Source organism: Rana temporaria, chromosome 1 (genome assembly GCF_905171775.1).
Source record: "Rana temporaria chromosome 1, aRanTem1.1, whole genome shotgun sequence".
In the NCBI taxonomy this organism is placed as follows: Eukaryota; Metazoa; Chordata; class Amphibia; order Anura; family Ranidae; genus Rana; species Rana temporaria.
In genome coordinates, this window is record NC_053489.1 from 447,733,284 (window position 1) to 447,877,462 (window position 144,179).

General features: G+C 46.3%; 1 protein-coding gene across 1 annotated transcript; it reads left to right on the forward strand.

Annotated features, from left to right (window-relative positions):
* Positions 1–27,120: 27,120 nt before the first annotated feature.
* On the forward strand, positions 27,121–114,976 carry ACER1 (alkaline ceramidase 1). The gene is made up of 7 exons (XM_040327178.1): positions 27,121–27,235; positions 34,236–34,332; positions 77,124–77,238; positions 77,452–77,590; positions 91,102–91,239; positions 104,301–104,438; positions 114,345–114,976. Exons 2-7 carry the CDS (start codon positions 34,237–34,239, stop codon positions 114,520–114,522), a joined length of 804 nt encoding a protein of 267 aa, XP_040183112.1. The 5' UTR covers positions 27,121–27,235; position 34,236; the 3' UTR covers positions 114,523–114,976.
* Positions 114,977–144,179: the final 29,203 nt, after the last annotated feature.

A 144,179-nucleotide genomic window follows, 5' to 3' on the forward strand; every position in this document is an offset into this window, starting at 1 on the left:
AGAGATAACAAAATACTGCAGATATATGTGCCTAGCTCAAATTTCATGAATTGGGTTTACATCCACTTTAAGCCCTTCAACAGCAATAGATCAAATGATTGACTTCTGTTGAGCAGAAACAGTCACACACTGATTATAGGAAAAAAAATGACAAATTTTAAGGAATTCAGTGGGTTTTTTTTAAGTCTATAAACGTAGCTCTGTGTTAGCCTATGTGGTCATACACATCAGGCGTTTAGATCCATATTTCAAGAGAAATGTTTAGGGGCAAAAAAATAAAAAATGCACCAAATCTATGTTCTGAGAGGAGCTTAGCATAATTTACGTGTGCATAAATGTAATTTAATAACCAGAATAAATGAAGATACTGACCAGTAAAATGCATTCACGGTCAATGCTATACATGCATAAACAAGTGTATATATGCGTATAAACATGTATACTAAGGCTGGCAATACATTATACAATTTTTCTTTAGATTTACCAAAACCATGTAATATGAGGTCAAACTTAAACACTTTCAATTTGTAGGCAATCAGGCAGGCCATTGCGCTACATCATTGAAGGTAAATCTAAAGGAAACTGAATAAGAAAATTGTATAATGTATGGTCAGCTTTAGAGGCATTTTTCCTGCCAAGTTCTGGCATATTGTGAGCATAAATGTATATACCTGTGTGCATGGGGCCTCAAATTTGGCTTGTCCCTGCTGAACAGGCCGAATTTTGACCAGTGTATGGCCAGCATTGAGAAATGTAGCCTTTGAGAAAGCCTTGACGGCGCAGCGTGTGAGGCTAGCAGTGAGGTCATCATGGTGAGCAGAGTCTGGATGTCTTATATTGGAATATGGATGTGCCTTGTTTTATCTGCTGAAATGTGAGGGGTTGATTTACTAAAGAGAAATCCACTCTGCATTACAAGTGCACTTGAAAGTGCAGTCGCTGTGGATCGCTGTAGATCTGAGGGGAGGCTCTGATATTAGGGGAAGCTCTGCTGATTTTATCCTCCAATCATGTGCAGGCAAAATTTAGTTTTTTATTTTCCTTGCATGTCCCCCTCAGATCTACAGCGGCTGTACTTGAAATTGCACTTGTAGTGCAAAGTGGATTTGCCTTTCGTGGTTATATTGGAATATGTTAATATTCTCAGATGAGGGTAAAGGTCACCCACCCATGGACAGCGCTTCCCTCTAGGCCGTTTCCCCTGCATCACGGCAGCCATGCGTCTCCTTCCTCCTCCTCGGCCAATAGGATCGCTTCTCCTTTCCGCCAATCAGGAAAAGGGTCTCAAGACCCACTTCCTGATCGGCCGGGGGAGAATCAGTGTGACAATAGCAAATTTTAATTCGCTATTGTCACACAACTGGGTGGGCTCTGTGCCCCGAACCCATCCTTTTTTGAAGCCTAGTAGAGCCTCTGGCTCTAATCAAGTGCTTAAAAAAAAGAAAACCCCATTGGAATCCATACATCCGACGCATGTAGATTAGGGGGCCGGACGCATAGACGCATGGACAGGGGGGCCTCTGTGCCCTGCATTATGGACCAAAAAAAAAAATTGGGGTAGGAAAATGTTTGGGACTTTGAATGAGGCTGCAGACATGGTGCCGGTAATAAAAAACGTACACATTTTTTATTACCCGCACCATGTCTGCAGCCTCATTCAAAGTCTCAAACATTTTTCTACCCCAATTTTTTTTTTTCACATACGTTACTAGGGATGGAGGTGCTATACTCATAGACCTCATTTAAAGTCCCAAAGTCCCCTTCCTATTCTCCTGCATTATGGACCACCACTGCACATGACCCAGATCTCTCCCAGCCTGTCTGCAGGGAAACAATAGCAGGAGAAGCTTCTAGTCCTCTAAAGCTGGTGACAAGTTAAAAAAAAAATGAAATACAAAGTATAAATAAATAATTTATATCAATAAACTGTCATACAAATATATATTTGAAATCAAATCATTATTATTTTGTGGAAATAACATGGTGCCAGCGGGTTTTTGACAGTCACAGACTGTCTCGCCTCTCCTGCCTTTGTCTTAGAATAAAAGGGAGGTGAAACCTCCATTAACAATTTCAGCTCCAAAAGGATTTACCCCCTTAGTGACCAGGCCATTTTTTTGCGAAACGGCACTCCGCTGCTTTAACTGACAATTGTGCGGTCGTGCAACGCTGTACCCAAACAAAATGTAGGTCCTTCTTTTCCCCACAAATAGAGCTTTCTTTTGGTGGTATTTGATCACCTCTGCGGTTTAAAATGTTTGTGCTATAAAGAAAAAAATACCAACAATTTTGAAAAAAATAACCCATTATTTTTCACTTTTTGCTATAATAAATATCCCCAAAAAATAAATAAAAAAATAAATTTCTTCATCAGTTTAGGCCAATATGTATTCTTCTATATATTTTTGGTAATTTTTTTTACAATAATCGTATATTGATTGGTTTGCACAAAAGTTATAGGCCCAGATTCACAGACAGCGGCGCACATTTAATGCCGCCGTAGTGTATCTCCTTTACGCTACGCCAACGCAGTGCAGAGAGGCAAGCACTGAATTCACAAAGCCAGTGCTCCCAAAACTGCGCTGGGTTTCCTAGGTGTAAGCTGGCGTAGGTGGAAGTGAGCGTGAGCCATGCAAATGAGTCGTGACCCCATGCAAATGATGGGCCGAGCGCCAGACAGATACGTATAACGAACGGCGCATGCGCCGTCCCGTGGACGCATCCCAGTGCGCATGCTCAGAATCACATCGGAACTACTCCCTAAGATACGTCGGATCACTGCCTACGGCGTGAATGTAACCTACGCTCAGCCATATTCACGTCCAAAGTAAACTACGTAAAATACGCCGGCTTGTGTTCCCTGGTGCAGCCCTTTGCATGGATGCTGCTGAGTTACACCTCCTTTATGGGGCATAACTTTACGACGTATGTATAACTTACGCGCACTTGCGTCTGGCGCACGTACGTTCGTGAATCGCTGTATCTCCCTCATTTGCATATTTAAATGGAAAATCAATGGGAGCGCCAAATGCGTCCAGCGTAGATATGCGCCCACTCTACGCCGGCGTAGGCAAGTTAAGTCGGTGGGATGAAGCCTGTTTTTAGGCGTATCTTAGTATGTGGGTCCGGCGCACAGATTCGACGCGCATATTTGCACTTACTCGGCTTATCTGGAGATACGTCGGCGCAAGTGCTTTGTGAATCCGGGCCATAGCGTCTACAAAATAGGGGATATATTTATGGCATTTTCAGTTCTATTAAATTTTTTTTTTTTTTACTAGTAATGGTGCTGGGCGGTGATTTTTAGCAGGACTGCGACATTGTGGCGGACAGATCGGACACTTTTGACACTTTTTTGGGACAGTGACATTATTACAGTGATCAGAGCTAAAAATAGCCACTGATCACTGTATAAATGTCACTGGCAGGGAAGGGGTTAACACTAAGGGGTGATTAAGGGGTTAAGTGTTCCCTAGGGAGGTTTCTAACTGTGGGGGGAGGGGACTGACAGTGAGTTGTTCCTGATAACTAGGAGGCACAGACAATCCTCCAGCACAATACTTTGGAGCAATTACTTCACTGTCCAAATTGAGTCTTCTGTTACACCATCAGCATGACTAGGCCTCACACTGAATAAGTATGTAGCGCCCCCTTACTTTCAGTATGGGCACTACGCTAAAGTTAGTGGGGAATGGGAGAGTTATTTTGCTCCCATTCACAATTTGTTAAATTTGGGCTGCTGTCATTCCTGAACTGTCCTGTAGGTCAGTCTGCGCTCCAGGGATGTAGTTTCCACCCCTGGGTGACAGGTGGCGCTAGAGGGGTTATGGCAGAGCCGCTTTTCCCCAGCAGCCAATTGGAGGAGTTTTCCCTCGCGGAGAATGCTGGGGAGCAGTATATCTGTGGCAGACGCCATTTTTCTGAGTCCTTCGCAGGTTCCAGGTTCCAGGTGCGGCACCCACCTTTAGGGTGTGCGCATCCAACGGACACCGGCGATGGCCTACCAGGCCGGGGTCACATTCTACGCAGAGATCCATGTTCCTGAGAGGGTGACTTACTGGGTCCCCAGTTCTATTGAAAGGATCCCATGCTGGGTACCGTTCGATTGGGGGGTCGGCTTGAGGAAACCCCGGAGGCAGGTTGTCTGACAGGGCTTGAACGAACCAATCGGGGATCTGGTGACCGGAATACTGACAGGTACACTTTGCTGTCATCCTCTGCTAAAACCTACTGGGAGGATTCGCTCAATTCGTCCATTTAGCTCATTCAAAGTAATAGGCCTGTGGCAGAGGCCCTAGAGCCAGGTCTGTGAGAGAGATCTGTTCCTCCCAGCAATCTAAAGTGACACTTCGGCTGCCAGGCTTGTGGCAGGAGTCTGTCCGGGGGCACTTCACCCACTCTGGCTAGAGTGGCGACAAACTGCAATTGATACTACTGAGAGCAGGATTGCTCGGTTCATATCCAGGCCTGATACTGCAAAGTTCTCTCTCTCTTGCTTCATCAACCTTTCTTTCCCACTTGATGTTGATGTTGGCCGTGTTGGCCTGAAAATAAAGCATTGGAAAATCTTTATTCACTGTCTGGACATTCGCTCAATACTCTGTTCTCCAACTACACCCCTGGACAACACCAAGGTAACTTAATACGCCGATCCCAACAACAAATCAGCGGCTCCTGAGGGGTAGCGCTACACGTACTAGTGTCTTTCCTTGATAGTCCTTTGCAGTACCCCTTTGTGGTAGCAACTGATTTGATTGAGAAGAATAAATGTACTTGATGGACTACTAATCCCAGCAAGTCTAATTGCAAATCCTGCCCGCCCTCCTGGCTGCAGCGACTTGACACATAACAGCCACAGTCTCTCCCTCTGGCTCTACATCCAACTCCTGGCATGTCTCTTACAGAGCTTTTCACTGTGCTTTCCACTCACGACACCTGGCCTGGATCCCTCCTGAATGACTTTCTCCAAACATGCTCCCAACTGTCTCTTCCAGCTCCTGTTCCAGGACACCTCTCTATGACCTTGTAAAGAGGGGCTCCGTCCCAGCTCCTGAGCTCCCCGCCTGAAGTACACCCCCCTCACCAGAAAGGGGGTTCCCTCAGACATGACAGTCTAACACTCCATCATCCAGTTCACCCAGCCAATAACTCCATCCCCCAGCAGGGTGACAATGGGAATATGTAAGAGGCCTGCCCCCTGCCAATCCTAGTTGGGGATTTGTCAGGGCTCCCACATGCACCCCATGTAACTCCAGCTCTCTGCCGTTCCCCCTTTTCCAGAACCTTCTCCCTGGAAAAAGAGGAGGTGCCCAAGAGTTGAGGCACATGTCAGTCACCTACACCTACACCCACCTAGCACCTGCCTACCTAAGGTAGAGGACGCTACAGATATTAAAAGATTCCTTATTTTTGGGGGTCTATCAGACCCAACTAAAGACATTAAATCTTGGGAGAGTAGTTAACCTTAATACTATAAAATTGATTGTTTATAGATCAGGCTATATGAAGATTGGGGATACATATATATACCGTATGTTTTTACAGAAGCAGTAAGTTGTTACCTCCATTAGCCTGTTAAGCTCATGGTGGACAGTGCTTTGGCCTCCAGCCTGGGTACAATCATGATTTTAATGTATTCTGTATTGGATCTGTTTTATGTGTGTCTGTTAGGCTCTGCTCTGCTTTACTTTTGCTTTCCATATTTTTTCCAGCCAGCAGGTAGAGCTCTAGGCTTCTTTTCTGCTGATGGCAGGCAAATGTTAGAAGCAGATCAGGGCTGCCGACTTTTCAAGTTGCTGTTTAAATGAATATATGTCACTGAGATTTTGATTTGCCATTAAAAAATGGGATATATATATATATGCAAATGTAGCCTGATCCACTGATCTATGGGATGCATCCAAATGGTGAATGTGCCTTATAACTGCAGACAGGGCCGCCATCAGGAATTATGGGGCCCCTTACACAGCTTCAGGCATGGGCCCCCTGGAGAAGAGAACCAGGGGGGGGGGGGGGGGGTGCCGCCTGAAATTGAGAAGCGAATTGAGAAGCGGGGGGGGGGGGGCCTTTACAAAAAAATAAGAAATAAAGAAAAATATATATAAAAAATAAAAAAGGGGGGTTTGCCACATGGGGCCCTGGGGACCTCTGAGCCCTTTAATAAAAATATATACATATATATATATATATATAAAATAAATAAATAAAATAATATAAAAAATAAATATTTTTTTTTTATAAAAAAAAGGGGGGTTGCCATTCGGGGCCCTCTGGGCCCTTTAATAATAATAATAATAATAATAATAATAATAATATATATATAAAAAATAAAATAAATAAAAAAATATATAAAAAATATATTTTTTTTTATAAAAAAGGGGGGGGTTGTCATCCAGGGCCCCTGGGGACCTCCGGACCCCTAAAAAAAAAAAAATTGGCCCTTTAATAAAAAATAAAATAAAAATATATTAAAAAATATATATATTTTTTTATAAAAAATAAATAAAAAAAAGGGGGGTTGCCATCTGGGGCCCTGTGGGCCTCTGGGCCCCTGGGAACCTCCGGACCCCATAAAAAAAAAAAAATATATATATATATATATATATATATATATATATATATATTTTTTTTTAAAGGGGGTTGCCATCCGACCCGCTGGGGACCTCCGGGCCCCTTACAGGTGTACTGCCTGTACCCCCCTGATGGCGGCCCTGACTGCAGAGAGGTTTCTAACAGGACAACAGTGGGAAATAAACAGATATTAAACTGTAACAATACACCATGACATTTCTGGATTGTGACCACATTTCTATTGTTCTTGGTGCTGATATCTAGGAGAAATTGAAATTAGTTGAGAGATTTTACCACCGATATTGGCACAATTTTGCTTTACAATTTTTGGGGTCTGGTAGAGCAAGAATGGATGTGCATGGCATTTAGAATTAGGTGTTCTCTTTGCAGCAGTTTGACAACATGTGCATGACGAAAATTGTTTTGTTTTGTTTAGATTTCGTTAAATTGATGATTCATTGAATCCGTATTCAGTATTCGTATTTGGAAGTAGTTTTATGTCTTTAATACATTTTCTTTGAATTTACCGATTTTGTTAGATTTGAAACGTTCGAATCAATACATTTTTGAATCGGCAAAAGCGGCATCTGATCAGCACTCTCAGCCAATAGCTGAGAGTGCTGACTGGTGTACTCTGGCAGGGGGCTATCCCCTCTGTCAGAACAGAATAGCACAGCAGTGGACATTGCTCTACTAACATCACATAGTTAGTACAGAGTCTTCTCTCAAGCCGTCAGTTTTTTTTTTCGTTCAGCAAAGCGCCCGCAGATAGGCTGCGGGCGCTCTGCCTCCTGCCGCCTCTCGCCCCGGGGGATTGGAGAATTCCTCTGAGAGGGAGGTGCCACCTACGTCACGCGCGAACAGCAGGATATGGTAAGAGAGGCCAAAAAGAATAATTTAAAATCACTGTGCCATCAATTGTCACCACTGTGCCATGCCAAATGCAGCCACTGTGCCATGCCATCAAACGCAGCCACCGTGCCCATCAATTGTCACCACTGTGCCATGCCATCAAAAGAAATCACTGTGCCATCAATTGTCACCACTGTGCCATGCCAAATGCAGCCACTGTGCCATGCCATCAAACGCAGCCACTGTGCCATCAATTGTCACCACTGTGCCATGCCATCAAAAGCAATCACTGTGCCATCAATTGTCACCACTGTGCCATCCATCAAACACAGCCACTGTGCCATCAATTGTCACCACTGTGCCATGCCATCAAAAGCAATCACTGTGCCATGCCAAATGCAGCCACTGTGCCATGCCATCAAATGCAGCCACTGTGCCATCAATTGTCACCACTGTGCCATGCCATCAAATGCAGCCACTGTGCCATCAATTGTAGTTTTGTAAAATAACTCTTTATGCTTTTCTACCTTAAATTAAAAAATAATTTAATGTTACAAATTTAAATTGAATTTATATTAATTCACACATACACACTGTCCATCTACTCTTGGTCCGGCCCCCGGGTCCAATATATGAACCCATTGCGGCCCTCGAGTCAAAAAGTTTGCCCACCCCTGCTTTAGCCTATAGTGTTCAGCTCTCTATTTTCTCTATGTTCTTTACCTCTTCTGTTTGAATGTTCTTTAGGCCCCTTTCACACACGAGGACTGTTCTTTTGATCAGTTTAGTAACGTTTTTCATCAGGTTGTCATCAGTTATTCATCCGTTTTTACATCAGTCTTTTACATCTGCCAGCTAGAGTCCTTAACCACTTGCCGACCAGCCGCCACAGTTTTACTGCAGCAGAATGGCACGGCTAGGGCGAAACAACGTTACCTTACTTCACTTCGCCTTTTGGCCACTAGGGGTGCGCACGCAGCATGTAACTGGAGTTGATGCGAGTGCCCGGCGGGCGCAATGACCGCCCAGCACCCGTGATCGCTCGTGACTGAGCGAGAACTGGGATCTGTGTTTAAACACACAAATCCTGATTCTCTCAGGTGAGAGTAAACTGATTGTGTGTTCATACTCCTAGTCAGTCCCATCCCCCCTACAGTTAGAACACACCTAGGGAACACAGTTAACCCCTTGATTGCCCCCCTCTTCCCTGCCAGTGACATTTATACAGCATTTAGTGCACTTTTATAGCACTGATCGCTATATAATTGTCAATGGTCCCAAAAATGTGTCAAAAGTGTCCGATCTGTCTGCCGCAATATTGCAGTCCTGATAAAAATCGCAGATCGCCGACCATTACTAGTAAAAAAAAAAATAATAATAAAAATGCCATAAATCTATCCTCTATTTTGTAGACGCTATAACTTTTGCGCAAACCAAATAAAATATGCTTATTGCAATTTTTTTACCAAAAATATGTAGAAGAATACATATCGGCCTAAACTGAGGAAAAAATTGCTTTTTGGAAAAAAAATTGGGATATTTATTATCAAAAAAAGTAAGATATTGTGTTTACTTTCATGCAAAAATAGACTGTTTGTCCGCTTACATCCGTTTTTCATTCAAATTTTTATTTAATTTTTTTAACTGAAGAAAAACAGGGTTTTAATCTGTTCCAAAATACTGATGTTGACGGAAGCAGATGTAATCATGCATTTACATTAGTTTTTCCATAGATATGTATTAATGTCCGTTTTTCATCTGTCAACGGATGGATGAAAAAGGGACAAATTGACAAACGGACAAACGGTCCACATGTGTGAAAGGGGCGACTTTTCTCTTCGCAAACAAATGTTTTAGAATGTTATATTCACCCCGTGAAAGGCAACAAATAAAAACTGACTTTTTCATATACGGTATATTACAAACATTAAGGCTGGGTTCACACTAGTCCTGTGCGTCCCCATTCACCATTTCAGGTCCGATTTCAGCCTGAATTTTTGAGCTGAATTCGGCCCTGAAACGGACCAAAAGACGCGCAGGACCCCTGTGCAAATTCGCACCGGAGGCGCAGCGGAGATATGTGAACTGGCTCAATAGAGAGCCAGTCACAATCTCCTACCATGCGAATTGGATGGGGGAAACCCACATCTGATTTGCATAATGCCTTGTTTCCACTGCACGGATCGGTTCGGGTCAGAAAGAATGGAGCGGTTAGAATGGGACCGGTCTATTCTGCAGAGCATTTCCACTGCAAATCGGACCATCCGGGACCATGCAAGGTTTAGAAAAAAAGCCTAGCACGTCCACCAATCAGTGAGATGTATTTGTAGGTCCGCCCTAATGGAACCGTTCCATTCTCTATGGCCCCACATCTGAAGCAGGACCCAGAATGGTCTGGTACGGTTCGCTTTTATGGCACGCTTTCATAATGGAAACACCCAAAAAAGCGTACCGTACCGAACCGATCCGCTCAGTGGAAACGAGGCATAAGTGTCAACCCAGCCTTAAGGCATCATTTGTGACTTTAGGAATTGTTCACACTGCTGCGACTTTGAATCCGACATCCCTGCTCGACTTCATTGTGGCTTGCATAAGGCTTCGTTAACAGAAGTCAATGCAAGTCGTGTTGAAGTCACACCAAAGTAGTGCAGGGACCTTTTTCTAAGTCGGAGAGACTTGAGTCACACCGATTAGAATGGTTCCATTGCCGTTGATGGGGCGCGACTTGTCATGCGACTTTGAACTCTCAAGTCGCATGACAAGTGGTTACAGTGTAAACCAGGGCTTGGTATGAATGCCAAATCATTTACACAGCAATATTTTTTTTTATTTATATATTTATTTTTTAAATTAAAAATAGACTTCAATTGAACTTCAATTGCATCTATTTTGATGCAATCTATTTTAAATCAACTTTGGATAGACTGATCCAATAACAATATGGGGTTACAGTATGTAAGAGTTTTTGATCTGTGACCTTCCCCTCTCCCCCCTAAGAAAAGGAAGTGTATAAAAGAACAAATGGTCTAGCTGAATCAGAAGTTGACACTTTCCTCTAAGCCAAGCCAGACTGTACAGTGCTAAGGAAGCCTTTCCACCTTTGAAGTTAGTTCTTACAAAGAAACTTCAGTTTGGTCTAATTACCCCCAAGTGAGTGGAAGGGTACTCATTTCTTTTTGATAAAATAAGATTACTGTATGCAGATAAAACAAATGACATGGATTCACTGTGCACATTGAGTTTAATGGAAACCTATTTTTAAAAAGATATGGAGGCTGCCAAAGCTGACATTTTTAAAATACTTCTTTATGGTCTAACTGCTGGTAAGAATTTTCACATATACATATTACAATGGAACAATAATGCATGAAGTGCGCACTGATATCAGATGACTTAAAAAAAAAGCAGTAAACATAAAAAGTGCTGGGGACAGGGCTGCTGATAGAGATCATGGGACCCCATACAGCCTATCTTTCATGGCCTCCTTTATGGAGAGATCTGGGGTCTATTAAACCCAGTCGAAACTCAGATAATTAGTTGGAATGGAAACTCAGATAATTTGTTCCACAGTGACGTCTATTGTATGCAGTACCGCATGTGGCCATAGGTGGGGGGCGCTGGAGACACTCGAAAACCGCTCGTAGCCGCTCAAATGCACTCTAAAACATTCAGAGGGGCTTGTATACACTTGGGAACAGAGGGCCATATCCACAAAAGAGATACTCCGGCGTAAGCCGTCGTATCTCTGGTTCTAACTTTGGAACTGATCCTCAGAAGCAGTTTTCCTAAGTTAGGCAGAAGATCCGACATCTGTAAGGGACTTACACTGCCGGATCTTAGGATGCAGTACCGCATCCGCCACTGGGGGCATTTCGAGTCGAAATGCCTCTGTTAGTATGCAAATTAGCACTTAGGGCGATCCTCAAAGGTTTTGTGCCTAGTTTTTTCGCCGTAAGTGTTAGTTTGCCTGGTGTAAAACTAGGGCTGCTTTTACAAAGTGTAAAGTTAGTCACACCTTGTAAAGGCCCATTCGAGCGACGGCATTTGGTATGCATTCCCGAGGGAGAACTCCACGGCAATTTGTAAATTCCAAACCGGCATGGGTTCCCCCCCAGGAGCATACCAGGCCCGTAGGTCTGTTATGGGTTGTAAGGAGACCCCCCCTCCGCCGAAAAATTGACGTAGGGGGTCCCCCTACAATCCATACCAGACCCGTATCCAAAGCACGCTACCCGGCCGGCCAGGAAGGGAGTGGGGACGAGCGAGCGCCCCCCCCCTCCTGAGCCGTGCCAGGCCGCGTGCCCTCAACATGGGGGGGTTGGGTGCTCTGGGGCAGGGGGGCGCACTGCGGGCCCCCCCACCCCAGAGCACCCTGTCCCCATGTTGATGAGGACAGGACCTCTTCCCGACAACCCTTGCCATTGGTTGTCGGGGTATGCGGGCGGAGGCTTATCGGAATCTGGGAGTCCCCTTTAATAAGGGGGCCCCCAGATACCGGCCCCCCACCCTAAGTGAATGGATATGGGGTACATCGTACCCCTATCCATTCACCTGGAGGCAAAAAGTCAAAGTTAATAAACACACAACACAAGGCTTTTTAAAATATTTTATTATTCTGCTCCGGAGGCCCCCCCTGTCTTCGTTATTAGCTCAATTTCCAGGGGGGGCTTCTTCTTCCGCTCTCCGGGGGGGGCTTCTTCCATCTTCTCCCCTCTTCCGCTGTTGACTCGGTGAACCCCGGTTCTTCTGCAGCTCTCCGGTGCCTTCTTCTTCAGCGCTGGCTGCCTGCTATGTTTGTGTGTTAGCTCGATTTCAAACAGGCAGCCGGCGCGGTCTTCTGTGGCGTCATCTTCTTCTCTTCTGTTCTTCCGATGTTGCCTCGTCGCCTGTTGTCGCTGTAATGATGGAAGCGCGCCTTGCATCACATTTATATAGGCATCACCGTCCCATCATGCTCCGGCAGGTACCCACGTGGTGGGTGCCTACCCACGTGCACCCACCACGTGGGTACCTACCGGAGCATGATGGGACGGTGATGCCTATATAAATGTGATGCAAGGCGCGCTTCCATCATTACAGCGACAACAGGCGACGAGGCAACATCGGAAGAACAGAAGAGAAGAAGATGACGCCACAGAAGACCGCGCCGGCTGCCTGTTTGAAATCGAGCTAACACACAAACATAGCAGGCAGCCAGCGCTGAAGAAGAAGGCACCGGAGAGCTGCAGAAGAACCGGGGTTCGCCGAGTCAACAGCGGAAGAGGGGAGAAGATGGAAGAAGCCCCCCGGAGTCCAGAGAAGCCCCCCCCGGAGAGCGGAAGAAGAAGCCCCCCCTGGAAATTGAGCTAATAACGAAGACAGGGGGGGCCTCCGGAGCAGAATAATAAAATATTTTAAAAAGCCTTGTGTTGTGTGTTTATTAACTTTGACTTTTTGCCTCCAGGTGAATGGATAGGGGTACGATGTACCCCATATCCATTCACTTAGGGTGGGGGGCCGGTATCTGGGGGCCCCCTTATTAAAGGGGACTCCCAGATTCCGATAAGCCTCCGCCCGCATACCCCGACAACCAATGGCAAGGGTTGTCGGGAAGAGGTCCTGTCCTCATCAACATGGGGACAGGGTGCTCTGGGGTGGGGGGGCCCGCAGTGCGCCCCCCTGCCCCAGAGCACCCAACCCCCCCATGTTGAGGGCATGCGGCCTGGCACGGCTCAGGAGGGGGGGGGCGCTCGCTCGTCCCCACTCCCTTCCTGGCTGGCCGGGTAGCGTGCTTTGGATACGGGTCTGGTATGGATTGTAGGGGGACCCCCTACGTCAATTTTTCGGCGGAGGGGGGTCTCCTTACAACCCATAACAGACCTACGGGCCTGGTATGCTCCTGGGGGGGGAACCCATGCCGTTTTTTACATTGAAAATTGACATGGAGTTCTCCCTCAGGAATGCATGCCGAGCGACGCTGTCATTTTTTTTTAAAATTATTTGTTTTCCCGGAGCGTCTTTTTTTCACCCGTCGCAACTTTAGGGTCCCGTCGCAATCCACAAAGCCGCCCGGCGTCAATTACGTTCGCGCGATGCACGTCGGGAAAATGACGTCACACGCATGCGCAGTACGGCCGGCGCGGGAGCGCGCCTCATTTAAATTGTAAACGCCCCCCGGAGAGGAGGAACGCCTTACGACGGCGGCACTTAACTTACACTGCTTGAAATTTTTACGTAAGTGCTTTGTGGATCAGGCACTTAGGTAAAAACTTTAAGTCAGTGTAACTTAACTGCTGAAAGTTAAGTTACGACGCCTGGCTGAGGATTTGGCCCAGAGTGTTTCCAAGTGGCTCCGAGTGCATCTGAGCGGCTCTGACTGTCACCAGCGCCCCCGCACCTCTGGCCAAATGTGGTACTGCACACCGCAGAGGCTTGAATCCTGCTCGATTTGCGAGACACCGCGCGCAAATCGAGTCAGGATTTTTTTTAAATAATAGCTCGTATTGCAAAAACGCACGTTGATGCCGTTACTCGCAATCCGTGTGTAGCGCCCTGCTCCTGTTGAGTAGGCGCTATTTTGTAAATTTAGTTATCTGAGCTGTAGTTTAGCTCAGATTGTTTGCCAAATTATGGGTCTCTGTTCCAGCTTGGCTGTGTTGCGCACAGCCGAGGTTGGAATTGCAATGGGCTGGGTGTATTGGGTGCCTCTTGCCCAGAAACGGCTCAGTGGTGTGGTCCCCGCCGCTGTGCATTCTGGGTAGGGGTACTTAAGGGGCAGACGCCGTTCTGGCGAGGTCTTCCGATCCTGACCTGGTGGCCCTCCTGGCCTCAGGGATGTATTAGCAACCTTTTTGGTCTCGGGGCCTGCTGGCCCAAGGCACCGCTATTGAAAGTAGGCCCAGAAGTTTCTGGTTGCCTACTGGTCCAAGGATGGTCCTGTGCTGTCTTCACTGCAGGAAGGAGCTGAATAATTGAGGATTCAATTTAGAGGATGCGTCCTGACCAATGTATCTCACAGTGCGGCCTGCTCGGCTTAAAGATCCTAGAACCGTGAGCTGCGTAATCTTTCTTAGAACTCTCCAAAGTGTTTGTGTAGTTACATGATCCTGTGGCAGAGCACCTTGTAATGACTCATCAGTATTCATCAAGTCTGTGGCAGAGACTGTTGAGTGAGCTTTGCACCGGCTGCTAGGCCAGTGAGAGAGGCCTATCCGTTGGTCGCCGAATCCCTCTGGATCCAAGATTATACCCACAAAGCAAGGTACCTGAATCTTCCCTAACCCTCTGTCCCTCTAAAGGAACTTGTTAATAAAACGTTTGAAGCAAAGGAAACTAAGTGTTGGTGTGGACATTTGTAACTCTTCAAGAAGAACCCATAGGACAAGCATGGTGAACAGTAAGGTAACGGCAAACCCAAATCTAAATCAGCAGCTCCTTCGGGGGTAGTGCTACACTTGGTATTACTGTATAACAGCCCTCAAAATTTCCACTCGCCTACTAGCATTTGGCGAGTGGATTTAAGCTGGGGGCGAGTGATGACAGGGCTGCATGACCAATCTCCCTCCAATCTGTGCCTACACTTAGAGTCCCGATGAGATTGGCGGCCGAAGAGGAAAGGTGCATGCTCGGGAAAAGTAGTCTGGTGAGCCACGCACAGGCAGAGCAGTACACAGGTGCTCTACTTACAATTCTCATTAAGCCATGGGACCTAACAGTATGACCTCTCTGAGCCTGCCCCCCTCCCCCGGGCCCCGACCAATGTAGATGGAGAGCAGAAAGTAATGAGTGAGGTGGAGGATTGCAAAAATTACCACTCCGGTGCAGCGCTCACTGAAAGTTGCCCTGACATGAGAGCGGCAGCCTTCCAGTTTGTACAGTTTTCTTCTCCTTGTACTCTATGTAAGTGTCCAACAGTTTAGCCTGAGCACTGTGAACAGACTGGTCTCAATGTGTGCTGTGTGCTGTCAGTGTGCGCTGTGCTATGGTGTCAATGGCTGTGCAGTTGTGTGGATCTCAGCGCTGGATTGTACTCCCTCCCGCTGTGCTGCAGCTCCTCTCCTCTCTGCCAGCCTGAATAAAAGGGGGAAGTGGCGACATGCAAGCGTGGAGCCGCACACACAGGCTCTGATGATGAGATGAATGGGAGAGAGAGAGAGGGAGGATGGATGGGAGTTGCAGAGGAGACAGCAAGAGAATGGGGAAGAGACCCAGTTCTAGTGCCCTGTCCCTCTGGTCTGCCCCCAGTGCCCTGTCCCTCTGGTCTGCCCCCAGTGCCCTATCCCTCTGGTCTACCCCCAGTGCCCTGTCCCTCTGGTCTGCCCCCAGTGCCCTCTCCCTCTGGTCTGCCCCCAGTGCCCTGTCCCTCTGGTCTGCCCCCAGTGCCCTGTCCCTCTGGTCTGCCCCCAGTGCCCTGTCCCTCTGGTCTGCCCCAAGTGCCCTGTCCCTCTGGTCTGCCCCCAGTGCCCTGTCCCATTTTGTTAAAGTTGTTGTTGGTAATATTTAATTTTGTAACTTGATTCTGCATAAAACATTGTCATTCCATGAGATAATCTATGAGGGCGTGTTTACGGGTGCAATTAGGCGCAGGGCAGTGTATGAATTAGGTGGGGCAACTAGTGGCGAGTAACTCTTGAGGCCTGGCTAGTAGCTCAGGACTTGAAATTTTGAGCCCTGCTGTATAAGATTATTTGAAAATCTCCTTTCATGTTGTGCCTGTCTGATGGCCATCACATTTTACAACTTCCTGGATTTCCTGAATCCCTTGCAGAGTCTCCTCTGCTTTTTACTTTCAATTTCTAAGGACTACATATCACATGGTACCTTGCTGCCTCTTGACACTCCTTCTCTCACAACCTCTGTAGTTCAGAGGGCAGGCTCTGTGCCCACAGGGTATAATGCATACGTGTCACAGAATTCAAGGAAGTAAATGTGTGGGGATCTTCAAAAATTTTTACAGACTTCAAGGTCATTCAGATTATTGGTGTAGACTATAAATAATTAAAACACACTGTGGAAATTAATATATGATTTTGACCGTAAAAGTTTTACTTTTTAAAGTGATTGTAAAATAGAAATGAAAGACAAAAAAAATTGTGTATAAATATATATAAAAAAAACATTATAAACACCTCGGGGGTTATTTACGATTACGAAACAAGGAAGCTCTGCTGATGTTATCATTCAATCATGTGCAAGCTAAAATGCTTATAAGTGATCACATTCCCTCTGTTCTTAGCTGCATAAGAGCTGAAGGGGGGGTCAGCAGTACACTTCCCAGTGAATTGCTGTGGGGGGGGGGGGGGTCAGGACAAGTCTGAATATTGGAGAAGAGCAGGCTGAGATCCCAGTATAGCTAGAGGATTGACCACAGTGTGATCTCATGACTAGTGTGGTCAGTTTTTTTTAATAGGAAAGTAGAGAGAATTGCGGGATTGAGGGATTTCACACAAAAGAAGCAATACAAAGAGAACCAAATAATTTTTCATACAAGTACATGGTACTACAGGCACGTATCAGAAATATGAAATGCTGAGTTTACGTATCAGCCTATCTCCTGAATTGATGCTACATGAAACCAGACGATTCAATACGACACCTGTAAGTTTTACATGTATATCTGCTGTCTTCCAATTTTATATGCTGTTTAGAAAGTGCACATTGTGTTAGGAGATTTTCTCTCCCCGTTTAGCACTGCAATGAAGCCTGGGCATACAGCCAAGACAGCTGATTGGAGGAAAGGCACACCCCCCTCTCCTCATAGGTAGAGCCTTTCAAAGATGATCATTGAATAGTTCAGGGCTCTGATAATCTATTTATAGCATCCTTCCCAACACAAAACACAGGCTGTTTTTCTCATATGTGACAGAGCACTTGTCAGGAGTTATCAGGCTGATAACAGAAGAACAGAGCAGGAGACTGCTACATGACATATTGCTTGGAAGAGAGATAACAAAACACTGCAGATATATGTACCCAGCTCAAATTTCATGAATCGGGTTTACATCCACTTTAAGTGCATCCTGCATGCGAGCCTATGGGGTTGATTTACTAAAGGCAACAAGATTGTGCACTTTCCAAAGTGCAGTTGCTCCAGATCTTAGTAAGTGAGGTAAAGCTTCACTTTGTAAAGAATACCCAATTACATACAAGGATTTTTTTTTTTTTTTAAACAGCATTTTTGCTTGCACATGATTGGATAATGGAAGTCAGCAGATCTTCTGCTCATTTACTAAGCTCTGAAGCAACTGCTCTTGCAGAGTGCAACTGCAAAATGCCCAGTCTTTTACCTTTGGTAAATCAACCCCATTGTTTCCCCCAGATCGGATTAAGTCCCCTGTTCACACCGGTGTGGCTTGTCATGCGATTTCACAGTTTAAAAGCTCATGACAAGTTGCACCCTATTTGTGCCTATGAAACCGTTCAAATTGGTGTGACTCTGAGCACTGTTTGCTCCTTTAATGCTATACAGTGGAACCATGGATTACGAGCATAATCCGTTCCAGTAGAATGCTCATAATCCAAAGCACTCACATATCAAAGCAAGTTTCCCCATAAAATTCAATGGAAACGAAAATAATTTGTTCCACATTGACTTCTATGGCACGCAATATTGCATGTGGTCAGAGGTGTGGAGGGGCGCCGGAGAGCCTTGGAAACGCTCGAGGGACAGCTCGGCTGAACTCGGAAACCCTCGGAAAGGCTCGGGAATGGAGTATTTCTAGCGATCGACAATGGCTCCCCCAAACCTCTGGCCAAATGCAGCACTGCACACTGCAGAGGCTTGAATCCTGCTAGTTTTGCGAGACAACACACGAGTCAGGATTTTAAAAAAATGCTTGTGTAGCGCCTGGCTACTTTTATAGCTGGTGCTGCTGTAAATTTAGAGGGTGGTCAGAGAGTTAGTTACCTCTGACCGTGTTTATTTGGCCAAATTTAGGGCCTCTGTTCCAGCTTTGGCTGTACTGTGTGTGTACACTGTCATTGTCTGGGTAGTTGGTTCCAACCCAGACCGACAGGTGGCAGCAGTAGAGTCAGGGTAGTGTGGATATTTCTCCTCGGCAGCCAATCAGGAGGGCTGATCGCCTCGCTGTGCATGCTGGGGAGGGGTATTTATGGGGCAGACCCCATTGGTTCGGGGTCGTCTTCGCCCCCATCCGCCTGGGCAGTCGTCCCACCACCCCCGTGTGTGGCCCTCCTGGCCGGGGTGTGTGTGTTTTAGTGTTCCTGGCTCCGGGACCACATTGGTCCGGAGCAAATAATCTACCTTGTAGGCTCAGTTGTCCTGTGCTGTCCGTCCCGAGGGAGGAAGCCGACCGATGAAGAACCTGTCTGAGGGAATACCGAGCATGAGGCTGGTATCTCAGGAGAGGCCTACTGCTTCATCAAAGGACACATCGTTTCTGAGAGGCTGGACGATGGTCGCCTATCAGTCCCGAGATTACTAAAGCTGTTTAAGGGAGATCTGGGTGTTTAATCCAGTGTTGAGAAGGATTTTAGACCGAGAAGGTCTGTGGCAGAGACTTTGCTAAAGTTCCGAGTGACACTTTGCTTGCTAGTCCGGTGAGAGCGGCCTATCCAGATGCACTATACCCACTCTGGCTAGAGTGGCGACAAAAGTTGTTGTTGGAAACAGGACTGTTTCCGGAACCCAGTTATACGCCTGAATCCATTACCTCCCACCTCTTCTATCTTCTCACCTACTACTACTTTTACCATTTTCAACCCCATTGGGTAATAAAGCACAGAAAAAGATACCTACAGTGTGGACATTGACTTTCTTACAGCTCTCATCCAGTACCCTAGACGGCGGAGAATTAGAGGTAATATGCCACCCAAATCAAACCAGCAGCTCCTTCGGGGGTAGTGCTACAATCGTATTGCATAACGCTCGTTAACTGCGTTACTCGCAATCCGAGGTTTCACTCTATACGTATTTGTGTATTTGTCTGTTTGTTCATTTTTTATGTAAACAATAAAAAAATTATACGTTTAAAAAAAGAATTGGACCAATTTGAAAAAAGTTCCTGCGCTTTTTTTGCCAATTTCATGTGCAATTTGCATTGACATCTGTGCATGAAGTCAGACAGATGTTTGAAAGCCGCACATGAAATCACACTGACCAGCGTCTTTGAAATAGCACTGAAGTAGCGAGATTTAAAAGCCACATTCAGTGTGGACAAGGTGTAATACTACATTGTAACTTCAGGACACTAATATTACATCTAATTGTTGCTTTTCTCAATGTCCAAAGGGCCATTCCAAGGGTCCATTGTGGCAATGCACGCTTTAAAGCACATTGGCACAGTGCATGGCAATACACCTGTTTTATGTGCCCAAGGCATTTTACGGTAGAGCACAATACCCCTCAGTGCACCACAATGAATATGCCATGTGTTGTGGTTTGCTGTGCTTTTTTTAAAAAAGGGTACTGTATGTTTTCTTATCCATTGTAGTGCATTGGCAGCCTAATTACAAAGAACTGGCTGCCTTTAAGCAACACATGATAATGCTTGTCATAACTCACATAACGGATTGCTTAACAGCTTCAGCCCCGGAAGATTTTACCCCCTTCCTGACCAGCGTACTTTTTACAATTTGGCACCACGTTGCTTTAACCTCCCTGGCGGTATGATTCTTTCTGAAAAAAGGTGCTAAAAGCGGTACCATTATTTTGCATGGAAATTTGGCGTTTTAGATTGCAGGCCTGCAATTCTTAGGAATAACTCACCTAAATCTGTCCAAACCAGAGTCTCTAATAGACTATGACAAAGTTTGAAACACAAAATCATAAATTATAATATAATAAATAATAACAAATAATAATTTAATAATAACAATAGTTTTTATTCAATAAATTTTAACAAATAATATATTCAGATACTCTGATTTTTTGGGGGGTCAAACAGGGGTGCAAAATGATAATTCAATAAATGTCTCGGGTGTGGAAATCCTTAAAGCACGGTATGGCGCAAAGTCCAACATCACAGTCGAGACAACAGTAGCGCGTTTCTTTGCGAATTTTCCTTCCGCTGGCGTCGCGCTTGGAGCAGCAAACCACACACATCCGTGTGGGTGCTGTTTTTTTTGGAGTGGGTGGTACATGGTCCAAAAAATGACGACCAGTTAGTCGCTCTGGATTTACAACCCCAGAAGCCCGTCGTCCAGAACGGTTTACCGCCGTTGGTGTTTGGTTTTTGAGGAAAATTTGTTCAGCCACCTTCCACATAAAGTCCGCATGGACCATAGACCTGACATTTTTTTTTTTGAGCAGGATGAAAGAGTTCCAAAGACATTGCTCCAAAAGATGTCGGAAAATCTTTTTATAATATTTTTTTTGCTGCTTTCTCATTGCAGGGTAAAAAGTCATGGCCTGGTCAGCCCTGTCCACACCTCCCATCGTGTGGTTGTAGTCCAACACCACCTGTGGCTTTAGAACATCTTTTCCACCTTTGGTATGGACCATGGCGGTCGAGGTGTTGTGGACCGTGCTCAAAAGGGAAACGTCCTTTTTGTCCCGCCACTTCAGAGCCAACATTTTCCCCTTTTGCCATGCAGCTACTTGTCCTTTCCCGAGCTTTTTGTTTGGAAATCCTGATGGCATGTCACGCCGGTTAGGCCTCACAGTCCCATAAGCGTCTGTCCTATTCAGAAGTAGGAACTCGTATAGTTCTGGGGACGTATAGAAATTGTCCGTAGTGATACAGTAGCCCTGGTTGAGCAAGGGCTCTATCAATGAAAGCACTGACGCGGTTGCCATTCCATAGTCACTGAATCTCCGTGAGAATTTGGTCCCTTTGCCAGTATAAAGTACTGAGTTCCAAATATATCCAGAGCTGGACTCACATAACATAAAGGATTTTATCCCAAAGCGAGCGCGCTTAGACGCAATGAATTGAATCCAGCTTAGGCGACCTTTGTAGGCCATGAGACTTTCGTCTATTGTAATGTCCCTCTCAGGTATGTAGGTCCGCTGGAAATATCCCAAATTTTTTTAAGCTTTGGAGCTGGATGAGACCGTTCATCGAATTCCTCATTATTTGCAAAGTGCAAATATTTCATTATAAGTGAAAACCGATATTCGGACATTACTGTTCCAAAAAAAGGTGTGGCCAATAATTTATTTGTGGTCCAGTACCACTTTTGGAGTGGTTTTCCCACCACTCCCTGCAAAATTAGGAGGCCAAGGAATTTCCATATATCCTCGCTGGTCACAGGCTCCCATTTTCTGCGTCTTGAAAATAACTGCTGGGTAGCAGATTGCTGTTCTTCATACCGATTGGTCTCCAAAACAATTTTGTCGATCACCTCATCGGTCAAAAATAGTCGGAGGTATTCTAAGGGATAGTCATCCTCTATGTCCACTTTTATTCCAGGTGATCCTGTGAACGGAAACCTAGGGGGCGCTACGTGCTCCGTAGCGCAATCAATTGCGCACCAGGTCCGCACGTCGCTGGGCACAGGTGCAGGATCGTCAACCACATCACTTTCTGCATCCGACGATGAACTTTCCCACACGTCGCTGTCGCTCAGATCCTCCGCAATGGATTCGGCATCGCTGTCGCTGTTTGGCAGCAGGTTGCATAATGAGTTTGATGCAGAGGCGCGCTTTGCCATTATTGCTGTGCAATATACAGACACTGGTACAGTAATGGTACAGTAATTCTGCAGACAGGGCACTGGAAAGCACTGGGGGGGGCAATCAAAGGTCACTGTATTTTTTTTTTAATTCTATCCAATGATATCAGTGTGTTTTTACTGTGTTATACTTTGTTTCTACTTATACGTTTTGAATTTCGCGCCGCCCCCCCTCCTTCCGCCCCCCTGCGTCGCGACGCTCGCAGGGAAGGGAATCAGGGGAACACACAGCATCGGGCGGACATCCGCCCGCCGTGCACTGCGAGGATTCAACGCTGGATCGCGGAGAAAAGGTAAGAAAACCTTTTTTCTGCATCGAGCGAGGCAAGCCCGAGTGTGACTCGGGGTTACCGTTCGCAGCCTGAAAATATCACCCCGAGTCACACTCGGGAATACCGCCAGGCAGGTTAACTGACAATTGCGCGGTCTTTCGACGCTGTACCCAAGCGACATTTGTGTCGTTTTTTCCCCCCACAAATAGAGCTTTCATTTGGTGGTAGTTGATCACCTTGCGGTTTTTATTTTTTGCTCTATAAAAAAAAAAAATTCTTCATCAATTTAGGCCAATATATATCCTTTTACATATTTTTGGTTAAAAAAAAAATCGCACTAAGCATATATTGATTGTTTTGCACAAACGTTATAGCGTCTGCAAACTATAGGAGAGATTTTTGGCATTTTTTTTACTAGTAATGGCGGTGATCTGCGATTTTTAGCGGTACTGCCACATTGTGACGGACAGATCGGAGCCTTTTGACACTTTTTTGGGACCATTGGCATTTATACAGCGAGCAGTGCTATAAAAATGCACTGATTACTGTGTAAATGTCACTGGCAGGAAAGGGGTTAACACTAAGGGGTTAAATGTGTGTTCTCTCAGCATATTCTAACTGTGTGTGGATGTAAGTGACTAGGTGAGAAGCCATATCGTTTTTCCTACTTAGTAGGAACAAAAGATATGGCTCCTCTCCTCTAAGGCCCCGTACACACGACCAGTTTCCTCGGCAGAATTCAGCTTCCGACCGAGTTTCTGGCTGAATTCTGCCGAGGAAACTGGTCGTGTGTACACTTTCGGCCGAGGAAGCCGACGAGGACCTCGGCGAGGAAATAGAGAACATGTTCTCTATTTCCTCGTTGTTCTATGGGAGCTCTCGGCTTCAGGGCTGAACTGGCCGAGGAACTCGACGTGTTTGGCACGTCGAGTTCCTCGGCCGTGTGTACGAGGCCTGACAGCACAGGGATTTATGTGTTTACACACACAAATCCCTGTGATGGCACTCTTGCACGCGATCGTGTGTGGCCGGCAGCGATCGTGCCCGCGCAGCGGGTCCCCCGCTGTGTAGCGCACACCCTCTGGTGGCCGAAAACAGGTAGGACGTACCCGTACGGGATTTCGCCCAGGAGAGCCATTGTGCCACAGTATATCTGCGTGACGCAGTCGGCAAGTAGTAGAATTTTGTTTGAAATTATTCATTTTAGGAATGTTCGTTTCCATTTTCTGATCATTAAGTGAGGTAAAATAAACATTTGTTTTCAAGCACAGTGGCAAGAAAATTTGAAGGACCAGGATGGAAACATTTTCTGGAACGCATACATTTCTAGCAGTGGTGGGAATTTACTATAAAGCGGATTGCTCAGAATCTGGTGCAGCTGTGCATGGTAGCCAATCAGCCTCTAACTTTACCTTGTTCAATTAAGCTTTGACAATAAAATTGGAAGCTGATTGGGTTCTATGCAGAGCCGCACCAGATTTTGCACTCTCCAGTTTTAGTGAAACCCTCCCAGTGTATTTGTTTTTCTGTTAACTTCCCTGGCGGTATGATTATTTCAGAAAAAAGGTGCTGAAAGCGGTACCATTATTTGCAAGGAAATTTGGCGTTTTATACTGTAGGCCTGTAATTCTTAGGAATAACTCACTTAAAAAATGTTATGACGAATTTCCCCACAAATCGCTATCGCACAATTCTGCAAGTGATTATAATTTATTATCGCTGTTTTCTAGCTGCTCTAAAACCATTTTTTACATAAAGGGACACTTTTGGACAATCTACAGTTTGCAGGCAGAAAGAACAGTTTTTATTATATAAAAGAACATGTAGGGCACTGGGCAGACCACTGGGGACAAGTACAGTATACTGTATGTAATGTGTTTGTTTACCTTTTTGAAATAGGCGCCATTCTCCGCCCTCGTGCGTCGTAACGTCGCAGGGAACGGAGATCGGCGGCACAGGAGGACACTGTGTGAATCGAGCGAGGACCCGCTCGCTCACACAGCGCGGCGGCATCGCTGGATCCAGGGACAAGGTAAGTAACTTTGTCTCTGGCTGCAGCGTGGCGAGCCCGAGTCTGACTCGGGGATACCGATTTTGGTATAAAAATCTTACCCCGAGACAGACTCGGGAATACCGCCAGGGGGGTTAATAAAGTGCATTCATTCCAAAATTGAATGTTATAAGCAAATACAAATTTCAAAGTACTTTCAAACGATATACATCAAGCTGTGAAATGTACTGAAAATTTCCGTACTAATGTTTGAATAAACATTCGTTCCCAGCTTTAAGCTGGTCATAGATGGATCGAAATTTGTCCAGTTCTGCAGAGATCGGCTTATTTTCGATCTATCTATGGGCAGACTGTTTGTATTGAAGTTGATCAACTGACCAGCCTGTCAGTTTTTTTCCAATCACTGCCAGCGGTTATGGCATCCAGCAGTGATTATTGTATTATGCTGTTGGGGAAGACTGCCTGTGCTTCCTAACAGCAGAAAACAATAGCGCTGCAAGAGGGATCAACACAGTCAGTTGGTCGAAGGAAGGAAAATTGCATACTCTATGGCTTGTGTTAATCCTAGTACATATGGGCCAAATAATTGTAGAAAGAAATGTTTGGACAGCCGCACTCTGGAAAAACCTTCTCGGTTGCCTTTTATTGATAAAAGTTTTCAAACACCACACATCGCAGCAAAGACAGGGGCATACAGCTGACGTTTCGCACTACAATCAGTGCTTACTCATAGCTCATATGCATGGGCGTCCGCTCCATAGGGCAAGGGGGGGGCAATTGACCCCCCCTGGAAAATCAAGAAGGTGTTGAAGAGTGAAGAGCGCCGCGGTGACAGACAGGTTAGAACAGTGAGAGAGAGGCGAGCTACTGGCCGTGGCATTGCAGGGGGGAGTGGTCTGGTAAGGGGTGACACCACTGCACCTGACCAACCAACCCCTTCTCTCGCGGCCGCGGGCTGTCTGAGCGGTCTGGGCTGGATGTCACACAGGCACAGCAAGTAGAGTGAAGCCGCCTCCCCCTACAGTGTTTATGTGTACACAGGGGGAGGAAACATGCTGTGCCGTGCTGATGGCTGATCTGAGGTACTGAATGGGATAGGGGAGGGAGGGTGTGTCTGCGCTAAAAGGTGGGGGGTTGTGCTCAAGGGGGATCCATCTGTGCTGAAGGGGGGTCTGTGCTTAAAGGGGGTCCATCTGTGCTGAAGGGGGAGGTCCATCTGTTCTGAAGGGAGGGGTCTGTGCAGAATGGGGGGAATCTGTGCTGAATGGGGGGTCCATCTGTGTTGAATGGGGGGGTCTGTGCTGAAGGGGGGGTCCATCTGTGCTGAAGGGAGGTCTGTACATTCTCTAGGTTATATTGATATGGGCATGGAGTGAAGCTGAATTATCTCAAGAGCTATTTTATGCTGCCAGCTGGCCGCGTTATCGATAAAGCGCTTTACCATCATTTTAGCTGCGCTATTCGTTCGCTAGTGGGGTGTTTTTAACCCCCGCTAGCGTTTGAAGAAAGGGTTAAATTCGACTGTGTATCGCCGCTGCCGAATTCGCCCCCCCTGAAAAAATTTCAGCGGACGCCCATGCTCATATGGGCCAAATGACGGGCGGCATCGGCCGGTTCAATAGAAACCAATGGAAATTTGGCCCTTGTGTATTGCAGCTGGTCTGACAGAAGCTGGCCATTCAGGACATGGCCAAAAAAGGTATTTTCCGGTTGGCTCCCGATCAGCGCTTTTAGGCAGGCCATACAAGGTTCAAATCTCAAGATTTGAACCATGTATGGGCAGGCCGAATGTACCAAGTTGACTGATCAATACCTGTAATTATCACTAGCAGCTGCTATGGCCTAGCAATTATCACTGTCTTATCCCAGCAGGAACGACTTCCCCCACCCCCCCCCCTCTCTGTCGAAAGAAGACAATGGCCCAGCAGGAGAGATTTCCACATCAATACTGTCTGTGTTGATGGGGGGGGGGGGATCTAGAGAATTTCTTTCCTGTAACCCGTAGTTGCAGGAAAATAATTTGCTCCGTGGCCAGCCTTAAGCCTTGTACAAACAGGCATGAATGTTGGGCGACATTGGCCGGTTCAATAAAAAACGTCCGACATTCGGTGCCCTGTGTGTATGGCAGCAGGTCTGACAAAAGACTTCCGTTTCTCAGATAATGGTTGTGAGCGCTTATTGTGGTGATAGCTGTACTAACGTTGGTTTGTTAGTTCAGTAGCTCCATATACGGAGCTTTCAGTTTTTTTGCTGGGTTAAAGGAAAAAAAAGTAGTAGTGTGTTCCGTGCTTTAGTGTGAATGGCCATAAGATAGATTTTACCGATGACCACACACAACTACATAGGTGTCATTTTTTAGGGAGAAATTTTGCAAATCATCTAGTTAGTTAGCTATGTTGGCGTTGGTAAAGTAAAGAAAAGACAAGATAAGGTTTCTGGCAGTAAGTTCATGCAGTCATCATATACCTTCCTAGATAAATCCCTTATTTACAGCTCTTTGTAATCTACATGCTCAGCTGTTAACTCTGTGAGCTCTTATCACACGTTCATTCATTAAGGGAAAAAAAGACTAGTATCCCAGCTTAGATCTAAGGATCACAAGCACTAGTATGTCTGGACACATAAAGCTTTGTGCAGTATAGGCATTTCTCCTTATCAGTGGGACGCAATACCTTCTATGATAATCGCATTGTGTATACAGCCTGTAGAACTAATACAACCAGTGTGACCTGTGACACAGACAATCTGGGCAGCATACATAAACCAGCCCTTTATTATCTCTGTCACACCCACTGTCCTACCTCCTACACAACCTGTTCACCATGTGTCACACTACATACTTCTCCCTCTATCTAAGTACATGATCAGTGCTGCTGCATTGTCACATTGAGCTCGGAATTACCTTTGTACCTTTTAGGCAAGTATGAATTTTTTTCGTGAGATGTTTTTATTCTTTGTTTCCAATAACTCTATTTATCCTGAGCTGCCATATACCAAATACAGCATCATGCTGGGTTCACACCATCGCCGCAAGCGGCTGCCAGCAGGGGGTCCGGTGCGTCCTGGTCCACCGTTTCAGGTTGGCAGAATTCGGACCTGGAACGAACCAAAAGACGCACAGGGCTCCTGTGCAAATTCGCACCGGAGCCGCAGCGGAGGTATGTGAACCGGCTCCATAGAGAGACAGTCAAAATCTCCTGTCTCCTGAATTGGATGCGGCGGAATCCACATCCAATTTACAATGGTGTGAAACCAGCCTAAAGCAATTTTGAATGACTGAAGAAGACTGTGATATTGGGGACGGTGACATGACATCAGGATGCAATTGTGGATGCTACATGAATATTATTACACATGGTGGCAATAACTCAATGCATTGGGTAGAGGAAAGCCAAGCAGGTGTTGGGCTGTTTCCAACCCAATTTATACAGTAGCAATAAAGACATGGAGATCCCACTCCTTTCTTCTGCTTTCCAGAAATTATTGAATCTAGGCAATGGGTAGAAGGAACCACAAGAATATCTGACGCTTTTATTGTATATTTAGAACTTAGTCATAGGGTGTTCCTGCCAAGAAAATCTTGGCTAGAAATTTAATAGGTAATATCTAGAGGTTTGATCAGCTGTGTGCTTGCATAATATTCTTATTAGTATAGGATCAGTCGTTAATGGACAGTGCTGACTGCTAGGTTTACTGTACTATATTTTATATTATACTATACTATATATTATACAAATATATATATATATTTTATTTTTTATTTTAAGCATACATAAATGCAGTAAAAAGTTTTACGAAGGACCTCATCTAGTATTATTTTCCTAAAAACTGATTGCACAAACACCTAGATAAATAGAAAAGGGATCCACCCTTTTTAATTGTTATTATATATGGGCAACCAAATGAAATGTTAAAATATCAGAAACTACCAGATTATCATTTTGTTGGCATTTTTGTTACTGAAAATGTGTAAAAATACTGGGGTAGATTCAGGTAGATTGGCTTAATTTTCTGCGGGCGTAGCGTATCTCAGATACGCTACGCCGCCGTAACTTAGTGAGGCAGGTTCTGTATTCACCAAGAACCTGCCCCCTAAGTTACGACGGCATAGCGTAAATCTGCCGGCGTAAGCGAGCCTAATTCAAATTGTGAAGAGGTGGGCGTGTTTTATGTAAATAAAACATGACCCCGCGTAAATGAAGTTTTTGACTAACGGCGCATGCGCCGTCCGTGAAAGTAACCCAGTGCGCATGCTCCAATTTAACACGCAAAAAGCCAATGCTTTCGACGTGAACGCAAATTCCGCACAGCCCCATTCACGGACAGCTTACGCAAACGATGTAAAATTTTCAAAATTCGACGCGGGAACGACGTCCATACTCAACATGGGATACGCCTCATATAGCATGGGTAACTTTACGCCGGAAAAAGCCTAACGTAAACGACGTAAAAAAATGCGCCGGGCGGACGTAGGTTTCTGAATCGGCGTATCTACCTAATTTGCATATTCCTCGCGTAAATCGACGGAAGCGCCACCTAGCGGCCAGCGTAAATATGCAACTAAGATACGACGGCGTAAGAGACTTACGCCAGTCGGATCTTTGCCAAATTCCGGCGTATCTTGTTTTCTGAATACAGAAAAAAGATACGCCGGAGCAACCTAGAAGTTACGCGGCATATCAATAGATACGCCAGCGTAACTTCTTTATGAATCTATCCCACTGTTTTTATTTTGGCATAGATGAATATTTTTATCTTACTGAAGAATGATTGCTTACAAATGTTAAAGGTAGTCATATGATAGTCATTTATTTGTCATAGGATATGTTTCTTTTAAAGGCAAAATATATAGACTTTATTATTATTAAAGCTCACCTGTCGTGCACAGCCATTTGTGGGCTGAATCAATATTTGAGTAGGCTATTCACTAAGAACAGGGATATCAATGAAGCACTTGGTGAACATCCATTTACAAGTTTCTGGTTCCCGGTAAATTGATAGGATGTAATTGCAACAGGAAAACAGATTGTCTGTTACCCTTTGCACCAGGTGACATGTGCACTTGTGACCAGGTCATTTTACAAAGAATTGGCCTTTTGAGAAATTCTAAATAAAGCACTGTCCGTTATCCTATAACACATTTTCTGACCAGGGCTTTTTTTATTATTATTAAAGCTGGTCAAAGATGGATAGAATTTCAAAAGAAAATCATTAGAAAAAGACTTAGGAAAACTTGCACAAAAATTCTCAGAAAATCAGAATATTGAAAGGTCGTTCAAAATAATTAATTTGCTTTTTTTTTTGCTTATTTTTTAATATTTTTTATTAAATTTCAGATTAGAAAGAGAAATATAATAAGAAAAAAACAAAACATTTGAGTTTGGAATAAATGGACTTTACCGAATGAAAACTACATGTGCTGTAAAACCAGCCATAGAAGGAATAACATTTGGACGATTCCGCAGATACTGGCCGAATTACAATCCTACTATGGGCAGGTTGATTTTACTGTCTGTGGTCCATTGATTCACTTCAGTACAACCAAGCTGTCAGGTTTTTTTCATATGATCTATGCTATAGCTTCTGGCAGTGATCATTGTATTTTGCTGATGGAGAAGGCTCCCTGTGCTCCCTGGCGGCAGAACACAATAGCGCCGCAGAAGGGATTCCCCCATCAACACTGACAGTAATGATGGAGAATTCAAGAAATTCTGTTCTTTCCTTTAACCCAGGGTTAAAAGAAAGAAAATTGCATAGTATATGAACTGCATTAGAAATACATACGTTCAGGCAAGATTTTCCATCCTGCTCATTCAAATTTTCTCATGCAGTCAAAAACGAATGTCGAGTTGACCCACCAATGGTTAGAAAAACAAACTTTCTTCGCAAAGAATGCCCATATGGATGGTTGGGTATAGAGGTACTGCTCTCCCTATTAATTATACTGTACAATACAACAAGATTTCTCCCAAGGGTTTTAATGCAGCAAAAAAGTCAGATCATTGCACAAATAATGTAAAATTAATATTTCTTTATAGGTACAAATATGAAAATTCTAATTACAAAAGGAATATACTGTTTAAAATATGAGCTCTGGCATCTGTGATCCAAAATACAATTACAAGGAATGATGTCCTTAAAACAAAGCAGATAACAAATGTTGTGTGCACTCTTTTGTGTGCGCTGGTAATCTTAAGGAGACCTCCTTGCCCTGAGGGTTGTTGTTTTTTTTTTGTTTTTTTTGGAAGAAGCCTGTAATATCTACAGTTTGGGATTCCTAAGGCCCCGTACACACGACCGAGTTTCTCGTCAGAATTCAGCCAGAAACTCGGTCGGAGCTGAATTCTGCTGAGAAACCCGGCGTGTGTACACTTTTGGCCGAGGAAGCCGACGAGTTCCTCGTCGAGCCAAATAGAGAACATGTTCTCTATTTCCTCGTTGTTCTATGAGGCAAGTTGGCTCGCCGAGATCCTCGGCGGCTTCACACAGAACTCGACGAGCAAAACGATGAGTTTTGCCCGTCGAGTTCCTCGGACGTGTGTACGGGGCACAAGGCTCGATTAACACTGGGTGCGATGCAGGAAACCCTGCAAATCCAGTGTGGGTTCCCGCATAGCAGACTGCCCTCTTCGGGCTGCTGCGGGTGTCAATACAAAGTTAATGACACCCCCAGATCTGTTTGCAGATCGCAGTGCAAACTGTGAATTCAGACAGGAATCGGATCGCATGTGTGCGGACAAAAAAAGGTTTCTGCACGAGTTTGGTCTGAATGCGATGCGATTTCAGCCATACAGTTTGTATGGCTGAATTTGCATCGCACAGACATCGCACGTGATTTGCACAGTGGTGCGAATCACATGCAATGTTTGGCATCGCACCACTGTGAACCGAGCCTAATACTGTTATTTTTACTGTGAGACATCTGCTGAAAACCTCATATAATATCCAGATGTCCTAATCCCTCTGATGAAGATCTTGATTAGTGTAATCGAAACGTGTTGGATTTGGAAATTCCCATATATAACATTTGTTACCTGCTACGTTTTGAGCTCATATTTTAAACAGTATGTTCTTTTTGGAATTAAAATTACAATTTTGCGGCAATAAAGAAATATTCCTTTTTACTTTCTTTGTGCAATAGTTTGAATTTTTTGCTGCATTAACTTCTTCAGACCCGGGCCATAGTAAAAAGACGGCCACAAGGTGGCTCTACAATGCCGGTAGGCCGTCTTTTTACCAAGATTTTGATGTGCGTGCCTTGCGGCCGCGATGTCCGCCAGGTACCCCGCGATCGGCAGTGACAGAGCAAGGACGTGGATCTCTGTGTGTAAACACAGAGATCCACGTCCTGTCAGGGAGAGGAGACTGATGGTGTGTCCCTTGTACATACGGACACAGATCGGTCACCTCCCCCAGTTAGTCCCCTCCCCCCCACAGTAAGAATCACTCCCAGGGTACACATTTAACCCCTTGATCGCCCCCTAGTGTTAATCCCTTCTCTGTCAGTCACATTTATACAGTAATCAGTGTATATTTATAGCACTGTTCGCTGTATAAATGTGAATGGTCCCAAAAGTGTGTCAAAAGTGTCCGATGTGTCGGTCATACTATCGCAGTCCTGACAAAAAATGCAGATCGCCACCATTACTAGTAAAAAATAAAATAATAAAAAAAAATGTCAGAATTCTATCCCCTATTTTGTAGCCGCTATAACTTTCGTGCAAACCAATCACTATACGCTTATTGCGATTTTTTTTCACCAAAAATATGTAGAAGAATACGTATCGGTCTAAACTGAGAAAAAAAATAATTTCTTTAAAAAATTGGGATATTTATTATAGCAAAAAGGAAAAATTATTGTGTTTTTTTCAAAATTGTCGCTCTTTTTTTGTTTATAGCGCAAAAAATAAAAACCACAGAGGTAATCAAATACCACCAAAAGAAAGCTCTATTTGTGGAAAAAAAAGGACGTCAATTTTGTTCGGGAGCCACGTCGCACGACCACGCAATTTTCATTTAAAGCGTGACAGTGCTGAAAGCTGAAATTTCGCCTGGGCAGGAAGGGGGTATATGTGCCCAGTAAGCAAGTGGTTAAAGCCCTTGGGAGAACCTGTGTTGTAATATAAAACAACATTTCTTAAAACATTATTTTCCTAAGAATTTTCATTCAAAAATCTACCCATCTATGGCCAACTTTAAACCCCAAATATATAGATTTTTTACCAATACTAGCAGTTCCAAAGCAACAAAAAATATATTATAAGCCAATTGCCCCAGATATCAGCTCATAAACAAAAAGGTTTTTGAAATTCCTATTTGAATTCTGCAGACTTCCTAGTTTGTTGCCTGCTAACCTGCTGGCCGGTGTAGTTTGTTTGCTCTAGAACTAAACTTAGAATTATGAATACCCAGAAGACTTGGTTCCATCAGTTGTCCTATGGAGAAGGGTACCGTCAAGTTTATAGTGCTAGCCCAGCATTTGCTCAGTCAGCATATCAAAAATTGCACAATTTCTTGGATACATTTACTCCCATTTATTATACCCAAAGACAGTTCTCAGAAGCAGCGTAGACCTGCTTTACATTACCCAGCCCTGCTGTACTGGGCAGTGTTAATTTTTGCATTTTTGATCCCCCCTTGGGGTACAACAAGCTCTGAGATTAACCACTTGCTTACTGGGCACATATACCCCCCTCCTGCCCAGGTGAAATTTCAGCTTTCGGCACTGCATCGCTTTAACTAACAATTGCGCGGTCGTGCGACGTGGCTCCCAAACAAAATTGACGTCCTTTTTTCCCCACAAGTAGAGCTTTCTTTTGGTGGTATTTGATCGCCTGTGCGGTTTTTATTTTTTGCGCTATAAACAAAAAAGTGAGACAATTTTGAAAAAAATACAATATTTTTTACTTCTTGCTATAATAAATATCCCAATTTAAAAAAAAAATAACATTTTTTTTTCTCAGTTTAGGCCGATACGTATTCTTCTACATATTTTTGGTAAAAAAAAAAAAAAAAATCGCAATAAGCGACTGGTTTGCGCAAAAGTTATAGCGCTTACAAAATGGGGGACAGAATTATTTTTTTTTAATTATTTTTTTTACTAGAAATGGCGGCGATCTGCGATTTTTAATGGACTGCGACGTTATGGCGGACACATCGGACACATTTTTGGCGCCATTCACATTTATACTGCGATCAGTGCTATAAATATGCACTAATTACAGTATAAATGTGACTGGCATTGAAGGGGTTAACACTAGGGGGTGAGGAAGGGGTTAAATGTATCCCTGCTTAGTGTTCTAACTGTAGGTGGAGGGGGGGTGACTGGGGGGGTGACCGATCTATGTCCCTATGTACAAGGGACACAGATCCGTCTCCTCTCCAGAGACAGCACCGCTGTCTCTGTGTAAAACGGCAATGAGAGATGATCTCATATGTTTACATATGAGATCCTCTCTCATTGGCCGCACAGATCGCCTCGCGAACGGCCACTCTGATTGGCCGTTCGCGGCGATCTGTAATTGGCTGTGTCCGAGGGACACGGCCAACACAGATTTTCCCCGCAGCGCGCTCTGGAGCGCGTGCGGGGACCGCCCTAAGGGGCGGCCGTCAATTGACGGCGGTTTGGAAATTGGGATCCGCACTGTAGCCGTCAATTGACGGCAGGCGGATCCCAAGTGGTTAAAGGGAGAGCCAGGTTGAGTATTAAAGAAAAGGGTTGGGGGGGGGGGGACATATACACAATTTTATTATAAACGTTCATCTTTACTGTTACAGTGGGTACAGAAAAGAATCACCCCCCTTTTAAAATACTGTAATCACATTTTATTGCTTTGCAGCCTGAAATGAAGACAGACACAGTTTTTGTTTTTCATCTTGCTTTTTCACAATCATTTTTTTTTGTTTTCTTTGCCTAGAATGCCTCCAAATATATTTGCAAGACATAGCTCAGAGGTGGACTGGTGTGAAGCCAACTATCTGCATTCCGAATATGTGGCAGAATACTACAATACGGTATGTCATTTGGTGTATGGAATATTGCAATGTAGCTTCTCACTGTTGGGGCACCAGGGGCAGGCAAGTCTGAGCTGATCTGTTATTAATGAGATTTCACTGTGAACTGATCATATCTCTGGGGTGGTAAATGCATTTTGCCTTTTAAAATTATATGAATACAGTAGACAAAATACAGTAGACAAGTAGAATACAGTAGAATACAGTAGACAAAATAAGAATGTTACTGACAGTGTTAGCCACCACCTTTATATTATAATGCATTGTCAGTTATAAATAAAAAATGTATGTACCTGATATATTATTTACATAACAGTTTTCTTATGAAAATATACTGCTCAAAAAAATGAAAGGAACACTTTGAAAACATATCAGATCTCAACGGGCAAAAATCTCATGCTGGATATCTATACTGATATGGATTGGGTAATGTGTTAGGAATGAAAGGATGACACATCATTTGATGGAAATAAAAATGATCCACCTACAGAGGGCTGAATTCAAAGACACCCCGAAAATCAAAGTGAAAAAATTATGCAGCAAGCTAGTCCATTTTGCTGAAATTTCATTGCAACAACTCCAAATGGTCCTCAGTAGTTTGTATGACCCCCAAGTGCTTGTATGCATGCCTGACAACCTCAGGGCATGCTCCTAATGAGACAACCGATGGTGTCCTTGGGTATTTCCTCCCAGATCTGGACCAGAGCATCACTGAGCTCCTGAACAGACTGAGGTGCAACCTGGCAGTAACGGATGGACTGAAACATAATGTCCCAGAGGTGTTCTTTTGGATTTAGGTCAGGTCAGCCTGGGGGCCATTCAATGGTATCAATTTATTCATCCTCCATGAACTGGCTGCATGCTCTTGCCACATGAGGCCGGGCATTGTCGTGCACCAGGAGGAACCCAGGACCCACTGCACCAGCGTAGGGTCTGACAATGGGTCCAAGGATTTCATCCCGATACCTAATGGCAGTCAGGGTGCCATTGTGTAGCCTGTAGAGGTCTGTGCATCCCTCCATGGATATGCATCCCCAGACCCACTGACCCACCACCAAACCGGTCATGCTGAACGATGTTACAGGCAGCATAAAGTTCTCCGCGGTTTCTCCAGACCCTTTCACGTCTGTCACATACGCTCAGGGTGAACCTGCTCTCATCTGTGGAAAGCATGGGGCACCAGTGGCAGACCTGCCAATTCTGGTGTTCAATGGAAAGTGCCAATCAAGCTCCACAGTGTTCGGCACTGAGCACAGAGCACACTAGAGGACGTGAGGGCCCTCAGGCCACCCCCATGACGTCTGTTTCTGATTGTTTGGTCAGAGACATTCACACCAGTGGCCTGCTGGAGGTCATTTTGTAGTGCTCTGGCAGTGGTCATCCTGTTCCTCCTTGCACAAAGAAGCAGATACCAGTCCTGCTGATGGGTTAAGGACCTTCTACGACTCTGTCAGAATACTCGAACAATGGCTGTATCTGATTGGATTCAGCAAAAATCTGTTGAAAGTTGAGCTGTGCATGAAACCTTTAGACTTGGTTCACATCTATGTGGCTTTACAAGCCACGTATGCCCAGGCAAGGCAGTTCAGTCAGGCAGGAAAAAGGATCCTGCACCATTTTTAAACCACGACAGGAAGGAAATCGCATGGTGCTTATGTATAAACCACTCCTAAAATGCCCTGCCCATTGAAATGAATAGGCAGTGCTGCCAAAGCGCCTGCAACACAGGCGCTTTTAACCCTTTCTTTGGCCACTAACGGGGGGTAAAAGAGCCCCGCTAGTTGCCAAAAAGTGCCACTACAACGGTGGTTTACCGCTAACGCCCTTGTGAAAGTAACCTTATGTTTCCCTGCAGACAGGCTGAAAAAGATCTGGGTTATGCGACAGCTGTATATCAATTAGGAAAAAGGTACTTAGATGTTTTTTTTTTTTTATTAAAAAATTCATCCCCATACATAAAGTGAAGGGACAATGGAAATTAAACAGTGTGGCCCGGATTCACAAAGCACTTGCGCCCAGGGGTCAAGTCCTGGGGAAAAAAGTGTGGGAACTCCCACCCAAGATCCACTCCCCCACCAAAAACAATTTAAAAAATTATACACTCATATGCATAATTACTAAACCGCATGTTTTTTTCTTTCTAAATCCCGCGATAACTCGCGGCAGACCTCTGCAATGTCTCCTGGGAACAATGACAAAAGCTCCCAGGAGACATTGCGGCATCGAGGAAGTGACGGAATACCTGCACACTACCTGATGAATCCATATACAGGAAGCGGCCAGTAACATAAAGGATTACTAAGGTTCGCCTGCCCCTGACAGTGACTCGAGCTGGGCATCGCGCTTAGTGAAGGATTGGCTCAGGCGGCTCGGCTTCTCTCGGCTGCTCTAGTCCTGCAAAGGGAACTGAGTTCCTGCTGTGAAAAAAGTGCAGGAACTCCGTTCCCACGCGTTCCCGCAGGACTTGAGCCCTGCTTGCGCCGACGTATCTCAAGATACGCCGCGTAAGTGCAAATATGCACCGTCGTATCTGTGCGCCCGACCCACAAACTAAGATACGCCTAAAAACAGGCTTCAACCCGCCAACGTAACTTGCCTACGCCGGCGTAGCGTGGGCGCACATTTAGGCTGGACGCTCCTATTGTTAAGCCATTCAAATATGCAAATGAGGGAAATACGGCAATTCACGAACGTATGTGCGCCCGACTCAGGCTACGCGATGTGCGCGTAAGTTGAGCAGGTGTAACCCAGCAGCAGACATGCAAAGGTCTGCACCAGGGAACTCAAGCCGGCGTATTTTACATTGTTTACGTTGGACATGTGTCTGGCTGGGCGTAGATTATGTTCATGGCGTACGCAGTGATCCGGCGTATCTTAGGCAGTTGTTCCGACGTGGTTGTGAGCATGCGCAGAGGGATGCATCCACGTCCCAGCGAATGCGCAATTCGTGATACGTATCTATCTGGCGCTCGGACCATCATTTGCATGGGGTCACGCCTCATTTGTATGGCTCATGCCCACTTCCACCTACGCCGACTTACGCCTTCGAAACCCAGCGCAGTTTTGGGAGCAGTGGCTTTGTGAATTCCATGCTTGCCTTTCTGCGCTGCGTCAGCGCAGCATATTTTAGTTGCGCTACGGCGGCGTAATGTGCACCCGCTCTCTGTGAATCTGGGCCAGTGTGTTTAGCATCACTTTAAGCATTTAGATTGCATATAATATTGTTAAAGGAAAGCCATACTTTTCCCAAAACCAATAGGCCCAAAGCTGAAATGTAAAAAATTGCTCTGGTCTATAAGGGATATATAGGTGTAGGGCTAAGTGGATAAAGAGGTTACAATACAAAGACCTGTGCAGCTATAACAAGTAAATGATTAGCGCAGATACTATAGTATAGTATAGTATTTTTGCAGTAATCGTGTTCAGTTGCTTTAACTCTATATACATTATATTGTCATTATTTGCCATATGCTATTGTAGCTTGGTTTAATCATTATACAGCCAGACAGAGTGGATATCTGCTAAGTGTTTTTAGATCTCTGTTTTTAGATCTCTGATTGAGGAAGATAATGTATAACAGGGTCCCATAGCACTTTAAAGACCTTTATTTATTATTATATCCACAAATCCACAATTTTTTTTTTTTTTGGTTTCCCCATTTACAAAGCCAATGCAGTGCAACTGCACAAGTTAGTCAGTCAGGCTTATAGAAGAAAACAATGTACACAATGCAGCAAACTTTAATCTTTTTACCGCCAGGCATTGCCTCCCGTATTGTACCTCAGAAGGCTGAACCAATATTGCTATATTGCTATCTTTGTTATGCATAAAACATACTGGAGAGCTTGAGCTATTTCTCCCCAAACCATCTATTTTATATAAGCGCAATTCCTATGGAATTAAAACATGGTTTGGTTGATTTTGGATGTTTTTTTGTTTTTTTATGGTAATTGCCCAAATGTATGTCAAAGCATTTTTTTTTTATAAACATACAATAAATTAATATATAACACACACAAACCACATGATCTTGAAAATCCCAATGCCACACTAAGAGCCATTTCCCACTGGTGCGGTGGAGGCGTCAGTGGTAAAGCGCCGCTATTTTTAGCGGGTCTTTACCGTCGTTTTCATGATTCTATTCGGCCACTAGCCGTCCAAACCTATGTCAGAAGTGTGTATGTGTGTGTGTGTGGGGGGCGAGGGGGATTACTAATAAAAGTAAAAAAATTGCTGCTTGTATTTATACTCACAATTTTCCCCTTGTATGTAATGTAAGGTGGGCACCCTCTGTACAATGCTGTCAGATGTCATATGAGTGGTAAACTAGATTTGAACATTGTCTGCTTTAACTTAAAGGGGTTGTAAACCCTTGTGTTTTTTCACCTTAATGCATCCTATGCAATAAGGTGAAAAAATACCTGGCAGTAACTGGCCCCCCAGCCCCCCGTTTTACTTTCCTGAGCCCTGGAATTTCACCTGGCGGAGACACGCTCTTCCTATGCCCTGGTTTCTCGGCTCTTGATTGGATAGATTGTAGCAGTGCAGCCATTGGCTCCCGCTGCTGTCAATCAAATCCAATGATGCGGGCGCCAGGCAGAGTCCGACATTCGTGTCTATGGATGCTGGACTTGGGAGCGTGCCCGCAAGGTAACCCCCCAGGAGAGCGCTTCTCCTAGGTTGTTATCTGATGCAGGGAGGAGCCGCGAGAGCCGCAGAGGGACCCCAGAAGACGGTGTTCGAGGCCACTTTGTGCAAAACTAACTTCACAGTAGAGGTAGGTATGATATGTTTGTTATTTAAAAAAAATAAAACTCAAACCTTTACAATCACTTTAATTGTGGGCCTTAATGCACGCTCTGTGTGCTCCGGGCACAGTTACCGGTGGCTAACAGGAAGCTCCCGATCTCTACTTGCAACCGGGAGTTTTCCGATTATGTGATCGCCGTGACAGCCAATCACAGCAGTCACATGACCAGAAGCCCTGCCTCCCAGCATCAGAAACCTCTTAAAGGGCTGGCAGGCTCTCGTGTTAAGGGGTTATTCCTCTGACTGCCATGGCATATTCAACGTAACATTGGCCGCCTTTTCCACAACTTTGTAATACACCTTTGCAGGCATGTACTGGCCATTGGGACTACAGGGAGTTTCCCAGTGGGCCGATGGCTCAGCAGGCCAGTTTCGGTGCGACCCATTAATTTGAGCACCGCTGTACTGCCTATAAAGTAGAACTGCAAATGGCCAGTGAGGGGGGGGGCTTAGGTGGCCATTGAGGTTGGCTGGCCGGTTGAGTGGGTTTGTCTGGCCGGTCGGTATAGGAGAGACCTGTCATCTGCACTGCCCATCACCTCACTTCATAGTGCGCAACCCAGGTCAGCTTCAGGGCCGCTGCTTTGCTGAAAGGCAGCCAATGGCTGTGCAGCAATTCTGATTTCTGAAATTTCAGCCAATGAGGCTGAAGCAATGTTCCTGCATGTAGTTAGCCCTCCTGCTTCACTTGTTTTTGTGCGTGTTTGCAAAATTAAAGTGGGCTGGTCTGGATGAAGTACAGGGCCACATTTTTGTCCCAGTCCAGCCCTGCACCTTTGGCAGTCAAAGTATTAAAAGCTCTGGTGATGTAAACTGTAAAAAGATAAAAATTGGTTACTTTTTGTACAATGCACATTACACCCTCTCGTTTCATTTCTGTATGTGACAGTTGTGTTTATTTACTAATAGCAAACAGGCTGTTCACGTTGCAAGGGAAGTTATACTTTTCAAAGGAATTTTCTCCAGAGCTTCATGAATAAGGTAAAGCTCTGCTGACTTCCATCATTCAATCACGTACAAGCAAAAATGCATTTTTTTTTTACATTTTCCTTGCACTTGATCCAGTATTTTTTGCAAGGTGAGATTTCACCACGTTCACTAAGCGCTAGGGAAAATTCCCTTGAAAAGTGCCATTTCACTTGCAAGGTGACAGGCCTAGCTGACTTTAATAAATCAAACTCTGTCACTCAAAACCTGCAACTACTAGGGCATTGCACGTATGCAGCGTTGCCTAATGAGCCTTTTTTTAACAAAAGTTGGGAACACAATAATAAAGTAAATGTGTATTATTATATAGGATGAATAAAAACCACTGTACAGCCACTCCACTGACTAAACTTTTTTATTAGGAGGATTGCCTTGTTCCAAAAGCTCATACTGTAATTATAGCAAATATATATGTGAGTTATGTGTTCATATATATAATAATACATGTGGCATAGCATAAATATACTTATATTTGTGTGGTTAGTGAAGTCATTCCTACAGATTTAACACAGTAGAAATGGAAATAATACTGCCAGTTGTAGCTAATGCTCATCTTTAAAGTGCAGTAGAATTCAAAACTACCAGCAAAAATTAATATCTTTCTTTTTTAGGATCAACCAATCAGCTGTCTTTTTTTCAAACAACAAATTTCTACAACTGAAAGCTTTTGATTGACAAATGTATCCCTTTTGGTAAAATAAAGACAACATGTTAACTCTATGTCAAAAGCTATAATGCCCCGTACACACGTTCGCTTTATGTGATGTAAAAAAACGACATTTTTCAAAAGGTCATTTTAACCTCCCTGGCGGTATGATTCTTTCAGAAAAAACATGCTGAAAGCGGTACCATTATTTGCAAGGAAATTTGGCGTTTTATATTGTAGGTCTGTAATTTTTAGAAATAACTCACTTAAATCTGACCAAACAAGATTCTAATAGGCATCCCGGGTATGAAATTTTTTTTAAAAACAAAATTATAAATTATAATATAATAAATAATTATAAATAATTATAACAAATAATAATATAATTATAATAAAAATTATTCAATAATGTAATCAAATCAAAATCACTGAAATTTGCTCAGTTGCAGAATTGTTGCTGTCATTATTTTTTTTTTTTTATGACGAATTTCCCCACAAATCGCTATCGCACAATTCTGCAAGTGATTATAATTTATTATCGCTGTTTTTTAGCTGATCTAAAACTATTTTTGACATAAAGGGACACTTTTGGTTGCTATGGACAATTCTAGATTTTCCTAGCTTGTGACGGAAAATATTGATTATATGAAGACAGGAGGCGAGTATCTTATGCATGATCTTTCTTTATTCATGCTCACAGCAGAAAACCAACTTTAGTGAAATGTTATAGAAAAAAATGCTCTTAAAACTGACAACCAGAAAGCTACACCCCCGGCAGCCCTCTAGGTGGGTCTGCCAATCACGAGGTAGTCCAGTCAGTATATAAAGGCCTGCCTCTTTAGGAACCTCCTCTTTCTTGAGGCGAACTGTAGACAAACCCGGATACCGACAACAGGCCGACATCTAATCCTTGGAACTGGACCTCTGAAGCCGTAGACAATCGACAGCCGGACATCTGGATGGAGAGGGAGCCCCCACCTCCGATCTGTGAGGACGAACGGTCCAAGTGTCGAAGAAAAACATGAAGAAACGATCCCAACAGGAGATCAAACAGGACGCGCTGGAACAGTCAGCCATAGAACTGGAACATGCGTGGTTCAATAACCTGGAATAAATGAGAAATAATACCGTGAAAGGGACGGGTCGGGAGGGAAGATACTCGCCTCCTGTCTTCATATAATCAATATTTTCCGTCACAAGCTAGGAAAATCTAGAATTATATATCAGACAGGAGGCTCATATCTTATGCAAGTTTAAAGCTATACCAAAGCATACAGTAAAAACATGAGACATGATTATAACACAGTCATAGATACGTGTTCCTCCGGTCTGAAATAAAATTGACGGAATGTGGTCGCTGAAGACCAGTCTGCTGCTAGTAATAGATCCGATAGAGAACCTCCCGAAGTGATGACTTTAGTAGCCATCGCCCCTCTGGAAGAGTGAGCGCCAAAAAGGGAAGTGTCGATCCCTGCCATGTCCATGACAGAGCGTACCCACCTGGCCAATGTGGCCGAAGAAACTGGAAGGTGAGGTCTAACGTAAGAAATAAGAAGTTGAGAAGAACGTAGGGACCGTAATGGGGACGTCATAGACTCATAAGTTTGTAGGCAGCGAACCACACAAAGGTGTGGATGTGCTGGGAAGAAAGGGTAAAAGACCGATTGAATTCCGGTCTTAGTACGACGTACGACCGAAAATCTCACCCCGTGGGGTGAGAACTGGCGTCTGGAAATGTCCAGAGCTCTGACGTCTGACACCCGTTTGATGGAGATCAGACATAAGAGGACAGTCAATTTAAAGGATAGTAACTTCAAGGACAGAGAGTCATTGTCGCTCCAATCTGAGAACATGGAGAGAACTTTGGTCACGTCCCAAGTGTGTTGGTACTTGGGTCGTGGGGGTCGTTGGAACCTAACGCCTCGTAGTAGGCGGCACACCAAAGGATGCCTACCTACCGGTAGCGAGTCAACAGGAGAGTGGTAGGCTGAGATCGCTGATCGATATACATTGAGGGAATTGTAGGACTTCCCGGATCCATAGGATTCCGCTAAGTAATTGACCACTAGGGTCACAGGGGCTTGAATGGGATCAACCTGTCGTTGATCACACCAACGAACCCAGAGTCTCCAGGCTGATTGGTATGCCGACCTAGTTCCGGGGGCCCAGGCCATGGTGAGGAGATTCCTAGCTGCTCCTGAAAGGACGCAGCCTGCAACGGGCACCCCGAGACCAACCACGCGAGGAGAGGAAGGGTGTGGTCCATAAGTAATGGATGCAGGTCCCCGTCGGGGCCGGTGAGAAGGTGAGGGGAGTGAGGGAGGAGTCTGGGGAGATCCACCGTCATCCCCAGGAGGAGAGGGAACCACGGTTGCGTCGGCCACCACGGTGTGATTAGAACGGCCGACGCTCTCAGGTGTGTAATGTGAAGAAGAACCCTGAGGATCAGTGAGAAGGGGGGAAACGCATAGTGCGTCCCTCGGGGCCAGGTCTGGCGAAGGGCGTCTACCGCCTGAGCCTCCGGATCCGGTCTCCAGCTGTAAAATTGTGGGAGTTGGCGGTTGAGGCGGGACGCGAAGAGGTCTAGGGTAAATGGACCCCACAGGAGAGTGAGGGTTAGGAATACTGATTGATCCAGTCGCCAATCGCTGGAATCGGACAGGTGACGGGAGTTCCAGTCCGCTACTATATTGGAGATGCCCGGAATATATTCCGCGATTGGAATGATGTTGCGTTCCAGGCAGAAATGCCAGAACTCCCTCGCGAGATCCGCTAGGATCTTGGATTTGGAGCCCCCCAACCGATTGACGTATTGGACAGCGGAGACGTTGTCCATGCGAAGCAATATACAACAGTTGGACGCGTGAGGTAGTAGACTCTTGACGGCAAAGAAGGCCGCTAAGAGTTCTAACGCATTGATGTGAAGTAGTGATTCCTCTGCGGACCACGTTCCTCCTGTGGAGGATGAACCGCACCGAGCGCCCCAGCCCTGGCGGCTGGCATCCGACTCCAGAATGAAGTCCGGGTTGGAGCTGAATATGGTCTTGCCGTTCCATTCTACGGCATGGCGCAGCCACCAACGAAGCTCCCCCATGGCCTCCGCGTCCAGATGGACCTCGTCCGCGTAGCGGAGCCCCTGGCGGAGATGAAGGGCTTTGAGCCTCTGAAGGGCTCGGTAATGGAGGGGGGCAGGGAAGATGGCTTGGATCGACGCTGCCAATAGACCGACGAGACGTGCCAGTCCGCGTAAGGACACCCTCTGCTTGTTGAGCACGAGGCTGATCTCCTTGCGTATGGTCAATAGCTTGGCCTTGGGTAGACGAAGGACCGCTAGGTTGGTGTCTACCAGAAAACCTAAAAACTCCATCTCCTGAGATGGGGTAAGAACCGACTTTTCGTGGTTTACTAGAAAACCCAGGTCTTGAAGTAGGGTAACTGTCCAGGATGCATGGACGTTTGCTTGGCGGGGTGAGCGAGCCATTATGAGTATGTCGTCTAGGTAGACGATCAACCTCACACCTCTGCTCCGTAGGGATGCTATCACAGGTTTTAGTAACTTGGTAAAACACCAAGGAGCTGAGGAGAGACCGAAGGGGAGACAAGTGAACTGCCACACTCTGTCCCTCCACAGGAAGCGGAGTAAGTGTTGAGAGGATGGATGGATGGGAACTGTAAGGTAGGCGTCCTTCAAGTCCACCTTGACTAACCAATCCTCGGGCGTAAGAGGTCTCTTAGGCAGTGAATGCCCTCCATCTTGAAATGTCGGTAGACGACATGTTGGTTGAGATTCCTCAAGTTTATGACTGGTCGGAAACCTCCGCCCTTTTTTCTGACTAGAAAAAGGTTGCTGAGGAAACCGGGAGAGTTTGAGTACACTTCTGTTACAGCTAGTTTGGCCTGGAGATCCTGTAATTCGTTGTCCATCAGATTGGCGTTTGGGATAGAAAACCGAATGGGGTGAGGCGTATGGTCCGTCACTGGAAGGGCATATAATTCTATTTGGTAGCCCGCCACAGTATTGAGTATCCACGAATCTGCCGTAATCGCAGACCAGGCGTGGATAAAATGTCTCAGCCTTCCCCCTACAGGCATGTGGGAAAAATGCAGAGGTATCGTACTCACCGGCAGATGGTCTGGAACGGGGGTAGCCTCTAGCTCCTCGGCCTCTCCATGGACGTCCCCGGGGGGGGAAAAAGGGTGCTGGTTGTGCAACCGGTACGGAGTAGGGCGGTGGAGTCTGGTACTGCACGGGAGACCTTTGGTATGGCCTGGAGGAGGAGAAACGGCCGGCAGAGCGGCCTCTATATCTGCCGGCCTTGTGAAAAACTCTATTGTTAGTCTTCTTCAGAGACGTCTGGGCCTTGTCCAGGCTGGAATAGAGCCCTACCATTTTGTTTATATCCTTTATTAAGGAATCTCCGAACAGCATGCCGTCGGCAGACGGCCCTGGTTCAGATTCGGCCAGATGGGAGAGTTGGGGATCAAGTCTCATGAGTATTGAGCGTCGACGCTCCATGGAGCATGCAGTATTTGCTGAACCCAGGAGACACACCGCTCTCTGGGCCCATCCCCTAAGCTGGGATAGATCGACGGGTTGTCCAGAGGCGGAAGCCTGTTCACTGAGATTTAGGATCTTTGTGATGGGGCCAAAAAGGTCTAAGACCCTGTCTTGGATCATTTTGAAGGACCTCTCTATCCCCTTTTTTGAATATTTCCCACTCTTAGTGAGGTATCTCAAGAGTATGGGGTCCACCTCAGGAGTGCTCACTACTTTTTTGGTAATACAAGGGCGGGGACATTCCGCGCGAAGTTTATTTCTGTTGGTCTTGTCGACCGACCTCCGAGCCCAGTATTCAATGTATTGAGCCACCTCGGGTAGGGGTGTCCAATCACCGGATCTGGGGTGACTAATGGCTTCGGGGTCAAAAAATGGCTCCCCGTGGGAGTCCAATAAAACCTCACCCTGGGGTACAGGGTTGGTGCCGGTCTTAGCCGACAGGTGCCCACTGTCCTCATAATCCTCATCATCCTCATCTTCTCCAGACTCATAGGCGTCAGACGCCTCGGACTCCGCGGACGACTCAGGAGAGGAGTCCACAAAGGAGTCCGGTTTTGTCCGCCTGGCGGATCGTTGCCTCTGTAAATTTATCTCCCCGAGGCCCGGGGGTCGTACCGAGTCTGGGAGGACAGTGGGTCGACAGTCCTGGGATGGTACTGTCTGGGGCATGCTTAGTACTTCCCCTGCTGGGGAGTCGTGGGCCACCTCAATGTGGCGGCGTTTCTGAGACGCCTTACCCTTCTTTATAATTGGTATGTCAGTAGATCCGGACATATGGGGTATAGGTGGGGTAGATACCACCGAGGCCATGGCAGCCTGCACTGATTGTTTTATCAGCTCCTGAATCTGTGCTGCAGACATGACTACAGATGTGTCCTGTGAAGGCTCTAATAGCTCTATGGGCATGTCCATAATGGCGGAATCTCTGCCTTCTGCCATAGTGAAAACTGTTGGCAATAGTGTATAGGCAAAGAAAAATGCAGAGAAAAAATCACTATAGAGGTTGATAGGGAGAAACTGCAGCGCTAGACTAAAGGAGGGCTAGGGATGCTGATAAAATAGATGTGTAAAATCTGTAAGAGAGTGCAGTAGCACTAAGGTTTTAGGGAGAAGCTGCAGCGCTAATTATTAATGTAAACTATTAAGGATGTATAGTAATGTGAGGGAATAAATTCCCAGGACTAATAGTACCGCAGGGTCCGTGCTCCGTCCGCCTCTCCGATCGCTCACACACTGATTGAGCATGACGGAGGAGCGGAGCACGGGGGAGGAGGGCGTAGTCTCGCGAGAACTCCAGTCCTGACGCGATAGGACGAGGAGTCGCGACACGCCCTCCCTCTGTAAGAGCGCGCTGTAGGGAGGAAAAGAGCGCGAACGAGCGGCGGTGAGATGGAAGGAAAATGGCGCCGAGATCTCGCGGTGTTTGGCGAGATCACGCGGCTGAAGTGAGAGGGCTCGGGGCTGGTCAGAGCGTCGGAAGGGTGCGCGCTGACCGGAGCGCCCTCGGGAAAACAATAAAAGAAATCATCAAAGTAGATGAAGTAAGGGAAACATTGCAAACGGATTCTGTCAGGAAGAGAAAATAAACAAAGGAAAAAGGGTGAAGAAATACCCAGCGCCCCGAGGAAGGGGGGGGGGGGGGTAGAGGATGACAGGAATCCAGAAAAAGAATGTATATATAACGCTGTATATATAACAAAACTGAATCAAAATAATGATAAATATATAAACTATAGGATTCTAGTAATGTACTTATCTGAGTTCTGATCTGTGAGCAGAAAGAAAGAGGAGGTTCCTAAAGAGGCAGGCCTTTATATACTGACTGGACTACCTCGTGATTGGCAGACCCACCTAGAGGGCTGCCGGGGGTGTAGCTTTCTGGTTGTCAGTTTTAAGAGCATTTTTTTCTATAACATTTCACTAAAGTTGGTTTTCTGCTGTGAGCATGAATAAAGAAAGATCATGCATAAGATATGAGCCTCCTGTCTGATATATAATCTACAGTTTGCAGGGAGAAAGAAACGTTTTTATTATATAAAATGACATGCATGACACAGGACAGACCACTAGGGACAGGGGGGGGGTGTTTTTTTTACATACAGTACTGTAATCTATAAGATTACAGTATACTGTATGTAAGGTGTTTGTTTACGTTTTTGAATTTGGCGCCGTTCTCCGTCCCCGTGCGTCGTAACGTCGCAGGGAACGGAGATCGGCGTCACACGGAGGCACTATGTGAATCGAGCGAGGTCCCGCTCGCTCACACAGCGCGGTGGCATCGCTGGATCCAGGGACAAGGTAAGTAAAAAGTGCCTGTGGATCTAGCGAGGCAAGCCCGAGTCTGACTCGGGGTTACCGATCGTAGCAGGAAAATCTAACCCCGAGTCAGTCTCGGGAACACCGCCAGGCAGGTTAAATGACCGTGTGTGGGGAAAATGTTGTTTTATGTCTTCTGAAAAACGACAAAAAAAAAATTGAAGCATGCTTCAATTTTTTGTGTCGTTTTTCAAAACTTTGTTTTTTGTGTCATAAAAAATGACCGTGTGTAGACTAAAACGACGTTTAAAACGACGTTTTTAAACCCACACATGCTCAGAAGCAAGTTAGGACGCGAGTTTGAATGGAACAGAGTGCCGTCGTACGTGCTGAACGTAACCGCACTTTGCTAGAGCTTTTGGAAAAAACGATGGTGTATATGCTACATCGTTTTTGAAAATGAAGTTTGAAAAACGTCGTTTTTTTTCATCACATAAAACTTCGTTTTTTTCTATCACAAAAAACGACCGTCTGTACGTGGCATAACAATCTTTATTTGCCCCTTAAAATATATATATTTTTTTACCAATAAAAGACAACTATAAGACTGAAGATATTGGTTGATTTGGTAAATAATACTTCTGTTATAGCTTAATGAATTGAACCTTCTGTGAACTTGGTCTTTATGCATTTATACAAATCACCAAAATTATTTTACGTATGACATTTTCTTATATTAAAGCAGAGTTCCGGACAATTTTTTTTTTAAAGTCAGCAGCTACAAATACTGCAGCTGCTGACTTTAACTATATGGACACTTACCTGTCCAGGGCGCCCACGATGTCGGCACCCAAAGCCGATCTTTCCCTCGGCTCTCGGGTGGGGGCGCCGCCATCTTCGGTAAGGGAATCAGGAAGTGAAGCCTTGGGGCTTCACTTCCTGGTTCCCTACGGTGCATGCACCAGTCACGCTGCGTGATCTCACTGGTGCCTGCTGTCTTCAGGGACCTGTGTGTCTCCCAGAAGACAGTGTGGGGGGACTGAGGAGGGGCCAGACATGGCGTAGATCGCCGCGGATACTGTGGTGATCTATGCCCAGAAGTGGGAGCAAATACCTGGATTACACAGGTATCTGCCCCCCCTCCCCCTGAAAGGTGCCAAATGTGACATCGGAGGAGGGGAGGAATCTGAAAAGAGGAAGTTAAATTTTTGGGTGGAACTCTGCTTTAATAATTGGTAGCATTTATTCTTTTTTTGTGTTTTTTTGTGAATTTTAAAATATAAGACAAAGGTAGAAGTAATGCTCATAGAGTCCACATACATGTTGGCACATTGGTTGTGGACAATGAAATCTTAGCACCACATATTGCATTCTGTTTAACATTAAATGTGCAAAAAACACATAAATTGGTAATTTTAGCAATCAAAGAAAGAAACAACGAAAGGTTAAAAAGAGGAAACAAGGCACATCATGTGCATAGTCTCCTTCTATAATAAGGAGACGTGTTAGACGAATATGAAATGTTCTTATAAGTAATGGTAACGTGATTAGGCTTTGGTGTTAAGGCCTAGTCTAGAGTATGATCCATAAGTGTGCAATGAAAGAGTGGAAAGAGGGATGAGAATTGAGGCCTCGTACAAACGACTGTTTTCCTCGACAAAATCCATCAAGAAACTTGGTGGCAGAGCTTTTTTGCAGAGGAAAACAGTCGTGTGTATGTTTTTCGTCGAGAAAACTGTTGTGGATGTCGACTAGAAAAAAAGTTCTCTTTTTTCTCGTCGGGAGTCTCAATTTTCTTGTCGTGTTACTGAAAAGCGCGAATCGTCTCTTACCAAACTTTTACTTAACACGCAGTAACATGAGATTAGCAAAAACATCTCCAAGGGTTGTGCCAGTGGATTCAAACTTCCCCTTTATAATGCCGTCGTACGTGTTGTACGTCACCGCGTTTAAGAAAGACGAGATTTTGTCTTGACAGTGTGTACGCAAAGAAAGCTCGACAAGATTCTCGACAAGCCTGACAAGAAACTCAATGTTTCTTTTACAACGAGATTCTCGGTTGTGTGTACGAGGCCTTAGAGATATCAATGGATCAGTGGGGGAAAGTAAAGCCTCGTACACACGACCGAGAAACTCGACGGGCGAAACACATCGTTTTGCTCGTCGAGTTCTTTGTTAGGCTGTCGAGGATCTCGGCTAGCCAAATTTCCCCATTCCCATCGAGGAAAAAGAAGACATGCTCTCTTTTTGGCTCGACGAGATCCTCGACAGTTTCCTCGTCGAAAAGTGTACACACGACCGGTTTCTTGCTGGTTTTTGCCGAGAAACTCGGTCGTGTGTACGAGGCCTGAGAGTATTGCAGTCCCTTGATGTTACCTTCCTTTAGTGTTGCTCGCTAAAAACATGTTCGTTTACTGGTAGAGGGGGAGGGATGAGAAGATTCAGTCCAAGGTCTCCATGTCTTAAGAAACCATTTATGTGAATTGAAAAGTAATCCTGTTAGTTTATCATTAATGAAAAATGTTGTGTCTCACCTATGCAACCCATGTAAATAGTTTTTTCAAGCATGAGCTATAGCTTAGTTGCCTTAACCCCCCCCTGGCGGTATTCCGGAGTCTGGCTCGGGGTAAGATTTCTGTACCAAAAGTGGTATCCATGAGCCAGACTCGAGCTCGCCTCGCAGCAGCCACAGACAAAGTTACTTACCTTGTCCCTGGATCCTGCGATGCCTCCCCGCTGTGTGAGCGGGGAGGCACGGAATATAAACATCTCTTGTAATGGAAAAAAGCATGACAGTAGCTCTTAAAGGGGTTGTAACGACAAAAATATTTTCCTCTTAAATTAAAGCGGGGGTTCACCCTATATAAAAAAAAAAAAAAAAAATTTCTCTAGCATTAAATTCGGCATAGTAGCGCGAGCTACAGTATGCCTGTCTGTATTTTTTTATCCCCGTACTCACTGTTATATCGTACATAGAAGATTCCGGGGAATGGGCGTTCCTATGGAGAGGGTAGGTGATTGACGGCCGGCCCTGGCACGTCACGCTTCTCCGGAAATAGCCGAAATAGGCTTGGCTCTTCACGGCGCCTGCGCATAGCCTGTGCGCAGGCGCCGTGAAGAGCTGAGACCTACTCCGGCTGTCTTCGGGGAGCGTGACGTGCCAGAGCCAGCCGTCAATCACCCTCCCTCTTGCTAGGAACGCCCATTCCCCGCTGGCAGACGGAATCGTCTATGTACGATATAACCGTGAGTACGGGGATAAAAAAATTTAAACCGGCATAGTGTAGCTCGTGCTACTATGCCGGATTTTATGCTGAAATGTTGTTCTGCAGGGTGAACCACCGCTTTAAAGTCTGACAGTAGCTGATAAAGTAAAAAGTAATGTTTTGCATTATAACTAGTTTGATACCTGTTGAAATCGAGCTGTTTTATTCACCTCCGTCACTCCTGAATCATTATTCTCACTGACTTCCTGGTTTGCGGTGCACATTTATTCTTGCTACATCACGGCCTAATGGGAACTACAGTTCCCATTAGGCTTAGCCTCCATTCCTGTGAGGGATAAGAGAGCATCTTCACGCAGGGCTGTAGTCATAGGGAGGGGGTGAGCACATTCTGCTTTCCACCATGCAAAACAGCTCAGATGCTGGTGGAAAGCAAGAAGAGGAGAGACAGGAAATGGCATTTTCAAACCTGGATTACTGTATTTTGGAGGTCAAAAGGAAAAACGAGGAAAGTGATACTTAAATGCTCTAGCTTACAGCAATCAATTGATCTAATCAAAAATGAACCTTTAGTGTTCCTTTAAATGTGAGATCTGGGGTCAAAAAGACCTCAGATCTTATATTTACACTTAAATGCAACATAAAAATAAATAAAGAAATAAATAATTTATTTCTTTATTTATTTTTTGCCCAATTTTTTTTTCTCCTTTAACCACTTATGGACCACCCGTAAGTTATACCCTAAGTTATACGGCGGTATTTTAAAGAGGGATATCGTTGTTATGGTAGCAGCTAACTGCCATAACCCCTATATTCTCTTCTTTAGCGGGCTTTCAGATAAAAGTGGTCTCTGCAGTGGATTCGGCGTGAGATCACTTTCATCGGTGGTGAGAGCAATAATTCTAGCCCTAGATCTTCTCTGTAACTTAAAACATGCAACCTGTAGAATTTTTTAAACGTTGCCTATGGAGATTTTTAAGTGTAAAAGTTTGAGGCGTGACCTGTTGGGTATCAATTAACTCGGCGTAACATTATCTTTCACAGTAAAAAAAAAATTGAGCTAACTACTGATGTCTTAGTTTTTTTAAAGTGCGCTTGTAAGACAGCTGCACAAATACGGTGTGACAGAAAGTATTGTAACGTCCACCATTTTATTATCTAGGGTGTTTGGGGGTTCTAAGTAATTTTCTAAGAAAAATAAGTGTTTATAACTAGTAAACACCAAATCTCAGAAAGAGGCTCGGTCATTAAGTGGTTGTTAACCACTTCCCTACCTCCGTATTGTCATATGACGGCCGCAGAAACCCTTTATCCCTCCGGGCGTCCGTCATATGATGTCCTGGGATTCCCTGCATTGTAAAGAGCGTGCACGCGCCGCATCACAGGGGACCCTATGCGTGTGTCCGGCACTGCGATGTCCGCCGGGCACCCGCGATTGCTCATCACAAAGCAGGGACATGGATCTGTGTGTGTAAACACACAGATCCATGTCCTGTCAGGTGAGAGGAGATCGATCCGTATGTTTCCAGTACAGAGGAACACCGATCGGTCTCCTCCCCTTGTGAGTCCCCTCCCCCTACAGTTAGAATCACTCCCTAGGTAACATATTTAACCCATTGATCGCCCCCTAGTGTTAACCCCTTCCCTGCCAGTCACATTTACACAGTAATCAGTGAGCATGGGGGGATGGAGAGCACAGGGAAGAACCTTGAGAATATGGGGTGGGGCGAGAGCACAGGGGAAAGGCAGAGAACACAAAGAGGAAGAGGAGAGCACAGGGGGTGCAGCGGAGAGCATGGGGGAGATGGAGAGCACAGAAGGCGGCAGAGAGCATGGGGGAGGTGGAGAGCACTGGGTTGGCTGCAGAGAGCATAGGGGAGGGGGATAGCACTGGGGGGGCGGCAGAGAGCATGGGGGAGGGGGAGAGCACTGGGAGGCGGCGGAGAACATGGGGGAGGGAGAGAGCACTGGGAGGCGGCAGAGAGTATGGGGGAGGTGGAGAGCACTGGGGGGGCGGCAGAGAGCATGGGGGGAGGTGGAGAGCACTGGGAGGGTGGCAGAGAGCATGGGGAGAGGTGGAGAGCACTGGGGGATGGCAGACAGCATGAGGGGAGGTGGAGAGCACTGGGGGGTGGCAGAGAGCATGAGGGGAGGTGGAGAGCAGTGGAGGGTGGCAGAGACCATGGGGGGACATGGAGAACATTAAGAGGGGAAGAGTATGGGTGGGGTGGAGAGCCCGGGGGCAGCAGCAGAAAGAAGCAGGATAGGAGGAGAAGTGGGGGTGGCTGCATATAGAACAGTCATTCTCTCCATCTTCCTGCTGCAGTCTCGGAATGCCTGCTTCTCCTCTACCTCTCGCAGGCATTCCAATACTGCAGGAGGAAGATGGAGAGAATAATTGTTCTATATGCAGCCGCCCCCACTGCTCCTCCTATCCAGGTTACAGGGGGGCCTGAACTCACGTTTTTTGTTATCCAGCTCCAAGGTGTCTGCAGCAGGTGTCTGCTCTGGCTCCTCTCCCCTTCGCAGTCACGCCCCCGGCACCGACTGCTGACCTATATGGGAGGCCGTGCGTCTCATCTAGCTCCTCCACCTTCATGTTTCCATCCCCCCATGCCAATTGCTGAGCTTACCTGGCAGCCAGGCAGGCGCGGAGAGGCTGGATGAGCAGTGTGGGCTCAAAGAACAGCCCAGCTGCCTTGGGCCTCGCAAGGACTTGCAGACTGGCCGCCACGGCCCACAGGGCAAGTGCCCAGTTTGCCCTATGTCCAATCCGGGCCTGGGTCGTTCCATAAAAGTGTAAATTGTATAGTGAGATACAGTGCAATTAAGCAGTGAAGTGTTTTTTTTGCAAAGCTTAGTCATAAAGCCAGGCCCTTGAAACAAATGGGCAGGCTGGTTGTACAGAAGTTGATCTACCTACTTCTGTACAACTAGCCTGTCAGATTTTCCCTGTTCAATCAGCTCCCCAGGCTATAGCCAGAAGCGCTGATCGGTGTGTTCTGACAGCGGAGAATCCCCCGACTGCCAGAATACAAAGGCTCAGTGTAGAGGATTCCATTATCCACATCAAGCAAGTGATTGAAAAAAAATGTGGTTCATCTATGGCCTGCAAAATTGACTTAACCAGATCAACTTCAGTACAACCAGCCTGGTCCCTGCTGAACCAGCTGAATTTTTGATCCATGCCTGGCTGGCTTTAGGCAGCACTGTTACCTTTGAAACTGTATAGTAGAGTATAAGTTCACTTTAAGAAAAGCTTGCCAACAAATATCAATAGTAAAAAAAAATTCTATACAAGTCCTGGGGCTCTTGGTGGCATTATGAAGGCCGTTATAGCTCAAAATACATTAGTAAATGCGATCAGTCAAGTGTATTAAAAAGTGCAATTGAATCTAGTATTCACAAACCATTTTAGATTTTTTTCTGTTCTTTTATGAATGTTGACTTAAGCACCACCTGCGATAATTCTGTTTATCAGGATTGTGTAGGTTAAAGATCAAAAAAGGCAGGGTGGAAATTGTGTAAGAGAGTTGTATTGATTACATCCTCGTGACCCTGTAATGTGCATTGTACTTTGTATCTCTAACAGCAGTTCACACACATTGTGTCTGCTGTGCTGACCAGTGAATCAAAAAGTATTGTGATTGCTTCATGTTGTATGTGCACCTGTAGCTGAATGGGGCGGATTTAAATTTTTACTATACTTTAAAGCGGTATTGAACCCAAAACCCAAAAAGTTATATATTGCAGGTTAGCTATCATTACATGTGGTGGCTGCATTAACTTGTTTTCCTCTGTTTTCACAGATGTGTGCCAGTAAACACACTTTCTGTGTTAGGCCCCGTACACACGACCGAGTTTCTTGGCAGAATTCAGCCCGAGGAAGCCGACGAGGACCTCGGCGAGGAAATAGAGAACATGTTCTCTATTTCCTCGTTGGTCAATGGGAAATTTCGGCTCGCCGAGATCCTCGGCGGCTTCACAAGGAACTCGACGGGCAAAACGATGTGTTTTGCCCGTCGAGTTCCTCGGACGTGTGTACGGGGCCTAAGAGTGCCCCATCGCTGGATGAAGGGGGCACCTTTGGATACATTAACAAATGGAGGCCAAACTCCAGCTCACACTTTATAATCAGGCACAACAAGAACTTTTATTTTATTTTGGGATAAAAGTTTTACATAAATAGAAAAAAGGTGATCATTGTAAGCACCCCTGTCAGTGGTAAATGGGTTGTCTTATCCCTTTAACTGCTACATCTGCAGGACAGCTTGCGCTTTTGAAAAACAACAGACTTACTGGCCAGATCATCATTTGACAAAAAAGGTAAAGAAAGCCTAAAAACGAATGCAGCCATCACATCTAAGAATTGGTAAGCTGCAATATGATAAATGCTTACTTTTGGGTTGATTCTGGTTTAACCACTTGAGGACCGGCCCATGTAGATATACGTCGGCAGAATGACACGGTTAGGCATAATCACATACTTGTATGTGGCCCTTTAAATGCCTGCCTTGTGGTCGGGAGCGCACCGCCGCCGGTGCACTCGCGACCCTGCTGCCTTCCCTGTGAGTCGGGCAGCGGGTCGTCTCATGGAGGTATAGAGCAGGGAGATGCTTGTGTAAACAAACATCTCCTTGCTCTGCCTAGTGACAATGACACTGATCTCGGCTCCGTGTACTCGGAGTGGAGATCAGTGTCATGTGACACAGAGCCCATCCCCCCTACAGTAAGAAACACTATGCAGGGAACACTTAATCCCTACAACGCCACCTAGTGTTTAACCCCTTCACTGGCAGTGTAATTTTCAAAGTAAACAGTGCATTTTTATAGCACTGATCGCTGTGAAAACGACAATGGTCCCAAAAATGTGTCAAAAGTGTCTGTTGTGTCCGCCATAATGTCGCAGTCATGAAAAAAATCGCTGATCACCGCCATTAGTAGTAACATTTTTTTTTATAAAAAGGCCATAAAACTATCCCCTGTTTTGTAAACGCTATAACTTCTGAGCAAACCAATCAATAAATGCTTATTGCGATTTTTTTACCAAAAATATGTAGAAGAATACGTATCGGTCTAAACGGAGGAAAAAAAAATGTTTTATATATTTTTTGGGGATATTTATTATAGTGAATCCTGCAATAAATTGAAGTTGTTCTAAAATGCACCACTTTTACACTGTGACACAGTGAGGTTCATTTACTAAAGCTGGAGCAGCTATGCATTATAGCTAGGGTTGTCCCGATACCGATACTAGTATCGGTATCGGGACCGATACCGAGTATTTGCGCTAGTACTTGTACTCGCGCAAATACTCCCGATACCTGAATAGAATACTTTTTTTTTTTTTTTTTACGAGTGCGGGTGGAGAGGGGGCGGAGCAGAGCAGTCCTCGTATGGGGGAGAGGAGAGCTCCTGCCGCCTTGGACAAAGCCAAGTCAATCCCCCTCCCCTTCCCCCGCCGCTGCCAATATCTAGTTACTATGCGCTGGGGGAACACAACAGCTGTCATTTGCATTTGAATAGCTGGGTGTTCCCCCGCTGCGCCGTCATGTATAGCCCCTCCCCCTTGCCTGGGCACTTTGATACAACTGTCTATCAAAGTTTCTGGGCAAGGGGGAGGGGCTATACATGACAGCGCGGCGGGGGAACACACAGCTATTCAAATGCAAATGACAGCTGTTGTGTTCCCCCAGCGCAGGGGTCTCCAAACCCCGGCCCGCTCGATCCGGCCCGCCGGCTGTGCTTTTTGATTGGCTGCTGGGACCGCCGATGTCCCGACAACCAGTGACGTCACAGGCGCGGCACCTCCCCTCTTCCCGCCCGCTGTTTGAAATGACAAATCTTCCACGTGTGTAGCAGCGGGCGGGAGTCCGGACTCTGGAATCTAAGAAGAGGAGCAGAAGCCGGCTACAGCGGAGGCAAGTGAATGTTGGGGACATTGCTGTGCTGCGCTGATGGGGACACAGGCTGATGGGGACACAGGCTGATGGGGACACATCTGCTGGGGACACAGGCTGATGGGGACACAGGCTGATGGGGACACATCTGCTGGGGACACATGCTTATGGGGACATAGGCTGCTGGGGACACTTCTGCTGAGGACACTTCTGCTGGGGACACTTCTGCTGGGGACACTTCTGCTGAGGACACTTCTGCTGGGGACACTTCTGCTGGGGACACAGGCTGCTGGGGACACAGGCTGCTGGGGACACAGGCTGCTGGGGACACTTCTGCTGGGGACACAGGCTGCTGGGGACACATGCTGATGGGGACACTTCTGCTGGGGACACTTCTGCTGGGGACACAGGCTGATGGGGACATTGCTGTGCTGCTGGAGACACATTCTGATGGGGACACATTCTGATGGGGACACAAGCTTATGGGGACATTGCTGTGCAGCTGGGGACACTGCTGATGGGGACATTGCTGTTCTGATGGGGACACCGCTATGGTGTCCCCATCAGCACAGCAATGTCCCCATCAGAGGTGTCCCCATCAGCGATGATGGAGACACTGCTGATGGGGACATTTCTGTTCTGATGGGGACATTGCTGGGGACACTGCTGATGGGGACATGGGTGTCCACATCAATGGTGTCCCCATCAGGATAGCAATGTCCCCATCCGTGGTGACCCCATAATCGATGTCCCCATCAGCGCAGCAATGTCCCCATCAGAGGTATCCCCATCAGCGATGATGGAGACACTGCTGATGGGGACATTTCTGTTCTGATGGGGACATTGCTGGGGACACTGCTGATGGGGACATGGGTGTCCACATCAATGGTGTCCCCATCAGGATAGCAATGTCCCCATCCGTGGTGACCCCATAATCGATGTCCCCATCAGCGCAGCAATATCCCCATCAGAGGTGTCCCCATCAGCAGTGATGGGGACACATGCTGCTGGGGACACTGCTGATGGGGACATTTCTGTGCTGATGGGGACACCGCTGACAGGGACATTGCTGTGCTGATGGGGACACCGCTGACAGGGACATTGCTGTGCTGATGGGGATGTTGCGGTGGACACTGCTGATGGGGACTTTAGGGACATAGCTGAATTTAGGGACATGGCTGAATTAAGGGACATGGCTGAATTAAGGGACATGGCTGCATTTGGGGACACGTGGCTGCATTTTAAAAAAAGTATCGGTAATCGGTATCGGCGAGTACATGAAAAAAAGTATCGGTACTTGTACTCGGTCCTAAAAAAGTGGTATCGGGACAACCCTAATTATAGCCAATTAGCTTCTAACTTCAGCTTGTTCAATTAAGCTTTGGCAATAAGACTCAGTTCACACTGGTACGACACGACATTCGATATTACTTTGGATCCGACTGTGCCCTGCGAATTGAAGTACGGCATGCGTCCGACTTCAATGAACAGGGATCCGACTTCGATCCCCGACAATACCAGGCACTGTGTCTGGTATGAATCTTGAGGAGGAACTCCTCGCCAAATTTTAAATAAAAAACCGTCATGGGTTCCCCCACCAAGAGCATATCAGGCCCTTTGGTCTGGTATGGATTTTAAGGGGAAACCCCTATGCAGAGCATACAGCTCCATACCAGACCCTTATCCGAGCATGCAGCCCGACCGGTCAGGAAAGGAGGTGGGGATGAGCGAGCCCCCCTCTTCCTGAACCGTACCAGACTGCATGCCCTCAACATGTGTGGGTGGGTGCTTTGGGGCAGGGGGGCCCTGCGCCCGCCTACCCCAGAGCACCTTGTCCACGTGTTGATGAGGACAAAGGCCTCTTCCCGACAACCCTGGTCATTGGTTGTCGGGGGCTGTGGGCAGGGGGCTTATCGGAATCTGGGAGCCCCCTTTAATAAGGGAGTCCCCAGATGCCGCCCTCCTCCCTATGTGAATGAGTATGGCAGTACATTGTACCCCTACCCATTCACCTGGGGGGGAAAAGTGTCAATAAAAAAAACACATTACAACGTTTTTTAAAGTAATTTATTAGGCAGCTCTGAGGGTCTCTTCCGACTTTGGGGGTCTCTTCCAACTTCTCCACGCTCTCCGGTTCTCCTCCCGCTGTCTGGTCATCTTCTGCCGGGTTCTTCTGCTCTTTTGCTAGCTCTTGTCCGGTCTTCTCCATCATCTTCTTCCCTCTGCTCTTCCGATGTTGACGCAACGCTCTTTCCCGCTATAATGCAGTGTGCGCGGTGCACAATGACTTATATAGGCATGGGGCGTGGTCACCGGGTGATGTCATCCGGTGACGTCACCGCCCCATCATGCCTTATGCCTATATAAGTCGGCATTACAGCGGGAGAGAGCATAGTGTCAACATCGGAAGAAGAGAGGAGGGAAGAAGGCGAGGGAGAAGACCGGGCAAGCGCTAGCAAAAGAGCGGGCAAAAGAGCAGAAGATAGCGGAGGAGCCCGGCAGAAGACGCCGGACAGCTGTAGAAAAAACAGAGAGTGGGGAGAAGAGGCCGGGGACAGCGGAGAAGTCGGAAGAGACCCCTGGAGCTGCCTAATAAATTACTTTAAAAACCTGTGTAGTGTGTTTTATTTTTGACACTTTTTTACCAGGTGAATGGGTAAGGGTACTCATTCACATAGGGTGGGGTGCCAGCATCTGGGTGCCCGCTTATTAAAGGGGGCTTGCAGATTCTGATAAGCCACCCTGCCCGCAGACTCTGACAACCAATGGCCAGGGTTGTCAGTAAGAGGCCCTTGTCCTCATAAACATGGGGACAAGGTTCTTTGGGGCGCAGGGCCCCCCTGCCCCAAAGTCATACTTCATATTCCCATCGCACACATTCCTGGATGAGCTCTCAAATTTGGGTGCTGCAGCAACAACAGCTGGATACTGGTTCAAGTCACAGTGCCCCAAAGCACCCACCCCTTATGTTGAGGGCATGCGGCTTGGTACGGTTCAGAAAGGGGGTGCTCGCTCGTCCCCACCCCCTTTCCTGAACGGCCGAGTTGCATGCTCGGATAAGGGTATTGTATGGATTTTGGGGGGAACCCTCACGCTGTTTTTTTGGCGTAGGGGGTTCCCCTTAAAATCCATACCAGACCAAAGGGTCTGGTATGCTCTTGGAGGGGGAACCCATGCCGTTTTTTTGTTTAAAATTTGGCATGGAGTTCCCCCTCAAGATCATCAGAGCACAAGTCGCATGCCAAAGTCGGATCATGCAAGACGGCTGTCCGACTTTGATCCGACCAGCGATATTCAATGGGCTGAAGTAGGATCAAAGTCAGACCAAAGTAGTGCAGGGAGCATTTTCAAAGTCGGACCGATATGTGTTGGTCATATGTCGGAAAATTTTCACACATCATGTGACATGAGCTCCCAAAACCTGGAAGCTGATTGATTTCTATGGAGAGCTGCACCAGATTTTGCACTCTCCATGTTTAGAACCCCCCCCCCCCCAATGCCTGCACCAAATTCAAAGTAAAATACAGACAGTTCGTATCTTCTGAAAGTGGAGCTATTTTAGGTCAGCTGGGCTGGACTTACCATTGGGCTTAACTGGGCTCAAGCCCATGGGCCCCGCCCAATAGGGAGCCCCACCTGTTTAGGTTTAATTTTTGTTCAATAATATGCCAGTCATTTAATTTTTCATTTAAAGTGTGTTGATTGGTCTAGCATGTTTACCTGTTCTAGGGACATTGATAATTTTTGTCCTCCGTCCAAGTAGTCAAACTGTCTTTCTTTTATTATCACCCTTGTGAAGCTATTTTTGCAATATTATGCCCAGTGTCTGTCCTTTTGCTGGATGTGGCATGTTACTTTGGCTCCAATTGCTGGATTTTCCCTTTGAATACATTGCACTCTGACTTGCGTCAGTGCTTTTTTGTGCCCATGCACAATATACACCATGTCCTTCGGGACAACCGCTATACGCGGTTGCAATGACGTCATTACGCCTGGTCATTCTTCTGCGCATTTCTGGGCATCCGAATGACAATATTTATAGTTGCGGCGGCTACCGATGGACAGACGTGACAGCTTGTACGGCAGAATTATATGATCCCTCTCCATCTGACAGGTATAGCGTAAGCTCTTTCCTTGCCAGGCTCTTTGTGGTGATATTGGGTTATTTTTTCCCCATACACACATTCATTTTATGCTGTTTTGCTTCCCTAGGCATAACCCTTTTAAAGAGAGAACTGTACCCTCCACTTTTTATTATGGGTTGCTTATACCAGTATAATTGAATCTGATCCTGGAATTTTTGATACACTTGAGTCACTTTCAGGTAGGGCCCAAGCCCCACCACCCTAAGTCCTGCCCTGTAGGTCAGCTTTCTTTTTGAGTAGAGAGAGAGAAACTGACACAGACAAATTTTGTCTAAGTGTCTGGCATGCATTCTAAAAGTGACGAAACATGCACCACATTCAATTACAAGTCTGGTATATGAATTTGGTGCATGATGCACCACTTTGAGAGATACTTTCACAACAGCTGTCTGGGCCAGTCTTTATGGATTCCAGGGAGAGACTCTTCTGCAATAAAAAATCTTTCTACCAGCAATGTTTTATTAATAGTTTATAGTTCTGCTTTAAGATGTTCATTTGCAAACATGAAAACAACATGTGTTAAAACTGGAAATGCAAGTCAAGCTACAATGGTGGTTTTCTACTTTTCGATAATGGTTGGCACCATTAAAATAATCACACAATCAACTAAGGGTGGCAATATAAAGAATCACTGTAAACACCCTAAGTTAGCATCTCTACAATTACATTTTACAAGATGAAACTAGGCTTTCACCAAATTACAGCTTCTGAAAATTCCTGATCTTCACAGGGGACTTTGGTGGTTGGGTTGGATTTATGCCAAGCACTGCCATTGCTTTAACTGGAATTCCAGTCCCCCAGTTCAAATGTTTTATTTTATTTTTTGTAAAGACTAACTTGATCCACTTTAAATGCAATCTTTAGATAGTGTTATTCTAGTACTCACTTTTTTTCAATTCAAACATAAATAAAAAGATCTGGATCTCAGAAGCTGGCAGGGTCTATCTCCACTGTTGGGCATCTGAAGCCTTCTATCCATTTCTGGGAATCGCATGCACTTCCACCTGCGCAGTAATGCCACTACATGGCGCTCCTTCCACTTGAGTCCTGACACGTTGCCATAGCGGCGTCGGTGGAAGTTCCTGTCAATCATCACGAGATTTCATCACTAGACGATTCACAAGAACTCCTGGGATTACTTGCCTGACGAAGAGGTCCTGCGTGGCCTCGAAACGTTGCACTTTTTGTAATGCCTTCTTTGTATTAAAAAAAAATTTGGACGCTATCTGCGATCCATGGTGTGCTGGCGAATATTTTTTAACTGTTAAATGGTTCCATTGCCCAGCTGGGGATTGTTTCAGCACCCACCTTTTTTCCACGAGCCATTTTTCAAAGTCCAGGTCCGTGTGCGATTGGAATATTGACTAGACTCCTGGGATACATGACGCCGCTATCCCAGGGGCCCTTGCAAATCGCCTAGTGACGTAATCGCCTAGGCGGGGACTACCGAACATGCAGGAGAAAAAAGATAATTAATGTATTTCCTTTAAAAAAAAGAATTTCCATGGCGAAAATGATTTTTACAGGGGATACCAGAGTGAGGAAGTGTATAAAATGGGAAGAACTCCACTTTAAAGTATGTAATGAAATGAGAATGCACCAGACAAAAGAGCAGCCTTCAAAAGCAGTGGTGGTCAGTCCATAAGGGGCGCTGCCCCCCCCCCCTCCCCCAAGTTCAGCACCTCCCCCCCTGCAAAGTTCATAGAATGAATTATTTTGAAATAATTGATAATATGACTAACATTTTTTGACATCTTAAAGATGAAAAATGTTAGTCATATTATAAATTATTTAAAAATAAATCGTTCCATTGTGCGGGGCGCCGGACTAATAGCAGTCAATTTGTCACAAGCACACAATTAGAGCCTAAGGGCTGGATTCACGTACAGCCGCGTAAAATTGTGCGGGCGTAACGTATCTGATTTACGTTATGCCTCCGCAACTTACACGGGCAAGTGCTGTATTCTCAAAGCACTTGCTCCGTAAGTTGCGGCGGCGTAGCGTAAATCGGCCGGCGTAAGCCCGCCTAATTCAAATTTGGATCAGGGGGGCGTGTTTTATGTAAAACTACTGTGACCCGACGTGATTGACGTTTTTGCGGAACGGCGCATACGCCGTCCGTGGAATTTCCCAGTGTGCATTGCTCCAAAGTACACCGCAAGGACGTCATTGGTTTCGACGTGAACGTAAATGACGTCCAGCCCCATTCACGGACGACTTACGCAAACGACGTAACTTTTTCAAATTTAGACACGGGAACGATGGCCATACTTAACATTGTTACGCCGCACTTATGCCTCATATAGCAGGGGCAACTATACGCCGGGAAAAGCCTAACGTAAATGTCGTAACTTTACTACGTCGGCCGCGCGTACGTTCAGGACTTTGCGTATCTAGCTAATTTGCATACTCAACGCGGAAATTCCACAGAAGCGCCACATATGTGTCAAAAAAAAAATGCAGTTAAGATCCGACGGCGTAAGAGACTTACGCCTGTCGGATCTAATGGATATCTATGCGTAACTGATTCTAAGAATCAGGCGCATAGATACGACGGGTCGGATTCGGACTTACGACGGCGTACATGGCGATGCGAGACTCTAATTGGCTAGTTTGATGTTGTCCTCGGAGCACAGAGCACTGCGTCTCAAATCCTCCTCCCACTTTTGTTTTTGGCAAAATTCTCCATTGTGTCACTTCTGGCGGCCAATCAGGAGGCTGAAGATTTGGAACACAGAAACAACCAGGTATCAGGGGAGCCATGACAGCCTTGCACTATAGCTTTTTTTTACCAAGAACCCCTCTAGTGGGTTGCACACATCATGTTGTATTGTTTTTACATAAAAAGTGTATGCAAAATCACTAACAGATATAAAATAGCTTCAAAATCAGTAGGAAAACGTTATATTCTAGGCATACCAGCACTTGCTGGTGTATTTTTAAGACACTGGAGCATATACTGCTTAGTGAATTATATTTGTTATCGAATAACGTACACTGTCACTAATGTGCATATCTCTCTGCAAACCGTGCATATATCGCTGCTATGCGATAAATAATATGTGACCCTGCCTTGCTGCCAACCCTCAGATCAGAGTGGCAATGAGAATACAGAGCCAAGAGAAATCCTAGGTTCCTACTCAGCTCTAAGGTGTCATACCATACAGCCATACAGCCTGTGTGGTGCAGATTGCCCCCTGTATAACCCTTGATATTTCACCATGCCCCCCTAAAATTGTAAAAAAATCAAAAAAATAAAAACACTGACACTGTCCACTGCCCTACTGACCAATCTCTGCCTTACTGACACTGTCTATTGCTCTACTGACGCTGTCAGTATATATACACATGCACACACACACGCATATGTGTTTGAGTTTTGGGGTTCACACCCTAATGCAATAGGTTGTGCACACCTATGGACATAGCTAGGGGAGACCTGGGAGGTCTCTGCAGGGTGCCACTGCATTTGAGGTCTGGTGAGTGAATTTCCACTGAGGGAGGGGGAAGATTGTGCTGTGTCTCTGACCCCTACATTTATTACTGACCCCGTTACTTACTATTGACCTCAGAACTCTGCATTATTTACTACTGAGCTCTGCACTCTGTTTTACTTACTCCTGACCTCTGCACTGTGTGTTACTTACTACTGACCCCCGAACTCAGCAGCACTTATACTGACCCCTAAACTCTGCATTACTTACTACTGACCCATGAACTCTGCCTTACTTACTACTTAACCCTGAACTCTTCAAAAAGGCCTTCATTTTTAATTGAGCCTTGCTAAAAAAAAAAAAAAGCTTGCTGCACCCTGGTGACATTTTGTTTTTCTTCCATGCTGTTGAGGTATATCTCCATCTCTCCAGGACTGCCTACCCCTACTGTAGACTCTGCCCCTTTTGGCAATTTTCAAAGTGGATATGGGTTAGTTGAAGAATGACTGGTTTGTAAAAGCCTTATTTAGGCAAGCAATTCACTTGTATATCACAGTCAGGCCCCGCGGACCAGTTTCAGCAGACATGTTCGGTCGTGTGTACGGCCGACCGGACAGGTTTCCAGCGGACATTTGTCCAGCCGACCGTTTTCCAGCGGACAAATGTTTCTTAGCATGCTAAGAAAAATGTCCGCTGGAAGCCTGTCCGTCGGACATGTTCGGTCGTCTGTACAGACTCACCGTACATGTCCGCTCGGCCGCCATCCCTCGCATGCGTCGAAGTGATTCGACGCATGCGTGGAAGCATTGACCTTCCAGGGGCGCGCACGTCGGCACGTAATCGTCGCGGCGACGACGCGGCCACGTCACCGCGTATCGTGTACGCGCGGATTTCTGTCAGATGGTGTGTACAACCATCAGACAGAAATCACCGGGCGGACATGTCCGCTGAAAACGGTCCTTTTTCAGCGGACAGTCCGTCCGTGTATACGAGGCCTAAGTGTCTTTTACTGTCAATGGGCCAGATTCACATAGATGGGCGTACTTTTGGGCGGGTGTAACGTATTTATTCCCAAAGCACTTGCCTGTAAAGTTGCGGCGGCGTAGCGTAAAACACCCGTCGGAATTCAAATTCGGCGGGTAGGGGGCGTGTTTCATTTAAATGAAGCGCGTCCCCGCACCGAACGAACTGCGCATGCGCTGTCCCTAAAAAATCCCGGCGTGCATTGCTCTAAATGACGTCGCAAGGACGTCATTGGTTTTGACGTGGACGTAAATGGCGTCCAGCCCCATTCACGGACGAATTACGCAAACAACGTAAAATTTCGACGCGGGAACGACGGCCATACTTAACATAGGATACGCCACCTAGGGGGCAGCTTTATCTTTACGCCGGCATAGCTCTTACGGAAACAGCGTATCTTTACTGCGACGAGCATGCGCACGTTCGTGAATCGGCGTATCTACTAATTTGCATATTTTACGCCGAACTCAATGGAAGCACCACCTAGCGGTCAGCGGAAATATTGCACCCTAAGATCTTTGGTAGGTTTAAGTGTATCTCACTTTGAGCATACACTTAAACATGCGACGGGCTTAGATTGCGAGTTACGTCGGTGTATCTACTGATACGCCGGCGTAACTCTTTGTGAATCTGGCCCAATCTGTCTATCTATCACAGTTTAGGCACCTTGGAGTGCTGTCTGGTTTCTTCAGGGATGCCTTTGCATAATGCCTAAAAATTGCTCCAAATTGCCCAAAAATTGTGTTCAAGCCAACAGATGGATCAAAATTGCTTTTTTGTTTCCCAAAGCCAAAGGTTTTCATTGTGCAACCTTACAACCTTGGGTACTAGGCTTGTCAGCCGCCAGCGTCCTAACAACCACTAACGTCATTGGTCGATAAAGAGGACATTGGGTACCTGCACAGACTCCTTGTTTGACCCCCCACCCCTCTCTGTCAGCACTGGGGTTACATTAGCTTTGTGAGAAAGAAAAAAAAAGAGGAAGAAATGCTGGAATAGTCAGCACCAGTATGCAAAAGTATTTTCTTTAAAAGAAAAAAAATCACCTCCTAATATTGGGTGTCTTACATGTGTGGATGCTGCTGCATTATGTAAAATGATTAGTTTTGTTTTTTACATTTTAGAAGGGGGTGCCTCAAGATCGTTCCATAATTTTAAAGGGTGCCCTGACTGGAAAAAGGTTGAGAAACCGTGGTCTAGGCTACAAGAAGGTCACAATTTGTTTCAGATTTGATCTATCATAACAACAGAACAACATCAATAGTAGTATGAGGGTTTGCCTAAAAAAACATTCCACTTATTTTAAGTCAGGTATCCCTGCACTAAGCTGTTGTATTTTCTTTTATTTTTTATTTAGAGCTGAAACAAAATCTCATTGTGTGTGCCCTTTATGAGTGATAACATTAGGAGGAATGTACCTCCTGCGGTAATTGATTAATTATATTAATATCTACATTGGAGTCAAATGATCTTCATAGATACACTTGACACAGAGCCTTTTCAATTTGTGGAAAGCAAAGGACTCTAAGGTGAATCTAAAATCTCTATAACTTACAATGGATGAATTATACACATAGGTATAATAATATTATTATATTTTTATGTTATTTTATGCATACTGTTGTACTTGCATAAAGCTATGGCCTTTCAGTGCTTAAAATGGAGCTCCAGACTCCATCAGAATTTTTTTTAAAGTCGCTATCTACAGATACTGTAGCTGCTGACTTTTAATATAAGGGCACTTACCTGTCCATGCATCCAGGGGTGTCCTCATCCGTGCTGATTATTCAATCGGCTATCAGGTGCTGGCGCTGCCATCTTGACTAAGGGGGAGTTGGCAAACCGTCGATTGCGATCTACCCAATCAACCATGAACTGGTGACGAGTAGATCACATCCATTCCTTGCTGACCTCTTAAACCTGGACAGGAGCTGGGGCAGCATTTACTGGAACGATCCCCTTTCATCTGGCAGCAGCTGAAAGCCTGCTTCTCCTCCTCACCCCCCCCCCCCCCCCCCCCGCCAACATTTAGCAACTGCCAGAGTAAAGGGGATTGTGTGCTCACTGCCCTACTGACACCAAACTCTGCACTACTGACACCAACCTCTAACCTACTGACACCTTCCACTGCTCTACTGACACCGTTCACTGCTATATTGACTGACACCATCCACTGCCCTACTGACACCAACCTCTGCCCTACTGACACCAACCTCTGCCCTACTGACACCAACCTCTGCCCTACTGACACCATCCACTGCTCTACTGACACCATCCTTGGCCCTACTGACACCGTTCACGGCTCTATTGACTGACACCATCCACTGCCCTACTGACAACAACCTCCCTACTAACACGTCCACTGCTCCTCTACTGACTGACACTGTCCACTTTTAGGGTAGGCTAAATCTATATTTTTATTTTCAAATAGTTTTTATTGAGGTTTCAAAGTATATCGTTACAGGTACAATAATAGAGTCTTACAATCTGTCATATATGCGGCAACGTACCGATAATAACCAGTATGCAGGTGATGAGTACGCACCAAGGTGCGCGGGGGGTGGTTCGGTGGTGAACAATAACAACGGAAGAACATAATCCAAACCACAAAAGCAACAAGGAATTCTCTGTGTGAAGACAGTGTTGATGTGTCAAGATTCTAACATAGGGAGAGCAAGGGATTAGGGATCTGGGTAGGATGGGGCCGAGGGGGGGAGAGGAAGAGCACCAGTATAGGTCCTGTTATATAGTCAGTGGTATCATTTGGAATACTTATTGGAGTACCAGAGGATCCATGGGTTCCAGAGGGCAAGGAGTTTGGGGAAGTTGTGCTTCCTCCTAGCTAGGATTGTCTCATAAGTGTGGTGTGTTTGTACGAGGTTAATCACTTCTGTAAGTGTGGGGATGTCTTTTGTTTTCCATTTCCTGGCAATCAGGAGTTTCGTTGCGAATAGAATATGTGTGGTCACCAGACATTGGTTAGGTGGAAGGTCATCGATGGTCAGGTGTAAGATGGCTAGGTAGGATGGTAAGCGTAGGGGGAAATGGAAGATTTCTTGCATGAGTTTTTCAACTGCGGACCAAAGTTGGCATACGTGTGGGCATGTCCAAAAGATGTGGAGAAGTGTGCCTGGTGAATTACATTCTCTCCGGCACAGGTCAGAGGTGTGCGGGTAAAATTTGCCTATCTTGTGGGGTGTCATGTACCATCTCATCAGTAGTTTTTGAGTCAGCTCCCATAGGGAGGTACAGGAGGTATATTTGTAAACAGATTTGATAGCCGTTTGCCATTGTTCATCAGTGAAGTGGGTTTGAATTTCAGATTCCCACTCGTCCAGGGGTTTGGTTCTGTGGAATAGGGTCTTATCTTGGAAAGTAGAGTACAATATGGAGGTGCCTCTGGGCGTGCTAAGGTCGCCCAGGAAGTAGTTCCATATCCGAATGGGTAGTGCGCCTTCCATAGAGGGGTTTGCTGCCAGGCACTTCTGCAATCTATAGTAGTTGAAGTAGTCCTTGGCAGGCGCTAGGAACTTTTGTTGGAGTTGTAAAAAGGAGGTAGTGGCCACTAGGGTTCGCAGTTCAGAGGTGGAATGTATGTGGCTCGTGAGCCAGGTCGGGATGTGCAGGTCGGGCGATAGTAGCTCTAGTGTCTCTAGGGGGATAGGGATAGGTTTGGTTAATTGGTTTGTCCATCGGGTGTTGTGAAGGATTCTCCATGCCTTTACAGAGGCCTGGATGGTCGGTGAAAGGAGCGACAGTTGCGTGTTCTGTGTCGTTGTGCTAAATAGCCACCTGGATAGGGTAGATCCTGGTGTCATGGTATTTTCTATGTCTCCCCAGAGCGTGGACGGTGTGTTGGAGAACCAGTCTCTCATTTGGGAGAGGATGGAAGACCAATAGTAATCCCTTATGTCAACGTGACCCATCCCGCCCACTGATCTGTGTTTGATGAGTTTGGAATGGCCACAACGAGATTTTTTACCTTGCCAGACAAATTGAGTTAGGATGGATTGAAGGGATTTGAGGTAGGAGTGGGAGAGAGGTATGGGCAACGTACGGAAGATGTATAACAGTTTGGGTAGTAGCATCATTTTGAATGCCGCTAGGCGGCCTGCCCAGGAGAACTCATGTTTAGAAAGGTTGTTGGTTTCTTTTATCAGTACTTGCTTAATAGTGGCGTAGTTATGTTTTGAAGTATCGCTTAGTGATTTATATAGAGTTACTCCCAGATATGTTATTCCGTCTTCTGCCCAGGAATATGGGTAAGTATGTCTGAGTATGTTGCTAGTAATGGCATCTAAGCCTAGATCCAGAATGTGTGATTTTTGTTCATTTACCTTATAATAAGAAACAGCACTAAATCTCTGTAATAGCAGTTGTACCGAAGCCAGGGAAGATATTGGGTTTGTGAGTAGAAGTATTACGTCGTCTGCGAATAAATTTATTTTGTGGTCTATCTTGCCTAATCTGAATCCCGCTTTGGTGGGGTGGCTTCTGACATGTTCCGCAAGGGGTTCCATAATCAGGTTGAATATGAGCGGGGATAAAGGACATCCCTGGCGGGTGCCGTTAGTTATGGGGAAGGGTCGCGAGAGCATCTCTGAGGAGTATACTTGGGCCGAGGGGGAGGAATATAGTGCTAGTATGGCCGATAGTATGGGGCCTTGGAAGCCGAATTTTTCAAGAGTCGCCCTCATGTAGTCCCAATGGACTCTATCGAACGCCTTCTCCGCATCCAAGGATAGGAGCAGAGAAGGCGTTCGTGTGGTCCCAGCGTTGTGTATGATGTTAAGGATTCTGCGGGTAGCGTCGTATGTTTGTCTTCCCTTCGTAAACCCAGATTGGTCTGTATGGATGAGCAAGGGCATCAAGTCGATCAGCCTGTTAGCTATAATTTTGGCATAAATCTTGGTATCTATGTTGAGCAAAGATATAGGGCGGAAGTTTTGCGCGTGGGTGGGTTCCTTGCCTGGCTTCGGCAGCGTGATAATTAGTGCGGACAACATTTCTGGGGGGAGAGAGGAGGAAGAGGCAGCGTCATTGCAAACATTTGCGAGGTAGGGTGCCAGCGTGAGGCCGAAGAGTTTGTAGTACTCACTAGTGAGTCCGTCTGGGCCCGGGGATTTGTTTGGGGGTAGGTTTGAGATGGTTCGTAGGATTTCCTGGGGGGTGAATGGGGCATTCAGTGTTGAAAGTTGGTCGCCAGACAGTTTGGGGAGGTTAATTTCATCTAGAAAGGTCGAAATGTCACGGGGGGAGGGTTGAGGGGTAGAGGAGTCATCCCGTAAATTATATAGGGTATTATAGTAATGGCGAAAGGCATCTGCAATGGCCGAGGGGTCTGTCAATTTTTGTTTGGAGGCGGGGTGGTAGATATGGGCAATCTTTGTTTTGGCATAATGCCCTTTAATTCTGGCGGCCATGGCTTTCCCGGCTTTATTACCGGTGGAGTAGTGTTTGGCTCCGAATCGGGTGTGAGCTTTCTCATATGATTCTAGAAGATGGGATCTCAATTCCTGCCTAAGGAGTCCTAGTTTGTGTTTATGGGCGCTGTCAGGATGAGATTGATTTTGGATTTCTAGTGCTTGGATTTCTTTTGTCAGGGAATCTAGGCGCTGTGATCTCCTCCTCCTCTCTCTAGCTCCCAGTTGGATTAGAATTCCCCGTATGAACGCCTTATGGGCATTCCATAAAATAGAGTTATCTTCTACCGAATTTGCATTTAATTCAAAAAATTCTGCTAAGCAGGTCTTAATGTAGTCTGAGTACAGAGGTGAGTTCATGAGGATTGAGTTGGCCCTCCAAACCCTCGAGGCAGATGCTGATGGAGAGTCGTTGGTAGTTAGGGTGACGGGCGCGTGGTCTGACCACGTGATGGTGCCTATTTCCGAAGCTGAAGCAGTGGACAGGGTCCATTTATCAATCAGGAAGTAGTCAATCCTAGTGTAGGAGTTATGGCACGGAGAGAAAAAGGAGTAATCTTTTTCTGTAGTGTGGTGGCAACGCCACACGTCGTACAGATCTTGAGAGCGTATGAAAGCGCCCATGGGCGATGATGTCCTGGAGGTTCTAGATGAAGCGTCCATTGAGTTGTCTGGTACCATATTGAAATCTCCGCACATGATGAGGCGGCCTTGTTTAAATCGGTTTATCTTTTTCATCAGTTTGGACAAGAAAGGAATTTGGTTCTTGTTAGGGGCGTATACCGTCACAATGGTGTGACGAACACCGTTTAGTGAGCAGTCTAGTGCCAGGTACCTTCCATTTGGGTCAGTGAGGGTATTGTGTACGTCGAGGGTCACCGTGGTCTTGAAGGCCATAAGTATGCCATTCTTTTTGTCAGGGCCGGAGGCTTTAAATATTGCTGGAAAATCCTTGTGTGTACATTTGGGTTCTGCAGTGAGCTTAAAGTGTGTCTCTTGTATGCAAAGGATGTCACAACCGGAATCCCGGGCAGTCTTCCATAGTGAGGCCCTTTTGGCTGGGTGGTTGAGGCCTTTCACGTTAAGAGATAGGAATTTCGGCATCGTGGAAAGTGGAGTGGTGTGTAAATGAAAGAGGGGGTACTCACAGTTCGTGCGGTGCGCAGGTAGGTTCAGAGGAAGGATTGCAGGCCCTGGGGTTCCGGAGGATCACGAAGTAGGTTCTTCAGTAAGGGCTGTGAGGAGGTAGAAAGGTGCTCTTCCGGGATTAGACGGGTAGGAGGGAAAAGAGGACAATGGTTAATGCACAGGGACTCAGGTATGATAGGATCAGTCCGGGGAGTGGGGGATAGGAGCAACAAACACAAACAGGGGTCAGTGGTATATCAGAAGAACCACTGAGCGGGTTTGGGGGGTAAAAGTTTGTGTACTAACTGTATCGAGCAGGCACTGGACCGGAGTGCATCTTAGACTTGTTGTAGAGCAGCACTGTGAAGTGGTCACTTGATCCCACTGTGGTGGGGGTTAGTGGAGGTGGACAGCTGGTTTTCAGTAACCCGTGTGTGGTGCATAGGTTCCCCATCCGGGATGATCTTCCATTTTTTGAGTAGACCTATTCCTTCTTCTACGCTGCGGATAGCATGTTTAACCCCATTCCTGGTCACCAATAGTTTGGTCGGGAACCCCCATTGGTAGGGTATTTTGTGATTATTTAGTGGCTTGGTGATGGTCTGCAGCTGTCTGCGTTGTTGCCTGGTGTACTGGGATATGTCTGCGTATAGCTGCAATTTGGAGTACGGTGGTGGTAGCTGGTCCATGCGTCTATTCTTGGCAAGGAGCATGTCTTTAGTGTGAAAGAAATGTATCTTCATCAGCGTGTCGCGGGGGATTTCTGCAGCTAGGTGGGGGGGTTTCGGTAGGCGGTGGATGCGGTCTATGATGGTTTCCACAGGAGGAAGGTCTGGTAGCAAGGTGGAAATCATTTTCCTAGCGTAATCATTGAGGTCGGCTGGCATGATCGACTCAGGTATGCCGCGGATTTTGACATTATTGCGTCTCGATCTGTCTTCGAGGTCCGCCATTTTAGCTCTCACCCACTGTTGTTCCTCTCTAACGTGGTCATGGGCGTCTACCAGATCATTTACTGTTTCTGTCATGGCACTCATCTGTGTCTCAACGTGTCCCATCCTGCGACCTACATGTCCCATTTCTAGTTTAAATGCTGCAAGCATATGGGAAATATCACTGTGCAGGGAGCTGAATGAATGAATGAATGAAAAACTTATAAAGCGCGGCGCATGCGAACTGAATCGCTTCTGGGCGCTAGTTGTTCGTGTCTCATGACATCAAAAGAGCAGAGTTTTGATCCGTCTTCTGAAAGTCAGGTGGTTTTCCTCCAACCGAATGCTGGTTGGTAAAGCGTTCCATAGTCTAGGACCCTGAAAAGCAAACCTTCTTTCTCCTTTGGACTTGTATTTGGTTTTTGGTACCCTGACCAGATTTTGGTCGGTGGATCGCAGAACGCGATTCGAATTGTGAGGTTCTATCTTGTTGCAAAGATATTGCGGAGCCTTCCCATGGATGCACTTATGTGTCAGGCAGAGTGCTTTAAATGCAATTCTGTCTTTTACTGGCAGCCAGTGAAGGGTTCTCAACGAAGGTGAGATTGATTCCCATTTTTTTTTCCCAGTCACCAGTCTGGCGGCCGTATTCTGAACGACTTGCAGACGGGAGATTTGGTACTTTGGGAGTCCGAGGTACAGGGCGTTAGCATAGTCCAGTCTGGAATTCACGATTGTTCCCACCACGACTGCTACGTCTTCTTTGGGGATAAATGGAATAAGTCTGCGTAGTAGGCGCAACAGATGGTGCGCTCTGCTGACTACTGACCCTATTTGTGCGTCCATTGTCATGAAGGTGTCGAAGATGACCCCGAGACTTTTGACTTTGGAGCTAGGGGTGATGATTTGGCCCAGAATGGGCGGGGGTGTCCAGGTTGTTGCCAGTTGACTCTTTCGGCTGGCGTGAAACATAAGGAGTTCTGTTTTTGAACTGTTGAGTTTAAGATAACTGTGTAGGGAGGTCAGCATTTCCTTGAGCTGTGTGTCTACCACAGGCTGGCCTGATGTAGGGAAGGCCGCAATGGGGGATGCTGTGGGAGTCACTGCTAGGAGACTGTCAGGCCTTACCTCTGAGGCCTGCGGGTCTGATTCGAGGCGCATCCGCGTCTTAGCAGGGCTGTTGGAGATGGATGGAGGTCCCGGAGCACTGAAGGAAGCCGGGTATGTCGCTTGTGACCCGCCGAATAGGTCCTCCTCGTCGGGCAAGTCCGTGTATGAACGGTCACCTCGCGGGGAGCGGTCGCGGGCGCCATCTTGGATTCGGCCTCCCGGCGCTGTGGCGAAGAAATCTGTGAGTTTCCGCGGCACCCGTTCCTCCTTTCTTTTCCTGGAGTGTCCGGGCTGGTTCCTCATCGCGTGAGGGTCTGTGTCCTGCATTTCTGCGGTCTGTGCTGCGCTGTTGGCGGGTCGAATCTCCGGTCAGTGCGGGAGCTGAGGAGTCAGCCGTCCATTCAGCTCGATGGCTAGCCACGCCCCCTCTAAATCTATATTTTTAAAGTGACATTTATTTTGTTATATTTTTAAAATATGTCCCTATTATTTAGTTAGGCTACCGGTAGTTAAATTCATAGATCGCCACTTCTCAAAAGTTGCCTACCACTGATCTGGTGTACCAGAAGAAATTGTTGGCTGTCCATAAATTGTATCTAACAACAGTAAAACCCTTCATATACAACATTTATACACAAAAGCACACTTTTGCCCACTGTTCAGTTAGGATATTTAACCCATTAGAAGTGTAGCACTACCCCCGAAGGAGCTGCTGGTTTGTTTTGGGTGGCATGTTACCTCATGGCTCCTCCGCCGTCTAAGGCTGTATGGTGAAAGTAGTAGTAACGGAATGTCCACGACAGGTGTCTTTTTCTGTGCTCTTTATTACCCAGCCGGGTAAAAACAACAAAACTTGTGGTGAAGGAGAGATTCAGCAGAAGAAGAAATAGCAGATTCAGGCGTAGCAATAGGAAAACAGTCCTGCTTCCAACAACACTTTCTTCTTCGCCACTCTAGCCAGAGTGGGTTTAGTGTACCTGGACAGGCCTCTCTCACTGACCTGGCAGCCAGAGTATCACTCGGATCTTAAGAGAAAAGTCTCTGCCACAGACCCTCCTTAGAATTGAGATAGCGGAGGTTATCCTCCTTAATAGACTTTACGCCTGGATCTCCTTCAGGTAGTTTGTAGTTAGGTTACCGACTTATAGGTGACCAACGTCCAGCCTTTCAGTACCTGGTTACCTTGATCCCCGGTGGATGGTCGAGACCCTATTGGATTGCCAGCCTCTCTTGGCTCTCCTCAGGCGGACTCCCCACCGAACAGCTTCCTCTCAAGGGAACAACGCTTGGGATCTTCTTAGAATTAGGGACCCAGTCGATCACTGGGGCCCAGCCACAGCTCAAATGTTCCGGACCAACGTGGTCCCGGGACCAGGAACACAGCGTGGCATGCACACCTCGGCCTGGAAGGCCATTTCGCCGGGGCGCCATGATGTGGTCACCCTAAAGGTGGGTGCCACACTGGAAGAAGACGACCCAGACCAATGGCATCTGTCCCATAAATACCCTCCCCCAGCATGCACAGCGAGGAAAACCCCTCCTGATCGGCTGCTGGGGAAAAGCACCCAAACCTCGACTCCACTGCTGCCACCGGTTGTCCTGGGGTGGAATCAGCACCCTATAAGCGACAGAATGAGCCCACAGCACAGCCAAGCTGAGACAGAGACCCACATTTAAACAAATCAGCCTGGTCAGAGCTAACTAACTCTCTGACCCCCTCTAAATTTAAACTAGAACTGGTTCTTAGAAGTAACCAGGCACTACAGAAGGGTTTACCTTTTTAACCACTTCCAGTCTGGGCCAATTCTGACATTCCTCTCTTATATGTAAAACCAATTTTTTTTTTGCTAGAAAACTACTTAGAACTCATAAACATTATTAGCTAGATTCAGGTAGGGGCGCGCAACTTTAAGGCGGCGTAGCATATCGTATTTACGCTACGCCGCCTTAAGTCAGAGAGGCAAGTACTGTATTCACAAAGTACTTGCCTCCTAACTTACGGCGGCGTAGCGTAAATGCGGCGGGCGCAAGCGCGCCTAATTCAAAATAGGCTGAGGGGGCGTGTTTTATGATAATTTTGTTTGACCTGACGTGATCGACGTTTTTTTGGAACGGCGCATGCGCTGTCCGCCTACATTTCCCAGTGTGCATTGCGGCTAAGTACGCCGCACGGTCCTATTGATTTCGACGTGGACGTAAATGACGTAAATCCCTATTCACGGAAAGACGTAAGGCAAACGATGTAAAATTTGCGAATTTCGAAGCGGGAACGGCGGCCATACTTTAACATTACTATTCCAACTATTTGATGGAATAACTTTAGGCCTGATAAAGCGGTACGTAAACGGCGTATCTGTACTGCGTCGGCCGGGCGTACGTTCGTGAATAGGCGTATCTAGTGATTTACATATTCTACGCCGACCGCAATGGAAGCACCACCTAGCGGCCAGCCTAAATGTTGCACCCTAAGATAGGACGGCACAAGCCGTCCTATCTTAGATAGGTTTAGGTGTATCTCTGTTTAAGAATACACTTAAACTTAGGTCGGCGCAGATTCCGAGTTAGGTCGGCGTATCTACTGATACGCCGACCTAACTCTATGTGAATCTAGCTATATATATATATTTAAGCAAGAGGCCATAGAGAATAAAATGGTGGGTGTTGCATATTTTTAGATTACACAATATTGTTTGGTTAAATATAAAAAAAAAGTTCCACTGAATAAATAGATACCAAACATGTTACGCTTTAAAATTTCGTCCACCCACGGAACTGCTTCAAGCTACAGTAGCTAAAAATATTGATAGGAGACGCTTTAAAAGCCTTTACATGTAACCAGTTTAGAGTTACATGGGAGGTCTAGCTCTGATATTATTTGTGAGGATACTTCATATATGTGGTGCTATCAACGTTTACATAGGCGTGCGGAACCTACATGCATGTTCACATTTGTGTATGAGCATGGGGGAACAGAGGCACTATGATTACTTTTCCTTTGTAGGGAATCGCCAGCAGAAGAAAATAATATCTCTATCATTGCTGCAGCGACCACTGAGATATCACCCTTCCCGTTAGAAGACATTTATATACGTACGGGAAGTGGTTAAAACCATATGTGTTTATTTACATTAAATATGCTAATAAAATGAAGAGTGAAAGAACAGTTAACTGCATTTAACATTTAAGTATTTAATATTTTGTACAAATTACTTGCAGGTCAGTAATATTTCCTTCCTGTTTGTGGGCCCCCTTATGATGTACCTGTTACACCCATATGCCTGCAGACGGTCACTGATGGTTCACGGAGTCTGGATCTTGTTCACTGTGATTGGTATGATTGCACACACGCTTGTTTATGTGTCTATAAAGATATGCATGTAGTATATAAAGCACATATTATTTTTGCTCTAGTATCTTCCAATCAACCAACCAAGAAGTTTATTGCTCTGACTGAGAATTTACTGCTCACTGTATGTTATTAAATATGTTTTCCCATCTTAGTAAGATAAGATGGATTATGTAATAACACGTTTTTCTCATTTAGGTCTCTTCTCCATATACTACCACATGACCCTTAGCTTCTTTGGCCAGTTACTCGACGAGATCTCCATTTTGTGGGTTATTTGCCTTGGCTATTCTCTATGGTTTCCCCAGACTCACTTCCCCAGATTCATCACAAGCAGGTAGGATTGATTTGTTGTTTATCTATGTATACCCCTGGTTTGTCTTTGTACTGGTAGCTGAATATTGGAAAAAAAAGTTATAATTTTTAAATTCTTCTTTAAATCTGAACTCAGAGATAAGCAAATATTTTACAGATCAGTGGTCTCCAAACTGAGGTCTGTTGGCCAAATGCAGCCCTTTTATTGCTCCTATCTGGCCCTTGGGGCACTGTTCAGCCCCTGCTGGGCCGCTCCCACAGCTCTCTCACAGCTTTCTGCCCAAGCTATGTACAGCACAGTGATGTTGTCACTGCTACTTTACAAGGAAATAGGGGCTGCGGCCGCATGGGAAGCCTTGGCAATTTGTTGCTTGCGGTTCAGTCAGGCCTCGTACACACGACCGAGGAACTTGTCGTAAATGAAATATCGTTTCCCTCGACGAGTTCCTTGTCAGGCTTGTGGAGAAACTTGACAAGCTTGCTTTGCGTAAACACTGTCAAGACCAAATCTCCTCGTTCTCAAACGCAGTGACGTACAACACATACAACGGCAGGGGAAGGTCGATTCCACTGGTACAACCCTTGGGGCTGCTTTTGCTAATCTCATGTTACTGCGTGTTAAGTAAAAGTTTGGTAAGAGACGATTTGCACTTTTCAGACTGTTACAGTGTGACAAATGTGCTATCTCCATTACAAACGCTACTTTTACCAAAGGTGCGCTCCCGTCTCATACTTTATTCTGAGCATCTGCGGGTTTCTTAGCATAAATATGATCGTGTTTCTCGTCGTAAACCAGCCTGACGAGGAACACGACGAGGAAATTGAGACTCCCGACGAAGAAAAAGAGAACTTGTTCTCTTTATTTCTCGTCAAGCTCCACGACAGTTTTCTTGATGAAAAACATACACACGACCGTTTTCCTCAGCAAAAAAGCTCTGCCACCAAGTTTCTTGATGGATTCTGTCGAGGAAAACGGTTGTGTGTACGAGGCCTCAGTGTTACCTGACCCTGAATACAGTGTAAGATAACCTGGCTGGCATGAGGCCTTTGACTCGGCTACTGCAATTGGGAAGCCCACTCTGAGTGCCAAAAGAGAGCAGGAGGCTAACCAGGAGCAGAAAGATTGTGTGGGTGCAAATAGCAACACTGAGGAGGTTCTGTTCTACACACAGTGAGCTGAAGATGTTACCTAAGCTGGAATATGGTGAGTATAAACAAGGAGGAAAAAAGAAGCCAGGAATGAATTGTCATCTCCAATAGCAACCAGAGGGTGCCCTTCACCGGGGGAACCAAAACTTTGGGGGGAGCATTCCAGGAAGATGCGTGTGCACTTTTGTCTGTCAGGAGTCACCAGGAGGGAAGGTTCTTCAGAAAAAAACCTCCACTTCCTGGCCTGGTATGTGGCCAATGGAGGGGGGGAACTGGAATATTACTAGAAATAAAGCTGGATGTGAGGTGGTATCTGCACACCTGCTGTCGCCTCTTGAAACAGTGAACAAGTTTGTTTATGCCTGCAGGGGGTGCCAGAGAGCCAGCGAATCCTGCTGTTGATTCACCTCATTGGGGCTTGGGTGAAATGGCCGGTCACAGAGTTGCAGTGAGCCAAGCGATCTTAAAGGAAGTTGGCAGCGGTTACTGCAGCAGTATATACGACTGTCTGAGTTCAATGCTGGGACTGCATTGTTCAATGTCGGCCCTGCCAGTTGTTGCAGTGAGACCCCATTCAGTTGAAAATGGCTTATTTGGTGGGTGGTGCTTCCTGTAGAACGTGTATAACATCCAAGCGAAAGATATAACACCAACATGCCAGAAAAAAATCAAAAACAGAATCACTGAATTGGAAAAATAATCAACCCCCCCCCCCCCGTCACTATTTTGTGGAACCACCTTTTGCTTTAAATACAGCCTTTAGTCTGTTGGAAAATGTCTCTCCTAACTTTGCACAGCTAGACTTTGCAATATTTGCCCACTATTCTTTGCAGAACTGCTTAAGTTCAGTTAAATATAATGGTGACTGTTTGATGACTTTTCACAGCTTTTCAATTGGGTTTAAGTCTGGGCTCCGACCTTGCTTTGCTATGCAAGGACATTCACCCTTTTCTCCTTCAGCCACAATGTGGTCATTTTTGCTGTGTGCTTTGGGTCATTGTCATGTTGGAAGGTAAACCTTTTTAATATTGACAACTTTCTGGCAGAGGGCAGCAGATTTTCCGCGAGAATTTGATGGTATTTTGCCCCATCCACTTTTCCTTCTATCCTTACAAGTGCTACAGTCCCTGTTGCAAGGAAACACCCCCATAACAGGCTATTATCTCCTCCATGCTTTACTATAGGGATGTTATTTGGATGGATTTCTGCCAGACATGTCGTTTGGTATTGAGGCCAAATAGTTCAATTTTAGTCTCATCTGACCACAACACCTTTTTCTATGTGGCTTCAGAATCTTCAAGGTGTGTTTTGGCAAAGCTCAACTGCATTCCCCAATCACAGAGAATTCTTTTTATTTTGAGACAATTAATATGGGATTTTTCGTGTAATAGTCAATGTTCTGAATGAACTGCTATACACAATACAGGGATTTTTAGGTCACATACGTTGCAATGCATGTTTTTTTTTTTTTTTAAATCAAAATTTATGTTTTATGTTTATTGAACATACAGAAATAAAAACAGCAACACTTTCCAATGCACAGACAGATAATGAACCCATTGAAATGTACAGTATACATATATAGACAGTTGCCCTTCACTCCACCCACAACCATCAACCTCCCCACTCCACCAGGTACTATTCCAACCCGCCCCCATACACTTCAATTCAGCTCATGTTCCATCACAGCACTAATTCTACACCCACCTATAAACATCGTAAAAGTCTAGTCATGACAAGTTCCCTGGGGCTCAAACCCGGCGTATCCAGCCACATTGACCATATCCGCTCAAACCTGCCCGGACATCCCCGGTGCTGGTATATATATTTTTCCATAACTAGAGTATTCCCCACATGAGTAATCCAGGAGGAAAGGGCGGACGGAGAGGCGGACTTCCATCCCATTAAAAGTAGTTTCCTAGCTTGGAACAGCGCTCTAGAAATTGCTACCCTAGTCAGTTCCTCAGGAACCACATCTTCCAGCCCCCCCAATAGACCGCACATAGGGTTGACAGGGATCTTGGTCTGAAATACAGAGTTAATTGTGTCCACCACCCCATTCCAATACCTGTGCAGCTTCGGGCATCGCCACAGAAGATGTATAAGGTCCCCATCGTGCTGCTGACAACGGCAGCACAACGGGTCCTCCAGTCTACCCATCCTATGCAATCTCACCCAGGGCCGGCGCTACCACTAGGCAGATTAGGCAGTCGCCTAGAGCGCACTGCCGCCTAGAGCGCAGCCACGGCCGCTGGCTTAACTACACTCTACTGGGAGGAGAGGTTGCCTGGAGCATGTCAATGTGCCTAATCCTCTACCCGGCTGTCAAGCACTATGTGTGTGGCTGCGCGGCAATCAGCAGCACCCTTGGGGAGGCGTGGGCGGCTGGGCATCCATCGCTATAATGGCAGTGAACAGCGAGGGGCCAGCCGACTCGAGCGCAGATAAGCCCGGGATTCGGGAGAAGAGCTCCACCGTGGCACCGCCTCCTCCTTGACCTCGTCCCCTGACCCCGCCTCCCCAGGAGACAAGCGGCACAGCGTACCCCATGCTGCCTTCCAGAGCATGGACTGCTCCAAGTTCCTCTACATGCTCTGATGTGAGGACTGGAGCTGAGAGGCTCGCCGCTCACTGGGGGCACAGAGGACGGGCAGGACTCAGGCTGCTGAGCCTGCTGGAGCCACTGGAATTGGACGGATCGTGCAGGAGACTGACATCATTGCATGGAAGGTACTGTCTGTCGTCAAACACACCTGCAGACAGAGACTGGGACAGAGGTGTCTCAAGCCCCCTCCCCTCTTTCTAAGCCCCCCTCTCAGTCCTCCCCTCTCGATCAGCCCCCTCCCTATACCCTCAGCCATCCCTATACTCTCAGCCTCCCTATACCCTCAGCCATCCCTATACTCTCAGCCCTCCCTATACCCTCAGCCATCCCTATACTCTCAGCCCTCCCTATACCCTCAGCCCTCCCTATACTGTCAGCCTCCCTATACCCTCAGCCCTCCCTATACTCTCAGCCTCCCTATACCCTCAGCCATCCCTATACTCTCAGCCTCCCTATACCCTCAGCCATCCCTATACTCTCAGCCCTCCCTATACCCTCAGCCATCCCTATACTCTCAGCCCTCCCTATACCCTCAGCCATCCCTATACTCTCAGCCCTCCCTATACCCTCAGCCATCCCTATACTCTCAGCCCTCCCTATACCCTCAGCCATCCCTATACTCTCAGCCCTCCCTATACCCTCAGCCCTCCCTATACCCCCAGCCATCCCTATACTCTCAGCCCTCCCTATACCCTCAGCCATCCCTATACTCTCAGCCATCCCTATACTCTCAGCCCTCCCTATACTCTCAGCCCTCCCTATACCCTCAGCCATCCCTATACTCTCAGCCCTCCCTATACCCTCAGCCATCCCTATACTCTCAGCCCTCCCTATACCCTCAGCCATCCCTATACTCTCTACCCTCCATATACTCTCAGCCCTCTCTATACCCTCAGCCCTCCCTATACCCTCAGCCCTCCCTATACCCTCAGCCATCCGTATACCCTCAGCCATCCGTATACCCTCAGCCATCCGTATACCCTCAGCAATCCCTATACTCTCAGCCACCCCCCCCTCCTTTCTCTCTCAACCCCCTCCCTATTCTCTCAGCCCCCCATTAGCCCACCTGTCTATCAACCCACCCATCTCTATCAGCCCCCCTCTCTTAGCCCTCCCTCCATTCTTAGCACTCCCTCTCTCAGCCCCCACTCTCCTAACACCCCCTCTCCCTCTCTCTCAGCCCCCCTCTTCCTCTCTCTCAGCCCCCCTCTTCCTCTCTCTCAGCCCCCCTCTCCCTCAGCTCCCCTCTCCCTCTATCTCAGCCCCCCTCTCCCTCCTACCTCTCTCTCAGCCCTCCCTCCTACCTCTCAGCCCTCTCTCCTACCTACCTCTCTCTCAGCCCTCCCTCCTACCTCTCTCTCTCTCTCAGCCCTCCCTCCTACCTCTCTCTCTCAGCCCTCCCTCCTACCTACCTCTCTCTCTTAGCCCTCCCTCCTCTCTCAGCCCTCCCTCCTACCTACCTCTCTCATGCCCCCATCTCTCTCAGCCCTCTCTCTTAGCTCTCCCTCCTCTCTTAGCCTTCCCTTCATTCTTAGCCAGCCCTCCCTCTCTCAGCCCCCACTCTCTCAACCCCTCTTCTCTCAAAGCCTCCCTCTCTTACAGCCGCCCTCTCAGTCCCCCTCTCTCTTAGCCCCCCTCTCCCCTCCTCCCCAATTAGCTGGTCGTGCCTAGGGCACAAAATTGGCTAGCACTGGCCCTTTTTAGGTAGGTCAGTGTATGTGTCAAGTCACATGTGTTACAAGGGCAAAGGGGGTGGAGTCAGGGGCAGAGCCAAAGTGGGGGCGGCAAAATTAGGTTTCGCCTAGGCTGTCAAAAATCCTTGCACCAGCCCTGATCTCACCGGAGTGTAGTGCACTCTTAATAGTATATACAATTGTGAAACATTCAGAGAGAAAGTAGTTAGGGATTGAAGAGCCTCCTCCCATTGGTCACCTGTAATCTGGCCGAGGTCCCGTTCCCAAGAAGAAAGTGCCTTACATGGGTACGCCCTCAAGTGTTCGGACAGTAACATCTGGTAGCACTGGGATATAATCCCCTTGGTCTCAGAGGTGTAGTGCAGCACATGGAATACCGGAGTGGGCAACAATGTCCACTCCCCCGCATCTCCCTGCGCCGCAACAGCATGCCGCAGCTGAAGATATGGGAACCACATAGTGGCCAGCAGGTCAAAGCGAGCCTGCAATTCAGAAAATGATAACAGCCTACCATTGTGGAATATATGAGATAGCAATGTCACCCCATGGGCCCTCCAACGGGGCCCCTGTTGCAATTTAGCCAACTCAATATATGAGCAGTTGTCCCATATTGGGCTATGATCTGTGAACCCCCGCACCTCCTGGAGCTGCCTACCCTTGTTCCATATTTTTTGAGTTAACGTCATCGTCGGGTTCTGTTTATTAGACCTGGGGGCTTTACCATTCCACAGCAATCTCCGGAAAAGGGTGTTCACCACTCTGAAAACTTTCAAGTGTATAACCACCGGGGAGTTGTGTAGAAAATACAATAGCTGGGGCATTAGAATCATTTTAATTAAGTTAGCTTTGCCTGCCAGTGACATTTTAAGGTTATTCCAAGTATTGATCTTATCCCTAAAGCGGGACAGCAAGGGGTACACATTAAGCGAACAGTACTTTGGGTGATATTTGTACACCGAAGTATTTGAAGCTATTAACCACCGGGATGGGACAAGAGGCCGGGAGGACCACCTCCCGGTCCTCATCTAACATCATCAGGGCAGATTTGGACCAGTTAATGGTCAGGCCTGAGAAGTGACCAAACTGCGTTATGACGGACATAACCCCCTGCAGTGACAGGGTAGGGTCTCCCAAAAAGAGTAGCATGTCATCAGCGTATAGCATAATTTTCTCATGAAGGCTACCATACCGAAACCCATCAATCACGGCACTTGACCGTATCAGGGCCGCCAGCGGTTCTATAGCAATCGCAAGAAGCAGGGGAGACAGTGGGCAGCCCTGCCGCGTTCCCCTACCCAGAGCAAAAGCAGGCAACATTTTATCCGCCATCCTAATGGTCGCCCGAGGGGACGCATACAGTAGCTTAGTCCATGCCTGCAATGCATGTTTAAAGTGAATGTAAACCCCCCCAAAAAAAATTAATTAAGGCTTGCACATTGTACAGTATAGGATTTTATGTCATCTGTGCCCAGTCTTGCCACATAGAGTTAATCCAGCTCTGAACAGTCCTCTTATATTTTTTCAGTGAGATAAAAACTGACACACAGAGAAATAGGAGTCAGTCCTTCCCCCTTGCTGTGAGTGACAGGTGATTTCCTTACACAAGCCTGAGAGAAACATTTAGTGTACTTCAGATCCCCTCCTCTTTTCTTCTCCAGCTCTCCCAGGATTGGCTGCTCCACACCTTAGCATGATTGGGCATGCTGAAGTCATGTGGTGACTTTTCTGGGTTTTGACTGGATGTTAGTGATCGCAGAAGTTCAGTGTAAGAAATACACAGGAGAAAATGCATGTTGACAAGGGGAGTGTAGAGGTGGGCAGGGAGTCTACTGTCATTACGACGCCACCCACCAAGCTCCTGGCAACAGACCCACCCACAGAATCTACAAGGAGCTAAAGGGGTGTGACCGCATGTTAGCACTCAGAATTTTGGATGAACCCTCTGCACACTGCTATACAGTCTTTTTAGCAAACATTCCATAAAAACAGGGATTTTTAATTCACAAACATTGCAATGCATGTTTAAGCTGATCAACTGTGTCAAAACTATGACGTACAATACATAAAGTGTTCATGTTTCAATAGATGCTGATTTTAATGCAGGTCAACATTAATGGGGTTGTAAATCCTTGTGCAGCCATTGGCTCCCGCTGCTCTCAATCAAATCCAATGACGCAGGTGCCAGGGCGGGGCCGAGTCCGGCATTCTGTGTCTATGGACGCAAAAGCTGGACTCGGGAGCGCTCGCGCACGCACGGTAACCCCCAGGGAGAGCGGTTCTCCTAGGGGCTTTACCAATGCAGGAAGGAGCCGCGAGTTTCATTGGGGGACCCCAGAAGACGATGATCGGGGGGCACTCAAATTGAACTGCACAGTGGAGGTAAGTATGATATGTTTGTTTTAAAAAAACAAAAAAAACAAGGGTTTACAACCCCTTTAAGTAAGGCTGAGACAAAGTGATACTTTTTTGTGTACAGAAAGGCATATGTGTAGTAATGGGAAAATTTATTTTGAAAAAAAAAAGTCCCTTTGTCCTGAGGTTTATGCACGTCAGTGAGACTGTCACCTGTTGCACAGTAATTTGGAGTATTTTGTAAATACAAGTGTAGCACCCCCTTACTTTCAGTATGGGCACTACGCTAAAGTTAGTGGGGAATGGGAGAGTTACCTTGCTCCCATTACATAGTTACATAGTTACATAGTTAGTCAGGTTGAAAAAAGACACAAGTCCATCCAGTTCAACCACAAAAAATAAAAAAACAAAATAAAAAACACAGTAAAATCCTATACACCCAACTCCATACCCACAGTTGATCCAGAGGAAGGCAAAAAACCCCAGCAGAGCATGATCCAATTTGCTACAGCAGGGGAAAAAATTCCTTCCTGATCCCCCGAGAGGCAATCGGATTTACCCTGGATCAACTTTACCTACAAATCTTAGTACTCAGTTATATTCTGTACATTTAGGAAAGAATCCAGGCCTTTCTTAAAGCAATCTACTGAGCTGGCCAGAACCACCTCTGGAGGGAGTCTGTTCCACATTTTCACAGCTCTTACTGTGAAAAAACCTTTCCGTATTTGGAGGTGAAATCTCTTTTCCTCTAGACGTAAAGAGTGCCCCCTTGTCCTCAGTGTTGACCGTAAAGTGAATAACTCAACACCAAGTTCACTGTATGGACCTCTTATATATTTGTACATGTTGATCATATCCCCCCTTATTCTCCTCTTCTCAAGAGTGAATAAATTCAGTTCCTCTAATCTTTCCTCATAGCTGAGCTCCTCCATGCCTCTTATCAGTTTGGTTGCCCTTCTCTGCACTTTCTCCAGTTCTCCGATGTCATTCACTATTTGTTTACATTTTTGGGACTTCTGTCATTCCAGAAACGTCCACTGGGTCAGTCTGTGGTCCAGGGATGCAATGTCATCCCTGGCCAGCAGTTGGCGCCAGAGAGGTTCTGGCAGAGTACGTTTCTCCAGCAGCCGATTAGAGGAGTTTTTATCCTCGCGGGGCGTGCTGGAGAGGAGTATATCTGTGACAGGTGTCATGTGTTTTAAAATCTTTGCGGGGTCCCCATTCCAGGTGCGGCATCCACCTTCAGGGTGCCCGCCGGCGTGACCAACCTGGCCATAATTGCAGACTACTTGGGACCTCATCCGGAGGTACAGTGGGACCCCAGTGACTGGCTGGGTTTCCTGTTCTATTGAAAGGATCCCAGGCTGGGTGCCGTTCGATTGGGGAGTCGGTTTGAGGAGGACCCCGAGGCAGGTCGTCCAACAAAGCCTGAACAAACCAATTGCGGTTCCGGTGACCAGAGTATCGACAGGTATGTTTGCTGTCATCTGGTGACCAATGCAGAAATCTACTGGGAGGATTCGCTCTATCTACCTATCTAGCTCAGTTATTGTAATTGGCCTGTGGCAGAGGCCCGAGCCGGGTCTGTGAGAGAGGCCTGTTCCTCCCAGAAATCCTAAGTGACATCTCGGCTGCCAGGCCTGAAAAAAAGGGTCTGTCCAGGGGCACTTTACCCACTCAGTTGGAGTGGCGACGAGTTACAAATTGGTACTACACAGAGCAGTACTGACTGCTCTATTTAATATCCAGGCCTGATACTGCAAGGTTCTTCCTCTCTCTCTATTCATCAACTTTGTCCTTCCCAATTGATGTTGATGTTGGCCTGGAAAATAAAGCATTGGAAAACTCCTTTATTCACTGTCTGGACCTTCGCTCACTGTTTGGACCAGATCTACAGACGAAGTACGCCGACGTATCTACTGATACGCCGGCGTACTTTCAAATTTCCCACGTCGTATCGTTGTTTTGAATCCTCAAAACAAGATACGACGGCTTCTGGGTTAGATCCAGCAGGTGTACGTCTTCGTACGCCTTCGGATCTAAGATGCAATACTACGGCGTCTGCTGGGTGGCGTTCACGTCGTTTTCCGCGTCGGGTATGCAAATTAGCGATTTACGACGATCCACGAACGTACGTGCGGCCGTCGCATTTTCTAACGTCGTCTGTAGTCGGCTTTTTCCGGCGTATAGTTCAAGCTGGTATTTTGCGGCGTATAGATAGACTTGCCATGTTAAGTATGGCCGTCGTTCCCGCGTCGAAATTAGACTTTTTTTTTTTGCGTAAGTCGTCCGTGAATAGGGATGGACGTAACTCACGTCTAAGTTAAAAAAATGACGTTGTTGCGCAGTTCATTCGGCGCGGGGACGGGTTTCATTTAAATGAAACCCGCCCCCAACCCGCCCAATTTCAAATCCGCCGCCAGAAATACACTACGCCGCCGTAACTTTCGGTGAAAACTCGCTGAGGATTTGAATATACGCCAGGTAAGGTACGGTGGCGTAGTGTATCTCTGATACGCTGCGCCGATCCAAATGTATGTGGATCTTGCCCTTTGTCTCTACAATTACACCCCTAGACAACGGCAGGGTAACTTAATAGGCCGATACCCAAATTCAACCAGCGGCTCCTTCAGGGGTAGCGCTACACAAGGGTTGCGGCATATGTGTGCAGTGTGTACAGTGAATAGGCACCAGTTTTATTTGATTGTCCCCTTTAAACCACTCCCACCATCACCACTCCCATCTGGTTATCCCCACCATTTATCAACTTGTTTCTGGTTTCTCTCCCAGGATGCCCTGGGTATTTCAGAATTCTAGTCATGTTCACATTATGTCACACTTTTTTGATGTTTTAAATTTAAAACCCGCCAGATTGCCCTTATGGGCATTGTTAAAATGTACATATTATTTATACAAGCTAATATTTATTGAAAAGGGGGGCGTGATTTTGTGGGCTTGGATAAAAATGAGCATGGTCAGTATAGTGTCCCCAGATTGCAAGTAGTGATGGATGAACATCTGACGGGACGGTTCGCGAACGGTAACCGCAAACTTTTGCAAATCTTCGCGAACCGCAAGTTCGCGGCGGGCCCCATTGACTTTAATGGCAGGCGAACATTAAAAACCTGCAGGTCATATTTGCAGCCACAAAATACTTACTAGCTGTGCACAAATAGTCCCACAACATGGACACTGACCTACCAGAAGTATTAAGTGAAAAACCGGATACAGAAGTAGTGCCGGCCATTACAGGCCCCAAAAATTAGCCGACAGGCGTTCACCTGACAGCAAACAACTTTGTATTCTGTGGCTGGAGGTACACTAACCACTTCAGCCCCGGACCATTTTGCTGGTCAATGACTGGGCCACTTTTTGCGATTCGGCACTGCATCGATTTAACTGACAATTTGAGCGGTCGTGCGACGTGGCTCCCAAACAAACTTGGCGTCCTTTTTTTCCCACAAATAGAGCTTTATTTTGGTGGTATTTGATCACCTCTGCGGTTTTTATTTTTTGGTGGTATTTGATCACCTCTGCGTTTTTTATTTTTTGCGCTACAAACAAATTTTGAAAAAAAAAGAATATTTTTTACTTTTTGATGTAATAAATATCCCCCAAAAATCAAAAAAAAAAATGTTTTCCTTAGTTTAGGCCGATACGTATTCTTCTACATATTTTTCGTAAAAAAAAATCGCAATAAGCGTTTATTGATTGGTTTGCGCAAAAGTTATAGCGTCTACAAAATAGGGGATAGTTTTACTGCATTTTTTTTTACTAGTAATGGCGGCGATCTGCAATTTTTATCGGTAGTGCGACCTTATGGCAGACACTTCAGACACTTTTGACACATTTTTGGGACCATTGGCATTTTTATAGCGATCAGTGCTATAAAAATGCATTGATTACTGTAAAAATGTCACTGGCAGGAAAGGGGTTAACACTAGGGGGCGAAGAAGGGGTTAATTATGTTCCCTAGGTGTGTTCTAACTGAAGGGGGAGTGGGACTAACTAGGGGAAATGACAGATCGCTGTTCATACATTGTATGAACATGCGATCAGTCATTTCTCCCCCTGACAGGACCGGGAGCTGTGTGTTTACACACACAGCTTCCGGTTCTCACTCTGTAACGAGCCATCACGGGTGCCCGGCGGTGATTGCGCCTGCCGGGCACGCGCGTCTGGCCTAGTGGCTGAAATGCTAAATCACGTAATATTACATGATTTCGTGCAGCCGAGCCGACCTGCTGCCTTAAAACTGCGGCGGCTGGTCGGCAACTGGTTAAGCTATTGACCAGATACAGAAGAAATGCCAGCCATTACAGGCCCCAAAAATTAGCCCACAGGCGTTCACCTGACAGCAAACGACTTTGTATTCTGTGGCTGGTGGTACATTAGGCATTCACCTGATACAGAAGTAAGTGTCGGCCAGGTGCCTGTTAGGGGATCTAGACGAGGAGGAACTGTCAGAATTAAGAAAGACGCTACTTAGAATATTGTTCTGTTATGCAAAGAAGGCGATAGCTCTCAAATGGAGGGACCCGGTGCCTCCCTCGCTGCAATACTGGGTGGATCTGGTGAGCCAGGCGGTGCCAATGTATAAACTGACCTACACTGCTATGGGTTGCCCCAAAAAAACGACAAAGTTTGGACTGATTGGTTGAAATACTCCTCTGAAGGTGTTGAGGTGGGATAGAGAATATATGCGAAGTTTGTTTATTTGATGGAAACCTGGTCTGAGAAATATATGATTGTGAATCTATGGTCAAACATGTATAATATGCACATCATTCGGAGTTATGTTTAACTGAGCCAGTATGTTTTTGATGTAAATTTTGATAACCAAGTGATGTAATACCCCCTTTTTTTGTTGTTGTTTATTTTGTCTTTTTTTTTTTTTTTTTTAAGGGTAAATTTATTGATTTTTTTTTTTAAAAAAAACATGAGGAGAATTCAATAACGCATTAAAGTGGATGTAAACCCATTTTTTTGTCACAATGTAGAGTATAAGATTTCCTATCATCTGTGCCCAGTCTTGCCACACAGAGTTAATCCAGCTCTGAGCAATCCTCTTTTATTGTTCAGTGAAAATTAACAGACTTCCAGATAAAACCCTGTCTAAATAAAAAGTCCTTTCCTCTCTCCTTTCTTTGAGTGACAGGTTATTTACATATCTAGCTTGGACATGTTTATCATATGTTATGTTTATCATAATATGAGGTGATCCACAGTATAAAAATTGAGAAATCCACCCCTCCCCCACATGACACATCCTGGTAATATACAATGAACTGTGGATCACCTCATATTATGATAAACATAACATATGATAAACATGTGGTTTACATCCACTTTAATAACACTTTCCTGGTGGTAGCTCCTTCCCTCCCTTGCCTCTGTGTTCATCATAGTGACAGGCACGTGGCTGAGGAGTTTTGTAGTAGGGGTGGGCTTTATGTGAAGAGGAACTGAGAGACTTGTTCCCCATCAGGTCCACTTTACTTTTGTTTGACAGCACATGGCAGTGGCTGGATTTGAAAGCCATTCTTGGGCCTTGTTATTCATTAACAGTAAGGTGGACCTGATGGGTAACTTGTCTTAGACCCTATGTAATAGATAATAAAAGCCAATCACATTTCCTTTATTGTCATAGTTCATACTTACCAGTACATGTGCAGTTGATTTCATTTGTTTATTGGCTGCAGTAACCAAGTAATATGTCTTATTGTGTGACAGGGGTCAGTTTGGAGTTGTCGTCTTGATCACAGCAGTAGTCAGTACACTGATGTCATTTGTGAAGCCTACAATCAATGCCTATGTTTTGAACAGTATAACCTTCCACATACTGTATGTTCTGGTGAACGAGATAAGAAAGTAAGTTGTGCACTGAGTTTATATTTACTGTATATGTTACTTATACAATAGACATTTCCTGTTTTCTCTTTATAGATACAAATGCATGACAACATGGATTTTTCCAGGTTTAAAGCAGAACTAGATTAGGCAAGTCTATTCTTTAATTATGTGTAAGCCATGTCAGTTATGCCTAGCTCCCAAATGTCCCTGATTTCAAGGGACTGTCCCTGATTTGGAGCAATGTCATTTTGGTCTGATCTGTATAGATGTATGCAATATGCACTTTTTGTCTATAAAAGTGTTTTCCAGTCCTAAACCTTTCATCTGATTTCTAAATTGCTGCATTTGTAAATTCCAAAAGCCAATATAAAGGAATGGTAGTGTTAAAAAAAGCACTTGTGGGTTTTACTAATAATTTTTTTGTACAATTCTCCTTTAAGGGGGCGTGTCATATGCCTGCATACTTTTGCTGATAGCATACCTCCCAACTTTTTGAGATGGGAATAAGGGACACCTATCAGCAAAAGTATGCAGCCATAGGACACACCCCTTGCCACCCCCCCTTAAAGGAGAATTGTACAAAAAAACAAGTTTGGTTAAACCCACAAGTGCTTTTTTTACCACTACTATTCAATTATATTGGCTTTTGGAATTTACAAATGCAACAATTTAGAAATCAGATGAAAGGTTTAGCACTGGGAAACACTTTTTGATAGATAAAAAGCACATTTTATATACATCTATATAGATCAGACCAAAATGAGGGACAAATGAGGAGAATGAGGGACAGAGGGACATTGCTCCAAATCAGGGACAGTCCCTCGAAATCAGGGACAGTTGGGAGCTATGTGATAGGTGTCCCTCATTCCTATCTCAAAAAGTTGTGAGAGGAATATGGCTAGCAAATTTAGCTCCTGTAAATCTAGACAAACAGAGTGAGCCTAGGCACAGCCACATGTGTGTTGAGTGCACTGCTGCTTCTAATCAAGAATTGTATGCAAATGAAGATTTTTATTTTTACATTTTTTACTGATTACTTTGTCACAATAATGGGAGCCTGGGTCTAAATAGTGAACATCTAGAAATATTACTTTTAGAGTGCTTTCACACTGAAAGCGCTCAGGCGTCGGAGGTAAAGCACCGATATTTTTAGCTGTGTTTTACTGTGGTTTTTGCAGCGCTTTTCGGCCGCTAGCGGGGCGCTTTTAACCCCAGCTAGCAGGCGAAAAAGGGTTAAAAACTCCCGCAAAGCGCCGCTGCAGAGGCGTTGCCCATTGATTTCAATGGGCAGGGGCGCTTTAGGAGAGCTGTAAAGAAGCTGCAAAGAAGCTGCTGGCAGGACTTTTTTTGACACCCTGCCAGCGCAGTGCCCCAGTGTGAAAGCACTCTGGCTTTCACACTGGGATTGCAACTGAGGCTTTTTTTCTGGCGCTTTACATGCGCTATTTTTTGCACTAAAGCGCCAGAAAAACGCCTCCAGTGTGAAAGGGGTCTTAACCTAAGAAGTGCCCTAAAAATGCACCTTTTATCTGCAATTCCTCTTTAAAAAACATGATGTACTAATTGGCATGTATGTCAAGGCACTTCTGTGCCCACAACCTCATAGTTGCATTTCTCTATGGTGACTGCTAATCTCAGGAGACCTAGTTACACACTATAAGTTTCTTTTTTTGTTCAACCCAGTTGGCTGAATGAAAAAATAAATAAAGGGGAGAAGCCGATGTATTTATTATGTAATGTTAGTGTGGCGATCTCCCCCGCTGAGCTATTATGTTTTGACAAGGCGACGGCCTCCCGCCAGAACGCACTGGTCAGTGCTCTCAACCATTGGCTAAGAGCGCTGATTGGATGGCGATCGGCAAACCTTTTTTGGTCATGCCCTTTGGACAGACTCAGGACCGACTGCTGTACACATGGGCCAAATGTTGGCCGCTTTCTATTGAACCGGCCGATACGCCCAATATTCAGCCCATGTGTATGGGGCTTTAGAGTTACACTATCTCACAAAAGTGAGTACACCCCTCACATTTTTATAATTCTTTTTATATCTTTTCATGTGAGAATACTGAAGAAATTACACTTTGCTACAATGTAAAGTAGTGAGTGTACAGCTTGTATAACAGTGTAAATGTGCTGTCCCCTCAAAATAACTCAACACACAGCCAGTAATGTCTAAACCGGTGGCAACAAAAGTGAGTAACCCCTAAGTGAAAATGTCCAAATTGGGCCCAAAGTGTCAATATTTTGTGTGGCCACCATTATTTTCCAGCACTGGCTTAACCCTCTTGGGCATGGAGTTCACCAGAGCTTCACAGGTTGCCACCGGAGTCCTCTTCCACTCCTCCATGATGACATCGCGGAGCTGGTGGATGTTAGAGACCTTGTGCTCCTCCACCTTCCATTTGAGGATGCCCCACAGATGCTCACTAGGGTTTAGGTCTGGAGACATGTTTGGCCAGTCCATCACCTTTACCCACAGCTTCTTTAGCAAGGCAGTGGTCATCTTGGAGGTGTGTTTGGGGTCGTTATCATGTTGGAATACTGCCCTGCGGCCCAGTCTCTGAAGGGAGGGGATCATGCTCTGCTTCAGTATGTCACAGTACATGTTGGCATTCATGGTTCCCTCAATGAACTGTAGCTCCTCAGTGCTGGCATCACTCATGCAGCCCCAGACCATGAGACTTCCACTACCATGCTCAACTGTAGTTCCAGTAATCTATGTCCTTAGTCTGTTTGTCTTCAGCAAACTGTTTGCAGGCTTTCTTGTGCATTATCTTTAGGGTTGAAAATATATTTATTGGTAGTTTATCAGATAATACAAAGAACAACATCCAAAGTCACAATCTGGGGACAATCACAAGCGAACATGTGTGGTGAGTCAGCCCAATGGCTATTGCCCATTGCTTAACTCCTATTGTCATACAGTATATCAGTCACATCGATGACTGATATACTTGGTGCAAGGAGTAAATCCGGCTAGGAGAGCCTCGTTGTTCAGAATAAGATGCGTCCTGATGCTTCCTGATGACGCATGCGCACATGCGAAACGCGTAGAGGCTTATGGGTAATACTCTTCCATAGACACGTCACACGTCTTACACCTCCTCCACGGCATTGCACTGGCACTTCCGCCCGCTGAACCGCATCACGGCTGAGGCGTGGAGCGCACGCTAAGGAGTAAGCAGTAACGCTGGACAAGCTAGTGCCAGTTTGCGCACACAAGCATGTGAGTAGAAATGTTAATGTTTTTTACAAATAAACTGCCTTTATAAAAACGTACTATACCATATGAGGTTTTTTCTTTTGGGAGCTAAAAGACCTCATAAGAAGTTGGAGTGAAGGAGCCCTGAACCAGCAGTGGGAATCTAAGGAAACATATATTAGCACATGATTACATGCTGTATATCTTCCTGGATCTGGTGAGCGCATAATAGATTAGAGGTGGTGGTGACACTATCATAAGGGTGAAAAAGTCACGAATTATACGGCAAGATCACAAGGCACTATTCTTCCTTCCTTGCATGCACCATAAAGTTTTCTTGGAATTTTCTCTGGAACATTTTTATATATATTATTTTAGAAATATTGCATTAGTGCACGTGCACATTGGACTTTTATTATATTTATTTCTATTTTCATTTTTGCGCACCTGCGCTTTGATCTGTACTAATAACTGAGTCTGCCAAATCAGGGTAACGTATTAATTATTATATTTGAAGGGGGTGTTTGTAATATATAGATTTGCTCTTTGGAGTGAGCGCACAAATTTTGGATTTAATAGAGCGCATAGACGCAGTATATCACAGTTAGAGACTGCACGTTAATATTATTTGATCACATAGTTTTATGTTTTCTTGATTGGTGTTTAATTATACTTTATTTACTTTTATATTTTATTTATTTTTTATATATACCTACCTACAGGTGATTTAAGCAATTAGGTCACAGCACTCATAGGTGTTATATGGGGTCAGCGCAGTAGTATATGCTTATATATACAAACACTTATTAAACTTTATTTCACTGCACCCCCTGGAGGTGCATAACATTAACTGCAGCAGACTTAGCGTATCATTAAAATTTTGTTGCGCCGGTGCCACAACACAAACCATATAATCTGACTGTCTGGATGACTCAGATGACGGTGGTGCAACCCCAGTTCAAGATAAGCGTGACTCAAATGATTCAGAAGATGATGAACCTAGGGAGCGAACATCCAGCGATGTAGAAAATGGTAGCAATAATCGTAATGCTAGTGACTCTGAAAATGAAGATGCTCAAAATCACATTGCCAGTGATTCGGAGGATGAGCCAACCAGACAAAAAGGCAGTGGTGATGATGATACACCTGTGAAAGGAGGAGCCAGTGACTCAGAGGAAGAAGAAGACAATGAAGATTATAAACATGATATCAGTGATACCTTCTCAGAGCCAGGTTATGAAAATGATTCTGTTGAAGATTTGAAAGGAATAACTGCCATGTCACCAAGGAAAAGAGGAAAGCGAAGGTATTTCTGGGAATATAGCGAGCAATTAATGCCTTCTCAACATGAAGGGATGCTGAGACCATCTGAATGGGACAGAGACACGCTTCCCAGTAATATGTACCAGAAGAATGGTCTGCATCACGGCAAGGACACTGTGAAGAAATCTCGCAGGACAGATGTGGAAGACCTGACTCCAAATCCAAGAAAACTTCTGCAGATTGGTGGTGAACTGCGTAAACTGAATAAAGTAATCAGTGACATAACACCCAAATCGGAGCTTCCTGTCACTGCCAGGCCGCGATCTCGTAAGGAGAAAAACAAGCTGGCTTTCAGAGCTTGCCGTCAAAAAAAGAAAGCCCAGTATGAAGCCAATAAAGTGAAGCTGTGGGGCCTGAATATGGAATATGATAATTTGCTGTTTGTGATCAATTTAATAAAACAAGAGATAATGACACAAATAAAAATCCCCTGGGTGAAATGGGCTTTAGATTCTCTCCGGTACTACCTCGTGGGTAGACAGTTTGAACTGGTGACGGATCATGCCCCATTGAAGTGGAGGGCACCGACCAAAGATTTAAAGGCACGGATTGAAGATTTAAATGAGCTACAACTAAAGCTTAAAGAGGCCCTAAAAACTAGCAAGGCTAGAGAGAATAAACTCACAGAAGACCTTGAAAACCTAAACCAAGAGTTGCGAACAAAGCAGACAACCCTTAATAAGCAACAGAAGGAAAAAGATGAAGTAAACAAGGAAAATGAGGAACTGAAAAAAATGGTGAAACATTTGATGAGCAGCATACAGAGCAAGTCCGATCTGGACAGTAAACAGAGCATGATAGATGAGCTTCAGAAGAAAATTAAAAAGCTTGAACTGGTAACGCATCGCCCCGGTGCTAAAATGGGGAATGCAGATGGGTTGTCCCGAGTGCATGCCTGCCTGGCAACCTGTGTCCCAACCCTAGGGTTGAAACAAGAGGGGGGTATGTGACAGGAAGTCAGGTAAATCTGTGGGTGTTGTCACAAACGGGACATACATTTCTGCCTTGATTAGACAATACACTAATCATTATTAGGCGTCGTCTGCGAGAAATAGCCAGACAAGGTCTAAGGGCGTTGAAAGACTCCAGCTGTTCAGAATGAGGCAATTAAGGCCTCTATAAGTAGCCCAAAGGATTACCACTGAATTGCTGCATCATTCCTAAGGCTTTGTGAGTAGGAGAGCAGCATACTGAAAGTCTCCTGAGGAGGTGAGGAGACTATTGATTTTTCTGTGTGATAAAAATCAAAAGACTATTGTTTGTGCTGTATGACCAGCACTGTCTGCCCAGTGCTAGGCTGAGTCAGACTCCATAGATAGGTTCCTGTGTGGAAGGTAGACACCCAGAGTGGCTAGAGTTTATTTTATGTTTGACTTTGTTTATGCTGTTTGGATGCTTGCAATTGTTTTCCAGCAAGATGGAAAAATAAACCAAGAACTTTGTTTTCAACCGTCTCCGACTGCCAGTCTGTATAAATTCAGTGTGTGGTGAACCCATCCAAGGGGTCACACACTCCGCTACCGAGCTAACCCCTCACAATATAAATAACAAAATAACATAAAAATCTGTTAACAAACCATAAATCTATCCAGTGTTGGTCTAAGCAGGAACTCTATACCCCTATGTGGGGAAAAAACATAATGCACTGCGGTACCTTCCCAGTGTATTGATAGGCCTCCAGCCGACAAGCTGGCTCAGAGACAGCCACTGGCCACAGTGCCCCCATTACCACTTCCCAGCTAACCTTCGTTAGCTGGAAACCATTATCGGGACCCATAGAAACGATAGGTCCCCAAAACTCCTCCTTCTGCAATATCTTCCCTCTCCTGCAAAGACTAACACCCGCCACAGCACCAAAGGGGAACAACCTTACCCTTGGGCGCTCCTCCACACTCGAAGCGCTCTCTGAATGCCGTCCTGCAACCCCAACACCCAAAGATCAATACCCACCTCATTCAAATGAACCCCGTCACTTCTAAGATACCTCCAAGTCTCCCATTCCAATTCCAGGTGCCTAATCGCCAAGTCCCTGTTCCGCACCATGAACCTACTGACATCACTATTGATCTTTTTTCTGGCCCTGTTCACACCCTCAACCGACCTGGCCATCCTCCAAGTCGTACGCGCCACCATGTCCGACCAAACGATGACCATGCCGGGAAATTCTGACATCAGCCGCCCCACATCAAATTTGATATCGCGCGTGATGTCAATCATCGATCTGACCCCCCAAATCATTGCCGCCCACGTGCAAAACCAAGACGTCAGGCGGCCTATCCCTCTGCGCAAAACGCTGCACTTCGGGAAACATCCTCCCCCATAACATCCCCGGAACACCCAACCATCTAACACAGGCCTCCTGTCTGGAAAACCCCAACTGCCTGTCTAGCATCACCTCTCCGAGCCCCCCAGCACACATATGAATGGCCCAATATCCAGACCAGTCCTGTCACTGCACCTGAAAATAAAAGAGGACAAACATCATACCATGACCACACACTCAAAAATTCACGACCAAACATAATGCACCCCTACTACATCTACCCAACTGCCTCACAAACCCACCACCAAGTGAGGACGAACATACAGCTGAAACCTCCTGGATTCACACCACCCAATCCGTTTAACCACCTCCACATCCATACCACTCCTGGCCGCCTCCGTCGCCGTCCCTATCCTAAACGAGTGTGATGAAAATTCCTTCTCTGCCAAACTCAAGCCCCCCAAACATTTCCTAAAAACCGCTACGAATTGGAAACGTGACAGGGGAGATCCGTCTGAATGAACCAAAAAGGAACCAGCCGTCTGCGGGCGTAAACCCACAAACCCCTTAACCGCCCGCACGGGGCATAAACTAGAACCTGGCACCGCAAATACGTGCACCGACCTCCCTCTTCCTGCTTGATCCGTCTTTGACCGCCGCCAAAACAACAGTAAATCCTCATCACCACACACTACCTCCTGGCTCCCAATGCCCCCCTGAACCTTTTTAGAAGGACTGACCAACTCCCCTATCCGGAAAGCCCCAAAAAATGCCAACAAAAAGGCCGCCTTAAACAAAGCGACCTCATAAACAGACGATCACACATGCACCAGCTGCTCCACAATGCCACCCAAGACCTCAAATGTAACAGGCCTCCTAGTATCCCTCCGGACCACTGCCCGCCGATACCCTTTCATCGCCTGGCGCACCCAAAAATTCTTAGTAAAGTCAGTCTGCCCCTGTAATTTAAACCAAAACGCTAAACCAGACAATGTTTTATTCATACCAGACGCAGACACCCCCCCCCCCCCCTAGCAACATAATACAAAACAAGCCAGCGCACCTGGTTCCCCTCGGGCTCCTCACCCGTCTCCTGAACAAAAGCCAGCCACTCCCGCCATACCTTTATATAAGTCGGCCAAGTAGCCGTGCTCACCGACTTCTGGATCCATCCCGTGACGAGGTAAATGCTATCTCCCACAACCATTCGGGATAAGGTACCCGCTGCTGCTCCGCTGCCGGCGCCAAATCTCGGAACCTGTCCCACTGGAAGCGAGACAACGCGTCAGTTATGACATTCTCAACCCCTGGGATGTGTACTGCATAAATGAAAATGTTAAGCTGCAAACATCGCAAAACCAAGTGCTGTAACAGCCTGATAACAGGTGGAGAAGACGCCGAAACCTTATTGATGACCTGCACCACACCCATGTTGTCCCCATGGTAACGAACTTTCAGGTCCCTGAAAGACGCCCCCCATAACACCGCCAGCACTACCGGAAACAGTTCCAGTAGTACCAGATTCTTAGTGAACCCCGCCTCCATGACCTCGGCCATGGACCCGCACACCAGCCACTCCCGCCATACCTTTATATAAGTCGGCCAAGTAGCCGTGCTCACCGACTTCTGGATCCATCCCGCGATGAGGTGAACAATTCCAGGTCAAAATTGCTCACCGGCCCAGACATCCACAACGCCCGACCATTAAAGGAGTCCAAAAAGGTATGCCATACTGTCATGGATCTGCCACTTAAGGGTTAATGGTGCAGACTGATTTCAGTGATTAACAGCAGGCTGGCCTATTTAAACACCTCAGCAGCACAGTGTCTTTGCTGCCTGATCTGCAGTTCTGACGTGGATCCTATCTGAGACCTGTTTGCTATCTGAAACCTGATTTGAACACTGAACTTGGCTTGTTTTGACTACTCTACCTGAAACCTGATTTGAACACCGAACCCGGCTTGTCTGACTCCTCTCATCTCTCCTATCCTGACCCGGCTCCGTTTGACCATCCGCCTGCTTGACTTCACTGCTGCCAGATCCACCTGCTTGTTTACCGACCATTCTTCAGTCATCTTTCTGCACGATCACCTGTTATGACCCGGCTTGTTTGACCCTGCTTTCCCGGTATACCTGAACTATTACTAACTTGTGCCGCTGTAGTCGCAGCTTCTGTGCGGGTCGCTGACCCATCCTCCGCTGTACGTTCAGCATCTACTTGCCAGAGGTATTCGTCCACCTGCTTCTACACATCACCACCCGGCACTACTACCCCTCTGTGCTCCGAGCCCGCTGTCCCATATCCAGTGGCTCGCGAACCAGAGTCGTAAGAGAGGCTACCCTGCATCAGACTCTGGAAACCAGGTACGTAACACATACCCTCAAATCCTCCCTGTGTTCTTTAGCCAGACTCACAAAGTGCTTTGGTGACCCAACACCCGCCGTACTCGCCGCAAGCCTGCAAAATGCGTCACGCAAAATTCAGCTTACCCAGCAAAGACTGCAACATTTGCAGGTGAACCTTGCGCAATCCCATCAGCTCCTTAACCCCCCTCTTCAAATCCAACAATTTGTCTTCCGGTAGCCTGCACTCCATCGCTTCAGAGTCCAAAACAATGCCCAAGAAAATGATGACCGTACAGGGTCCCTCAGTCTTCTCAGGTGCCAATGGAATGCCAAACCTCTCTGTGATGTGCTCCAATGTAGCCAGGAGCACCCCACGGATTCTGGAAGACGCTGGACCAATGCAAAGGAAATCACCCAGGTAGTGAATCACAGAATTCACCCCCGAGACATCCCGCACCACCCATTCCACAAATGAGCTGAAAAGCTCAAATAAGGCACAGGATACCGAGCAACCCATCGACAAGCACTTGTCAACGTAAAATTCCCCATCCCAGCAACCGGAAACTATCCGGGTGAACAGGGAGCAGCTGGAACGCAGATTCCACGTCCACCTTTGCCATCAAAGCACCACGACCATAACGCCAGACCCAACCCACAGCCACGTCGAAGGAGGTATAAGTCACCGAGCATACCTCCTGATCGATCGCATCATTCACCGACCCGCCTTTTGGAAAAGACAGGTGGTGAATGAGCCTAAACTTGTTGGGCACGACCCCTAGTGGAGACACGACCAAGTCGGAAAGCGGTGCCGCAAGGAAAGGCCCAACCATGCGCCCCAAAGCAACCTCCTTTTGCAGTTTCTCAGAAACCACACCAGGATGCTGCAGGGCCGTCCGCAGATTACGGGCCAACAGGGGAACAACCTTCAAATTACACGGAATACTAAAACCCACAGTGAAACCTGCCTCCAACACCTGAGCCGCCGCCCTGTCAGGATACCTACCTAGGAACGGCCGCATCCTTTCCACCATCACCGGCGTCTTCCCTCTTGTTTCCAGAGTCGCCGGTCTTGCCTTTTCCTTGCTTGAAACACCTGGACCCCGGGTGAGAACCCCCACACCCCCCGAGCACTCGTGCTTGTATCGGCAAGAACTGCCAAACTTGCAGGTACCTGAATTGTACTGCAAACATACCCCTTTTTTGTTTCCGGCCGACTGACCCTGGGCCAAAGGAAACCCCCCCCCCCCCTGAAAAAAATGATTCGGAGCACGCGGAGACGTCATCAACCGCATCCACACGGTGATATCCTTAGGCCCTGTACACACGATCAGACATGTCCGATGAAAACGGTCCGCGGACCGTTTTCATCGGACATGTCTGCTGGGAGCTTTTAGTCTGATGTGTGTACACACCATCAGGCCAAATTCCCCGCGGACAGAAAACGCGTTGACGTGGCGGCGACGATGACGCGGCGAAGTGCGCGAACCAGGAAGTTCAATGCTTCCACACATGCGTCGAATCACTTCGACGCATGCGGGGGATTTCGGTCCGATGGTTAGGTGTACTAACCATCGGACATGTCTGACGGACAGGTTTCCACCGGACAAGTTTCTTAGCATGCTAAGAAACTTTTGTCCGCTGGAAACCTGTCCGCTAGGCCGTACACACGGTCGGACATGTCCGCGGAAACTGGTCCGCGGACCAGTTTCAGCGGACATATCCGGCCGTGTGTACAAGGCCTCATGGTCCCAACGCAGTTCAGGCCGCATGGCCCTACGCTGCCTAAACTGTTCATCGTATCTGAGCCACCCCGTACCCCCATACACCCTATACTCCTCCCCAATCGAGTACTGATAACAGAAAAGCGCCAAACAATATTCCGGGTGCTTTTCCCCAATCACACTGGCCATTATACCGAATGCCTGCAGCCATGTAGTAAACATTCTCGGGATCAACCTGTACCTTCGCTTTTCCTCATCCTCCTCCTTCGAATCATCGGGTTTAACCCTATCCAAATTAAACTTTTCTAAAGGCAGCAAAGAGAAGATATCCACGTACTTACCCATCCACAGCTTCTCTCGCATTTCTTGCTTCAGATGTGACCCCAACGGTCCCTCATAACAAATATACACCTCACCTCACCTCCTGCCTACCAGCAGACTCCCCCGCCGCCACCACCTTAGCCGACCCCTGCGGAACTACCGGTGCAGGGGACTCCACTACAGGCACTGCCACTGGAGTCGGCGCGGCCTCGGTCGAAGCCCCGCCCACAACCGCACAGGCCTACACCGCCCCCCCAGCCGGCGGGACCCAGGCAGCTGCCAGACCACCTCAAACTTCTGCACCAGCTCCTTAATCCCTGCCAAAAAGGCCAACATCCCCGTATTACCCCCGAAAGCCTCCCCGACCACCGGCGTCTCAGACACTACCCCCGCCTGGCACCCCTGACCTGCACTGCCAGACTCACCCCCCCCCCCCCACAGATAAATGTGAAAATTACTTACCGGGCTGCACAGGTGCTGACCCAACAGCCGACCATCTTCTCTCCATCGCAGCCACCCTCATGGGCAGGGGATCCGCCTCCGACACTGACAGCTCACCCACCGACTATGCACTTCTTCCTCCTCTGGTAAAAGCCCGCCAGGCATAACAGCCACAGATGACGCAGGATCCGCTGCCATCCGGCCCCTCCTCCGCTCCGTGTAACCACCCACCGATTTTTGGACAGCCTTGCCAGAACCAGTGTGTGGGGCCTCAGTCCTGCCGGCCTCCGCTCTTCCTGCACCGCCATCCGATCTTCTGTCACTGCTTCTGTCCCCTGCCGCGGAGCTAGCAGGCCTGGGGACATATGCTGCCACTCTCCCTGGGCTAGGTCTGATCACCTCCATTCCTGATCTGGGGGCGGGGCCAGCGCTCCCGCGATCCCGCACTCTACTAGGCTGCACAGCTATTCCCGGGCCCCCCTCGCTCCACCGCTGGCCTGCTCGCCTGCCCGGGGATCCGCACAGGACTCCCCACAGCCCGAAATGCCGCACGATTCGCCGGCGGGCCCGTCTGAGAGCCGGAACTGCCCCCCGCCTGCCGCGTGAAGGCCACAAAACGATCCGGGGAGAACCGTTCCGGCGGCCTGGACCTACGGACCCTACCCCCCATGCATCCCTCCGAGAGTACCTCACCCTCCGGCTGCCGCAAAACAGGCCCCAAGACATCCTGTAGCCAGTCCTGTCCCCTAACCTCAGCCTGCTCCCTGAGCTGTGAAAAGAGCTGCCCCACAGACGACATGGCTCTGAAACTTTCCCCCGCACTGTGCTTGCCTCTCATAGGGAGGGGCCAGCTTTTATCTGCCTCCTAACCCCTCCCATACAAAGCTCCCACAGCACCTCCTACCTAAATTGACTTCCCCTGTTAACCCTGTCATGACCGCCCTGCGCATATGCCATTACTTTATATTGCTCCAGGCTTTTCTTTCCGCTGTACTTACCTGTGTGTGTGATACAGTTTCACCATCCTGTCATGAGTTTTAAAATGCATGGACAGATCTGAATGGTCCTGATTGATCAGTACTCAGAACCCCATTCAGAATACATGTTGTATGCTTCTTAGTTAATACAAGGCATTCTCTGATTGGATGAGGGTATTGTGACATCATCAACCCCTCCACTCCTCCTCATTAAAATATCTCTGATTTAACCTATTAAAGTATATTAAAAATCTTCTAATGCTGCAACATCGAGGGATCCAATAGCCATAACTCATGATAATACAAATGTATTACTGTAGCATATCTATTATATTATATAATTTTTCTTAGTTTTCAAATGTAGTATATCTATTGTGACAAAAGTAAAAGAGTGGAGGAGTCTGAATTAGAGGTCTCTTTTTACATGTAAAACCTCCTTAGCATTTAACTGGTCATATAATATTTTTTTCTCTTATTATACACAGGTGCACTGACAAGGACATCATTAATTTGGCATTCACGTCTTTTTATTTGTGGCTATTGGCCATTTCTTGCTGGCTTAGTGATCGCTTCTTCTGTAATTTTTGGGAAAGGATCAACTTCTGTTACTTGCATAGCTTCTGGTAAGGACAGCTAATATATATATGAGTTATGTATAGAGCAGTGGTCTCCAAACTGAGGCCCTGAGGCCAGATGTGGCCCTTTGCATGCCAGACCCTTTGAGCACTATTCCTCCCACTGATATAAGATACTATTCTGCCATATGACACCAACAATGGGGCACAATTTCTCCCACTGACACCAATAATGGGGCATAATTCCTCCCTATGAAGCTAACAATGTGGCACTATCCCCCCCCCCCCCCCCCTAATACAAAATGTGGTGATGTTTACTCCCACTGAAGCCAGAAAAAATTACACTCCTGCTGGCCACAGTACAGCCCCCCCAAAGTCTGAAGGGCAATAAACCAGCTCTTTGTTTAGAAAGTTTGGAGACCCCTGTTATAGAGAATAGAATAAAAAAAAAAAAGTTTGGTTGGTTTACTGGATGCCTAGAGCATTTTCAATTTGCAAAGTGCATTTTTACTTATGAAGTGGGTTTTAAAGTCATAACGTTCCAGTAGCAGTATTTCCCACTCACATCCCTAAATACTTAGGGAGTCATTGGCTCCTGCTGCTGTCAATCAAATCCTGTTAGGAGAGAGTGGGAGGCGGAGCCAAGCGCAACTGTGTGTGTCAATGGATGCACACAGCCTGGCTCGGGTGGCAAGCCTTCATATCTGCCCTATAGAGGAGGTTTGGGGCTGCTCTGTGTAATTGTACAGTACAGGTAAGTATAACATGTTTGTTATTTGGGGGGGGGGGGGGCAGCCTTTATAACAGCTTTAATGAAAGAGTTGAAGGTAAGTGAAAATTCACTTTGCAAAGAATATTAAATCATGTGCAAGGAAAATAAAAAAAAAAATAGGATTTTTGCTTCCACTTGATTGTATAATGCAGCAAAGCTTCACTTATTTCACTAAACTAAGTAAAAATGTAATGTTCCTTGCATTGATGGTTCGTGTGAGAAGAATTTACCCTGTACATTGGTGATCAGTAGAAGTAAAAATATCCCATTATGTTGGTGGTCAGAAGAAGGAAGAATTTGCCTTTAAGTTGGTGGTCAGTAGAAGGAAGATGGCTCCCTCATGTGTGTGTTCACTAGAAAGAAGAATGCTCCCTTGCGTGAGTGGTTAGTAGGAAAAAGAATGCTCTTTTATGTGGCTGGCCAGTAGGAATGTTCCTTAACATTGGTGGTCAGTAGAAGAAAGAATACCCACTTATTTTGGTTGCCAGTTGAAGGAAGAATGCTCCCTTACACTGGTGCTCAGTAGGCAGAAGAATTCTCACCTGAGTTGGTGGTCCGTAGAAGAAAGAAAGCTTCCTTAGGTGTGCAATCATTATGAAGAATACTGTTTACTTGGGTAGTCAATAGAAGGAGGAATGCCCCCTTACATTGGTAGTTAGTAGGAAGATAACTCCCTCTTGCATTGGAGGTCAGTGGAGGAAGATTGCTCCCCTATGTTGCTGGTTTATAGGAAGCAAATTGCCCACTGACTATCTATTACCTGCCAGTGCAAGAACTATAAGGCAGCTGTCAAGAGGAAACCATTCTACTGAGCTCTGGGCTATAGGCAAAAAGGGAGCGCTGCCTGGTAGCGCAAAATGTCCGAAATAAATACTTACCTGGATCCAGGTATCACTTCCTCGCTGGCAGGATTAATGTGACTTCCTGCAGTGTTTTCATCAATGATAAAGCAGTGGCACACTCATCTTAACAGTGAGGGAGAGAAGGTTGGCGCTAAGAGTGTATTTCCTCTGATCTGCATAATAATCCTGTCCCTGGCAATTTGTAATAATCCTGTCCCTGGCAATTTGTCACCTGCATATGGTGTCACTAGTGTGACCTGACCCTAACAAATGTACTGGGAGGGGCTGGGGAATAACTGGCTGTCATTGTGCATTTTGGCTGCAATGACAAAGTCAGAGGAAGATGGAGTGTCCTAAAAAAATGATTTTAGGTGCTAAATTGAGGAAAAGGACCTCCAAGATAGTATTCTCAGAAATACTACCGGTACCTCAAACCGCACCAGAAAGGGAGATTAGGGATGTAAACAAGGGACTGCACCTAAATGAGGAGGGCGCAGATCTGCTGGGAGTGAAGATGGCCGAAAAGTTAGAGGGGCTTTTAAACTAGGCGATGGGGGGAGGGTCCAGAAGTAGAGTTAGTCAGCACGTAACATATTCCAGAGGGTAGTATTGGGGGCATTAGTGGTAGGTTGACTAAAGCATCTAAACCTGAGGTAAGTATAGTAACAAGTCCTATTTGCAACCTCAGAACACCCAAAAGGGAAGCAGTATGCGTCCGGTCTAAACTATGTGGCATGTTCACCAATGCCAGGAGTCTGACGGACAAGATGGGAGAACTGGAGCTACTGTTGCACGAGGAGGATTTCGATTTTGTAGGAATTTCAGAGACTTGGTTCAACAGCCCTCATGACTGGCTGGCAACCATTCAAGAGTATTCCCTATATCACAGGGATAGAGAGGATAAAAAAGGGGGAGGGGTGTGCCTGCATATAAAAAATGATGAACAAGTGAATGTGAGAGATGACTTCACTAAAGGAAGCAAGGGAGGAGGTGGAATCCTTATTGGTTGTAAACTGCGCTTTTGTTGCCGTATTGCGTTCCACGCTGGAACGCATACGGCGACTGCACACTGACGTCATCGCCCAGCGCAGCGTGCGTTCAGCGTGGAACGCAGAAGTGCTGAGCGTAATCAACGCTCTATTCGGCACACATGCCTCACTCCTATAAACAGAACAGCGTGTTTACTACACGCTGTTCTATTATTGTCGGTCGTAGCCAGACCACGCTACAACAAACTACTGCCTGTATATCCCCTCAGCTGAAAACCATCGCACGTAGGAACCATGCCAGCATTAAGCTACAACTAACGCTACTAAGTGCGATCTACCTGGATCCACGCTGCCATTGCTCTGGGGACACACTAAGATTTCACCACAAGGAGACCATCCATTACTGAATCCCATTACTGCTACAATACCCTGATAAAGAACTCTCATCCCTGCAACCGGATAAGTACCATTACCACGTTAGATGTATTGTTCTAGAATTACCCTGTTCACATATTGTATTAACCAAGTACTGTCTTTGAACCTGCTTCAAGTTAGACTACTGCTCTGCTTGGGATTAGTTATTATGGTCTCATATAACAGTTGTGGCATATCTTAAAGGGACATACACTCTTAAACCATTTAACCTTCAGTTGCCTCTCTCAAGTAAATGCTATCTGCATAAAGTATTCTCATATGCTACGTGCTTGACATTTGTTGTGAATAGTATACGGCCTTCCGGCCTAAAATACTGAACATGTTCGCTATACCTTTTTTAGGCTAAGGGTTGTACCTCCTCCCTTAGTAGCTCAATGCATTCCTATATGTCAGTGATATGATGTAGCGAACCCCCAAACACTTATTCTCTGATTAGAGTGATGCCTGGGGTCCAGTACTGAAAAACACTTCACATAGAGAAGTGCATTGAAATCCTTTCCTCAACGCAGTTGTGCTTCACTCACGTTGACCATAACCTTTTAAGGCTAGAGGTTGAAAGTATGTTGTAATATCTCCTCCCTTAGTAGCTCAACGCATTCCTCTATGTGAGAGAGATGATGTCGTGAACCCCCAAACTCTTTTTCTCTGATTAGAGTGACGCCTGGGGTCCAGTACTGAAAAACAGAAAATTGTATACTCACCTTTCCGTAATTTTCCTTTCCTGTTGCATCTTCATGGCAGCATACACCTTTGGGTTGTGGCTCCACCTCCACAACCCGATAGGACCGCATAGCTATTAAACCCAGAGAGGGCCCCCGCCCAGGTATTCTCAGTATATATATACACCTCACCTCAGATGGGTGAGCATCTGTATGCTGCCATGAAGATGCAACAGGAAAGGAAAATTACGGAAAGGCGAGTATACAATTTTACGTTTTCCTGTCGCATCATGGCAGCATACACCTTTGGGGAATAACTCGCAAACTGGGTGGGTCTGAGCATAAAGTCAAGTTTATTTACATGGAATAGAGGTGTTGAACTGAATAATTGCTCATCCAAACTCTGCCGTGGACAGTCGGTCAGAGTCCACCTTGTAATGAGATATAAAGGTGTTTCCAGATGACCAAGTCGCTGCTCGGCAAATAATTTCCGAGGACACTTCTCCCAGATTCTCTTGTAGGTACTGTTGGTGGTGTACCTTCTGGCTTGAAGAAGAGTCTCTACCACTTTTTGAGAGCAACCTTGGTCTAGGAACCTAGCCCTTTCAATCTCCAGGCTGTCAGGTGCATTCTTTCCGGGGATGGATGAAGAAGTTGCCCCAGAGATAGTAGATCCACTGCTGGTAGAAGCGGTAATGGCATTGCTGTATTCAGCTGAAGGAGAGTTGTGAACCATGGTCGCTTCGGCCAAAAAGGAAGGACTGCTATAATTGTAGATGCTGACCTCTTGAGCCTGAGAAGAAATCTTGGTATGAGAGGTGTCTGGGGAAAGATGTAACCCAGACAAAGGTTCCAGTCATGCTGTAGGCAGTCTGTCCCCTCCGCTAATGGGCAAGGGGTTCTTGTCAGATAACTCTGGCACTTCGCGTTGTCTGGTGTTGCTGCTAAATCTATATCCGGCATGCCCCAAGTTTGGTTATGAGGGAGAATGCTTGGTGGCTCAGAGTCCATTCGTTGTTGGAAACAAAGCTTCTGCTTAGCATGTCGGCCAGCTGGTTCTGGGCTCCTGGGACATACATCGCCCTTAGCCACGAGAGGTTGAACTGCGACCGATCGAAGACTGTGTGGGAAAAGTGTGGGAACTCCCACACAAGATCCACTCCCCCACCAAAAAAAAAAAATGATACGCTCATATGCATAATTACTAAACCGCATGTTTTTTTTTTTCGATCCACTGTACCTTAGTAATCCTTTATGTTACTGGCCGCTTCCTGTATATGGATTCATCGGGTAGTGTGCGGGTATTCCGTCACTTCCTCGATGCCGCAATGTCTCCTGGGAGCTTTTGTCATTGTTCTTAGGAGACATTGCAGAGGTCTGCCACGAGTTATCGCGGGATTTATAAAGAAGTTCTTTCTAAATCCCGCGATAACTCACGGCCAGTAACATAAAGGATTACTAAGGTTCGCCTGCCCCTGACAGTGACTCGAGCTGGGCATCGCCGCTTAGTGAAGGATTGGCTCGGGCGGCTAGGCTGCTCTCGGCTGCTCTAGTTCTGCAAAGGGAACTGAGTTCCTGCTGTGAAAAAAGTGCAGGAACTCCGTTCCCACAGGACTTGAGCCCTGTGTATGACTGCTCTTGAACGGTGACTGTTCTGGCTTTTAGCAGACTCTCTTCATCTTGAGATCCTTGCAGGACTGTATAGTGCTAGCTTGGCAGGCAATGACTTTCCACCACAAATGCAGCAACTATTAGGGCTGGTAATTTGTGATGCTTGTAAACGGAGAGCAGTGATAATGAGGGGAGAGTTGATGAGCTTAATCAACATTGCCTGGATGTCTGTTCTTAGATGGTAACTTGTCTTGACCGTCAGAAGGCTCCCTTTATCTTGTGGTCCTTACAGGACTATGGATATTGGCTCTCTTTTTCTCAATCTTCACTACTTACCTAATCCCTATACCTTAAAGCAATGGGTGGTCTGACTGGACAGCGTTTCCCTCGAAACAGAGCAAAGCAGCAGACTGAAATTTAAAATGGCATAACGCTAAGTCTCCACTATTGCGACCTGAAAGTCGCATGATTTGCTGCAAATTTGATGCAACTTGGAGCAATGCATGTGTATTATTGGGGTCTATGGACACAGATATGAACATTACTTATTTGAAATCATGGGGTATGGCTTGTAATGCGATTTTGCAGTGACAAGTCGCACTAGTGGAAACTGAGCCCAACATAGTGATCCCAGAGCAAGCATTGAGAAGGAGATAGGAAGAGTTCAGGTGAATGCCATAAAGAGCACAATGATCCTAGAGCAACACTGAGAAGGACATAATAAGAACCCAGGTAAATGCCATTAAAGGTGAAAACATACCTGTAACAATGACCACATAAGCATTCAGCATGCATGAGTAGAGATCTCCACCATTTGTTGCCAAAAATGCAGTGAAACCATTTAGAACACACATTTTCCATTAGTGATGATATCAGTGCCTGAGCATGATCAGATCACCATGCTGGAAAGCTCTAGCCAGGAAACACAGAGGGCGCATCACTTCCTGCCTCTCAAGCTCAGTGTACTTGCACTGCTGCAGCCTTCTTGGTAATGGCAAATGCCCTTAACACAGAGAAAGGAAGTAAAAGTATGTGGAAAGAAAAAGGAAACGCTGTCACTTATGTCAAAGCTTGTTAAAAGCTTTCTTTGAGAAGCCTGCACCACCAGAATAGGGCTCCAACCATGTAGCTCATTTAGAGGCTGTACAGGAAGGACTTCCACCCAGGAGAGGCTGAAATATGCCCCCCCAGACCACCAGAATGGGGCTCCAACCATATAGCTCATTTAGAGGCTGTACAGGAAGGACTTCCACCCAGGATAGGCTGAACCTGGCTGGGGCGACAAACGGTAAGGGATACCTTGCGATTCCAGTCCTGATCAGGTGAGGAAAAAAAGGAGAATACCTGGGAGGGGGCCCTCTCTGGGTTTAATAGCTATACGGTCCTATCAGGTTGTGGAGGTGGAGCTACAACCCAAAGGTGTATGCTGCCATGTTGCGATAGGAAATCACATTGCATAGTGAAGTGCATTGAAATCTTTCCCTAACCGAAGTTGTGGTTCACACTCGTTCACCGTAGTTTGTGACATTGGTAGAGCTTGGGAGGAAGCTAAGGGGAAAGTAATACTGGGAGTATGCTATAGGCCCCCTAACCAGAGGGAGGAGGTGGAGGCGGGACTCTATCACATTTGGATTAGCGGTAAGGATGGGAGGTGTCATCATAATGGGGGATTTTAGTTATCCAGACATAGACTGGGTGGAAGAGACAGCGCATTCATCTAAGGTACACCAGTTCCAAAATGTCTTGCAGGGCAATTTCATGAGTCAGATGGTAAATGCACCAACTAGAAACAATGCATTGCTATACCTACTGATTACCAACAATACAATACCTGATTATGGATGTGGAAATATGGGGCAATTTAGGAAACAGTGATCACAATTGGTCAATTAGTTTCAGTATAAATCACACTAATAGGAAACATAAGGGGAATACAAAGACACTGAATTTCAAAAGAGCCAACTTCCCTAAGCTATGAGCCTTGCTGGGATAAATACTAATTGGGATAAAATCTTAGGAACAAAGAACATGAAGGAGAAATGGGTATGCTTTTAGAGCATATTAAATAAGGGCATTAGTCAGTGCATCCCAATGAGAAATACATTTAAAAGAGCTAATAAAAGTCCTGGGTGGCTTAACTCCAACGTAAAAATGCATATAAAAGCAAAGGAGAAGGCCTTCAAAAAATACAAGGCAGAGGGATCATCAACAGCATTCCAACTGTACAAAGAATGCAACAAGAAAGGGTGAAATCAGGGCAGCAAGATAGATAGAACACAAAAGGCACATAGCGGAAGAGAGTAAGAAAAATCCCAAGAAATTCCTTAAAGCGGAGTTCTGCCAAAAACATAAAAATTAAAAGTCAGCAGCTACAAATACTGTAGCTGCTGACTTTTAAAATAAGGACACTTACCTGTTCAGGGCGCCCGCAATGTCCTTACCCAAAGCCGACCCATTCCTTCAGCTTCGGGTGCAGGCGCGGGCATCTTCAGTAAGAGAATCAGGAAGTGAAGCCTTGCGGCTTCACAGCCTGGTTCCCTACTGCGCTTGCGCTAGTCGCATTGTGCGTCCTGACTGGTCACTGCTGTCTTTTGGGACCTGTGTGTCTCCCAGAAGACAGCAGGGGGCGGAGGAAGGGCCGGACATGGCGCATATCGCCACGGATTCTGTGGCAATCTTTCGCCAGAAGTGAGAGCAAATACCTGTATTATACAGGTATTTGCTCCCCCTTGAAAGGTGTCAAATGTGACACCAGAGGGAGGGAGGAATCCGAAAATCGTAAGTAAAATTTTTGGGTGGAACTCCACTTTAAGTACATAAATAGTAAGAAAGGAAGGTCAGATCATATTGGTCCCATAAAGAATGTTGAAGGTAATCTGGTTACTAAGGATGGAGAGATGGAAAAGGTATTGAATTTATTCTTCTCAGTTTTCACGAGGGAATCAGGGGGCTTCAGTAACCAAAACCGCAATGTTTATCCTCATGACATGTCACAGGAAGCACCCTCATGGCTAACAGAGGACAGAATTAGAAATTGACTTGAAAAACTTAACAATAATAAATCCTCGGGATCAGATGGCTTGCAGCTAAGGGTCCTTAAGGAACTCAGTCAAGTAATTGCCAGACCATTGTTCCTAATTTTTACGAACAGTCTACTGACTGTAATGGTACCAGCTGATTGGAGAAAAGCCAATGTAGCACCAATATTTAAAAAAGGGCCAAGATACATCCCTGGGAATTACAGACCAGTTAGCCTAACATCAACAGTATGTAAGCTCTTGGAGGGGATGATAAGGGACTATCTATATACAAGATTTTAGTAATGAGAACGGTATCATTAGCAGTAATCAGCATGGATTCATGAAGAATCGTTCTTGCCAAACCAATCTATTAATCTTCTATGAGGAAGTGAGCTGCCATCTAGATAAAGGAAAACCAGTAGACGTGATATACCTGGATTTTTCAAAAGCATTTGATATACTTCCCCATAAACGTTTACTGTACAAACAGGCCAGTTGGCAAGGACGATAGGGTAAGTACATGGATTTAAAAATGGCTACAGAGGCGAGTTCAGAGGGTGGTGGTAAACGGGGAGTACTCGGAATGGGCAGGGGTGGAAAGTGGGGTCCCCCCAGGGTTCTGTCATGGGACCAATCCTATTTAATTTATTCATAAACAACCTGGAGGATGGGGTAAGCAGTGCAATCTCTGTATTTGCGGACAATACTAAGCTAAGCAGGGCAATAACTTCTCCGCAGGATGTGAAAACCTTGTATTTTAAGCATATTCATTCTAGGTAATGTGTAAATGTAACACTTGCAGATAATGATTTTCTTTCAGGGAAATAAGGCGATTTTCCATAACAATTACTTTAATTTTCCTTTCTCAACTTTAAATTAACCAAATAGTTAACATTACTGTTAATGTGATAGTATTTAAAGCGGAGATTCACCCTAAAAACATGTATATAACATTACATTCTGCATACTTCCAACATTTACAGTATGCTGTTTGTTTTTTGTTTTTTTTTTTGCTCTACATACCGTATTATTGCTATTTTCCACCCGGATTCCGGATACTCACTCCCGCGGGAGTAGGCGTTCCTATGCAGAGGCGCAGTGTCATGTGGGACTTCGCCCAGATGATTGATGTTTGGAGAAAAACTTCCCCCCGGTGGATAAGGCGCATCACGAGTTTCCGAAAGTAGCCGAACTGCGAGTCGGCTCTATACGGCACCTGCGCACCAACTAGGAGCCGTGTAGAGCTGACTGTGCAGGCGCCGTATGGAGCCGACTCGCAGTTCGGCTACTTTCGGAAACTCGTGACACGCCTTATCCGCCGAGGGGAAGTTTTTCTCAAGACGTCAATCATCTGGGCGAAGTCCCACATGACACTGCACCTCTCCATAGGAACGCCTACTCCTGCGGGAGTGAGTACCCGGAAGCCGGGTGGAAAATAGTAATAATATGGTATGTACAGCAAAAAACAAAAAGCAAACAGCATACTGTAAATGTTGGAAGCATGCAGAATGTAAAGTTATATACATGTTTTTAGGGTGAACCTCCGCTTTAATGCAAAACTCTTTTGAACGTATTTATTGCATATACATGTATCTGACTGTGATTTCTATTTTTTGGTTCTCACAGGCACATCTTCATTTGTGTGACTGTATGCCACATTAATACAGTTTTTGCCTACTTCGATGCTCAGTATGAGATTCCTGAGTGTACTGTGCAAGTTCAGTATTGGCCACTCAAGTCCACAAGATTTGGATTGCCCTATTTAGCCATCACCGCAAGGAAAGATGTTAAAAAGCACTGCTAACTCATTTTCTACTGCAGTTGAGATGATAAGACGGGTTCAATTAAGGCTCTCATCAGACACACTCCTGTGATAAATGGAACTTCAAATCCTGATGGACATCTAAATGTGCCTTTGGTATAATGTCCATTGTGTATCCTGGAACAAGAACTATAACAGTAATAGAAGTTGCGGTTATTTTTGACCTGGATGGGGATTAACGGCTAGATCTGTGACCATCACTACAGCACAAAATATTGAGAACAGTGGTAATTACTGAATGCCTTCTCATATCAGCCTTGTCTGGGAGGGAAGGGAAGTTACTGTTTTCTGCAATGACTGTATCCAGACTTTTGTGTATTGGGGAATGCTTGAAAAACACAATTGTGTGTTCTGTAATTATATGTACATATTAAAGTGGAGTTCCACCCTAAAAATGAACTTTCTATGAACAGCTCGCCTTTAATGTAAAAAAAAAGAAAAGAAAAAAAAAAACTCACTTCTATCTGGCTGTTACTAGGCAAATTTAATAATCTGCCTAGTTCCTGGTCCTAGGTAGCTCAACTTCCTGTCCTAAGACCCCATTGCCTCCTGGGAAATGATGACACTCATTTCCCAGGAGTCTCTGGGCATTACTGTGCCTAAAAATCACCCAGCATGCACCTCTCCCTGAAAACCAGGAAAAGAAAAGAAACTGGGCTTCACATGCCCACACATATGATGGATACGGCCACAACATGAGCTGGAGGATATAAGGCAATTGTTTGCAATGATTTCTGGAACAATTGGGGGGCTATTAATATGTTAAAGGGACTATTTAATGAAAATTAATTTTAGCTTGCAAAAAAAAAAAAATTATGCCCGGAGCCCTGCTTTAAGGACAGCACTGTTTTATTCAACATATATTACAATTGTGTGTAGATTAGTTGCTATCAAGATATTTTGTAAAAATAAAATAAAAAAAAGTCTGTGTAAATAATGGCCAATCTATGGAGTGGATCCATGTTATCTTCTCTCTTACAGGTCCTAACTTTTCTTTGGATTACAGCTATAAGGTTCCATTCACAATAATCACTGTGGCAGTTATTTATGAAAGGTAAATCCACTTTGCACTGCAAGTGCACTGCAAGTGTAGATCTGAGGGGCACATGCAAGGAAAATAAAAAACAGCATTTTTGCTTGCACATGATTGGATGATAGAAATCAGCAGAACTTCTCTCATTTCGATCTTCCCCTGAGATCTGCAGTGGAGTTGTCTTTAGTAAATCAACCCCTGTGTTCTCCCGGCAGAGACAGTTGTCAACACTGCCTGTGTTGATGGCAGAATCTAGCAAATCACGGGTTGCAGGAAAGACATTTGCTCCGTCTATGGCTGGCATTGCAAACTAAGCAGCCTCTTTGCCTTTAGGCTGCTTTCACACTGGGGCGCTTTGCAGGTGCTATAGTGATAAAAATAGCGCCTGCAAAGTGCCCTGAAAGAACCGCTCCTTTCACTCCAGTGTGAAAATCCGAGGGCTTTCACACTGGAGCGGTGCGCTGGCAGTACGGTAAAAAAAGTCCTGCCAGCCGCATCTTTGAGGTACACCGCTCCTAAAGCGCCCCTGCCCATTGAAATCAATGGACAGCGCCTCTGAACCGCCGGCAAAGCGCCGCTGCATTCCTGACACATGAGATGAATTTGTGATGGGGGAGGGAGCTGAGCACACAACTTGTCTACTCACAACACAGCTCTGTATCCTTCCTTTGTTCCTGTGCAGTGCGTGGAGGGGGGGGTGTCCCTTTCCTCCAATCAGCTCTCACACACTGTGACTACAGCTCTCCACCCCTCCTCTCTGCTCCTCACAGATTATGAAGGATTTGATCACAATTCTGCACTTTTAGAAGGTTGTAGAGAATAGATGTCTGCAGATAAACAAGTAAGTTATATAGGGAGATTTGTTTAATCTCTGTGTATCATCTGAGGCTGTTCATTTCACTGGGTATATGTGAGAGTTTACATCCACTTTAAGAGCAAATTCAAACATGAACGGACAGCTGCCGAAGCACTTTACATATCCAACAGTTGTCCGTTCCCGACTGCAGTGGGGGGCAGTGTGGTGCGCAATTCAGCAAACCACACACACAGTTCCATTTTTTTTTAAGTGTACAAAAGTACACTTTAATAATGTCGCAGTGCGATGCATTGCACGGCTCTACAGTGCCAAATGATTCTGTGCAGTGCACTGCCATAAAATGTAGCATATCTGCATTTTAGCGCAGCTTTGTTCTGCGTTGCAGTGTAAATGGGACACACGGAAAATGATTGTCTTGCAGTGACAGCCATTTTAAAATTCAGTAAAAGGCCTGTCACTGCATGTAAGAATTCACTCTAAATCTCACAGATCATATGCTCTTGCACTGTGTTGAAGCAGTGAGATTAAAGCCTCGCACACACTATCAGATTTCCATCGGACAAATCTGTGGAATTTTGTGCGAAGGGCGTTGGCTGTGAACTTGTTCTGCGTACAGACGGCGGAACTTTTTTAGCCAACATACACAAAACTATGTGTTTTTTCCGCTCTTTAGCGCCACCCTTTGGGCAACTTCTGCCAATGTGCTATGGTTAGCATTGGTTCGAAGCATGCATGTTTGTACTTTGGATTTTATTCCGACGGACTTGTGTACACACGAACAGATATTCAGACGAAACACATTTGTTGTCGGAAAGTTTGAGAGCATGCTATCCCACATTTGTTGTCGGAAATTCCGACAACAATTGTCCGATGGAGTGTACAAACAGTCAGATTATCCGACAAAATCCCTGCCATCACACAATTGTTGTCGGAATATCCGATCGTGTGTACGGGCCTTTAGGCTATTCTCCAGGAGGTCTCACGATAACACGCTTGATGGGTATAAACACTTAATTTTTTTTCCTTAATTAATTCCTTGCATTAAGGTTAAATAATGTGTCTAGGTAGTAGTATTACCCCCCCCCCATTACTTACCTGATCCCTCATTCGATCCAGTGCTGTGCCCGTCTGCAGTGGCTCTCTCCCCTCACTACCTGGTCTCATGGGCTCCCGCTGCTGTCAGTCAAAGCCAGTGATGAGTGAATGGGGAGACAGGGCTGAGCCCTACTTAGGGTTGCCACCTGTACGGAATTTATACCCGGACAGTCCGAATTCTGAATCATCTGTCCGGTTTTCAGACTGCCTGAAACCCGGACAGACCATTCTGGCAGAGGGGGAATTTCATTAGCACATACTTGCCACTGTGGTGACAGACAGTCACAGCAGCAATGTAATTTCTTCTCACTAAATACACACACTGTGCTGGTGTGTGTTATGAATCTGAAGCTCCTTTCTGTCTCCCCCCTCTAGACTCCGGCAGTCTCTGTTATCTCTGACCCCCCTCTCCAATCACTAGTGCCTGTTCTGAGAGAAGGGGGGGCGGAGCTGAGGACATCACTGTAGCTGCTGTCGGGCTGGCCCTGCTCACTAGGAGGTGAGCTCACTTTTTTTTTACTAAGGAAAGTTTCCATGAGTGCAAAGTTCCAGGAGGATTTCTTTTGCATTGAAAAGTTAAGATAAGCAGAAGTGTGTGTGGAGAGGAGGGGGGAGTCTGGAGCCCAATCACAGCATCACAGTATCTCCCAAGCAGCACTTATCTACCTATACAAACATTCCTCTGTCCAGATTATGTGAAGTTCATTTATGACCATTCACTTAACCCTGTGGGTATGTGGTGAGTGTACACCTCTGATTGTCCAGACTCAGAGCCTGGATAACACAGGGTTATATGAATGGCCATCAATTACCTTCACATCATCTGTACATACAAAGTGCTGGGGGCTGGCATCTTTTCACAGAATGTTTTCATTGAGTAGTATTGTTGTATATTTTAGTAGATGACCACAATAGCTTGTTTTTTAATTATAGACATTACTATCTGACCACATCTCAGCCCCCAACTCCCCCCAGCTTACACCACCCCTAGACATCACTCAGAGCTGCTTCCTACTGCCCCCCCATCTGAGGGACATCATTCCATGGTCACCCCACAAACACTGCAAGAAATCCCTCCCCATACTGCCCCCATTATACCCCCCACACCACTCTCCCATACATACTGCCCCCATCATACCCTCCGCACTCCTCTACTGTACAGTACATACTGCCCCCATCATACCCTCCACACTCCTCTCCTGTACGTACTGCCCCCATCATACCCAACAAACTCCTCTCCTGTACATACTGCCCCCATCATACCCTCCGCACTCCTCTACTGTACAGTACATACTGCCCCCATCATACCCTCCACACTCCTCTCCTGTACGTACTGTCCCCATCATACCCTCCACACTCCTCTCCTGTACAGTACATACTGCCCCCATCATACCCTCCGGACTCCTCTCCTGTACATATTGTCCCCATCATACCTTCCACACTCCTCTCCTGTACAGTACATACTGCCCCATCATACACTCAGAACTCCTCTCCTGTACATACTGCCCCCATCATACCCTCCGAACTCCTCTCCTGTACATACTGCCCCCATCATACCCTGCGAACTCCTCTCCTGTACATACTGCCCCCATCATACCCTCCACACTCCTCTCCTGTACAGTACATACTGCCCCCATCATACCCTCCGAACTCCTCTCCTGTACGTACTGCCCCATCATACCCTCCACACTCCTCTCCTGTACAGTACATACTGCCCCCATCATACCCTCCGAACTCCTCTCCTGTACATACTGCCCCCATTATACCCCCCCACACTCCTCTCCTGTACGTACTGCCCCCATCATAACCTCTGCACTCCTCTACTGTACGTACTGCCCCCATCATACCCTCCACACTCCTCTCCTATACATAATGCCCCATCATAACCTCCACACTCCTCTCCTGTACAGTACATACTGCCCCCATCATACCCTCCACACTCCTCTCCTGTACGTAGTGCCCCCATCATACCCTTAAAACTCCTCTCCTGTACATAATGGATTTAATGTACTAAAAAATATATATATATTTTCTGTGCGCTGCTAAAGTGTTCGGGTTTGGCTTCAAGGTGGCAACCCTAGCCCTACTGTGTCTTTTAGATGCATGCAGCACAGCTTGGGAGCAAGCTCACATGAGTACCCCACATAAGAAGCTGCTTCCTATGGGGACACTTGCCAGAAAGCTGGAGCCAGAAGCACCAGCAGGCGAACCAAGAAGAGGAGTATCGGGGCTGCTCTGTGCAATTCCATTGCACAAAAGAGGCAAGTATGAACCTTTTTGTTATTTTTATTTTTTTAAATGTAAAAAAAAAAATGCTTTTACAATCACTTTCTTTTGAACACAAGGGCATCCAGTGCCAGCAAATGCACATTCAGATGCAAAATTATTTTGCAACGTGTGATTGAAAAGGTGTTGAATGGAGTGAGCAGGTTGCTGAAAGAAACAAAGGGAAAGAAAATCCTCTTTAGCTACATATCTACATGTTAGCTACATATCTATGGAGGTTGAATAAACACAATTAAGCAAGTCCAACCTGTTTTCCGTGAGTAATGATTAATTAGCTACACCGCAAAAACCTCTCTCGCACCATACATTGGCAGTGTTCCCTAAAATGTATTTTAAAAAGTCTTACCAGTTTCGTAAATATCTGGTTGAAAAAATAAGTGATTTAAAAAGTTTGGGTGAAATCATCAGTGCAAAAATTATAAAGAAAAAAAAATAGTTACAATATTTGACAAAAAAAAAAAAAAAATGCAATTGTTTTATGAAATATGAGCTTGCTCATTCAGGGCAAAGAGACAGTGTCTGTGTAAAGACACCCTTCCCCCACCCACTGATACTGATCAGTCAGTGAACTGAAGTCCTTGGTATTAGAAAGATGCTATTTTTCTGTTACCTACTGGCGGTCAGCCTGTAATTATGGTTGCCACCAGCAGGGGGACACCTAGCAGTTGTTGGATTTTCAGTATCAATCATCACCTGGGCCTGGCTGCTGGGAGACTGTTTACTTGACTTTCTACATGCTTTTGCCACCTGTTACCTTGCCTAACCTGTTTCTGTTTAATGCTGCCATGCCTGCTTGACCCTATTTTATATACAGTTGTATATGACTAGATTTGTTTGTATTTTGTGCACTAGTTTGTGTTTCTGTTTGCTGCTTGCTTATTATTTGTTTCACTATTGTTTATCTTTTTTTCCAATAAATGACCAATGCAGATATGCCACAATGGGGTTCCTGTTTGTTGTTTGCAAGTAGGATTGCCACCTCTACACACGGGATCACGGCGCCTATGCATGGACCTCCGTTTTTTTTTGCTGGTCTCTTTTTCTGGCTGTTTCAACTTCGTTTTGATCAGATATTGTTCTACTTAATGACAGATTTATTTTTCTGTCGGTAGCTGTTGAGGTGGTTACCTTCCCTCTACTGTCTGGCCAATTGTCAATCTGCCATTTGGAGTCTACTTCAGTCCAAGGTCTGCCAGTGGGATCCCGGTTAGGGCTTTTATGCCTGTTTACATATACTGTTTACCAACAGTTTGTACCATAGTCCTACCTTTGTACCTTTAGACACAACGAGTACCTACCACATGCCCAGGAGGCTGGTTAGGTTAAAAGCGTTGTACACTCTTTACCACACAATCAGTGGTCGACTTTTTGAGATTCGATTGATCCACCTTTATGCTCCTGATGAAGCGTCCTGTACGCGAAACATGTCGAGAGTAAATGCAAGATCTACCATTATGCATATCAGATTCAGCTTCAAACACTAAGAGTTCTATACCTTCTTGATGCTATGTGCTTGTATGCCATGAATGTATCTGTATAAGTACAAATTTATCTCTTACGTTGTGTTAGATGCACTGATACCATATGCTGATACTGTTTCATGAAATTATGTATACAAGTTTCTATTTATGCATTTTTTACAAAATAAATATTTATAGATCTTTTACATTAACTACCTGTACCGCCAAAAGTCCAATTTATTAGTCCATTAATTTCCATTGTCACTTTCCCGGGACGTTGGTACATTAAAATTAGTGCATTCACAGTGATTAGTCGCCCTGTGATTATATGCAAGTCTGGCAAGACCCATTTAAATTAAAAATTTGCCACCTCATCCCTTTAAACCTGACCACATATTAATTACACAAGTTCTGAGGCTAATTAAATGCAGATAAGGAACCAAGTGAGTTTAATTATCACCTTAACCACTTCAGCCCCAGGAGATTTGGCTGCTCAATACACAGGCCTATTTGTGCGATACAGCACTGCGTCGCTTTAACTGACAATTGCGCGGTCGTGCAATGCTGTACCCAAACAAAATTGACATCCCTTTTTTTTCCCACAAACAGAGCTGTCTTTTGGTGGTATTTGATCCCCTCTGCGGTTTTTATTTTTTGCACTATAAACAAAAGAAGAGCGGCAATTTTGAAAAAAACACAATGGGGGTTATTTACGAAAGGTGCAGTCACTGTAGATCTGAGGGGGACATACAAGAAAAAAAAAAAAAACAGCATTTTAGCTTGCACATGATTGGATGATAAAATCAGCAGAGCTTCCCCTCATTTCAGATCTTCCCCTCAGATCAAAAGCGAATTTCAAGTGCACTTGTTGTGCAACGTGGATTTGCCTTTTGTAAATAACCCCCAATATATTTTACTTTTTGCTATAATACATATCCCACATTTAAAAAATAAATAAAAATTCCTCAGTTTAGGCCGATATGTTTTTTTCTCCATATGTTTGGTTAAAAAAAAAATCGCAATAACCGTATATTGATTGGTTTGCGCAAAAGTTATAGCGTCTACAAAATAGGGGATAGATTTATGGCATTTTTATTATTATCATTTTTTTTTACTAGTAATGGCGGCGATCTGCGATTTTTTTTTTCGGGACTGCAATATTACGGCGGACAAATTGGACACTTTTGACACATTTTTGGGACCATTGGCATTTATACATCGATAAGTGCTATAAAAATGCACTGATTACTGTATAAATGTCACTGGCAGGGAAGGGGTTAACGCTAGAGGGCGATCAAGGGGTTAAATGTATTACCTATATGTGTTCTAACTGTAGAGGGGATGGGAATGACTAGGAGAAGAGATAGATCTGTGTTCATACTTGGTATGAACACACTATCTGTCTCTACTTCCCTGAAAGAACCGGGATTTGTGTGTTTACACACACAGATCCTGGTCATCACGCCCTCCTGGCACTCGCATTGGCTCCGGCACACAGTGCAGGCACGCGTCTCTAGTGGCCAAAAGAAAAAGCGACGTAAGGTAACGCCGATTTGCCCAGCTGAGCCAACCTGCCGCAGTAAAACTGCGCCGGCTGGTCGGCAAGTGTTTAATCGGCCACAAAACCTATGTAATTAATATGTGTTCAGTTTTAAAGGGATGAGGTGGCAACCCTATTTCCAAGCCTAATCATGCTTATATCAGCAGGATTTAGATTCCAGAAAGCCCGGAGCAGGGAACGCAGGGACTCGGAGGGCCCACATGACTAGGTAACAGGGTACAAAAAATTAATGATTGGCTGCCAGAGGGGCGGGGGGAGGAGAGAGGAGTTGATAAAAGGGCAAGTCCCCGCCCCCTGGTAAGCACAGCGCGCAGGAAAGTTAGTGGACTGGAAGCATGGCGGATTTGGCTGCTATTTGGGCCCAACTACAGGCGGAGGTGGCGGTACATGGGCCGGATTGGCTGCAGGAACAGCTGCGGCCTATCCTAGGGGGGTCAGCAGCGTCGGGTACCGAGGGGGGGGGGGGCGGGAATCGGGACGAGCTCGGAGGTCGCGGCCTCCGGAGCGCTTCTCGCCCGATTCGTCCCCCAGAGCCCAGCGTCAACTTGGGAGTCCCCATTCACGGGCCCCTCCGGGCCCCCCCGCGAAGCGGGCTGCCATGCCTGCAAGGGGGGGGACCGGGAGGAATCCCCTTCGCAGACGGGGCTCGGTGGGCGGCCGCTCCGTCAGCCCTGGGGCGGCCCCAACACCCGCTCGGCGGATGGAGTCGGATCATGCGGGCCCCGCCCCCCGCGTTGTTGCGCGGGGTTCGGCGCCTCAGCGAGGGAGGCCGAGGAGCGCAACCGCTCCTCCCTGGCGAGCTGTCCGGGGAGTGTGAGGAGCCTGCTGTGGTCCGGTCGGAAGGGGAGCTGTCCGAGTCTGATGAGGCCCCCCCCCCCCCAGGAGGGGGGCTGCGGCGGTGGAGACGGGACGGCAGGCTAGTGGTGCAATCCCTAGGCAGCCGGGTAAGTCCTCTACACCTTCTCTTTTCAATGTGGGGTTGAGTATGTTGGGGCCAAATATTGGCGAGGTGGGGGTGTCCGGGGTGGGGGGGCAGCGGGGGGCAGCTCTGGGTCCCCTGGCAGTCTTACAGGTGAGGGGGTGGGCCCGGTATTGGGTGGATTTGCGGGTTTCTTGGCTGGGATAAAAGAGCTAGTTGGCAAATTTGAGAACACGGGGGGGGCGGTGCCTGGTCCGGCGGCGGCGTGGGTTGCTCCCGCGGGGGTGGGGCCTAGTGCGGTGGTGGCTCCTGCGGCTCCGCCGGTGGTGGCGTCTGTGCCCCCGTCGGTGGTAGCCCCCACTGTGGCACCGGCAGGTGCAGTAGCGCCTGCGGCGGCAGTAGAAGGAAAAGGGGCAGGGGAGGCGGCTGGCAGACAGGAGATAATCCGCCTGGCGGATGCAGCAAAGTGTGAGGTCTATGTTTGCTATGAGGCATCGTTAGGGACCCACCTCAAGGCGGAAGTCAGGGAAAAAATATGGAAGGGTGAGTATGTGGAGATTTTTTCGTTGCTCCCGTTAGAGAAATTTAATTTGGATAGGGGTTAGCCCGACGAGTCCAAGAAGGAGGAAGAGGAGAGGCGCAGGTACCGGCTGATCCCGCGTACGTTCGCCAACTGGTTGCAGGCGTTTAGTATCCTGGCCTGTGTGGTGGGGGAGAAGAAGCCGGAATTCTGTTCCGGGCTGTTTATTTATCAGAACGCAATCGGGGAGGCCCATAGGGTTTATGGGGGTTCCGCGTGGCTACATTATGACGAACAGTTTAGGCAGAGGATGGTGGTGAGACAGGACCTGCGCTGGAATCAGAAGGACATGAACCTCTGGTTGTGCTTGATGACTGCGGCGAGGGCCCCGGGGCAGTTTTTTCAGGGGGGGCCGGGGGTCCCACTACCCCCGGGCAACCGGCCAGTCGGGCAAAAGGGGTATGTTGGCAATTCAACTCGGGCTCATGTAGGTTCGGAGGAACCTGCCCGTACAAACATGAGTGCTCAGGTTGCGGCGGCTCCCACCCACTGTCCAAATGTTTCAAGCAAAACAAGGGTCGTACCGGGGAGTCTGCTAACAAAAGGGAAGACTCTGGTGAGGGTGGAAAGGATGCGGCCGTTTCTCGGTAGATATCCTGACAAAGGGGTGGCGGGTGTTCTAGAGAGGGGGTTTTCGGTGGGGTTTCTGATTCCGTGCAAGCTGGAGGTGGTCCCTCCGGTGCCGCGCAATTTGCGGTCTGCGTTGCTTCATCCTGAGGTGGTTTCAGACAAACTGCGGAAGGAGGTGGCTCTTGGACGCATGGCCGGGCCTTTTCCGGCAGCACCCTGGGGGGATCTGGTAGTCTCTCCGCTGGGAGTGGTACCCAAAAAAGAACCCAACAAGTTTAGGTTGATATCTCACCTTTCGTTTCCAAAAGGTGGGTCGGTCAACGATGCCATTGATCCGGAGGCCTGTACAGTTAGTTACACGTCGTTTGATGCCGCGGTTCACTGGGTTCGGCGTTACGGTCAGGGGGCGTTGATGGCAAATTCTGACATCGAAGCGGCGTTTCGATTGTTGCCAGTGCACCCGGACAGCTTCCGGCTGTTGGGGTGTCATTGGGAGGGGCAGTTCTATGTGGACCGGTGCCTTCCCATGGGGTGTTCCATCTCCTGCACGTTCTTTGAAATGTTCAGATCCTTTTTGGAGTGGGTGGTGTGGGACGTGTCGGGTCTCAATTCAGTTATCCATTATTTGGATGACTTTCTGTGTGTAGGGCCGGCTTTCTCCAGGGTGGCTGCAGTACTTCTGGCCACCCTGGAGCACGTTGCAGACCGTTTTGGGGTTCCTTTAGCCCCCGAGAAGACGGAAGGTCCGCGCATGGTCATGACGTTTCTAGGTATCACTTTGGATTCCGAGGCAATGGAATGCAGACTACCAGAGGACAAAATAGTGGCGCTCAAGGCTGAAGTGAGGGGCATGTTGGGGGTACGTAAGGTTCGGCTGAAGGAGCTCCAGTCTTTACTGGGCAAGCTGAATTTTGCGTGCCGCATCTTGCCTATGGGACAGGTTTTTTGCTGACGGCTGTCGGCTAGCACAGTGGGGGTGGAGCCACCCAATCACGTTAGCCTGCAAAGGGTACACAGGGAGGACCTGCGGGTGTGGCACTCCTTTTTGGAATCTTTTAATGGTAGGGCGTTGTGGATGTCTGGCCCGGTCAGCAATTTTGACTTGGAACTCTACACGGACGCGGCGGGGTCCACTGGCTTTGGGGCATTTTTCCAGGGCAGGTGGAGCTGTGGGGGGTAGATTTCAGGGACAAAAAGGTGAGATTTCATTGCGACAATCTGGGAGTGGTACAGGCGATTAACCGAGTATCGGCTTCCTCGCCACCAGTGGTGCGCTTGCTGCAGCACTTGGTGCTGAGATGCTTGCAACTGAATGTCTTTATTCATGCTGTTCATATTCCGGGAGTGGAGAATGTCATTGCTGACGCCTTATCTCGCTTTCAGTGGGACAGGTTCCGAGAGTTGGTGCCGGCGTCGGAACAACACGGAGTACCTTGTCCGGATGGGCTGTGGAGGATTGCTTTGGCGTGATCCCTAGATGGCTCAGACAGTCGGTGAGCGATGCCACGTGGGTGGCTTACAGCAAGGTATGGCGGGAGTGGGAGTCTTTGGCCGGCTGGGCGGCAGTAGAACCTTTCGGGACGGAGGTGCGGGTTTGGTATTCTACTTTGTATCTAGGAACATGGAGGATGGGGTGTCGGTGGCGGCATTGAATAAGAAGATGGCAGGGCTGGCTTTCCTATTCAAGTTGCGTGGTTGCCAGGATTTCACCAAGGATTTCTGGGTAAGGCAGGCGCTCAAGGGGTATAGGAAGGCGCGGGTGACCTGGGACTCCAGGCGCCCGGTTTCATTCTCGGTGCTGCAGGGTCTATTGGATAAGTTGCCGACAATCTGTTCGTCGGAATACGAGGTGGCGTTGTTCAGGGTGGCGTTCTCATTGGCGTTCTTTGGAGCCTTTAGGATAGGGGAGTTGGTTAGCCCTTCTAAGAAGACCCACGGGGGCCTGGGAGGTCACAAGGTAAGTTGCGGAAGGGACAGGGTGTCAATATGGCTGCGCAGGTCGAAAACTGACCAGACAGGTAAGGGACGGGAGGTTCTGGTATTCGCGTTACCTGGGTCCCCGTTGTGCCCAGTGGGGGCAGTGCGGGCGTTCCTAAGTATGCGCCCTGGGTTGGATGGTTCCTTTCTGATACATGGGGATGGGTCTCCTCTGTCCAGGTATCAATTTGGGGCCATTTTTAAGAAGGGGCTACGAGCGTTGGGAGTGGACAAGAAAGGTTTTTCTTCTCACTCTTTCCGCATTGGCGCGGCGACTGAAGCGTCTAGATGTGGTTTGGGAGTGGAGGTGGTAAAACAAATTGGCAGGTGGGAGTCTAGGAGATTTCAGAGCTATGTGCGCCCCCACCTTCTGGACTGGTAATTCCCGGTAGGGAAAGGGGGGGGATGTGTGTGGCGTGTGTATAAAAAACGGGTAATGTACGGGTATCGGTGTTGGGGTGCCCAGTGTATTACCCGGTTTGTACCCATCTTTCTTTCAGGTGGGATTCCGGCCTTGGTGTGGATTCTGGGCCACTCCTATGTGGTATGGGGAGCTAGGCGGGCGGATGTTAGGCCGGATGGTCGGCAGCTGGGCTTCCCGAGGGAGGAAGCCTGTGTGCGCTGGCTGGGGGTCCCGGGGATGCTTTGGGGAAGAAAGGTACCAGAGGTGCATTGTTTTGTGCGCCTGGACCGGCCACCCGACGTTCTATTGCTGCACGTGGGTGGCAACGATCTGGGGGTGAGATCGATGCTTGAATTCACCAGGGACATCAAGTTTGATATCCTGAGACTGAGGATGGCTTTCCCGGACACGGTCATAATTTGGTCCGACATGATTGCTCGGACAGCCTGGAGATTAGCGAGGTCAGTGAGTAGGATCAACAGGGCCCGACGGAAGATCAATCGTGATGTGGGCAGGTTTATGGTGCGGAATGGGGGGCTGGTGGTGCGTCATATGGAGTTGGAAGAGGAAACCTGGAGGTACCTGCGGGGCGATGGGGTGCACCTTACGGCGGTGGGAATAAACATGTGGTTTCTGGGTTTGCAGGACGGTATACAGAGGGCCATTAGGGTGTGGAGGGGCACCCAAGGATAAGGTTTTACCCTTGGGTGCTGTGGCGTGGTTTGGTCTCTGCGGGTGAAGGAGGAGCCGTTTAAATAAGTGATTTAAGACCTGTCGGTGACAGGGGATATGATGGTGCCCAGATAACGGAGGTTACCTGGAGGGAAGGAGTATGGAGCACTGCGGTCGGGAGGGTCTTTGAGCCAGCATCGGCTTGAGGCCTGTCAGAAGGGCACGTGAGACTGCAGTGCAATAGAGGAGTTATATGTTTATATGTATATATGTTTATATATATATATATATATATATATATATATATATATATATAGTGTTTTACAGTTAGAGGCTTTTGCCTGCGGAGACCAACGTCAGTTTAGTTAGTATGACAGGTGTGTTTTACTTTTAAAAATGTTAAGTTATTACCTTTAATAAAGTAGGCTGCTACGGCCTAAAATTTTACCCAACAACAACTGATGTGGTCTCCATTTAATGGGAAGAAGGTTGGGTTCGGTTTTGGGTAATAAGGTTGGTTTTAGTAGTACATCTGTTATACTATAGTCAAGAAAGCCCGGAGCAGGGAACGCAGGGACTCGGAGGAGGGCCCACATGACTAGGTAACAGGGTACAAAAAATTAATGATTGGCTGCCAGAGGGGCGGGGGGAGGAGAGAGGAGTTGATAAAAGGGCAAGTCCCTGCCCCCTGGTAAGCACAGCGCGCAGGAAAGTTCCCACCCACCCTCCCCTGATTGTTGGTGTTCTTTTATGTTGGTCTGAGGTGTATGTCAGAAGGGCACGGGAGACCGCAGTGCAATAGAGGAGTTATATGTTTATATGTATATATGTTTATATATATATATATATATATATATATATATATATATATATATATATATATATATATATATATATAGTGTTTTACAGTTAGAGGATTTTGCCTGCGGAGACCAACGTCAGTTTAGTTAGTATGACAGGTGTGTTTTACTTTTAAAAATGTTAAGTTATTACCTTTAATAAAGTAGGCTACTACGGCCTATAATTTTACCCAACAACAACTGGTGTGGTCTCCATTTAATGGGAAGAAGGTTGGGTTGGGTTTGGGGTAATAAGGTTGGTTTTAGTAGTACATCTGTTATACTATAGTCATGATAACTGGTTTATCAGGCACCTTCTCGTGTCAGCACTGTTTCTCAACTCCATGAGACACCAGGACAGTCCCTTTACCAAAGCATCCACTCAAATATGCCCATTACCTAAAGCAGACCAGCCTCATTTCCACCATGGCCATTGCAATGTGAAGGCACTGATCTAAACCCTAAATAGGTGTGATCCAGGGCACGCTAATGGTGGGGTAGTAATTTTGTAACATAAGTACGCGATGTATATATTTATGCAGTTACCACTTTGATGTCCTCTGAAGGTGTGTGGCTTTGTACTTCTATATCTTTTTACTATATCTTTTTACTACCTGGATTCTCCTTTCTCTTTCTTCTTCTTTCACCCATGCCAAGGTTCAGCATTTGTTGTCATTTCTGGTCAGTTCATTCTGCTTCCCCCCTTCTCTGCTGTAACCTTGGTAAGGGCAGAAGAAGAAGATATCTGTATCATTTCTGCTTAAACACTTCAATACAGGGTACTTATACCCATTCCTGCCCAGACCAATTTTCAGTTTTCAGGGCTCTCACAGTTACTCAGTCATGCAACACTGTACTCAAACAAAACTTTTATAATTTTTTTTCACACAAATAGAGCTTTCTTTTGATATCACCACTGGGTTTTTTATTTATAAGTGAAAGAAGAGCGAACATTTTGGAGAAATTATAAAATGTTGCAAATAAGTCATTTTTGTTCATACATTTGGTCCAGAATTTCTACTGCTATATATCTTTGGTAAAATAAGTGTATATTATTTGGTCTGTGTGAAAGTTATAGAGTCTACATGGTGCAAATCATTAAAAATTGATCACACTTGATGTACTGATAGCCTATCTAATTTCTTGAGGCCCTAAAATGTCAGGAGTGTACAAATACCCCCCAAATGACTCATTTTTGAAAAGTAGACAGTCCAGGGTATTTAGTAAGAGGCATGGCAAGTTTTTTGAAGTGGTAATTTTTTCCACAATTCTTGGGAAAATTTAAAAAAAAAATGTTTTACACACAATTGTCATAATAAGTTATTTCTCACACACAGCATATGCATGCTTCCAATTACACCCCAAAATACATTCTACTACTTACCCACAAAATTACCCCATTTTGGAAAGCAAACACCCCAACTTATATATTCTATGAGGCATTATGAATCTTTTGAACAGTTCATTTTTTTTCCACAAGTCTTCAGAAAACGTGGAAAGAAAATGAAAACTTTTTTTTTTACACAAAGTGGCCAATTTATAAGATAATTCTAACACATAGCATGCTACTGGTCCCGAGTATGGCAATACCACATGTGTGAGACTTTTACACAGCCTGGCCACATAGAGAGGCCCAACATGCAGGGAGCACCATCAGGCACTCTAGGAGCGTAAATTACACATCTAATTTACTAACGACCTATTACATTTTTGAAGGCCCTGGAGCACCAGGACAATCAAATTACCCACAAAATTACCTCATTTTCAAAGCAAACACCCCAAAGTATATTCTATGAGGCAAAATTAGTCTTTTGAACGGTTCATTTTTTTTCCACACGTCTTCTAACACACAGCATGTACATAGCAAAATTTACACCCCAAAATACATTCTGCAAATGATGATACCACATGTGTGAGACTTTTACACAGAAGTTTGAAGTAGTACCTTCAGATGTTCTAGGAGCATAAATTTCACATCTAATTTCATTCCTATCTATCACACTTTTGAAGGTCCTGGAGCACCAGGACAATGGATTACCCACAAAATGACCCCATTTTGGAAAGCAAACACCCCAACGTATATTCTATGAGGCATAAGCTGCAGATTGGTTTTCGGGTACACTGATGGGCTGGTGACAGGTACTCTGGTAATCTGATGGGCTGGTGACAGGTACTCGGCAGTGGTGTACCTACAGGGGGGGCAGTCCATCCCGCCCACCCCCCGTAAGTGAAGCGATGACAGCAGGGGGCTTAGGCAGTGCAGTGGCGATGGTGTGAGCGCAGGGAGAGGCGAGTTGTGACAGGATGCAGGGGGTGCTTGCAGTGCCGCCATCAGGAATTATGGGGCCCCTTACACAGCCAGCTTCAGGCATGAGCCCCCTGGAGCAGAGAACGGGGGGGGGGGGCTGCCGCCTGAAATTGAGAAGCGGGGGGCTGCCGCAAATTACGAAGCGGGGGGCGTGAATTGAGAAGCGGGGGTGCCACGAATCAGGGGGGGGGGTTTGCCCTGGGGACCCCTGGGCCCCTTACAAAAAAATAAAAAAACATATATATATATATATATATATATATATATATATATATATATATATGTGTGTATATATATATATATATATATATATATATATACAATTATAAAACAAAAGGCGGGGTAGCCATCCGGGACCCTGGGGACCTCTGGGTCCCTGGGGATTTCTGGGCCCTTTAATAAAACAAAACAATACAAAATATATATATATATATATAATGTATATATATATATATATATATACACACATATATATATATATATATATATATATATATATATATATATATATATAAAAATAAAACAATTTTTTTATTAAAAATAAAAATAAAAAAGGGGGGTTGCCATCCAGTGCCCTAGGGACCTCTGGGCCATTTAATAAAAAATTAAATAAAACAATATATTACAAAAAAAAATTATAATAAAAAAAAAGGGGGGTTGCCATCCAGGGCCCTGGGGACCTCTGAGACATTGGGGACTATAAATATAAAAAAAAATGTATAAGAAGAAAAAGAAAAAAAAGGAGGGTTGCCATCCAGGCCCCTGGGGACCTCCAGGCCCCTTACAGGTGTACTGCCTGTACCCCCCTGATGGCGGCCCTGACCGTGCTCGGGCCAGGTGCAGACTGTACCACTACCTGCGTGACACGCCACCAGGTTGACACAGTAGCAGGAGATAGACAACAATGTCTCTCTCTCCTGTACAGCAGGGGAGTGAGAGAAAGACAGTGGGGCAGCGCTGAAATGACAACAAGAAATGCTGGAGTCAACTAGCAGGTAATTGATTTCTAGGTGGTCTAGGATGCAGAGGTATGCAGGAAGCACAGGGGGGTGTTTTTACATTTTAAAGTTGGAGGAGGGGGGCCAAATATAGGATCCGTCCTGGGGGCCAAATGCTCTAAGTATGTCCCTGGTACTTGGGTACTCTGATGGGCTGCAGATAGGTACTCGGGTACTCAAATGGGCTGGTGACAGGTACTCGAGTACTGCATGTGGCCAGAGGTGGGGGCGCCAGAGACACTCGGAGATACTCAGGAATTAAGTGTCTCCGAGCGTCATCCGAGTGTCTCCTAATGTCATCCGAATGTCTCCGAGCGTCATCCCAGTGTCTCCAAGCAGCTCCGAGTGTCTTCGAGTGTCAGTGGCTCCCCCACATCTCTGGCCACATGCGGTACTGCACACCCCAGGGGCTTGAATCCTGCTTGTTTTGCGAGACAAAGCTTGCAAATTGAGTCAAGATTTTTTTTTAAACATTGCAAAATCGCGTACTCGGAAACTGTGGTTTTACTGTATATGGTTTAGTCACATATGGGCATTTCTAAGCTGAATTTATATATTTTGCATATCTTATATTTTTAGCACCCTCTAGTGTGCCAATAGTGTGGGTGCAGGCAAATTTATGTTTTGGCTCATGGTAAAATTAGTCTTTCAATCTGGGTCAAAAGTTTACTTCAGTTCAGAGCTCTGGATGACTCGTACGGGAAGGTCTCTGGTGCTACCCCCTGGTCATGGAAAGTTGGAGAACTTTCTGGAAACTGGAGGGCAGAGGGCAGGAGGGTTGATCTGCATACTTAGGGGAGCTCAGCCAATCCCCAGGCAGTGCCATCCCTTAAATATGGGATGGCACTGAGTGTGTTCCACACATCTGAGCCGTCTCATTTTAAAGTGTCTAAACAGTCTAGTCTAATAAAAACTCTCATAAGTCCTCTTCCTTTAAGCATACAGGTAAGACAAATCTAAATACCATTCTCTGCAGCTAGAACAAACACTCAAAATCAGTTTGCCCCAAGGATTGCTTTTGCTGGGTTCAAGTTATACCAATATGCTTAGGAAAAGGCCTGTTTTAAAGAGATGTCAGGGAGTCAACAGTGAAATGCATGCGCAAATTAATTTCTCAGTCTCATTCTTCACCAATTTTATCTTCTGCTTCCTCCCCTTCATCCCATTTTATTTCAAAGAGATTGCTTTCTATAGAGAATTCTGCTGATTCCCCTAAGACGAAGAAGAAGAAGAAGAAGTTGAGGAACCCAAAGAAAGTTTGCATGCCTTTGACTTTCCACTCATCTCATCGTTAGTACCAGCAGTAAAAGAAGTGAAGAAGTACAACAACGCAAAAAGATATTTAAATCCTGACTTAAGAACATGATCTCCCCTAATTTCCTTTCATTCCAGAAGAAAAAGAATTGATAGAAAACAAATGGGCCAGACTGGATAAAAATGTTTGTAGCGCTACCTCCGTGAGGGTCGCTCAAAGAATCTGTACCCCACTGGTAGGGATGAGCCGAACACCCCTCCCGTTCGGTTTGCACCAGAACCTTCTAACAGCCCGAACGTTCGCGCGAACATTTAGAACCCCATTGACGTCAATGGGACTCAAACGTTCGAATTCAAAAGTGCTCATTTTAAAGCCTAATATGCAAGTTATTGTCGCAAAACGGGTTTGAGAACCCAGGTCTTGCCCCAGGAAACATGTATCAATGGGAAAAAAAGTTTTAAAAACAGTCGTTTTTTCTGAAGCATTGATTTTAATGATGCTTAAAGTGAAAAAAAAATAAAAAATTCCTTTAAATATCGTACCTGCTGGGTGTCTATAGTATGCCTGTGAGGTGGCACGTGTTTAGAACTGTCCCTGCACAAAATGAGATTACTATAAGAAAAAAGTAATTTAAAACTGCTTGCGGCTTTAATGTAATGTCTGGTCCCTGCAATATGATGAAATGCAATATATGGATGAAAATCATTGAGAAAAATAGCATGGGTTTCCCCCCACTCCCCCTAGGTCATTACAAGCCCCTTTGGCCCTATATACTTTGAACAGCAGTATACAGGCGGTGTAAACAAGACAGGCACTGTAGTTTTGTTGTTAAAGGGTCACTAAAGGAAAAAAAAAATTTGCTGAAATTACTGTTTACAGGGTATAGAGACATAATAGTTAACTGATTCCTTTTAAAAACTATTAAAAATAGATAAAAAAAAATCATATAATGTGCCTGCAGTTTAGTTTCGTTTTTGCTGTTGTTTCCTGGTTCTCTGATGTACAGAGAACCAATAGAGGGCAGTGATACTTTGTCTAAAACTCCTCAGCACCAATCCAGTTTTGTTTTACACACAGTAATCACACCTCCTTGATTAGTCACCACAGAGAGAAATCTCCCAGTACTGTGGTGATCAGGAAACAGACAACCAGGAAGTGTCCAGAACAGAGAGGAATTACAGCAACATCAAAGCAAAAACGAACAATGAGGACATGAAACCAGGACTGCAGTAAGGTAAAGGAAGCTATTTAGCTAAAAAAAAATCCTTTAGTGACCCTTTAAGTAGAATCTGTTTGTAATTTTGAACTGGTACTTTTTTAACGTGTAGCTCCAGCCATAAAATCTATTTTTAAGCTTTTCTGAAAACATAGAGAAGGGTTATCACCCCTGTAAACATTTGTTTTGCTGTCTGTGTACATCTGTTCAGAAGATTGCAATTCACTTTCTGTCCCAATGACAAATGATGTTTTGAAAATTTGGGTTTTTTAGTGAAACAAGGATTGGTGATAAAGCATCAGTGGACAGGAGACACCTCTTACAGAAAAGATTTCCTCTCACTTCCTGTTGTCTCCTTCCGTTTGTAGGAGTTGTTTGTAAGTTGGATGTTAGAAAGTAGGGGCCTGCCGTACATACTCTGCAGAAATTTGGGCCCTAGGTGTTGCCACAACACTGTAAGCCCTCACAGTTAGTCATGGTGGGTGCTGGAATGCCCTGCTGTGTGAACTATTATATCAAGAATTGTAATTACATGCCATTGTTGAACAGTGGTAGAAAAATTGGGCCTTTGGTGCTGGCGCTGGTGCCACAACTCTGTAAGCCCTCACAGTTACTCTTGGTGGGCACATGAATGGGCCCTGCTGTGAAATAATAGATCAAGAATTGTAATTACATGCCCCTGTTGAACAGGGGCAGAAAATTGGGCCTTTGTTGGTAGTGGTGGTGGTGCTGGTGCCACAACTCTGTAAGCCCTCACAGTTACTCTTGGTGGGCACAGGAATGGGCCCTGCTGTGAAATATTAGATCAAGAATTGTAATTACATGCCCCTGTTGAACAGGGGCAGAAAAATTGGACCTTTGTTGGTGGTGGTGGTGCTGGTGCCACAACTATGTAAGCCCTCACAGTTACTCTTGGTGGGCACAGGAATGGGCCCTGCTGTGAAATATTAGATCAAGAATTGTAATTACATGCCCCTGTTGAACAGGGGCAGAAAAATTGGACCTTTGTTGGTGGTGGTGGTGCTGGTGCCACAACTATGTAAGCCCTCACAGTTACTCTTGGTGGGCACAGGAATGGGCCCTGCTGTGAAATAATAGATCAAGAATTGTAATTACATGCCCCTGTTGAACAGGGGCAGAAAAATTGGGCCTTTGTTGTTGGTGGTGGTGGTGCTGGTGCCACAACTCTGTAAGCCCTCACAGTTACTCTTGGTGGGCACAGGAATGGGCCCTGCTGTGAAATATTAGATCAAGAATTGTAATTACATGCCCCTGTTGAACAGGGGCCAAAAATTGGGCCGTTGTTGGTGGTGGTGGTGCTGGTGCCACAACACTGCAACCCTTCACAGATACTCTAGTTGGAGCGCAGGAATGAGCCCGCTGCAAAGTATTGCATCAAAAATTGTAATTACACGCCCCTGTTAAACAGGGGCAGAAAAATTGGGCCTTAGGCACTGGTGCTGGTGCCACAATACTGTAACCCCTCACAGATACTCTAGTTGGAGTGCAGGAATGAGCCCGCTGCAAAGTATTGCATCAAAAATTGTAATTACACGCCCCTGTTAAACAGGGGCAGAAAAATTGGGCCTTAGGCACTGGTGCTGGTGCCACAACACTACAACCCCTCACAGATACTCTAGTTGGAGTGCAGGAATGAGCCCGATGCAAAGTATTGCATCAAAAATTGTAATTACACGCCCCTGTTAAACAGGGGCAGAAAATTGGGCCTTAGCCACTGGTGGCGGTGCCCAGAACCAAAAATGTTCTTACATGCTATCAGCATGATCATTGAGGAGGAAAAGGATAGTCACTCAAAAGCTCAATTGCGTACTGTGCAAGCTCTGGCCAGTGTTCCATCCTCAAGACCCAGTAAGCCAGAGGATTTTCCGTGGGAAAGGTGTCCAAGTCTGATCTTGCCCCTAGGTATTCCAGCACCATGTAAAACAGACACTGGCGATGGTTGCTGTAACCGGTCATACCTTGGGGCTGGGGACTAAAAAATTGTCTGAACGCATCGGTCAGACGGCCACCTTCTCCACCGCTCCTTCTGTGACTGACCGAAGCCTCAGCAACACGTTGTCCAGGACCTGGATTTTGTAACCCCCCAGTCTCTGGGAACGCGTTGCACAGACCTTTCTGCAAGGCCTCCCGAAGATGTTTCATCTTCTGCTCCCTCTGCGCCGGCAAGATAAGGTCCGTAACCTTATTCTTGTAATGTGGATCAAGGAGAGTTGCCAGCCAGTAATGATCCCTCTCCTTCATAGCACGAATACGAGGATCCTTCCGCAGGCTTTGCAGGATCAGGGAGGCCATACAACATAGGTTTGCTGAGGCATTTGGTGCAGAGTCCTCTGGGTCACTGAGGACGACAGGATCCGTAGCAACCTCATCCCAGCCACCTACAAGTCCATGGGTTCCTTGGGACTGTAATTGAAACCTTGAAGACTGCTGCTGATGCTGAGTGCTAGGCTTCACCTCCATGCTGACACAATCCTCCTCCTCTTCCTGTGTGATAGGCGGACAAGCAGGAACACTGTCTGAATAAAGGGGGCCTTGAGAGGTAAGGAAGTCCTCCTCTTCCTCCCTCTGTTCTGCCTCAAGGGCCTTGTCCATTATTCCACGCAGCGTGTGCTCCAACATGTAAATAAGAGGGACAGTCTCACTGATGCATGCACTGTCACTGCTCACCATCCTCGTGGCCTCCTCAAATAGTGACAGGACAGTGCATGCATCCCTGATCATGGCCCACTGGCGTGGGGAAAAAAAACAAGCTCCCCTGACCCAGTTCTGCTGCCATTTTGGCACAGATACTCATTGAAGGCCCTCTGCTGTGTGTGCAGCCGCTGCAGCATTGCCAACGTAGAGTTCCACCTGATGGGCATGTCACAGATTAGGTGGTTCTTGGGCAGGTTGTATTCCCTTTGGAGGTCTGCCAGCCGAGCACTGGCATTATATGACTGTCAGAAATGCATACAGACTTTCCTGGCCTGCTTCAGGACATCCTGTAAGCCCGGGTACCTGCCCAAGAACTGCTGCACCACCAAACTAAGGACATGAGCAAAACAGGGCACATGGGTCAGTTGTCCATGTCGCAGGGCGGAGAGGAGGTTGGTGCCATTGTCGCAAACCACCATTCCTGGCTTAAGCTGGCGTGGCGTCAACCACCTCTGAGCCTGCCCCTGCAGAGCTGACAGAACCTCTGCCCCAGTGTGGCTCCTGTCCCCCAAGCACACCAGCTCAAGCACCGCATGGCATCTCTTTGCCTGCGTAGCCCCTTGAACGCCTACGGAGCACTGCTGGTTCCGAGGACACATCAGCACAGAAAGAGGCCAGAGAGGAAGAAGAAGAGGAGGGGGTGGAGGAGAGAGGTATGTCACAACCAGTAGTAGCATTTTGGAGGCGTGGTGGCGGAACAACCTATAACACTACTGTACCTTGTCCTGCGTCCTTCCCAGCTGCCAGCAGAGTCACCCAATGCGCCGTGAAAGATAGGTAACGTCCCTGTCCCTGTCCATGCTGGACCATGAGTCAGCGGTAATATGCACCCTACCACTGACCGCCCTGTCCAGCGAGGCATGGACATTGCCTTCCACATGCCGGTAGAGAGCCGGAATCACCTTCCGTGAGAAAAAGTGGCGTTTGGGAACTTGCCACTGAGGTACCGCACATTCCACAAACTCACGGAATGGGGGCAGAATCTACCAACTGAAAAGGCAGCAGTTGAAGTGCTAGCAATTTATCTAAGCTAGCTTTCAACTGCTGGGCATGTGGATGGCTGGGAGAGAACTTCTTTCGGCGCTGCAGCAGCTGGGGAAGGGAAATTTGCCTGGTACAATCTGCCATCGGTGTACCGATAGTAGATTGCCCGCATGTACTAGGCTGTGACACACCTAATTCTACACCTTCAGTCCTATCAGTGCAGGCTTCAGAGAGGACTGAGGGTATAGTGGGGTTGGAGATCCCAGCTGATGACGGGCAAGGGGAGGTCCGCTTTGTTCTTTGGTGTGGGTCTTTGAGGTACGCTTGCCAACGAACTGCATGGCAGGTCGACATATGTCTGGTCAAGCATGTGGTGCCCAAGCAGGTGATGTTTTGGCCACGCGAGATACGCTTGAGACATATGTTGCAAATAGCACGTTACTGCCTTCCTTTAGCTGTACCATTATCGGAGCCTTCATGTACCATTATGCGCATCCTCATGCAGCATGTACCCAACACTGTGGTCAAACAGTTCGGGGGACTCCTCAGGAGGACATGGTGGGGCTAGTGAAGGAGTGACTGATGCCATTGAGCAGAGGGAAGAGGACTCCTTGGCAGCTGCTTTGCCAGTCAAAGTACCCTGAGCCTGCGTGAGAGAGGATGAGGACAGCTTGGTCATCCACTCTACCAAGTCTTCGGCATGTTGCGGCTCAACACGGCCAGCTGCCGAAAACAAGGACGAACGTGTCCAATGGCCACGTGCTGATGAGGATGCACCGTGTCCACGACCAGCACTGTTGCCTCTAGACGCAGAGCCTCCTTGCCCTCATGACTCTGTCTCTCCTTGTTGTCCTTCCAGACATACTAATGGCCTGCAGAGGACAAAGGCAGTACACACACCTCGTAGCTTTAGGTGCAAACTGCAGAGGACACGGGCAGTACACACCAAGTAGCTTTAGGTGCAAACTGCAGAGGACAAAGGCAGTACACACCAAGTAGCTTTAGGTGCAATCTGCAGAGGACACGGGCAGTACACACCAAGTAGCTTTAGGTGCAAACTGTAGAGGACAAAGGTAGTACACACTACGTAGCTTTAGGTGTAAACTGCAGAGGACACGGCAGTACACACCAAGTAGCTTTAGGTGCAAACTGCAGAGGACAAAGGCAGTACACACACCACATATCTTTATGGTGCACACTGCAGAGGACACAGGCAGTACACACTACATAGCTTTAGGTGCAAACTGCAGAGGACATGGGCAGTACACACCACGTAGCTTTAGATGCAAACTGCAGAGGACAAAGGCAGTACACACACTACGTAGCTTTATGGTGCACACTGCAGAGGACATAGGCAGTACACACTACGTAGCTTTAGGTGCAAACTGCAGAGGACACGGGCAGTACACACCAAGTAGCTTTAGGTGCAAACTGCAGAGGACAAAGGCAGTACACACCACTTAGCTTTATGGTGCACACTGCAGAGGACACAGGCAGTACACACTACGTAGCTTTAGGTGCAAACTGCAGAGGACACGGGCAGTACACACACTACGTAGCTTTAGGTGCAAACTGCAGAGGACAAAGGCAGTACACACGCTACGTAGCTTTAGGTGCAAACTGCAGAGGACACGGGCAGTACACACCACATAGCTTTAGGTGCAAACTGCAGAGGACACGGGCAGTACACACCAAGTAGCTTTAGGTGCAAACTACAGAGGACAAAGGCAGTACACACCACGTAGCTTTATGGTGCACACTGCAGAGGACACAGGCAGTACACACTACGTAGCTTTAGGTGCAAACTGCAGAGCACACGGGCAGTACACACCAAGTAGCTTTAGGTGCAAACTGCCGAGGACAAAGGCAGTACACACACTACGTAGCTTTAGGTGCAAACTGCAGAGGACACGGGCAGTACACACCATGTAGCTTTAGGTGCAAACTGCTGAGGACACGGGCAGTACACACCAAATAGCTTTAGGTGCAAACTGCAGAGGACAAAGGCAGTACACACACCACGTATCTTTATGGTGCACACTGCAGAGGACACAATCTAGCACACTAGCACAATCACCTGCCTGCCAGTAAATTAGGAAGGGCTGATCTAGCTAAACTATACAGTGTATAAATATATGTACAACACCTGGGATGCATATATATCCTCTACACACTGTAACTTTAACTGACTAGCCTGTCTGCTCTATCTACCTAGAAAAAATGACACTCTTTCTCTCTGTCTCTAACCACCGCCGCAACACACTACACAAGGCCGACCTGCAGGCGGCCTTTTATAGTGTGGAGCGTGTACTAAACCCCCTGAGCCATAATTGGCCAAAGCCACCCTGGCTGTGGCCAATAATGGCTCTCCGTTTTTTGCGCACTATGATTGGCCAAGCATGCGGGTCATAGTGCATGCTTGGCCAATCATCAGGCAGCAATGCACTGCGATGCCGCAGTGAATTATGGGCCGTGACGCGCCATTTGAATTTGGCGCGAACGGCCCGTAACGTTCGTATTTCGACGAACGGTCAAACATACGATGTTCGAGTCGAACATGGGTTTGACTCGAACACGAAGCTCATCCCTACCAACTGGTTGTCCCAACCTTGCAAGTGCTCTGACACCTCTTACTCTCTAAGTTTGGACATCCTTATTGTGACCATACACTTATAAAACACACAGAGGCAGTTTGAATCCGTTGGATCTTATTTACTGGAAAAAAATAATAATGTTAATGCACTTCAGTGACATAAACTTGTTTTGTGCAGAAAATATGCTATGTTAGACAACCCTGATAGCAGAGACAATAACAACAATGGAACATATACAGCTATTTGGAGTGTTAAAGAAAGAGCACATATGCATAACAGAAAAATACTACCCATAGTAGGATCTATGGCTACAGGCAGAAGAAGGGCAGAGGAATGACAAATTCCTATCAGACCACTCCCTTCTGTACCCTGACACCACAGCCCCAAAGGCACAGGAATTCTATATTCAAATTAGTTTTTCAAAGTAATAATGTTACAGTCCTTAAAGTGGAGGTTCACCCTAAATTTACACTTTTGCCCAATCAAACTGCTAGCCATAGTCTGTAAATAATCAGTTTTTACAGTTCGGGACTGCGTCGCTTTAACAGACAATTGCGCGGTTGTGCGACGTGGCTCCCAAACAAAATTGGCGTCCTTTTTTCCCACAAATAGAGCTTTCTTTTGGTGGTATTTGATTACCTCTGCGGTTTTTATTTTTTGCGCTATAAACACAAATAGAGCGACAATTTTGAAAATAATTCAATATTTTTTACATTTTGCTATAATAAATATCCCCCAAAAACATATATACATTTTTTTTCCCTCAGTTTAGGCCGATACGTATTCTTCTACCTATTTTTTTTTTTTTTTATCTCGATCCTTACCCTATTTATGCTGCCTTATCTGAGCTGTCCATCAAAATCCACCGCGGGGAGTGGGCGTGTATGTTCTTTCTCCCCCAACCAGCGCTATGTCTCCTGACAATCCCAGGAGACGCGCTGTTCTGTGTCTCGTCACAACGGGGCGGGTCATTATCATGACGCCGGCCGTTGCGATGGCAACTGTGCAGTGTTGACGGCGCGGCTCGCCGTCAACACTGCACGCGCTCGGGATAGAGCGGTGAATGCTGGGACAGCATTCAACGCATCCCGGAAGTAAACAGTGGTGGGCTTCAAGAGTGCCCACAAACAAGATGGAAACGTCCATCGATCTGTTTTCTAAAATATATTTTTTCGGGAAATCGGAACGATCGTGGCTACATATATAGGAGTGGTGAGTGCAACCTTAGCTATACTAACAGCGGCAGAATCATCTTAAAAAAAAAAATCGTATTCCCGCAGAACCACCGCTTTAACCCTGCTCTCAAGTGGGTAGAGTCCTGGGTAGAAACGTAGGCCCTAGTGGCACTAGGAACTTTATCCTATGCAAAGGGGGGAGGGAAAACAAATATTGTAGTACTTAGGAGGAAGTATTGAGTCTTCAGATAGCTCTTTAAAGTGGAGTTCCACCCAAAAGTGGAACTTCTGCTTTAAAGGGGTTGTAAAGGTTTGTTTTTTATTTTCTAAATGGGTTACTTTAAGCTAGTGCATTGTTGGTTCACTTACCTTTTCCTTCAATCTCCCTTCTAAAAATATGTTTTCTTTGTTTTCTTTGTCTGAATTTCTCACTTCCTGTTCCTCCTCAGTAAGGTGTTCAGTAAGCTGTTCTAAATTACTTTCCACCGCTCAGATGGTGGAAAGCTTACTGAGGAGAAACAGGAAGTGAGAAATTCAAACAAAGAAAAAAAAAACAATTAGAAGGGAAATCGAAGGAAAAGGTAAGTGAACCAACAATGCACTAGCTTAAAGGAACCAATTTAGAGAATAAAAGACGAACCTTTACAACCCCTTCAAGCACTCCTCACCCCCTTACATGCCACATTTGGCATGTAATTTTTTTTGGGGGGCAGTGGGGGCTTCGTTAGGAGTGGGACTTCTTGTCCCACTTCCTACTTCCACCTAGGGGCCGCCTAGGCGACTCCTCCTCTGCCCCTAGGCGGCCCCTCCCTCTAGGCGATCTCCTGGGACACGTAACAGGTCCCAGAAGATTGCATGTCCACTCCGGGAGCGCAGCGCGACTCACTCATGCGCAGTGCATGCCCAGCCGTGAAGCCAAAAGCTGTCACGGCCGGGTGCCCAAAGTGTGAATGGAGGCGCCCGAGGAGAGGAGCGGGGAGAGGAGCGACGCTCCGTGCGGCCGCATTGCTGGACCGTGGAACAGGTAAGTGTCTGTTTATTAAAAGTCAGCAGCTATACTTTTTGTAACTGCTGACTTTTAATTAACATTAAAAGGCTGGAACTCCGCTTTAAGAAGTGCTTGAGGTGTCTTGGAAAACAGAGTGGCTTAACCAATTAAGGAACGCCTCCTGCATATATATACGTCAGCAGAATGGCACGGCTGGGCAGATGTATGTACAGGTACATCGTGTACATCTACCCAGCCATGGGTCGCGGTCGAAGCTCCGGGACCGTGGGACCCGCGGACCCGATCGCCGCTGGGGTCCCGCGATCGGTCCCCAGAGCTGAAGAACGGGGAGAGCCGCGTGTAAACACGGCTTCCCCGTGCTTCACTGTGGCGGCTGCATCGATCGTGTCATCCCCTGTCAACACAATCAATCACGTCACTCCTACAGCCACACCCCCTACAGTTGTAAACACACACTAGGTGAAACATAACTCCTTCAGTGCCCCCTGTGGTTAACTCCCAAACTGCAACTGTCATTTCCACAATAAACAATGCATTTTAAATGCATTTTTTGCTGTGAAAATTACAATGGTTCCAAAAATGTGTCAAAATTGTCCGAAGTGTCCGCCATAATGTCGCAGTCATGAAAAAAATGGCTGATCGCCGACATTAGTAGTAAAAAAAAAGTAATTAATAAAAATGCAATAAAACTATCCCCTATTTTGTAAACGCTATAAATTTTGTGCAAACCAAACGATAAACGCCTATTGCGATTTTTTTTTACCAAAAATATGTAGAAGAATACGTATCGGCCTAAACTGAGGAAAAAAAAATTTTATATATATTTTTGGGGGATATTTATTATAGCAAAAAGTAAAAAATATAGAATTTTTTTCAAAATTGTCGCTCTATTTTTGTTTATAGCGCAAAAAATAAAAACCACAGAGGTGATCAAATACCACCAAAAGAAAGCTCTATTTGTGGGAAAAAAAGGACGTCAATTTTGTTTGGGAGCCACGTCGCACGACCGCGCAATTGTCAGTTAAAGCGACGCAGTGCCGAATCGCAAAAAGGGGCCTGGTCCTTTACCTGCATTTTGGTCCGGGGCTTAAGTGGTTAAAGTATGCTGGTGGTGTCCTGACAAGCAGAGGGATCACTTTGGCCTCCCAACAAGCAACACGCCTGGTAAGGGTT

What these genes read in the sequence shown, in the direction of transcription:
- ACER1 (XM_040327178.1), top strand. Translation starts at nt 34,237, where the DNA reads ATGCCTCCAAATATATTTGCAAGACATAGCTCAGAGGTGGACTGGTGT. An exon ending in CCCAGATTCATCACAAGCAG is followed by an intron (nt 77,591 to 91,101) that starts GTAGGATTGATT and finishes ATTGTGTGACAG; the next exon opens with GGGTCAGTTTGGAGTTGTCG. An exon ending in TGTTACTTGCATAGCTTCTG is followed by an intron (nt 104,439 to 114,344) that starts GTAAGGACAGCT and finishes TGGTTCTCACAG; the next exon opens with GCACATCTTCATTTGTGTGA.